This window comes from Emys orbicularis, chromosome 4 (assembly GCF_028017835.1).
Source record: "Emys orbicularis isolate rEmyOrb1 chromosome 4, rEmyOrb1.hap1, whole genome shotgun sequence".
NCBI classification, from domain to species: Eukaryota; Metazoa; Chordata; order Testudines; family Emydidae; genus Emys; species Emys orbicularis.
This window is the reverse complement of record NC_088686.1, coordinates 84,196,945-84,334,890: the sequence shown is the minus strand read 5'-3', so window position 1 is coordinate 84,334,890 and position 137,946 is coordinate 84,196,945. Positions and strand designations below refer to the sequence as shown.

Sequence of the window (137,946 nt, the reverse complement as noted above, 5' to 3'; positions counted from 1 at the left end):
TATCTGGGGGGGAGGGGGAAGAGAACCCTCTAGAGTTTTCAGGTACCTAAGTAGCCCCTGGAATCACAGTTAAAATTGCCCCTCCCCCCACCAAAATCTGAAATGGTGTCCCTGGCATTGGTGGGGGAATGTGGGGTTAAATCCCCCCCCCCCCAATTTCTGTGAGTGCTGAGTTGCCTTGCAGGGCTTGCTCTGCTCAGCCTGCTGGTGCGGGAGGGGGGCTCTGCTAGGTTTGCCACCCATCTAGGTTTTACACAGACAGTCCGTTTTTTAAACTTCTATGTCTAGGTGCTATTTACGGTTGCTAGGTGCCCAGTTTTTTACTAGACTTTCCAGTTGAAAAGGGGACCTGGCATGTCTGGTCAGATGTAATGACCAGACACCCAAAATTCAGTTACTGCGGGGCAGAGGAAGGCACTGGTCATTAACCTGCACCAGCCCCTGATCAGCCAGGACCACCTCCTACCTTCGGATAGGCTCCTTGTCAAGCTACAGCAGCTCCCGTCCCAGCCATGGAACAGAGGGAGCTCAGCTGGGGAGGGGAGGGAGATGGAGATGATCCAGTCAGTGATGGTGGGAGAAGGAAAGAGAAGTGTGTAATGGAGGCGGGGCTTTAGGGGAAGAGGTGGAGAAAGGGCGGGGTCTCAAGGGAAGAGGTGGGGCAGGGGTGGGACCTTGGGGTCTGATTACCAGCAATTAGAAAGGTGGCAACCCTAGGCTCTGCCTTTCTCCTGCTGCACCCCCCCGGCATTTCCAGCTCACTCAGCCCCTTCCCCCCGGCAGCCAGGTGCAGGCAGAGAACTGAGGGGGCAGTACGGAGCTGCTTCTCATGCTGGCTGACTCCAGTCAGGGTTACTGTCTATGAGAGAGCCCGGCTGGGGATGCAATAGATTTCTTGGTGGATAATACCCTAGTCTGATGGACTTATATCTTGTATTTCTTTTTAATACAATACTTCAGGAGCAATTGGGGTGCTCAGCACCAATGAAAGTCAGGCCACTTTAATTAGGGTGCCTCACTGTGGAAGTAGGTGCATTACTTTAGGCACCCACATCTGAAAATATTAGCCTCAATATCGTGTATCACATTCCTCTCCCTCACAGTGGTCAGTGGCTTTTACCTGTAAACAGTGCTCTTTATAGGTGCACTTCAACCAGCTGAAGAGGAGAGAGTTCATCACAATCTAACTTCTCAATGGTTAACATTTGAAAAGAATTGACACCTCATATGTAGTAAAATGCTTTTTTGACATGAATCTCTTATCATCATCATTCCTAGACCCTATGTCTAACCTACCTACATGATTTTTTGTGCTAGCTAGTGTTCATAATTTCTTCCTGTTTATATATCACCAGAACTACATCATCATCTTGGGAAGAAAAAACAATACTAGTTGTCCATCTTCATGTCACAAACACATATCAGGAATGGTCTCGTTATTGCTTCGTTCTGCCTGGAGTGCAGGGGACTTGACCAGATGACCTATTCAGGTTCCTTCCAGTCCTATGCTTTTATGATTCTATGTCCTGTGTCATACAGGAGAACATAATACCCAGGTACGCTCCCTAGCAGCCAGGCCCTTCTCCCTCTAAAGGCAAAGAGAGAGTGTTTACTCCTGGCTTCCCTGGCTTTTATAGGGCCAGCTGGGTCTGTTTGGAGCATGGCCACAGCTGAGGCTGTTTTCCCCCAATCAGCCCAGCTTTTCCCCTGCCACAGCCCTCTGCAGGGCTTTTCCAACCCCATCAGGGCAGTAGCGGGTGCTCACCCCGCTACATCTCCCCACACTAGACTAGCAGACACACAGCTTAATCATTCCATGAGAGTTATCCCAGGCACACTGAAACCAACAAAACTTGTATGGTTACCAGTCCTAGCCAATATTCCTCCTCCTAACATCCAGCATCAGAATGCAGACAACAAACAGATCATCAAGGACAGCAACTAGCACATTTGCCACTGTTCAGGAGTATATGGGATGCACCTCACCACCAACTGAGTAGCAGAAATCCTACTGGATAGTGCTGCACTGTCTCCATCCAACTGATAACATTATCAGCTCATTGTGGTGGACAGAACAAGAGAGAACTTTTGCCACTACCAGGGAATGCCTACATCATCACAAGGCTGGAATAATGGCTATCTGGCTTTGGGCTCCCACTCTGCCACTGGAGCCAGTTTAACATGTTCAGGTGTGGAGCGGTTCGCTGTGCCAAGACTGATTATGCCTGGGGCATCCAGAACAGCTCAGGGTGCAGCTTTGGGGCCATAGAGGATGCTGCACACATGCTGGATGGTTGTTCTTTTTGTGTTGGGCTCCCTGGAGGTCTTCCCTGGCTAACCACTGCTGACTCATAGGCCATTCACTGGCTCAAGTCCCTTAAATTGTTTCCTCACCCCTCCAAACCTTGCCTGGCGTATCTTGCCCACATGCAATCACTATGTACATAATCTGGAATTGCAGCATGCTTGTTGATGCTTTAGACAATCAATAAACATGTTTAATAATACTGTGCATCACCCTTCCGGCAACTTACAATTCATTAAAAAAAAAAAAAAAACAATGAGGAGTACTTGTGGCACCTTAGAGACTAACACATTTATTTGGGCATAAGCTTTTGTGGGCTAAAACCCACTTCATCAGATGCATGGAGTGGAAAATACAGTGGGCAGGTATAAATACACAGTACATGAAAAGATGGGAGTTGCCTTACCAAGTGGGGGGTCAATGCTAATGAGACAATTCAATTAAGGTGTAAGTGGGCTATTCTCAACAGTAGAATACCAAGGGAGGAAAAATCACTTTTATAATGGTAATAAGGCCAATGTAATCAGGGTAGCCCATTTCAACCAGTTGACAAGAAGTGGGTTTTAGCCCATGAAAACTTATGCCCAAATAAATTTGTTAGTCTCTGTGGGTATGTCTACACTACCCGCTGGATCAGTGGGCAGTGATCGATCCAGGGGCGGTTGATTTATCGCGTCTAGTGTAGACACGATAAATCAACCCCCAAGCGCTCTACCGTCGACTCCCGTACTCCACCGCCACGAGAGGTGCACGCAGAGTCAACGGGGGAGCGGCAGCAGTTGACTCACCGCAGTGAAGACACCGTGGTGAGTAGGTCTAAGTACGTCGACTTCAGCTACGTTATTCACGTAACTGAAGTTGCATAACTTAGATCGATTCCCTTCCCCCCCCCCCAGTGTAGACCAGGCCTGTGTAAGGTGCCACATGTACTCCTCGTTGTTTTTGCTGATACAGACTAACACGGCTACCACTCTGAAACCTGTCACCATTCAAGGCCCTGAATTTAGCCGTATGAAGTGGAAATACATCAACTTAATGAAAAAACTCGTTCAGATACAGACAGACATCATCTTCCTTTCCAAATGCAAACAGATGGACATCATACCAAAAGGACTGAAGGTAAAAAATCCATTACAATCAACATGCCACGCAGACTATGCTGCGAGATTGTGCCACACACTCTCAAAGAAACTGTGGAACCACCTGATCAACATCCTGTTAGGTATAAAAAGGTAAGAAATTTTGGTAATATTTAATATGTTTGATTAGTTGTTTTAATAATGTATTGTTAAGTAAATGTAATGAAGTAATGTTAAGTAAATCACTGGCTTTAATAGAATCTAATATGGAGTATATGAACTATGACCCTTGGACTCTATCTTTGTAAGCGGACTTGTTTACAACTTGGACACTGGAGTCCTCTGGCTCAAACCAGACTGAACCAGCTTTTCCCGCCAAAGCTAACCCCCAACATTCTATTCCCTCAAAACTTTTCCCACCTTAGAGATTATATAAGATCTTGCTCAGCGCCTGTGCAGGTCAGGTCTTCCTAACACTCCAGAGCTAGAGAGTAGAGTATCATCTATCCCGCAGCGAGGTTGAGGAAGGAGAGGGTCTGTCATCACTATCCCCGTCACAGCAAACCGAATCCATCTTACCTGTGGACGGTCCTGCTTTCCTGGTGTCCATCATCCCAGAGGGTCTCCCTGCCTGCGACGAAGTCCAACGGTCATCGGGACTCCCCAGTAGTCCTCCTCGAAGGCTCTAAATCAGCCGGAGAGTAGAAGGTCCTGGGCTTTGCATCTGTACACTGTGTCCACTGCGCCTATATCGTAGGAAAGGTTTCTGTATTGGGGTTTCTTTATTGTTTTTCTGAATACCAAGGGAGATTTTGTGGGTCTGAGCTTCAAGCTCCTAAAGCCAGTCACCTAATCACTGTATGTTTGTCTGTGTTTCTTCCCCCTATTTTCCCCAGTTTTCTGTACCTTTACCCTTAATACACTTACCTTTGTTTGCACCATAGTACCTTGTCTTTTCTTCATTTTATTACATCACACAGGGAGGGAGGGACACTCTTATTGTAAGCTAAATCCACCGGTGACAGATACAGAAGGGAGTCGAGTCTGTCGTTCTGGTAAAAGGGGCTTTCCTTTTATCTCCCCTCTACCATTTCTAAAGTTTTCCTTTCTGAAGCGTTGCCTTATTCCCCTTGAGGTAACAATCCTATACAGCAAACAGGGGAAGATCAAGAATGAGCTCTCAAAACTGGAGACTCTCATAAAAAAACAACCTTCCATACAAACTTCCTCGTGGCTGGACTTTACAAAAACTAGACAAGCCATTTACAACACACACTTTGCTTCTCTACAGAGGAAAAAGGACACTAAACTATCTAAACTCCTACATGCCACAAGGGGCCACAAAAGTGGTTCCCTTAACTCACCCAACAATATTGTTAATCTATCCAGCTATACTCTTAACCCAGCAGACGAGTCTGTCCTATCTCGGGGCCTCTCCTTCTGCCCCACCACCACCACAAACATGATACAGTTCTGCAGTGACCTAAAATCCTACTTTCGATGTCTCCGACTCAAGGAATATTTCCAACACACCATTGAACAGCATACTAACCAACAGAAACCTTCCTACCAACTCTACAAAAAGAAGGATTCTGTGTAGACTCCTCCTGAAGGTTGAAACAACAGACTGGACTTCTACATAGAGTGCTTCCACCGACGTGCACGGGCTGAAATTGTGGAAAAGCAGCATCACTTGCCCCATAACCTCAGCCGTACAGAACACAACGCCATACACAGCCTCAGAAACAATTCTGACATCATAATCAAAAGGCTGACAAAGGAGGTGCTGTAGTCATCATGAATAGGTCAGAATATGAACAAGAGGCTGCTAGGCAACTCTCTGACACCACATTCTACAAGCCATTACCCTCTGATCCCACTGAGGGTTACCAAAAGAAACTACACCATCTGCTGAAGAAGCACAGGAACAAATCTACACAGACACACCCCTGGAGCCCCGACCAGGGGTATTCTATCTGCTACCCAAGATCCATAAACCTGGGAATCCTGAACACCCCATCATCTCAGGCATTGGCACCCTGACAGCAGGATTGTCTGGCTATGTAGACTCTCTCCTCAAGGCCTACGCTACCAGCATTCCCAGCTATCTTTGAGACACCACTGACTTCCTGAGGAAACTACAATCCATTGGTGGTCTTCCAGAAAACACCATCCTAGCCACTATGGCTGTAGAAGCCCTCTACACCAACATTCCACACAAAGATGGACTACAAGCCATCAGGAACAGTATCCCCGATAATGTCATGGCAAACCTGGTGTCTGAACTTCGTGACTTTGTCCTCACCCACAACTATTTCAGATTTGGGGACAATTTATACCTTCAAGTCAGCGGCATTGCTATGGGTACCCGCATGGCCCCACAGTATGCCAACATTTTTATGGCTGACTTAGAACAATGCTTCCTCAGCTCTCATCCCCTAACGCCCCTACTCTACTTGCGCTACACTGATGACATCTTCATAATCTGGACCCATAGGAAAGAGGCCCATGGGAAAGAGGCCCTTGAGGAATTCCACCAGGATTTCAACAATTTCCACCCCACCATCAACCTCAGCCTGGATCATGAGATCAGTCCACACAAGAGATCCACTTCCTGGACACTACAGTGCAAATAAGCAATGGTCAAATAAACACCACCCTATACTGGAAACCTACTTACTGCTATACTTACCTACATGCCTCCAGCTTTCATCCAGACCACATCACACGATCCGTTGTCTACAGCCAAGCTCTAAGATACAACCGCATTTGCTCCAATCCCTCAGACAAAGACAAACACCTACAGGATCTCTATCAAGAGTTCTTAAAACTACAATACCCACCTGGTGAAGTGAAGAAACAGATTGACAGAGCCAGAAGGGTACCCAGAAGTCACCTACTACGGGACAGGCCCAACAAAGAAAGTAATTTGTGTCCTGGCTAATATAGTTTTGCCAAACCCATGCATTCAAAAATCATGAATCAGGCCCACAAAAATCATGTTTAGCTTAAAATTATTAGTTTCTTCAAAGTACTAAATATTGTGCTGTTTTTGTTTGCCTTTTAGGTTTTTGAGTCATGAGGGCTAGAAACTTTTATTTGAAAGCTGAGAAGGAACTGAGGCTTTAAGAAAATACCAAATATTGAGGACTTGCAATAAAATCACAAGAGCTAGCAGCACTGCTATAGCACTATCAGAGCAATCAATCAATAAACAAAAATTTAACAGTCTAAAATTCACTATATACTATATGCCACAGCCATATAGTAATTGGATCTCAGATTATAAACACTAATCTAAATTTGAAATTTAACATTTTCACATAAATATGAAGGGCCCAATTCTGCTACGGGGACATACGCCCACAATTACCAATGAAGTTAAAATAAATAAGAAGAAAAATGTGAAACAGTGGCCATAATACATAAGTTTAACAGCACACTGAGCTAAACCCAGCATTCCTTGTTTACATTAAAATTCACCTGACCTATGTGAGAGTTTGGATATACAGGAAACAGGATCAGCCAGTTCTTTACGAAGCAAATATTCTCATTCCTCACTTAATTAATAGTGGATGGGTGTCAGTATCAAACAATTTAAAAACAGACAGACACTTTTTTTTTGGTTTGGAAATATGAGTAATAGAACTTGTTTCAATTAATCTAGAGCCAGATTGTGTCACGGGATACACACCCAAAACTTACATTGGCTTAAACAGAATAAATGGTAGGCTATTGGGAATTACAAGTTTGTAACTGTAATAGGTTACAAGGGTTCAAATAGATTGTATATTATAAACATGTTTTCACATTCTTTCTATCTGATAATTGGTGTATGTATACAGTTTTTCAATTAAGGAGCTTAAAGTATTCATGGAGAATGTGTAGGTGTATAGGCCTGAGACCATGCAGACCAAAGCACATGAGAAGACTGATAGCCTACTTAATGTGGTAATGAAGCATCATGCTATAGTTGATGATAATATTCTTAGGAATCACTAAATTAGATGTTGGTCAGATGGCCACGGCAACATATAGAAAAGCTGCTCTGCGTATAATGTCAAACAAGAATACCAATAACTGGTTTACAGTCATACAGGTGGGAAAAAGAAATATAAAAATCTAGTATATAATGATCCTGCTATTACTTTCACAAGGGCTTTGATTAACATCACAGGAATTAATTTAATTATTGTTTTTCACAGCATTTTTGTATGGTGTCAACCCTTACTTATCTGCACTTATATAATACACATGAAAATTTGTGTTTCTCTACCTCTAGGTGCTGTAGTAAGGTCTTTATTATTGAGATTTCTTGCTTTCTTAATATACTACAGCACATTAGCTAGTATACTATGAAGTATCATCCTTAGTAATGAAGTGACAAAATAAATGAACAAAGTACATTTTGTGATGCATTAGCTTTACTTTTTATTTTATGTTTGTTCCCAGTCATTAATCCAAATTAGCAAGGTTCTGCTGTATCTCCATTTTTGCTGTTCAAAGTTAAATGGTTAATGTGCGCTCCACTATATACTCTGCCACTGTATGATAACAACATAAATTCTTCCAAGACAACTAGCACTATCCCCTGAAATGCCCAGCCTGGATAAAGGACACAATAAGCTACACCCATGACCTCTCCCAGTTCCCAATGCTGATCTCATTGTGATAGGTCAGCTTATATAAACATATCCAGACCTAAATGGGATGTTGATTGATATTATGAGGTCAGGTCAATGCATCTGGTCAATACAGCATTACTAGCCATGCCTATCCTTTGAATGTTCTGATTTCTGGTCACGATATTAAGCTTCTTGATATGCTATCCACTGATATTTCTTTCAATAAGTAAACCACTGATACAGGCCAAGCTGCAACTGCCACTGAGAATAAAGCACTGTGGACAAGAGATGGGTAGAGAATTACACAATCCCTTTCCTGTCACCCACGTTGTTGACGAGGCAGCAGGCATAACTAGTGACACATCAGAAGTAATGGATGTATCACAGAGCAGGTTAATGTGAAGAAAGACTTTCCAGTCTGTGGCAGGTGCCAGCTGTGAAAGAAACAAACTCCACTCTCAGGTTGGAAGCAACAAAATCAGAGACAGCTTTATTCAGGACATGCAACTGCAAGGGAAGAACACAGCTGACAGAGAGCATCTCTGCCTCAGTTTCTCCAAAGTACAAGCAAAATCACACAAGCATTTATACCTCTTTGTGACGTGCATTAATTAAAAACATCTACATTTTATTTAGGCTATCTATTCCAGTATTTTCTCAATTTCTCTTCTCAAACATCGTTATCTCAAGGCTAGGTCACACTGACCAGGGCCGGCTCTGGCTTTTTTGCCGCCCCAGGCAAAAAAGCCAAAAAAGCCGGCGGCCGGGGGGAGGGCGCCGGGGGGAGGGCGGCCGGAGCCCCGGGGGGAGGGCGGCGAGTCCCGGCGGGGGCTCCGCTCTCCCCCCGGCGGCCGGGGGGAGGGCGCCGGGGGGGGGAGGGTGGCCGGAGCCCCGGGGGGAGGCCACCGGAGGGGAGGGCGGCGAGCCCCGGCCGGGGCTCTGCTCTCCCCCCGGCGGCCAGAGCGCCGGGGGCAGGGCGGCAAGAGGGCGGTGAGCCCCGGCCGGGGCTCCGCTCTCCCCCCGGCGGCCAGAGCGCAGGGGGCAGGGCGGCGAGCCCGGCTGTGGCCCCGCTCTCCCCGGCGGCTGGAGCGCCGCGCCGCCCCCCTCCAGGTGCCGCCCCAAGCACAAGCTTGGTGGGCTGGTGCCTGGAGCCGGCCCTGACACTGACTATTCTGCTGTTTTCCACTCGCTTCTGATGTGAGCCCTGCTTCTACAGGTCTCGCGATATTAGGCTAAGACTTGACAGAACAGTTGCTCTGTCTCTGACACTTAAATGGCTGCACTTAAACCCTCTCTTTCTTTCCCTGCTTCCACACAGCCAATGGATCCTACAAAAAACATATAAAGATAAGCCACATGATTCAGACAGAAGAGGCTTGCGTGGACTTGTGCCATGATCATGAGGTATGGGGCCAGCAGACACTGACAAGATGATGAAACTGAGTGGGAAAGGCACTCAAAGATGAGCAGCTGATGGATGTTATAGAGTGGGTTGAAATCCAGATTTGAATTTTGTGCCTTGGGCCCATCTCTAGTTAGTACCTATTCTAGTATATATGGCAATTATATTCAAGCAATATGTGCCCCTTGGTGAACATTTGTTGGCTACAATCATGACAAGCAGCAGCAGCATGAACAAAAGTCTAGGGAGAATATGGTAAAAAGGCTCCAGAAGTTGGCATACAGTGAGGAAGTCAAGACATTTTTCACCAACAAGTACATGGGGGATGGGGGATAACAATAGTACATATATCCAAACACAAAATGTCAATTTGACACAGTAAAAAACAGACAACTCAGAAGATAAGTAGAGCTAGTGAATTATTAACTATCTGATGAAATTTAGTTCTTATTTCTGTCTGTGAATCATTCACAAACCAAATTTGATTTTTTATGACTTTGTTCACAATAATCATTTGAACAGTTTATGTGAAAAATATTCAGTCTATGGAATGTTCATGCGTACAAAACCCCCATTCTCACAAATGCTCAGGAATAGTGAATAAAAAGGGACACAAACACAGTAGGATTCAACTGCCATTGTAGTATTCTACCAGCTCCAGTGACAACTCAGCTGATGTTCGGATACATGGAGAGATAGCAATGCCTATAGTTAAGGTTGACTTAAATTTCCCATTATAAGCACCTGTTTTCAGTTGTTTCAAGCAAGAACTTGAAATTAGGCAAGGATGTTGCCTTGGTGCCAGAAATGTGGCTTTTTGTTGTCTCTGTGAAAGAATGCCTAAGTTATGAGTCTCTGAAAAAACAGCAGTTCACACATGCTCAGTAGAAGCACATTAGGGTTTGGCAGCTAAACTCTCCAGAGAATCTGTCTGCAGTGAGCATGGTGCATCCTAGGATTGCAGGGGCTGAGCAGGACTTTTTCCCACCTGCTGGGGGTCAGTGTGGTGCAGGAGCCAATTTGCTGATGGTCAAATTAGATTATCACAATTGTCCTTTCTGGCTTTGGAATCTATGGAAATCCATAATCGAGAACTGGGAACCTCTCTTTCCTGTGCTCTCAATGTCAGGCAGGGAGAGATAGGGGCAGGAGCTGAATGCGGGGAGATCATAGGAATTGTGAAAAAATTGTATGTGATCATGCAGTTAAAGACTATCACAATGCATATGCACAAGGGGCTGAATTAAGATGGCACAGGCAACTTGAATTCTAGTATTTCATAACAATGGAGTGCTTGACTTTGCAAACAAACTTCTTTTAACATATTTTTTTGGGATGTAATTCCATATAAAATCACAGTGAACATGGGATGGGGTTAACACTGAAAATGATGTCTAGTATATCATCATTTAGGACACTGATGAGCTACACAGTGATTGTGATTGACACTATTTCATGATGTAGTGAATGATTAGCTACAATGATAATCCCATTGGGAACACAATGCATAGGTATTCAATCAGCAGTGGCCAGACATTGTGTATGTCACTGCACATCATTATTTGTGGTATTACCTATAACTCAGGTGCAGTATATTTAACTGATCTGAGGTTGTGATATTTGTCATGAAATTCACCCTTTGTTGCAGAACTGTGCTGCACAATCTAAGCTTTCATTTAACCCTTGTGGTTACAAATGAAAAGCTTCCTAATTATTTGAGTGTGAACTATTGGTCACTTGTTTTTCTCCTGGTTTAAAAGTTTCCTGGGTCAGTAGGCAGCCTGAAACAATAGGCGTGAGTGATATGGCCTGCCCCATTTATCTCAGTGGGATGTTAATTCTGAAGACTAAATTACTACAAATTTTAAATATCAGCATAATTGACTACTGTTATGTAATTTTAGTGAAACATCCAGGAAATGTGCTTTGCAACAATTCCGAATCACTTTCAAGTCTTCCCAGCTGCAAAAACTACACAAAAACAACAACAACAACAAAGTCCTCTACCTGGCTACCAACACATCTAGCTTCCCTTCAGATAACTTCTACAAAACAGATACACATTTTCAATGCAAATTGTCCTAATCCACTGAAGACTGACAATGTATGGGAAGTCTAAAATTGAACTGAACATAAAATTTAATACAGGGAATACTATAGTGATCACAGTATTGATTTTCATATTTAGTTCAATAAAACCCTCATTTTTTTAAAATTTAGCAGACGCTGCTGCTGATTTTCCAGTCTGCTGCCCTGGAGTCCCAGAATAAGTTGGAGCCTTGCTGCAGAATTTAGGCCAAGTTTATTAAAGAACACACAGGGCCTTGGCTAAAAACAAGAACAGCCACACCTACAATGAGTAAGGAGAATTTTTTTATGTTTACTTTCTATGCGCCAGTTAAAATGTTCAGGTGATAGAGAGTTTAATTAAACATTAACAGAAATAAGAAGTTGTCCCAGCATTTTAGACAAAATAATAAATATTTTTGAGACATATAGTGACAGATCCCTAATCAATCTGAAAGATTCTTTAATCAGGATGTCTGTAATAATAAGCCACATGCTGCCATTACACAAGACAGCTGTGAGCACCAGATATTTTCAAGTTGATGGCTGTACAGCAAGTACTGTGATGAACAATTATTTTAGGTCAGGTAAAATTGCTTTAGATTCAGCTAATATGGTACTAATATCTCTATATTCTACCATGACTGAGTCCCTTTACTTGAATATAATAAACACCCTTGATAACAACAGTTATGCATTTTTTTATATTTCTTTCTTACTGTTAAAATTAAGGTAGGTAGGCAGATTGTCTATGGACTCTTGTCTAGTTTTGTATCCTTGGGTGCCTACAGTTATAATGTAAAATATATTGACAGCAGCAGTTGATTTAGTGATAAAAATCAATGAATCTCTATATGGCTAAAATATACATACCTGGGTGCAAAGCAAAGCTCCTAAAGCTATAAACACCTAAATAAAAAGGGTCTGACTTTCAAAGGTGCTGAGAACTTGCTGCTACTGATTATTGATTCAGATAGAATTAGTGGGTGTTTAGTGTCTTTGAAAATCAAGCCACTTTTGTTTAGGTGCCTACATATGGATGTAGGTGCCCAACTTTAAGAAACCAGGTTTGAAAATTTTGAGATCTTAAGGCCACATGTGGAAAAGTTCCAGGCTACTTGTCCATTGCTCTCACCAGTGGACACTGCCACTGCCACTTCTCTTAGATCCTATATACATTATGTGTCCCCCTCTCTGGCAATTGGTGATCTGATTACAGCAAAAATGGTTGATTCATGACCTCTCAACAGATTTTTTCATAACACCATGTATGAACTGTGTGTGTGTGTGTGTGTGTGTGTGTGTGTCCACACTTCCCAATCTTAATTGTATCAATACATTCTGGGAAAGTCTGGAAACCTATTCATACTGCCTCAGCAAGTTATAGAGTGGCCAAAGAACAGGCACACAGACCACCAATGCTACCATAGAGAGAGCTGGAAGGAAGATCAGCCAGCCAGCTCAGACAGGCATTGCTATGGTGCAATCTATCCTGCAAAATAGCATTAGAATCTGCTTACAGAAGACAACTAAGTGCCAGCGTAGCCTGCTGGCAAGGGCAACACATGATTAGCTGCCATAGTTACTAACCAAGTATTAACAGTTGTATAAGACGACAAATACCATAGTTAGAGACAGCCACCCCAGAAACCAGTTACAAATTAAATTCAAAGTAATAGTATAGGCAGGGCCTTGCATGCATTTTTAACCAGCCTCTCATTTATTAATAATCTTATAGGATGCCTATTACAAGTACCACACAACAAACAAACACCATTATTTCTTTCACTTGAGTGCTTAGTCCACACTCCAAGGTTCAGTATTATTGGCTATTTTTGAAAACCATTTTCCTCTCCTTGCATTCTACTGGCCTGTACTAAAGCTTTCATCAGACATGGCTCCCCACTTCCAGCACAAAATTACAACCATCTTATATTCAAGATAAAACTACACAAACATGCTTGTGTTGTAGCAATTATCAGTGTCTCACCAATACTGCCGTATCTGTCAAAAATGCTGTCATACACGCTACTGCTTGTGTGTTGCTTCTTGCTGCCAGCTTCTGAAGAGATGTGCCCAACCTTAGAAAAATGCTCAAGAATCATTAGTTATCTGCAATAGTACATAGGGTGCAAACACATTCATGCAATTAATACCACTGAACAGGGCATCATAGTAACTGAGCATGGTTAGCTTTTATGGGTGTATGCACTTAGGAACTGAATTCTTTGTAACTCAGTAATGCCTACAAGCCCCACCTGAGACCAGGGTCCCAAAGCCAGGCACTGTACACTCACATAGGAAAATGGCCTCTGCACACCTTACAGTCTAAACTGACAAGACATACAAGAGTGGGAGAAAGGAATGTGGAAATGAGGCACTGATAGGTTAAATGACTTGCCCAAGTTCCATAGGAAACCTTCAGTACAGCCAGAAATTGAGCAGAGGACAGGTCGTTGATACAGAGCAAACCAGATTGCTTGGTAAGATGGCAAAAACAAACAACATGTTTTAATATGATTAAAAGTATATATCAAGGAACAAAAAATGCACCATACTTACCTGGTGGAGGACTCTATCCTGGGAAGCTGTGACTCTAAGAAAGATTTGGAGGTTGTGTGGGACAATCAGCTGAACATGAGCTCTCAGTGTAATGCTGTGGCCAAATCGGCCAATGCTATTCTTGGATACATAAATAGGGGAATCTCAAGTAGAAGTAGAGAGGTTATTTTACAACTTTATTTGGAACTGGTAAGGGCAGTGGAAGGCTAGTCCCCAGCTCCACCCCTTCTGCCCGGCCCCTCCCCACGGCTGGAGCCCCGAAACCCCCTGCCCCCCCTGCGGCCAGAGCCCCGAGATCCCCTGTGCCCCCTGCGACCAGAGCCCCAAGACCCCTCCCCCGCATGACCAGAGCCCTGAGATGCCCCCTCTCCATGGCTGGATCCCCGAGACCCCTTGTCCCCCCTCTGCGGCCACAGGAGCCCCAGGCCAGCCAGAGCTCTGAGCCCCCCCTGCCCAACCTGCTTGGAGGAGCCCCTCCACAGACCCCAAGCCGCCCCAGGGGAAAGTCAAAAGCTCCTCTCTTCTGGAAGAAGAACCTGAGATTTTTATATGCCCCATGCAGTTCTGGAGCGGCTGAGGAGGCAGTGTGTGTTACTCAGCTTGCTGGGTTCATCAGTAATCTCCCTGGAGTCCATATTCAGACTGGAAACAAGATGTACATTTTTGACAGAAAGGGTAATTAGCCATTGGAACAATTTACCAAAGGTGGTTGAGGATTCTCCATCACTGGTAATTTTAAAATCAAGATTGTAAATTTTTCTAAAAGATCTGCTGTAGTTCAAACATGCATTGTCCATACCTTTGAAAATGTAAAAAGTATTAAGTATTATTGAGAAAGGCATCACAATATTGATTGGTATGGGCAATGTATCATTACAGGCCATCTGCTGCCATGTTACTGTGGCATCTTTCTGATAATGCTCTAGTTTTATCTTACTTCCTGCAGCCCAATAAGTTTCATAGGATGTCACTTATGCAGTGTCAGCTATTATTTTATGGCACGGTTTGCTACTATAAACACATCTGGCATTTATTTGTTAATTACTTGTAACTACAATCACCTGTGTGGTATGAAAATGAAAAGTACAGGCCACTTCAGAAACAAATGGCAGCAGGTTAATGAAGTAATAATTTATGTACACATATATTTAATTATAGCAATGCCCCTTAGCAAGCCACCAGTTAATTTAGGTAACTAGGGTTTATTCACTATGAAAGGTATTTCCTAGTGTAAGTTTAAGAAAATAAAGTGCAATACTTCAAATACCAAGGTTACCATAGTAATATATCTTAAATAAAATAGTTAAGTTTTTCAGGAGCAGCACTAAATGCATCTTACATCCCAAGTAGCTAGGTATCTGCATTTGTCAAGGCCTATGTAATTAATCAACTATTTGGATTATCCCTGGCAAGAATGGAATGAAATTCTTTGATTGTAGGCTTCACCTGTATTTTCATTTAATAACTGAGAGTTCCCCCATAGGACAGGGTGTAACTGTTTGTGCAAGGAACATACTTATTTCCATGCATGTTAAACACCATGTAAGTTTATAGCAATTATAGTTGTTTTGTTATAACAAGGATCCACATACAGGCCACCATCCAGCAAACAATCTAAACACATGCCTAACATTAAGCAAATAAGCATCTGATGCTGGATAGGTGCCATATTTAAAAGCATTATAGTAAGACCTTCTGATCTGCAGTAACAATAGACAATTACTATGATTTTCCTTCCAGAAGGGCAAAGTAAGTGGTGTGGAGAGCAGACATATTCCATTATTTATACAGAAAACTCATAATATGGATTAATTTTATTTTGTGGCTATAAAATCCTTCAAATAATAATTGAGGCTGTATTCCATCCCAGAAAAAGCATAATTTGTTCTAGAAAAAATTGCAAATGTTTCAAGGCAACATTAAGTTTCAAAAGAATATGTATTTATTTATGTAAGAATAAGATGGTGATTATCAACTAAATTCTTTATACATTGCTAGAAAAGTTACAGGAAGAATCCAAGGAAAATGTGTGTGTAAGAAATATTTAGGAATGTTTGCCATAGAAAAGTAGATTTTAGTAATATTGCTTCCAGAGCATCAAAGGCCTATGTTTGTGTAGGGAACATACTTTTTCCATATAAAAAAGGGCCATGTTTCTTGTTGGATTATTTTTCTGCTAAACTCTTCACAGTAATCTGTTTCCCCCTCTCCCGTTCTCCCCCCCCCCCCCCCCCCCCAAAGCAGGTTGTGGCAACTCTTTTTCTGCTTCTAAATATGTGCTTGAGTTCCTAGATGGTGATCACATGTATCTTTTCTTTTTTGCTCATCTGGAAAACTGCATTTTGTGCAAAACATACAGCTAGACATACAAAACACTCCGCTTGCCTTTTTGCTACCAAAATATTTTACTTCAGAATCAGCTTTTGCCTACCTTGACATTTACCGTCCATGTATAGTAACTTTCACATTAAAGCCAAAACAGAAAACGACACTAAAAACACTGCACTACTTTGCAACAGGTTGCCTGTTATGCTTTTCAGCGGGCCCCATTTTGTCCTGTCTACAGACACAGCTGCGCTAGGATCATCAAAGCCTGTGTGATCTGTGGGGAATCAAACAAGTCTGCAGAGGAAAGGAAAAAACTAGAAATTAGGAGCATAAGCATGTCCCTGGGAAAACAGTGCTATAAATCTTGGACTGTTTCTTTCTCTCCCATCTCTGAATGGGTTACTTTCTTTTTTCCTCCCCCTTCGAAGAAGTTTAAAGAAGGAGCCTATGCTGAGAACTACAGAGCACAACTGAAAGGAGATAAAGAACACAGCAAATTCAGGGGGCAAGGGGGGGATAGGGCTCACACCAGTTAGTTACCAAGAGGTAAAACCACAACTTTTTAGCAGTAAAAAGTAAAACATACCTCAACAGCAGACCAGCTAGCTCCCACTTGCCTCCCTGCATTCTCAGGCCCATCTCACTAAGATCAAACATATCACCCTGTCTGAGACTCCCTTCCCTCCTGAGATTTTGTTTTTCACGCAAATGGTTCCTTTAACGTCTTCCTTAAAATTTGTGATGACTGAAAATACAACCTTAATCAAAGATGTAAACAGAAGGTAGCAAAAATTACTGAACAATACATTTGGTATCATGTGACAACTTAAAGTGTAAGCTATTATGAGAGTCATTTACATGGCAGCTCTCAGTGGCACCCAGCTGAACACCATTTTGCTTCAAGATCTTGTATGTGTCTTGAATAAGATGCCATTGTCTTTTTGGCTCAGTTTGGTGAATCGCTGCAGCTGATGGCTGGTTTGGTTGGGCAAGTGGCAGCTCTTATTGGTCTGGTCATTAATCTGGACAAAAAGAAGTCCCTGGTCTGGATGGAATATTGAGCAAGTGGCAACACTCAAATATTTGTGAAGCTCCATAGATAATGCTGGAGAATATTTGAAAGATGTGGATGCTCAAATAGCAGACACAGCCATATTCCAGGCTTTTCAGCAATCTCTGTGGAGACATTAGGACATCAAGTTTACTACGAAGTTGTGGATCTACAGATCTATGGTTATACCATCTCTCATTGAACCAACTGTTCCATATTAAGTGGCAGGACAAGATCAGCAAGTGCCTTCAGCAACACTGGTTCATATTTGGTGGCTTTTTTGATATTGATATATTAAGATGGAAGCCCAATGAATTATAAACCATGTTTACCGAGGAATGCTGCTACACTGTCAGTGATCATAAGATTGCCAGTGACAGATATAGACTAAACATGCACCCAGACCGTCTTAAGGAGATCAGTTGGGATGGTGCTCGATCTATAAGAAGCAATTTAGGGATTTTCCGTGAGGATAACATAAGAGTCATTTACTTCTATGTACACAGACATCTAGTTAATTGATTCCCATCTTGCATTCCATCAGCCTTTCTGGCCCACATGCTACACATCTAATGGTTCAGCATCTGCCTCTGCAGAGGCAGTTTGTGGTTGGCCATTCTTTCTCTAATGTTGCATATAACTAGCCTTTGACCTATACCAGAGCATACTTTGAAGTTTTGGCATATCATGCTCTTTATGCTATGTATCTGTGCTTGGAACTGAATGCATCTTTGCTTCTGAGTGCTAATGGGATTTCCCTCCAATATGTATTGCAGGAGATTTTACCCAGCCACTTACACTACGGTTTCCCTTTTTGTTCATTCTGGCATGCAAGTATTTGAACAGTTAGTCTCAGTTTCTGAGTTAACTGCACCTCTGACCTCTCAGTCTCCTAAAAGGCACCCTACTTAGATGACAACTGGAGGCCTAAGATGTTTCTGAGGCTGGAATCCCACAGTTGTCTCCCTCCAGACCAGGCCCTTAGGTTGCAGACCCTAGCAATTCACTATTATCGCCTAAGTAGATTTGACTTCAGTTCTGCCCCTGAAGTTTGGTTCTCTCAAGGACACTGACATGGTTAACCAGCGATCAGCCAGCTTTCCTACAGCAAACTACTAATTTATTCAGGACAAAAGCATTTAAGAGAAAACATATCTTAAAAATGAACAGCTTATATACATGCCTAACTTACCAGATGGTCACCCATCTTCCACCTGGAGACTCTGCTAGATTTAAAATATTTGAGGTCCTCTCAGAAAGCCTGTTTCTGATGGTCACAGTTTCATGCTTGTCAGTTCTTGCATGATATCTGCATCCATTTCTTCCCAGGTCAGGGCTGTTATTTTCATGCAGTTTCAAGTTATTTGTCTGCTCTGGTTTTTGAATCAGGTCAAACTAATCTGTATGCTTTTTCCTAAGGGGCGGGGTGGGGTGTGTGTGTGAAACTTCAGAATACTTGTTACCTTGTTTCAGTATTGCAGATTTGCCTTAATCATCTCCATTTGTCTTTAATTCCTGCAGGAACCCTTCTTTATTTTACCCATTTAGCCAGGAATTAAATCACTAGCAAGGCCATACAGCTACATATGACATTTATAAAGACAATATAATATTCCTGATTCCACAGCATCTGTCACACCTTTTTCCTACCTCTACTTACTTTTCCTTGACAGTAGGCTTTTGTTCCCTTCTATTACAGTGGAATAAGCGGTGGTGTATGTTTCTATTCTATTCTATTGCCTTTATATGCGCTGATGCTTGTGTCATGGGGGTGTGTATATATGTGTAAAACATTGCTATTGGTGATCCATGACTTTATCATTTGGACTTTAGTGAGGTTATTGGAATATGTTACAGGGTCTCTGATATTTTCATGATTATGTCATTTTGCATTGGGAACACATGCAATAACTGTACCTGTCTCATGACTTTTGGAAAGCATGTGTTACCTTTCCTGTGATTTCATTTTAAATCCAATGAAGTTGTCAGTTTCTGTGGTATTTTTGTTAATGTGATCATGCCTCTGGCCTGCTGTCTGATAGTCTCTACATTTTTGGCTACATATATTGTTGGGCGGCTTTAATAACTCAGACACCAGAAACAACAGCTATCCCTAAGAATTTATTTTGTGATCTCTAGGGTATACCTCCTGCCCCTGGATTTCTCATGTCCTTCATACCATCTTTATGTTCTCTGAGCTTTCAGTGGCACTGTGGCTGTCACGACTTTCATGGTCACAAATGCCCCAACCGTGAAAGTGACATTAAAGAGGAAATGAATAGAGGGGTCTTGTCTGGGCTCATGGTTGTTTGAAGACAGTCATTTTATGACAATTTGCTTTTAGATACCCAATAACGTGATGGTGGAAGATCAGCCAAAAGAAAAAATCTGATTTCCATTGTAGAGAAGCATGCTTGTAGGGTATCAAGCTATCCTTTTTTGGGGGCAGTGTGGTGCACATCTGTTCGGCCCTGAGCAGATTGTCCATACTTTTCTTTCCTGGGGTCTTTTGGTCTGATGGTCCAAGACCACAGTGAATTGGCACTGAATGTTATCTGAACAGTAGACTTTATTGGTGATGACAGTTTGCACTCATGTGGCATGTTTTATGAAAGTTGATTATCTTAGTTCATCCTTTAAGATGGGGAAGAGTCATATTAGGTGGGGAGCCATTGATGTATAAAGGGAGCCCTTCAAATACAGAGCCACTTGAAACATGTAGAGCTGGTTTTTTAATATAAAATGTTAGCTTATAGTCTGTGTCCAGTCATGAAAGAAAATTACTGCAGAACATATTATATTAACAAATAGCAACACAAATGGCACAAAATCATAAAATTGACAGTGAACAAAGCATGATAAAACCCAATATACTGAATATTGAACTAGGTTACTCACACAAAAAATGCACAGCCCTTCTCTGTATTTTTCTTTAATAAAGCAGATAGAAACCAAGGAAACTTGTTGGTTTTGATGGTCTAATTACCAACTGTACAGCACTTTGACAATGTAAAGCATTAAGCAGTGGGGGTAACTGAGAAGGGCTTTTGTTCTGACAGTGTTGACTTTCATAGGAAAACATTCTTTAGATGGTGCACAAGGTATAGAATATGTAAAATCTTGAGAGTAATACACCTATTTGAAAGTGTGGTATTGAATGAAAGGATGATCTTGTGGTTAAATCAAGATTGTATTCCCAATATTGCCACATTTTTTTGAATATCCTTGGGCAGTTCACCTCAACTCAAGTTTCCCCATTTGTCGATTAAGAATGTTTATTGACCTGATATTCAGGATCTTAATTCTGATTTGCCTGTTAGTCATTTTCTCCATGAGCTCCTTCACACTTTCTCCAGGCTACTCTTATGCCTAGGAGGTGCTCCCCATATATGTCCACAAAGCTCCTTCAAATCTCATCTCTGCTGTGATTATTACAAAATATTACACTTGGTGTATTGTGAACACTATTTATTACACTTAATCTTCTCACTGTTATCTAATAATGCTTCTCCCCAAATGTTTGTGGTATCCACATATTGATTCTTGTTTTGTACTTAATTTGTAAGCTCTTTGGGATATGAACTATCTTTTTTATTACCTGTACACAGTGCTTAGCACAATGGAGCTCTGATTCTTTACCGGGGCCCATAGATACTACTTCAGTAGTGTGGCAAATTGCCAGCACTACTATGATGGGTATCGCGCTCTCTCTTCTTGGGGGGGGGGGTTCAGGGCGCCATTTCTTGCCCCTGAACTGGAATATTAACTGCTCCACTAGTGTCCTAGAGGAGGGGAATGGAGAGGGAGGGACCTGGGCCCGCCCTCTACTCCGGGTCCCAGCCCAGGGACCCTAGGGATAGTGGTAAACCACTTGAACTAGCGGTTCCTTCCCCTGGGCTACTTCCCTCTCCTGCCCTTCAGCTTGGGGGGGGGGGGCTTCCTGTCCTCCCTCTACACAAGCCAGGTGCCCCTTTACCTAGGATCTTGGTCTTCTTAGCCCGCCGCCGCACTTCTCCAAACATTCCTCTGCTTCCCTCCAAACTGCTCTCTGCTCCAACACCAATCCACTCTGTTTCTACTCCTTCAAACTGTTCTCTGCTCCAACTCCTTCCCCTGTCTGATTGAAGCAGGGGTTTTTTAATCAGGTGACTGACTTCAGGTGCTCTAATTGGCTTCAGGTGCTCTAGTTAATCTATAGCAAACTTTCTTCCCTCTACAGGGAATAAGGCTCCCTTCTAACCCTCTCCTGCTGCCCTCTGGCCATGTTGTATCACATATCTCCACCCCCCCTCCCCCGCTCAACACCATGGGGTTGGGTTACTCGGGACGAGAGGCAGTGTTGTCGCGATAGGCCATCAGCATTGCCGTGTTGGCTTCCGGCCCTATGCTGTACCCGGAAATGGAAGGGCTGCAGGGATAGGAACCACCTAGTCACTCTTGCATTCCTCTCCTTGTTTCTGTGCATCCACTGGAGTGGGGCGTGGTCTGTCACGAGGGTAAACCACCGCCCCAGTAGGTAGTAGCAGAGAGTCTCCATAGCCCATTTTACCGCCAGACATTCCTTTTCAACGACAGCATACTTTTGTTCCCTGGGGAGGAGTTTCCAGCTGAGGTACAAGATTGGGTGTTCCTCCTCCCCTACCATCTGCAAAAGGACGGCTCCTAGCCCTACCTCCGAGGCATCTGTTTGTAGGATGAATTCCTTCTTGAAGTCTGGGGCTATGAGTACTGGATGGCAGCATAGGGCTGTCCTTAAATCTGCAAATGCTTCTTCTGTCGTATCAGTCCACTTTACTATCTTGGGGCCCCAAGCCTTTATCAGATCCGTCAATGGCCCTGCTCTTGTGGCAAAATGAGGGATGAATCTCCGATAGTATCCTACTATCCCTAGAAATGCTCTGACTGGCTTTTTGCGGACTGGTCAAGGCCAACCTTGTATCGCCTCCACTTTGTTCCATTGGGGTTTCACCAAACCTGTCCCTACTACATATCCGAGGTATCTGGCCTCAGCTAGTCCTATCACGCACTTGAGAGGGTTAGCAGTGAGGTCGGCCTTCCGCAGGGCATCTAGCACTGCTTTTACTTTTCCTAGGTGCGTTTCCCAGTCAGGGCTATGGATGACTATGTCGTCTAGATAGGCGGCGGCATACTTGGCATGGGGTCGCAGCAACTTATCCATAAGTCGTTGGAATGTTGCAGGGGCCCCATGGAGTCCGAAAGGGAGGACAGTGTATTGGAACAGGCCATCGGGTGTAGAGAAGGCAGTCTTTTCCTTGGCATTTTCAGCCAGGGGAATTTGCCAATATCCTTTGGTCAGATCCAGAGTGGTTAGGTATCGGGCCTTGCCTAACTGATCAACTAGCTCATCAATGCGTGGTATCGGATAGGCATCGAATTGGGATACTTCATTCAATTTCCAGAAGTCGTTGCAAAACCTCAGGGTGCCATCAGGCTTGGGGACTAGGACGATAGGGCTGGACTACTGACTGTGGGATTCTTCAATAACCCCGAGTTCCAGCATCTTCTTCACTTCCGTCCTAATTTCTTCCCTTTTAGCTTCCGGTATTCGGTACGGTATTATCGTCACCCTTACTCCGGGGCTGGTGACAATATGATGTTGGACCAGTGTCGTATGGCCCGGCTGTGTATAGAACACGTCCTGGTTCCGTTGGATCATATCAATGACCTCTGTTTGTTGTTCTGGGGTTAACTCAGGAGATATCTTTACCTGCCCCGTGGGTCGTCTGTCTGGGGTGGAGCTCCCCGAATGACCAGGCACGTCTCTCGGTCACACCAGGGCTTCAGTAAGTTGATGTGGTAGATTTGCTCTGGCTTTCGGCGGTCTGGTTGTCTGACCTTAAAGTCCACCTCCCCAATGGCTTCCACTATCTCATATGGTCCATGCCAGCTGGCTAGGAGTTTGCTTTCTGCTGTCGGCACTAGCTATCACCTGTTCCCCCGGCTGAAATCTCCGTACTTTTGCCCGACGGTTGTAATATGTCCGCTGGGTCTCTTGTGCTTTTTCCAAATGTTTTCGTACTATAGGGGTTACTCGAGTTATTCGCTCTCTTATCTGTGTCACATGCTCAATGACATTCTTTCCTGGGTTGGGTTGTTCTGCCCAATCTTCCTTGGCGATATCTAATATTCCGCGTGGGTGGCGTCCGTATAGTAGTTCAAAGGGAGAGAAGCCAGTGGACGCCTGGGGGACTTCCCATATAGCAAACATTAGATACGGTAGAAGGGTATCCCAGTCTTTTCCGTTCTGTGCTACCACCTTCCGGATCATACTTTTAAGGATACGGTTAAACCGCTCGACCAGTCCATCTGTTTGTGGATGGTAGACTGAGGTCCGTATGGCCGGGATGCGGAGTAGGGCACATAAGTCCTTCATTAATTTTGACATGAAAGGGGTTCCTTGGTCTGTCAGGATCTCCTTAGGGATGCCCACTCTGGCAAAAACCTGGAGTAGTTCTTTTGCTATTGCCTTGGATGTGGGGTTTCTTAAAGGAATGGCTTCTGGATACCGCGTGGCGTAGTCAAGGATGACTAGTATGTTTCGGTGGCCCCGTGCCGATCTTTCCAGTGGGCCCACTATGTCCATGGCTATCCTCTCGAAAGGGACTTCAATAATAGGCAAAGGTACTAATGGGGCCCGCAAGTAAGGTCGGGGGCTATGCAACTGGCATTCAGGGCAGGAGGCTGGACTAAGAGTTGCTCTACTTCTTCCCTTCGTATTTGCTCTATCCTGTACAACAGATCGCGTTTGAGCACATAATATGGCCTTGGGCCTTTGATCTTTCCTTCCACGGGTATGCCATTTACTTCCACTACCTCCTCCCTCACATTCGCATATAGTGGGTCATTGGCGTGGTCCTGCCCAAAATTCTCACATGCGGTACCGATCTGACATAATTCTAGGGGGCCTATTTCTACTCCGCTCCCTGGGTTGCTCCTACTTGGGCTAGGATCCGCCTCCGAGTCCTCACTGGCCTAAATTATCTCCTGGCCTCCTAAACGGGTTCGCCTACCCACAAGGGAGGTTTTTTGGTTCTGTTGTTAGAATCCTGGTCCCTAATCTTTTATCTGCCCTCCTTTCCCGCCTAGACTTTCGGGGTTTCCCGGGAGATGAGAATAACTCTGGGGCAAATTCGGCAAACATTTGGGTGAGGCTATCTGTAGGTGCCTCCGTCTCAGCCCGGGGGTTGCTACCCTCCCCTGGCTCTATTGGGGGGAGTAAGCTCTCAAACCCAGGGAAGTCCCTACCAATTAAGACAGGGTAGGGGAGCTTGGGGACCACCCCTGCAGTCACCCTGGTAGTATTCCCCTGGATCTCAATCCGTACCAGGATTGTGGGGTAGAAATTCACGGTGCCATGAACGCACGTTACCCCTGTGTTTTTGGCCTGGGTTAGCTGGTCTTGCCCCACCAACTTCCCCGAGACCAGCGTGACAGCACTCCCGGAATCTATTAATGCTATGGTCTTAATACCATTCATTTTTACTGATCTTGTATACCCATGTAAGGTCATTGTGACCTACCAGGACGATTAGGCCACATTGCTCCCCGTGATCCCCCAGATTACACTGCATAGGCTCTTCCCTGTTGGGGCATTGGGCTGCTATGTGCCCCAATTCCCCACACTTGTAACACCGCCCCCTTATTCCGGTTGTCACCCTCTGCCTGGGGCTAGTTGGCTGGCCCCCCAGCCCTCTCTTCCCAAACCCCCAGGTCCCTTCTTGGCCTCGGGCCATTCCTCGGTGTCTTTCCTCCCCGTTACAGTTCTCCTGTAGTTCTTGACAGTCTGGGGCCTTGGGTTTGGGGTTGGCTTCTTGGATTGCTGTGTCTCCCCGCCTGGGATCTGGAACAGTTCATGGGCTGCCAGCTGTCTTCCCATGAGGGAGACCAACTCATCATGGGTTGGCCAGAATGACCCTGCCACCTAAGCCCGGAGGCCTGGTGGTAGCCCCCTCATATACCGGTCCAGTACCAGGAGCTCCATCATCTTCTCAGAGCTGAGGGCCTCAGGGCGCAGCCATTTCTGGGTCAGGTCGATCAGGTCAAACAATTGCGATCGGGGTGTCTTGTCCTCCGTATACTGCCACTCATGGAACCTCTGGGCTCGCAACACCGTCGTTACTCCGGATCTGGCCAGGATCTCTGCCTTCAGCTGGGGGTAATCTGCTGCAGTCTCTGTGGCCATATCGTAGTAGACCTTCTGGGCCTCCCCACACAGGAACTGGGCGAGGATACCAGACCACTGATCTCGGGGCCAGGCCTCCTGCAGGGCTGCTCTTTCAAAAGCCAGGAGGTATGCCTCCACATCAATGGCTGGCCCATATGGTCCGGGTCCCTTCACAGTTGAGGTTCAGTTCCATAAGGGCCTTCATCTGGTTCACCAGCTCTTTCAGCAGGGCTCGGTCCTGGGCAGCCTGACTCATCAACAGATGATTAGTCTCCTGCTGCATCCAAGTTGCCTCCTGTTGGGCAGTTGCTTGGACCGGGTAGCCTCCTGCTGGGCCGCAGTGGCTTGTATTAGGGCCTTGACCATGTCGTCCATCTTAAGGTCGGGAGGGTTTTGGCTAACCCTGGTTTAAGTCCCCAGCGCGTAAATCCCACCTCTAACACCACGTGTGGCAAATTGCCGGCACTACTATGATGGGTCTCGCGCTTTCTCTTCTTGGGGGGGGGGGGGTCAGGACGCCATTTCTTGCCCCTGAACTGGAATATTAACTGCCCCACTAGTGTCCTAGAGGAGGGGAGTGGAGAGGGAGGGACCCAGGCCCTCCCTCTACTCCGGGTCCCAGCCCAGGGACCCTAGGGATAGTGGTAAACCACTTGAACTAGCGGTTCCTTCCCCTGGGCTACTTCCCTCTCCTGCCCTTCAGCTTGGGGGGGGGGGGAGCTTCCTGTCCTCCCTCTACACAAGCCAGGTGCCCATTTACCTAGGGTCTTGGTCTTCTTAGCCCGCCACAGCACTTCTCCAAACTTTCCTCTGCTTCCCTCCAAACTGCTCTCTGCTCCAACACCAATCCACTCTGTTTTTACTCCTTCAAACTGTTCTCTGCTCCAACACCAATCCTCTCTGCTCCAACTCCTTCCCCTGTCTGATTGAAGCAGGGGTTTTTTATCAGGTGACTGACTTCAGGTGCTCTAATTGGCTTCAGGTGCTCTAATTAATCTATAGCAAACTTTCTTCCCTCTACAGGGAATAAGGCTCCCTTCTAACCCCCTCCTGCTGCCCTCTGGCCATGCTGTATCACAGTACAAACAATAATACAGTAAATGTTTATAAAGCACTTTGAGATCTTCAGATGAAAAGCACTAGAGAAGCACAAAATATTACTATATATACACACACATTTCTATATTCATAGTAATATATCATTATGGAGCTTATGCACACTAATAACAAACAGACCAGCTTTTATGGAATATAAGGGAATTTATTTCTATTGTTGTTCTGAATACTACATGCAATATCACAGGAGAATAGTTTCATTGGTTTGATCAGGCAGCAATAAAAATGTGAAAAACAAAGTACTTTAATTATATAGTTTATACAGTACTTTAAAAGCAGGCATTACAACATGAGTAAATTCTAAATATACATCATTATTAATCTCACATAAACTTAATTAAAGGTGGAGCATGGTTTGGATTGCACCTGAGGAAAACATGCAGCTAGAGACCCAGTTTTCTCAGGCAAATAAAGTTGATTAATTTAGAATTGTGTGAAGATATGTTACTTATTGAACCTATAATAGGAGACTTACTCAGGCAAATAAAATGTCATAGGAACCAAAAATCAAAACAGAAAAACAAGATTTTTGGAGGATGATAGGTAGGCCATAAAAGTCAGAAATGACATAGCCAAGGAGTTGGTCCAATAAAAGATATTAGCTCAGCCTCCAAGGCCTGGCACCTCTCCAATTCAAACTAAAGTGCACTGTTAATCACTGAGGAGGCAGCAGATTTTTCCCAGGTAGCCCTATTAGAAATGAAAAATGAACAAATTCACAACTGATGCTAATTTTAAACAGGTCATATTTCAGATCAGACTTTCAGCCACAACCTCCTCATTTTGTGCCTACCAACATACAAGAACAAATATGCAATTTATGCAACCGTGGAGTCACTGCAGTTGCTCTATAATCTCTGCAAAATTCATCACATACTGCATGTGTTTCCCAAGCCAATATTTCATTCCTTTATATTTTCCATATACATAGGACAGTACGGCCCAGTGGCCCAGTAGCCCAGCTGTAATTAGCAGCCTGAGTCCAGAGGAGATAAAGGAGAAGCAATTTCTATAAAACAGAAATCTGTTTCAACATGATAAAGGTTATATTAACAATACCCGCATAGCTTTCTTGCTAAGCAGTGTGACCTTCAGTGCAAAGGAGACAAAAAAAGAACACAAGCACAATCCACATTTCCTTTGTTCCTTTAGTTATATGACTAATGTTAATATACACAGTACGTCCCTCAGCCCGCGCCGCTTCCAGCAGCTCCCATTGGCCTGGAGCAGCAAACCGTGGCCACTGGGAGCTGCAATTGGCCGAACCTGCAGACACGGCAGGTAAACAAACCGGCCCGGTCCGCCTGCACAAGTGGCGGAACAAGTTTGGGAACCACTGCCTTATACTAAGGCCTGGTCTACACTAGGCTTTTATGTCGAATTTAGCGCCGTTACATCGAATTAACCCTGCACCCGTCCACACCACGAAGCTATTTAGTTCGACATAGAGCTCTCTTAAATTCGACTTCTGTACTCCTCCAAAACGAGAGGAGTAGCGCTAAATTCGAAATGGCCATATCGAATTAGGCTAGGTGTGGATGGAAATCGACGGTAATAGCTCCGGGAGCTATCCCACAGTGCACCACTCTGTTGACGCTCTGGACAGCAGTCCGAGCTCGGATGCTCTGATCAGCCACACAGGAAAAGCCCCGGGAAAATTTGAATTCCTTTTCCTGTCTGAGCAGTTTGAATCTCATTCCCTGTTTGGACAGCGTGGCGAGCTCAGCAGCACTGGCAACGATGCAGAGCTCTCCAGCAGAGATGGCCGTGCAATCTAATAGAAGGAGGGCCCCAGCATGGACTGATCGGGAAGTCTTGGATCTCATCGCTGTGTGGGGCGATGAGTCCGTGCTTTCAGAGCTGCGCTCCAAAAGACGGAATGCAAAGATCTACGAGAAGATCTCTAAAGCCATGGCAGAGAGAGGATACAGCCGGGATGCAACGCAGTGCCGCGTGAAAATCAAGGAGCTGAGACAAGGCTACCAAAAAACCAAAGAGGCAAACGGACGCTCCGGATCCCATCCCCACACATCCCATTTCTACGAGGCACTGCATTCCATCCTAGGTGCGGCCGCCACCACTACCCCACCACTGACCGTGGACTCTGAGGATGGGATATTGTCCGCGGCAGGTTCCTCGTCGGACATGTTAGCGGACGGGGAAGATGAAGAAGGAGATGAGGAGGACGAGGCAGTCGACAGCGCTGGCACCGCTGATTTCCCCGACAGCCAGGAGCTCTTCATCACCCTTACCGAGATCCCCTACCAACCGTCCCCATCCCTTACCCCGGAGACAGAATCAGGGGAAGGATCAAGCAGTGAGTGCTTTAAATATCTAAACATTTATTTTTACAAGAACTGGAATATTTATAATATTAACAATAGCTGTTTATTAAAGTGCTTAAACATGTAAACAATTATCTGCAAAGAAACTGGAATATTTACAATAGTAACAAAGGGTTTTTCATGATTTGTATGCCTTAGGCTCTTCACAATTTAGTCCCAAGTATTTAAAATTTTTTTTACAATGTCCGGTAAGTCATGATTATGCTGCCCAAGACGCTCCACTCTTTAGTCCCAGTGCACCTACGCGAAAATCCGGTCAATATGGCTGGGGATGGAGGCGAAATCCTCATAGGAGAACTCCTCGTAGGTCTCATGAAGGTAAATTTCCAGCCTGTTCATCAGGTTCCTGGGTAGGGCGATCTTAGTGGGCCCTCCGTGGTAGGACACGTTACCGCGCCACGACACCATCAGATACTCTGGTATCATCGCCCTGCAGAGCATAGCGGCAAACGGCCCTGGTTTCTGAAGGCTTTCTCGAAACATCCTTTCCCTCTGGGACTCCGAGATCCTCAGCAGGGTGATGTCGCTCATTACGCCCTGCTTTGAATTAGGGAGGGGAATGTTAGTATTGGGACTGCTTTACAGCCACGCGGTGGAGGGAGAGGGGCAGCATACAGGGATCTTTCCCTGGAACAGCCGCGAGGGGGTGGGACAGGGGCATAGTTCATGCTGTCCTGATTGCTGGCAGCAGAGACTGGCATTGCTTTCAATGTGAAAGGAGGCCAGTGCTACTAGTACAGTTTTAAGCAGCCAGAAGTCTACGGCTTACCATGATTGCACGCTACAGAAGTTCAGGTGTCCTGCCACGCTTCTCAGATAACTGCAAGACCACTGCAGGACCCCAGGCACTGAAGGCGATGGCCGAAAATTCGACCTTGTCCTGAGTGCGCATGTGAGAGGTGCAGTGCATGGTCTTGTTCACAGAGAAAGACTAGGTTCTTTGTACACAACTTCATTTATCTGTCTCAGGAATTCACTCCATTTTTCCCATTCACACAGACACATCTGCGACTGTCTCCCAACCCAGCCTGTCAGCACAGTCCCAGAGGCTAGCGCAGATTAGGAGGAGGAAGAAGAAGACGCGGGAGGACATGTTCTCAGAACTAATGAGCTGTTCCCGAGCCCAGGCAGCCCAGCAGACACAGTGGAGGGAGAACTTGTCCCAAATGCACCGAGCAGTCATGGAACGGGAGGAGAGGTGGCGTCAGGAGGACCAGCAGGCTACTGAAAAGCTGCTTGGACTTCTGAGGGAGCAAACGGACACGCTCCGGCGCCTTGTGGATGTTCTGCAAGACCGGAGGCAGGAGGACAGAGCCCCGCTGCAGTCTATCTCTAACCGCCCTCCCCCGCCACCAAGTCCCACACCCCCCTCACCCAAAGTACAAAGAAGGAGGGGCGGCAAGGGCCGTTAAAACTTTCAGTCAACCCCTGCAGACTGCTCTAGCACTAGAAGGCTCTCATTCCCCAAAATTTTAAAAGTCCTTTCCTACACACCTCACAGAAGCCCCCGTGCAAGTTTCAACCCCCACGTTTCATGTCTGGTTCATAATAAAATATTCGTTTCTGTTAATTACTGTTTCCATGATTTTATTTTGGAGGAGAGTCTGTCTGAACGAGGGGAAGGGGCATGGTAATTGGACAGGACAGTCACCTTTACCAGGGTACAGAGGCGGGGTCAGGTCCAGGATCAGGACACATACCCAGTGCAGTGACTAGTGACCCTGTTCAATCTGGGAGGTGGTTTTCATGTTCTGTGTGGGGGGGGGGGGGGGTTGCTCTGTGACTTTGTGGCGGGGGAGGGCAGTTACAGATCTAATGCATCACAGAGCCCCGCAGCAGGGGAGCTGTAACCCTCCTCCCCCTGCCAGACAGTCACATAGCCGACACATACACGCTGTCCCGCCCAGGAGGGCTGGCAGGCTCTGTTGAAACAACCAGTCCACCACTGCGGAACCCGTCATTCCTGGAGTTTAGAAGCATCATTTGCATCACAACAGTAAACCCGCACCCCGCCACAGTCTGCGTCCCAGGTTTAAAACATTCCCGCGAAAACAGTAATAAAGACAACGGTGTTCATTAACAAAACAGAACAGATTTTATTTTTTGGGAAGGGGGTGAAGGGGGTATGTAACTGGAGAGGATAGTCAACGGTAACTGGGTAAAGAAACGGTGGCAAGTTCAGGTTCTGAGTCCACAAACTTAAAATTCACTGGTGACCCTGCTCAGTCTGGAAACTGTCTTTCAAAGCCTCCCGGATGCACAGTGCGTCCCGCTGGGCTCTTCTAATCTCCCGGCTGTCTGTCTGGGAGTAATCAGCAGCCAGGCGATTTGCCTCAACCTCCCACCCCGCCATAAAGGTCTCCCCCTTGCTCTCACACAGATTGTGGAGCACACAGCAAGCTGCAATAACAATGGGGATATTGGTTTCGCTGAGATCACAGCGAGTCAGTAAGCTTCTCCATCTCCCCTTGAGACGGCCAAAAGCACACTCCACCACCATTCTGCACTTGCTGAGCCGGTAGTTGAACAGTTCTTTTTCTGTGTCCAGGGCGCCAGTATAGGGCTTCATGAGCCAGGGCATTAGCGGGTATGCTGGGTCCCCGAGGATCACTGTAGGCATCTCCACATCCCCAAGAGTTATTTTGTGGTCCGGGAAGTAAATACCTTCCTGCAGCCTTCTAAACAGACCAGAGTTCCTGAACACGCGAGCGTCATGAACCTTGCCCGGCCATCCGACGTTGATGTTAGTAAAACGTCCCTTATGGTCCACCAGTGCTTGCAGCACCATTGAAAAGTAGCCCTTTCGGTTGATGTACTGGCTGGCCTGGTGGTCCGGTCCCAGGATAGGGATGTGAGTCCCATCTATAGCCCCACCGCAGTTTGGGAATCCCATCGCGGCGAAGCCATCTATGATGGCCTGCGCGTTTCCCAGGGTCACTACCTTTGACAGCAGTACCTTCACGATTGCCTTGGCTACTTGTATGACAACAACCCCCACGGTAGACTTGCCCACGCCAAACTGGTTCGCGACTGACCGGTAGCTGTCCGGCGTTGCGAGCTTCCAGAGGGCTATGGCCACTCGCTTCTGGACAGTCAGGGCTGCTCGCATCCGGGTGTCCTTGCGCTTCAGGGCAGGGGACAGCAACTCACAAAGTTCGAGGAAAGTCCCCTTCCGCATGCGAAAGTTTCGCAGCCACTGGGATTCATCCCAGACCTGAAGCACTATGCGGTCCCACCAGTCCGTGCTTGTTTCACGGGCCCAGAATCGCCGTTCCACAGTATCCACAAGACCCATTGCCACCGTGATGTCCTCGGCACTGGGTGTCGTGGTTTCAGACAGGCGTGTGCTACTCTCGGAGTTCAGGTCCTGACCCCGGTGCCGTAGCCTCCTCGCCTGATTTCTCTCTATCTGCCTCAGTGAAAGGTCGATGATGAGCTGCGATGCGTTGACAACGGCCACAACTGCAGCGATGGTCACAGCGGGATCCATGCTCGCAGTGCTGTGGCGTCCGCGCTGTCACTGACCAGAAAAGTGCGCGAACTGATTTCCCGCCGGCGCTTTCAGGGAGGGAGGGCGGGAGTGACGGTTGGATGACGACAGTTACCCAAAAGCACCCTCGACACATTTTTTTACCCAGAAGGCAATGGCGGCTCGACCCAGAATTCCAATGGGCAGCGGGGACTGCGGGAACTGTGGGATAGCTGCCCACAGTGCACCGCTTCCAATGTCGACGCTTGCCCCGTTAGTGTGGACTGACAAAGTCGAATTACTGTCCTTAGTGTGGACACACACGTTCGACTTTGTAATATCGATTCCACATATTCGATTTAACTAAAATCGAACTACTCTCGTAGTGTAGACATACCCTAACAGTGGTTCTCTGAGAATTTTTGCCTGTGTTGATCCCATTTATGAAGTGCATGAGTTCAGAATCTTTTGACCAGCTTTTGATCTCATGCTCATTTGCAACCAAAGAACCCCAACTCGCTTTCAGTTTCCTCAATAGTTCAGAATCCCAGTAAAGATGGATTCCAAAGGAGTGATAATGGAGAGTGGGTTGTGGGATCCACATGGACAGAACATCTCGAAGAATCATAGTTACTGTGAGGTAAATAATAATCCTTCAAGTCTTTGTCTACGTCAGGGATCGGCAACCTTTGGCATGCGGCCCATCAGGGAAATCCGCTGGCGGGCCGGGCCGGTTTGTTTACCTGCAGCATCTGCAGGTTCGGCCGATCACAGCTCCCACTGGCCGCTGTTCGCCGTTCTAGATGGAAGAGCACATCATCAAATATTTGTTCCCCATATATGTACTTATAGACTGTAATCAAGTCACTCCTTAACCTTCTCTTTGTTAAGCTAAATGGATTGAGCTCCCTTAGTGTATCACTGTAAGGCAAGTTTTCTAATTCTATAATCATTATCATGGCTATTCTCCGAAGCCTCTCCAATTTGTCCACAATTCAAGAAGGATGTTGACACCAGCACTGGACACAGTATTCCAGCAGCAATCACACCATTGCCAAATACAGAAGTAAAATACCCTCTTTACTCCTACTTGAGATTTCCCCGTTTATTCATCCAAAGATCTCATTAACCCTTTTCGTCACAGTGTCACATTAGGAGCACATGTTTAGATGATTATCCACTACGACCCCAAATCATTTTCACTCACTGCTTCCCAGGATAGAGTTCCCCCATCCTGTAAGTATGGCTTACATTTTTTGTTCTTAGATGTACACATTTACATTTAGCTGTATTAAATCATATATTATTCACTTGTACCCAGTTTACCAACTGCTCCAGATCGCTCTGTATTAGTGACCTGGTCTCTTCATTATTTACCACCACTTCCCCAATTTGTGTTTCATCTGGAAACTTTCACACTCGTATTATGTTTTCTTCCAAGTCATTGACAGAAATGTTAAGTAGTGTAGGGCCAAGGACAGATTCTTGCATGACCCCACTAGAAACACACCTGCTTGATGATTCCAGGTTTACAATTACATTTTGAGACTTATCAATTAGCCAGTTTTTAATCCATTTAATGTGTGCCATGTTAATTTTATATCTTTCTAGGTTTTTTTTACTCAAAATGTTGTGCTGTGCCAAATCAAATGACTTACAGAAGTCTAAATACATTACATCAACAGTATTACTTTTATCAAACTTGTAATCTGACAAAAAAGACACTGTTAGTATGACAGGATCTATTTTCCATAAATCCACGTTGATTAGCATTAATTATATTACCCTTCTTTAATTTTGTATTAATTGAGTCTTGTATCAGCCACTCCATTATCTTGTCCAGGACTGATGTCAGACTGACAGGCCTAATTACTCAGGTCATTCTGCTTATACTTTTTAAATGTTGGCACTTTAGCTTTCTTCCAGTCTTATGGAACTTCCCAAGAGTTCTAAGACTTATTGAAAATAGAAATGCAAATATAATTTAAAAAGTTAACCATTTAAAATATTAAAATTATTAACCAGTTAACTGATTAAAGGGAGGCGGGGGCTGGGGCTGCTCCGGCCGGCCTGGGAGTTAACGGTTAGGGTGTGTTAATGGTAAGATTAATGCTTACTGATTAACTGATTAATATTTTACATCCCTAATCGAAAATCAATATCAGCTAGCTCTTTTTAAATTATTGGATGCAAGTTATCTGGACCTTTTGATTTAAAAACGTCTAACTTCAGTAGCTAGCAGTTCCCAGATCATCAGGAGGAGGCTCTGACAAGTCCTCACTATAGCTGTCTAAATAAGGATTTCAGAACTGTTCTCCAGAATTTGGCATCTGATCTAATCACCCATTCCAGGGTGTAATGTTGGGTCAAGGTATGAGCTAAACTCCAAGTACCTGCCCTGCAGATCTCCAATACAGAAATATTTTTTAGACATGTTTAAGAGATTGCCTAGACTCTAGTTGAGTGGGGTTGCATCCCTGACCATCTTGGATAACAGTCATTGATGGAACTATCCTCCACAAACTTCTCTAATTCTTTTTTTAACCTACTTATGCTTTTGTCCTTCACAATATCCCGACAAAGAGTTCTACAAATTGACTGTGCTCATGTGAAAACCTGCTGCCTATGAATTTCATTGGGTGACCCTGGTTCGTTATGTGAAGGGATAAATAATTTCCTATTCACTTTCTCCATGCCATTCATGATTTTATAAACTTCTATCATATCCCTCCTTAGTCATCTCTTTTCCAATCTGAAGAGTAACAGTCTTTTTAATCTCTCCTCAGATGTTCTATATCCCTAATCATTTTTGGTATCCTTCTCTGTACCTTTTCCAATTTTAATATATCTTTTTTGTGATTGGGCCACCAGAATGGCACACAGTATTCAAAGTGTGGATGTGCCATGGATTTCTATGGTGGCATTATGATATCTTCTGTCTTATTTGCCCCTTTCCTAATGTTTCTTAATATTGTTACCTTTTTTGACTGCCACTGCACATTGAACTGATGTTTTCAGAGAACTCTCCATGATGACTCCAAGATCTCTTTCTTGAGTGGTAACAGCTAATTGAGACCCCCATCATTTTGTATGTATAGCTGGGATTATGTTTTCCATCTAGCACTGAGTAGTTGCTATGATATGTTATATGGGGAGCTGATATTTGACTTAAGACTTTTTTCAAATTGCTCTACCACTTCCATTATTTATAGCAGGCCACAGAAACGAGGTAGGAGGAAAGCCCTCAGGCTAAAGAAGCATCTTTTCTTTGTCCCCTGAAATTCTGTTCAGGTTTTGCTGAGATATAAAGTCACCATTTGCTTTTTCTTACTCACATGCCTCTAGCAGTTTTTGGCAGCATGGCCAAAAAATAATTAAGCATAGACATTCTAAAGTGCCAATGCAGTGGCAACACAGTGCCCGCATGGCCCGTCCACACCTTTGGAGGAACCACATGAAGCATGAGCTCTCTCAATTCCCAGGGAGGCGAAGGAGAAAAGGACCCAAGCTGGGTCCCTGTCAACCATTCCTGGACCCAGTGGTCTATTTTCTCTAGGGTTAAAAAAACAAACAAACAAAACAACGACATCTCATGCTTCTAGCTACTGTTGTTTGTCCTGTAGCTCAAGTAATAGAAGTCTGTGCTACGGGGCTCAAAGTTCAAACACTACTGTTGATGCATGAATCCTAGGAAGTAGAGTTACAGTTACATAATAGAATTTGGTTTTACCCTTTTCCCTCCAAAAAACCCTAGGAAATTACAAAAACACAATCCTGTTAGAAATGTTATTTAGATTTCAAATTCAAGCACTGGAAAATTAATAAACATTAAATGTATTACTGTTACTTTAACTCTGTCACTTGTGCATATGCAATGCTAGTCTTTAATTAGATTATCATGGTTTTTTCAAGGTACTCCTGCCTCATTACGTGCACAGAATAGATGCACAAAGGGATGGAATTAAGACTGCACAGGCAACTGTAAAAATGGTATTCCTAACTCTTCAGTGTTTAGCCTTGCTCTGTGCAAATTCCAAAGCTGGTCTCTCTCATCAAAAGAAGTTGGTCCAATAAAAGAGATCACCTCACCCATCTTGTCTCTCTTCTTTTAACAGTTTTTTTGCTATGTGATAAATATATATACACATTAGAATGTCCCCAGTGTCTCCTTCTCCTTTCTATTCCCCTTTATTTTTCAGCTCTGGAAGGTTTTGAGGACTAAGAATAAAACAAAACAACGGAGAAGCAAGAAACTATTCTGAAGTCCAACAAAACTGAGAACTAGGGTCCTCCCATCATTGTTTTTCCTTCTCTGACCTTTGGCACACTTCAGACGTCGAGGGGGGGAAGAATGAAATACAAGAGGGCGCTGTGCCAAGACAATTCTTGGGATTAAACAGCAGAGCACAGTACCCATCCCCCTCTGCTCCTCGAGTTGCCCCTTACTTCTTCCCCCCCTCCTTTGGTGATTGGCGTATTCTCAACCCAATCAGAACTCGAGATGGAGGCGGTCGGAGGGCTGCTGACCAATGAGGCAGTGAGGGGCGGGCATAGCTGAAAGGTGGAGCTGGCAGCTGCATCAGCGCCTAGCTCTCTGGCTGCTTGTCGGAGTCGAAGCTCAGTGCAGGGAGAGGGGAGCCGGGCGGCATTAGCCCTTTATTAACGAACCGCTTCCACCGCAGGGGTCGCCTAGCTACGAAATGGCCGGCAGGCGGAATCATGCCGAGGACCAGCTGAAGCAGTGGCAGGATCAGCGAGGCTTACAGGTACCCCAGGGGTTCCGTGCCTCGGGTCCCCGCGGCTCAGGGAGCCCCTTAAGCGGGCCAACGAGGGACCCGTGAGGCTGGGTCTTGGCTTTCCGAGTGGCCTAGCTCCGCGCCTGGCGCTGTCCCGCCCCGCCCCGGGGCAGCCCAGAGCGTCCCCTGCCCCAGCCTGTGCGCTTTGCAGGCTAACGGTCACAGGGCGCGCGCCCGTGGCTGCGTCCTGAGGAGGCGGGTGGGTGAGATGGTAGCTCCCACTATGTGGCGGTGCGAGGGGAGCAGGCGGGGAGATGGTACCGACGGGGTTGGTCGGAGAGCGGAGACCGCGCAGGGAGGGGCAAGGCTTGGCTGATTCGATGGCGAGTGCCTGCGGGACGGGTGCTCCCTTCGGGCTCGCTGGGCTGCAGCCATGGAGAGCTGGGCATGGGCGCGGGAGAGGATGATACTTTGCCCTTTAGCGGATCACTTCATTTCAGCGTCAGCAGGGCCTGGGTCTAGTTTACGCTTAAAAACTAGATTGAGCGAGACACGTTGCTTAGGCCTGTGGCAGTTTTGCACCCCCACCTGCTGTAATGTGGCTAGGTCGGCAGAAGAAGCTGTACTGAAATGTCTACCCCGGGGTGATGCAGCACTGTACCTATGCTACTGTAGTGTAGACGTACCCCTCAGTCTCACAAGTCACCTGTAAGGAGGTATCTCCATTTTACAGATGACAAAACAGGTACAGAGCGGCTGAGCTGGGAGTAGAACCCCAGATTGCAGCCTCCTAGTCCCTTGCTCTCAATGGTAGTTTGTATTCCCTCTTGGATAGAAAGGGATCAGAGACCTGATTTTCCAAACTGCTAATACCCCCAAACTCCTATTGAAGTGCACTGTAGCTGCAGATACTTTATATTTCTGAAAAATCAGGACCTAACTTTATATGGTAAATTACCACTTTATATAGTAAGACTTTATTTTGTCTGGCCTTAGACGTATCGGTTTATACCTCAGTTTAAGCAAAAGTATGTTTGAGAGTCATCTACAGGCAATAAAATAGATGTTACGTCAGGTGGATGCAACAGGGAAGCTCTAGCATTTATCAGTCTTAAAAGTAGATTATGTGGCCACACATTATATAGTGCTTTTAGTCCTATAAATGCATAGTATTAAAACATTTATGTAAGTCAATGAGTACTGCAATAGTTATGGTGGTTTTAGTCACTTACCTCCCACTCTTTAACCAAATCAAAATATAGGTTTCAGATTCCTCCTTGTTCTGTCTTTACAGAATGGGGATTGGAAGAAAGTGTTCAAATATATCCCAATACTGATGAGTATAAGCATTTTAATACTCATTTTTACAAAGTACTAATTTGAAAAGTAGCTTAGCTCCCACTTTGCTCAGTTGAGTTAATATGCAGTTGATCCAATGTTATAAAAAGATATTTCATAAAAACCAGAGGAGATCATTACAAATGAACACACTGGTTGGTATCACTAGTACACTTCACAAAAATGTGTATTTGTGTACTTTAATATTCACTGTTGAGCAGGTGGACGTCTCTGATAAAAGCAATATTTACATTTAGGGCAAAATTCATACTGATGAAAGAGTGGGCTACCACAAGGTGCCCTATGCCATTTAGTAAAAATGGGACCTTGGAATAGAAACTAAAGATGCTCTCAGAGTGTAGAATTTTAAAGTAAGCTTGTAGACAGCAACTAGTTAAACTCAAAATATGTACCTTAAGTTTGCTATTAACCACAACCACACAGCAATCATAGTCTAATCTAAAGGCTAAAGTCCTTTTACTTTGAAAGGATTAATGTTATATTAAACTAAACTTGCAGATTAAGGATTGGATTCAAGCTAATATTTCTCTCACTTTAATAAAAAATAAAAAAACAAAAACAAAGCTAAAACCTTCAAATTTCCCATAGATTTCAGAAACTCATGGGAAGGTTGCGGGTTTGAGCGCCATTTGGTTGTCATTGAAAGTATTTTTTTAAGTGAGTGGGAATAGAAGTTCGAAAACAACATTAATCCTCGACTCTGTAGAATAATAATAATTGTAAAGAAGTTAGATTTGTTTTAGAAGTGATTATCCTATCCAATAGCACCCTTTGTTTCCTTACTAATGCACTTGAGAGTTAATATGAAAAGTCACATGCAACTCTTTCCAGTGTGCTCTGCCTCATTCAGAATGCTGATTGTTCTTCTCAAGTCTTATGATTTGCTTTTTGTAAAAGCCTTGGGGCCTGGTACTACACAGTATAAACTTTATGAACTTTAAAATGTAACTTTTGTTGCATAAAATGGCAGGATAACTCTGGATTCTCATGCCCAATGATGCAAGTTTCCTCAAGTATCAGGGGGTAGCCATGTTAGTCTGTATCCACAAAAACAACAAGGAGTCTGGTGGCACCTTAAAGGCTAACAGATAAGCTTTCATGGGTAAAAGGCCACTTCTTCAGATGTTTTCAAGTTTCCTCAGTAACAGTAAGAATTGAACTTACTCTTTTTAGTAGTGATGCTCTCTATTTACAGGTGGTTCTTTGAAATTGTCACTGTGTTGCCTGTTTTGAGATGTGGCATTTATCTTTGGATTTTTCTAGAAAAAAACCTCTGCTTTTTGGGTGCTGCCCAAGCCTCTCTTCCCAGCAATGTGCGTGAGGTAGCTGAGGTTACATAAACTGAGCCTCGTTTCCCTTTCCAGTCAGATTTGAGGAGAGGAGCCTTAGAGTGCCCAGGTTCTGACTTCTTGTCTATTTTTGCTTGAGCATTTTTAAATAGTTGAATATGCTTAGGATTTTTAGTGCTCACAGACAACATGATAGCAGTGTTCTACAAGAACAAACATGGCTGTGCCCACTCATCTTTTCTGAGGGAGGCCTTCAATCCAGCAAAGAGAATATTCTCCTGTTAAATAGCAAGTGAAGTAGCAGACCACACAGGTATGTGTCCAAGAGCTGCCATAGAAACTTCCATGCTATCTTGCTTGGGAGCCAAGGATGACTATCTTAGAAGCAGCTGGAGTAGCAAATGATGAGGCACAAGTAAGGACTCCCCATTTCCTTCCATTTACATGGATTTGATCAAGGAGCACCAGTTTTCCCATGGCGCTCACTCCCAAATGTGTGTGCTCAGGAGAGATGAGAATCAGGAACACCTAAAGTGGAAGAAGCCCAAAGAGCTTTTGGAACTCTAGTTTAGTTTAACATCCCTTCGTGTCCCACTTTTCTGAGTTATCTATTTATTCTAACCTTCTTGCAAGCCCTCTGCTTCCAGCCTACTCTCCCTGAGTATTTTTCCTCACTTACTTGCTTCTATTATCTCATCCCCGCCTCACATAATCCTGGCCCCATAATCCATAAATGGCCTACAATAAAAAAATCCCTGTGGAATTAACACATAAGCAACATGCTCAAAATGCTGGTTGGTATGTTATATTCCTTTCTCACTCTTTTGCCTGTTTGTTTAGATTGTAAGCTCTTTGGGGCAGAGAACCTTATCTTGCTATGTGTTTTGTACGCTGTGTGGCAAAATGGGCTCTAATCCTAAATGGGGCCTGTAGGTTTATTGCAATACAAACTAATACCCTCTGCCATGTGGTTGTTTTGAAGGAATGAGAATATATTCTGATTGTTCAAAAATATATGAAAGTTTAATGTTGCAGAATTTTCACAGCTGCTACTATAGATAATTAAACTCAGAGCTGATGGACTCTTCAGGGATGGGGTCACACCCACCCAGCGAGATGCTGTGGGTTTTACTTGTACATGTCGTCTGCCTGGTAATTAGATAAAATGTGGTAGGGTTTGGATGACGAGGCATTTGTCATGCTGTCTGGAGTGCATCACAACTGTGAGTGCCAGTCTCAGATCAGACTGTCAGAAAACAGGGCAGACACCTCAGACTGGTGGTATATTCTATAATTGGATTTCACCAAGCCAGTAAGTAACAAATGTGAACTCTTTCATCACTATACCAGTCTTACTATGGAGTCACACACAGTCCCTTAGGCTCTCCAGCCTATCTTGCCACCCAGATAAACTTGATTTAGAGAGAACCGCCCCCCCCCCCCAAATCAATCCATATCCGGTTGCCCCCAGTCCCAAGGGACTAGCCACTTACCTCAGATCAATTGGTACTCCAGACCTTTCACCAAAGACAAGACTGGCAGTCAGTTCTATAGTATACTAACTATAGGTGTATTAGCTAAGAAAAAGAAATGTTAGAGGTTAAAGCAGATAAAATATATTAATAAGTGGGTCATAGTTTGTAAATCAAATGATGGCAGTGATATAATAATCTGTCAGTTTTCCAAAGAAGTCTTTTCAGGGTATCCAGATGGTCTTTGGGGATCTCCGCTTTGCATCTGCTAGGCTTCCCTGTAGGAGTCCAAAGTGTCAGAGATGATGGATCATTTCTGGAATCCATATTTCTAGCCCCTTTACACAAAAAGCAAGCTGACTGTGTCTTTACCCACACAAGCTTTTCCTTTGATGATAGAGTGAGGAATGCATTTTGAATTTTTGACCTCCAATCATTATACACAATGATCACTTGCTTTTAAGATACTACTACTCTTCATTTGCATTCCCCAAGGTTTCATTCCTGTTTGATGGATTATTTAGTTACAATTCTCAGTGTAAATGTTTTCTGTTGCATTATAACAGGAATAGATAAGTGAGAATAATACAAGTAACATTCCACTAGTTTTCATGAAGTTTAAACATCTGAACACAACTTACACATTTATCCCTCACTTTGACTATGCTAATACACAAGTGAATTGACCTGAATACATTCTGTGATGCTGGTCATGGTAGAAGACTACTATTGCCTTGGTTAATTTGTTTTGTAAAGTCAAAGTATTGTGTCTTTAAAATGTATGTCAAGGGAATTCAGAATTTTGGATAGGTACCCTTTTACTTGGAGTTTTTAGATAAATATATTTAGCCCCTCATCCCACAGACTCTGAACACTTGGATGCTCTTCAGAGTTTGGATTAGTTACATTATTCCAGTAACTGACAAGTCTGATTGTACCTCTTCAGCTGCAAGTAGGCTGAAGACATCAAAGATCTGTGGACCTTGCTACTAAAAGTAATGACCCGTTCAGGGAAGCATGGATAAATGTTCCTGTTGTACAGAACACGTCCCACTTAAAACTAAAGAACAAACCCCACCCTCTGATCTATGGAATGAATAATGAAAAACTTGTTTCTGTGCATGCACAAGTAGTCTGTTTTTCAAGATAAACTAGGTGTTTAAAATCTTAGTCATGTGGGGCCAACTTTCAGAACTTAAAATGGCATTTAGCTTTTGAATAGTTATCAGACGAGCAGCACAATCTCTTACAGCAGCAAACAAATGCCTTTAAATAAATAATAAAGGCCCTTCAAACAGCATGTAGTGTATCAAACATAACTTCTTAAGGTTAATCCATGTAGAGTTAATTTATGAGTGTGTCGCTCTAAAATATGCCCCAAAATTCTGTCAAGAAAATATTCAGACTGCCCGACTCTATCATACATGAAATGACTGTATTTGTGGGATGAGGAAGGATTAAATAACTCATTTAAGGTTTAACTTTCAAATTCTTTCCATGGTTAGACCAGTCAATGAAGCTGTGAGAGTAGAAAAGTCACTCAGTTTAAAAAGTTGCAGCAGATGCTGTAAGCATTAATACAGTTTAGAGTGATCTGCAGAGTGAGGAAAAACATTCATATGCAGTTATACAAAAGGCGCATGTCCTCAAAGTAGTGGATTTGTGGTAGCTATTAAAATAACATTCTGGCTGGTGTTGTGTACAGGGAGAGTCAATTAAGGATTTCAAGATGGTTCTGATATTGCTGTCTCTCTTCTGCCTGGCTTCCTACATAATCATTGTAGTGCAGAAGCCGAATCTTTAGACACTTCCACTTCTCTCAGGCTGCCTAAACTAGCAAAATAAGCTTGATTGCTTTTGCTACAGCAGTCATGATCACACTTCCTAGCAATGGGTGTTTAACTTAATTGACTGTCCACTCCAGTGGACCAGCCATATCACTTTGAGGGCACAGAGAGGCTGTTGGACACTGTCAGACACTGCTTACATTGTCAATGCTGATGGCATTTCAGTGCCTGACTTTCAGAAGTGCGTTCTGAACTACTTGTTCAGTATTGAGGCTAGAAGAGGGGAAGAGTAGACTTAACTATTAGGAGGGTTATCATTCCAATATAGTACAAATGTATTTTTGGCTTCTAGAGTGAGGCATGAGAGCTTTGCTGAAATTTTATTTCAGAGTTGCTTGCTGAGTTCCTGGATTTTGAAGACTTGGAAAAATCTATTAAGATTATTAACATTCTTCAAAACAAAGCATATTAGGAGAGCAAGAAGGGTGCAGAACATTTACCATTACTCCTAGTGTTACAAGTATTTTAGTGATTAAATTCTTAAATGTAAGTTTGAAAACCAAACCACTTGCTTATTTTGCAAGTTCCAATGTAAAAAAAGTGATGTTTAAAAAAGTTACACTAGTTATTTCTAAGGGCTGGTCTACACTGGGGGGGGGGGGAATCGATCCAAGATACGCAACTTCAGCTACACAAATAGCGTAGCTGAAGTCGAAGTATCTTGGATCGAATTACCTGGGGTCCAGACAGCGCGTGATCGATGGCCGTGGCTCCCCCGTCGACTGCGCTACCGCTGCACGCTCTGGTGGAGTTCCGGAGTCGACGATGAGTGCGTTCGGGGATCGATATATCGTGTCTTAACGAGACGCGATATATTGATCCCGGATAAATCGATTGCTACCCGCCGATACGGCGGGTAGTGAAGACGTATCCGAAGTCCAGTGACATTAAACTCTTGAAAGTTAGCATGTCTTATCTGCTTCTAAATGCTTGTTCTTTTAGTTATTGAAGTACAAAAGCTATATTCAATAAGTAGTATGCCTTGTAGTATTTTTCCAGCTTTACACAACTATCAATCGAACTTTAATGTTAACTCAGGGTTTTGTTTTTTACATTTAAAATTATTCATACTCCCACAGTAACCGTTATGATGAAATAATCAGCCTTGATGCAGGAAGCAGTTTTTCCTGTAGCTTCAGGAGTCATACTATTCCACAAGTCTATATGATTAGAGTTATTTTCACTGAGTTCTATTTGATTAACCACTTAAAAAGGTATGGAAGTTTATTTTAGTTTTTCCATTGTAGTAACTTGATTTCTTAAAAATCATTTTTGCATTTAGAAACCAGATGCCTTGACCACTGGAGCTGGGATCCCAGTAGGCGACAAACTGAACATCATGACGATAGGGCCACGGGGCCCTCTTCTTGTTCAGGATGTTGTTTTCACTGATGAGATGGCTCATTTTGACAGAGAGAGGATTCCTGAGAGAGTTGTGCATGCCAAAGGAGCAGGTGGGTTTAAAAGGCATGTGTTCCTTAGCTGCATAAAAGTCTGCTAGAGAATGCCAGTGAATTAATATTGCAATCAAGATTGTGTAATGAGGCAAAAAAGGCATGATGTATGAAATTAATATTAGGCCAAATCCTGTTATCAGGGGTGTGTGCTTGTGAACTCCAGCCAGAGAAAACAAAGAAAAGTGTTGTCCCCATCTCCCCCCACCCCCCACATTTGACAGAGAGAGAAATAACTGGGGAGACAAAGTAGCTTACCTCGTAAGAAAAGCCCTGCAGGGACCTGCAAAACACTTCGGTGTTGTATTTTCTCTTTTCAGAGGACTTAAGAATCTGACACCAATTCGGTGTCTATACTTACTTTAAATAACTAAGAGGAGTAGAGGCATTTGTTTTACAATTGCTCAAAATTCTGTTCTGGAATAAATTACCAGATCTAGTGTTTACCTAGGGAATGATTAGATGTCAGTACTTGTATAGTTTACTAAGCAGATAAATGCCAGTTCAATTACAGATTTGTTTGTTGGTTTTTTTTTTTAAATAGGTTGTCCTAAAGGGTAACTTCATATCTGAATAAACTTTTACTAGCAACAGTAAAAATGTTCTTATTCACTTCTGTACTCCTTTTTAGAGGAACTATTTCTCTCTCTATCATCTGTGCTTTAATAAGACTTTTATATTTAAAATGAGTAATCAAGTTGCTTCATATAAAAGGGGAGAGACTAGCAAAAACTGTAGTTAGACTCTTCCATAGCTTGTTTTTGATCAAGGTTTCATGGTCAGAATAGCATTGATTACTTATTTCTAGTGTCAATTTGAGAATTTGGATTATGTTTTCAATTTACATGATGTAACATGCTGTTTTTGTTAGTCTCATATGGGTTTATGGCATTAACATGAAGGATTAGTGGATTTTCAAGGTTCATAAAAATAAGTAGCTACGTAGAAAGTTTAATTAAGTAAAACTCAACTTTCAGTGCATGCAAATGAAAACATATAAAGGAGTACTCACATATGTCTAAGATCTCTTTCCCCCAACAACACCTGTCCAGGAGTGATGCTTGTCTCAAGCTGAGGTTTATTCACCCCCAAGTTAACTTTCATAAAATTAACTCTTGTTAACTTGTTTTGCTAATTGGAAATTAGAAATGATGCCCCTCTTCCCCACATCCCTTCTCCCTCAAACCAATAGGTAAGAGTTTGTTAATAACACTGGCAACACTCTGTATGTTAATGACAATAAGCATATTGACCTAGATCTTCATAGGTATTTAGACTCCTAACTTCCATTGATTTCAATACCTTTTGAGGTTCTGATTCACTGTGGTTATCTGTTCATTCAGCACAAATATAGTCATAAGTATGTATACACTTTCCTCACATGGCTGTCTGAATCCTTATAGCATAGCTAGCAGCTATGATCCTACCACCTACAACTGCAAATTATTAGCTGGTGGGCATTAGTAATTAGCTCCCTCTAATTTATAATCCCTAATTTTGTGGTAAAAGCCACAGTATTTGCACTATTAGAATATGAGAGAAATTATACAGCAGCAGAAAAGGAGGAGAAAAGTCATCAACCCCAAAGAAAAAAACTCACATAGACCCAAATTCCCATGAAGCCAGGTCAATTATGAGTGTATAATTAAAAGTTTGACAGAAAATTCCCTCTGCAGATTTTTTTCCCTTCATGCTAACTGTTAGTTACCCTTTATCATTGCTTCATAGGTAATATGAAGTTACCACATTTGTTTAGTTAAGTGGTATTACAGAAACTGTAGAAAGCTACAGGCTGTGCTTCTTCATAAAATGAGACTTTGCCTTTCCCATGTCAGGAATTTTGCTGTTGAGTAGAGGATTTTACCAGTCAAATTACAGTTAAGAATTTTAGAGAGGGGAAAATAAAACTTACTGTGTGGGATCTCCCACTTCCTAAATGAGATGATTCCATGTTTTTGCCTTTACATGAGTTCTTTGGTGGAACGGATGTCCTCATAGGTAGGTACTCTTACTCATCTGCTGATAACTTAGCAACAACTTCCATCCGCTTTTTCTCCTCCATTTCCTATCAGACAACTTGAGACACCTCAGAAGAATCAAGGCTGCGGAACACTAAACAAATACCTTAGTTACCTGTCTTTATTATCTGAGATCGCGTACAACCTGCAACTATAAAAACATATCCAGTGTACTGTATATACATAAATGGGGAAATACCTTTAAAATACCACTCACATTGAATACTAAGTCAAACTTAGCCTTCTAGGCTATGATTTATTTTATGCTAAGGAAGTCTTGATAGCCACGTGATGCTCTGTTGTGGTTCTGGGATGGATGGCCCACAGAAACCTCTGTTGTTCACAGCAGCATGCCAGCCTAGGTGTATTTGTACTGGGCACTGATGTTCTCCACTGAAATGCTGTATATTAAGATTTGTGAAGTTTGGCGTGCTCCATATCTCTGCTTGCATCCTAGGATCAGGAACCTCAGTTTCCTGCATAAGAGAATATTGAGCAATCTAATTGGAAGATGTAGTGTCAGAGCCCAGGAAACACAGATACAGCGAACAACAAGTTCATTTCATAATATTGAAAGAGGGGAAAGCTACAAAAGAAAGAGTATCTAGAGGCAGAGAGGGGTAGAGTAAAGAAGTCTACAGAGTGGTGGCTTGAGGTGGAAGAGAATGTTATGAGTTTTCTCCAACTGCCATCATTATTTCTCCACAGTTGCCCTTCTCCAACATCTAGTACTTTGGTTGTGCCCCCTGATATTAGCCAAAGTCATCTGGCCTCTTTGTTGTTGACAGTTTTTCATCCAATCATGTATAAAAGTAATTTTGTTTTGTTTTTTTCAGGAGCATTTGGCTATTTTGAAGTGACTCATGATATCAGCAAATATTGTAAGGCGAAGGTATTTGAGCACATTGGAAAAAGAACACCAATAGCCATTCGATTCTCCACTGTCGGTAAGGTGGTGTCATTAGTATGTGTGGCCTCTTTTATAACACATGTATAGAATTGCTAGTGTAATACATTGTGGAACTGTGTAAAATTTCATGTACTTTTGACCACTTCACCTGCCCTCTGCCAACTTACTCCTCTCCCCTAGATTTATTCTAAAATCTTGAGTAGTGTTAAGCAGCTGCCATTTCATGTAACATCAGTCTACCGTAAACGTTTTTCCTCCCAAGTGTAAGAGGAAGTATGGTATTTTCAGGAGGCTTTGGTTCTATTCCTTGCTCTGCCATAGGCTTTCTTTATGAATGTGGGCAGGCCATGATTAATGCCTTTCTGCCTTGGTCCTCCATTAGAATAATTATCGTTATTTTTCATTCTTACCTGACAGCAATGTTGTGAGGATAAATTCATTAATGTAAATATTATTGGAATGAGGACCATTTAAAAAAAAAAAAAAAGCTTCCTGTAAAATAAAATAAACTATCCTTTCCCAAATCCTAAGAGGGATAAGTTACAGCTTTTTACAAATGACTTCAAAGGCCAATATCTTGCACATTATATGTGAAAATGTGATTTTTTTTTTTATGTCATTAGAAAGTAGGAGGTTCTAAAATTACCATAACTATTCATATTTTGCAATACTTTTATAGTTACTTACAACTTTTTGGATCTTTTGTGATCCAAAATCTTGAAGATGGTGAAATCATGAGGATTCTTGAGTCTTCTGGAACAATGTAAAGAGTTTATAGATCTTAGTAACCCTGGGGATTTCCTTGTGTGGTTCAAAGCTCTGGCAGCCGAGCAACACTTATTTGTGCTTAGGATCTGGAGAGGCAATTGGAGTTTCTGACAGAACAGAGCATGTACTAAAGTAGGCTGCTGAGCTTTTTCAGCGCTGCTTACGTGGGTTTTCTCCTGTCTGTATAGCAATCATAGGGCTTGTCTATCTGTGGACACTCAGGAAATTTATGACTATTTAACTAGTGGTGTGAAGGTAAAGCGTATGAGTTAAAGCGTATTAAATTGCTGTGTAGATATACTTTTTCAGAAGTAAAGTGGGTTAATTAGGAATTTCTGTCTACATGTAAGGAATTCTGGTGTAAAAACTTCTAATAGGTCAGGTTGGTATAACTTACTCAGTTGCACAAGAGTTGTTCATGGATCTGCAGATGCATTGCTCACTTTATGTCTACAATTTAGGCCCAAATGTGTTACAAGCATTCAGGTGCCTGAAATAGTGGGGCAAATATACTAAAATTCTCCAGTGTGGATAAGGTTTAAAAAGAACGCCCCGCCCCCCCATCTTGACACTTTTACATATATGCATTTCTTCTAGCTGGAGAGTCTGGTTCAGCTGACACAGTTCGCGACCCTCGAGGCTTTGCAATGAAATTCTACACGGAAGAGGGTATCTGGGATCTTGTAGGCAACAACACTCCCATCTTCTTTATCCGTGATGCCATGCTGGTGAGTGAGACCATGCGTGTAGGTGGTTTCAGCAGGTGAGATAAGGAAGTCCAAGGATTTGTACATGTAGTGAAGAAAGGGTACAGAGAAGCATAAAATACAGATTAGCACTGAAAACTTATTTTACCCTGATTGTTCAGTATAGATTTGAAATTTTTTGACTGAAAATGATGCTACTTTGAGAAATAATTATGCTTATTCTCATTTAAAGAAACAATCTGTATAACTTCAGAATGGCTAGTAAATAGGTTTAGTATTTAATACGTTTGTATTTTTATCTTTTTTGTGTGATCAATATCACTAGTATATGAGTCAAAATGGCTAAGATATTTTCCAGCTGTCATTTGAATTTGGATCATTTTAAAATTTTTTCACTTTTAAAAAGTTCCTGTAACCTGTTTAAATGTTGAAACAGAAATTTAGACCTTGCTCATTACTCACTATCCATTTTTATGTTATTTGGTAAGGGGATAGTCTTTTAAATATGTAAAGTAGTTACATTGACTTTGAAACTGGAGTATCTTTCATAAAATGCAGGCCTATTTTGAATGAGAGGGCAGGATTATTATCTCTTTCAAATTCAGTTAAGATTTGGAGATAGTTGCCTAATATATCACTATAGTTCACTCGATCAGGGCCAAATTTGGCAGTCTTTAATTGTGCAAAACTCCCACTGAGTTCAACGGAAGTCTTGCTTAATTTAGAACCATAGAATTTGGTCCAGTATAAGTTTTGTCCCTTTCTGTCTTAAGTGCTTTTTTGTATGTGCCAGTGTGCATCCCAATATAGGGTTGCATGCACCTCATGCATGTGAGACTAGGGGTATGTCTACACTACGGGATTAATCCGAATTTACAGAATTTGAATTTTGGAAACAGATTGTATAAAGTCGAATGTATGCGGCCACACTAAGTACATTAATTTGGCGGTGTGCGTCCATGTACCGGGGCTAGCGTCGATTTCCGGAGCGTTGCACTGTGGGTAGTTATCCCATAGTTCCCGCAGTCTCCCCCGCCCATTGGAATTCTGGGTTGAGATCCCAGTGCCTGATGGGGCAAAAAACATTGTCGCAGGTGGTTCTGGGTACAGCCTCACCCCTCCCTCCATGAAAGCAACGGCAGACAACCATTTCGCGTCTTTTTTCCTGGGTGAACACTGCAGACTCCATACCACGGCAAGCATGGAGCCCGCTCAGCTCAAGACAGCAGTCATGAACATTGTAAACACCTCGCGCGTTCTCGTGCAGTTTATGCTGAACCAGGACCAGAAAAACGAGGAGAGGAGGAGGCGGCGATGGCAGCGCAGCGACAAGAGTGATGAGGACATGGACACAGAATTCTCTCAAATGCGGGCCCCGGTGCTTTGGAGATCATGTTGTTAATGGGGCAGGTTCTATCCGTGGAACGCCGATTCTGGGCCCGGGAAACAAGCACAGACTGGTGGGACCGCATAGTGTTGCAGGTGTGGGACGATTCCCAGTGGCTGCAAAACTTTCGCATGCATAAGGGCACTTTCTTGGAACTTTGTGACTTGCTTTCCCCTGCCCTGAAGCGCCAGAATACCAAGATGAGAGCAGCCCTCACAGTTGAGAAGCGAGTGGCGATAGCCCTGTGGAAGCTTGCAACGCCAGACAGCTACCGGTCAGTCGGGAAGCAATTTGGAGTGGGCAAATCTACTGTGGGGGCTGCTGTGATGCAAGTAGCCAAAGCAATCACTGAGCTGCTGCTACGAAAGGTAGTGACTCTGGGAAATGTGCAGGTCATAGTGGATGGCTTTGCTGCAATGGGATTCCCAAACTGTGGTGGGGCGATAGATGGAACCCATATCCCTATCTTGGCACCGGAGCACCAGGGTACCCAGTACATAAACCACAAGGGGTACTTTTCAATGGTGCTGCAAGCACTTGTGGATCACAAGGGACGTTTCACCAACATCAACGTGGGCTGGCCGGGAAGGGTTCATGACGCTCGCGTCTTCAGGAACACTAATCTGTTTAAACGGCTGCAGCAAGGGACTTACTTCCCGGACCAGAAAATAACCGTTGGGGATGTTGAAATGCCAATAGTTATTCTTGGGGACCTAGCCTACCCCTTAATGCCATGGCTCATGAAGCCATACACAGGCAGCCTGGACAGGAGTCAGGAGCTGTTCAACTACAGGCTGAGCAAGTGCAGAATGGTGGTAGAATGTGCATTTGGCCATTTAAAAGGTTGCTGGCGATCGTTACTGACTCGCTCAGACCTCAGCCAAACCAATATCCCCATTGTTATTGCTGCTTGCTGTGTGCTCCACAATCTCTGTGAAAGTAAGGGGGAGACCTTTATGGTGGGGTGGGAGGCTGAGGCAAATCGCCTGGCTGCTGATTATGCACAGCCAGACACCAGGGCGATTAAAAGAGCACACCAGGAAGCGCTGCGCATCAGAGAAGCTTTGAAAACCAGTTTCATGACTGGCCAGGCTACAGTGTGAAATTTCTGTTTGTTTCTCCATCATGAAAACCCGCCCCCCTTATTGACTCATTCTCTGTAAGCAACCCACCCTCCCCCTTCCCCCAGCTTGCTTTCAAAGGAAATAAAGTCACTATCGTTTAAAAATCATTTATTCTTAATTAATTGATTATAAAAAGAGGGAGAGAACCCGGGTGGGGTTTGGGAGGAGGATCGGCGGGAAGGAAAAGGCCACTAAAAAAAGGTTTAAAAAATGACAGCCTTTTGCTTGGGCTGTCCACTGGGGTGGAATGGGAGGGTGTACGGAGCCCTCTCCCTCCCCCCCCCCCCCCCCCCCGCGTTCTTACACGTCTGGGTGAGGAGGCTATGGAACTTGGGGAGGGGGGTTATACAGGGGCTGTAGCGGCACTCTGTTATCCTGCTGCCATTCCTGAAGCTCCACCAGACGCCGGAGCATGTCTGTTTGCTCACGCAGCAGCCCCAGCATTGCATCCTGCCTCCTCTGATCTTCCTGCTGCCACCTCTCATCTCGAGCGTCCCTCCTGTCCTCACGTTGGTCCCTCCTGTCCTCACGTTCACTGGCATCTTTCCTATACTTTGAAACAGTGTCCTTCCACTCATTCAGATGAGCTCTTTCGCTGCAGGTGGATTCCATGATTTCCGCGAACATCTCGTCTCGCATCTTCTTTTTCCGACGTCTTATCTGAGATAGCCTTCGGGATGGAGGAGGGAGGCTTGAAAAATTTGCAGCTGCTGGAGGGAGGGAAAAAAGGAGAGAATTTTTTAAAAAGATACATTTTACAGAACAATGCTTATACTCTTTCACGGTGAACAACACTATTCACATTACATAGCACATGTGATTTCTGTGCAAGGTCACATTTTGTCTCTTAATATTGAGTGCCTGTGGCTTTGTTGCTAGAGATCACAGACGCAGGTCCGGGCAACAGAATTCGGCTTGCATGCGGCCATGGTAAGCCATTGTCTTTCGGCATCTGCGCCCTCCTTTCCCACATACCAAGCAAAGCCCGTTGAGTGCTGCGGTTTTCCTGTTAACCTTCAGCAGCAGAAATCAAACTAACCCTCCCCCCCCCCCCCCATCCAATTCTCTGGATGATCGCTTTATCCCTCCCCCCACCGTGTGGCTGGTATCAGGGAAGATCCCTGCTAGCCAAACGCGAAAAGCTCAGGGCCAATTCTCCCCCCCCCCCCCCCCGTGCTTGGCTAACTGCAGGGAAGGATTTCTTTTCAGCCACAGGCAAACAGCCCAGTAGGAACGGCCACCTCTGTCCCCTTAATTAAATTCCCGTATTTCAACCAGGTTACCATGAGCAATATCACTCTCCTGAGGATTACACAGCGAGATAAAGAACGGATTTGCTTGAATGCCAGCAAATAGTGGGACCATATGCTGCCAGGCTTTGTCATGCAATGATACCAGATTACTTGCTAATAGCATGGCGTGGTCAAGTGTCCTACCATGGAGGACGGAATAAGGCTGCACTGCCCAGAAACCTTGTGGCAAGGCTTTTGGAGTACCTCCAGGAGAGCTTCATGGAGATGTCCCTGGAGGATTTCCGCTCCATCCCCAGACACGTTAACAGACTTTTCCAGTAGCTGTACTGGCCGCGAATGCATCCCAAGTCCTCAGGGCAAAGTAATAATTAAAAAACGCTTGCTTTTAAAACAAGTTTTATATTTTAAAAGGTAAACTCACCTGAGGTCCCTTCCATGGGGTCATGGTCTTGGATACTGGGTTGGGAGGGTATTCAGTCAGGCTGAGAAAAAGATCCTGGCTGTTGGGGAGAACGGAGTGCTGTGTGCTCTCCGCAAGCTCGTCGTCGTCCTCTTCCCCGTCCGCAGAATCCTCAGGTGTAGCTGATGAGATTACCCCCGCCTCGGAATCCACGGTCAGAGGTGGGGTAGTGGTGGCGGCCCCCCCTAGAACTGCATGCAGCTCGGCGTAGAAGCGGCATGTCCGCGGCTCTGACCCGGAGCAACCATTTGCTTCCTTTGTTTTTTGATAGGCTTGTCCGAGCTCCTTGACTTTCACGCGGCACTGATCTGAGTCCCTATTGTGGCCTCTCTCCATCATGTCCTTGGAGATTTTTTTCAAAAGTTTTGGCATTTTGTCTTTTCGAACGAAGTTCTATTAGCACTGAATCCTCTCCCCATATAGTGATCAGATCCAGTACCTCCCGTATGGTCCATGTTGGTGCTCTTTTTCGATTATCGGCCTGCATGGTTACCTGTGCTGATGAGCTATCTGTGGTCACCTGTGCTCTCCACGCTGGGCAAACAGGAAATAAAATTCAAATGTTCGCGGGGGTTTTCCTGTCTACCTGGCCAGTGCATCTGAGTTCAGATGGCTGTCCAGAGCGGTCACAATGGTGCACTGTGGGATAGCTCCCGGAGGCCAATACCGTCGAATTGCGGCCACACTAACCCTAATTCGAAATGACAATATCGATTTTGGTGCTACTCCGCTCGTCGGGGTGGAGTACAGAAATCGATTTTAAGAGCCCTTTATTTCGAAATAAATGGCTTCGTTGTGTGGACGGGTGCAGGGTTAATTCGATTTAACGCTGCTAAATCTGAATTAGTCCTAGTGTAGACCAGGCCTAGGGGACATGTATTTGCCCTGTGTCTCCTTATGTGCCCATATAAAGGCATAAAAAGACCTGATAACCAACCCCCTGGTTCTTTGCTCAGGCTAAACTCCTTAATATTCTGAAAAATCTTCGTAATTATGGATGATCTTCTGTTTTGATTTGTTTGGTCAGACACCCCTCTCTGTGCTCCCGCCCTATACAGTATTTCTGTAATGGCAGACTCGAAACCTGCAGGCTTCAAGTCCTGTCTATACTGCGATGGGATAATTATCTTTAAGGACAGGCATAATAGGTGCCTCTTCCATCTAGGAAAATCTCATATTCTGAGAAGATGCTTGGTATACTTATCCTGCTCCTCAAGGACTTTTAAGTTGTGAAGCTGTATCACCATCTTGTAGAGCAGTCCATGAAGGTCTCATCAGATCCAGAGGAAAGGAGCTCCAAAATCCTCCTTATAAAAGACAATCCTGCATCATCTAGCATCCCATTGAACAGACAAGTGACTCTTAAGAATACTGTGGAGACATCAGCACCAAAGAGAGACCTGGTGACATCATTGGCACCAGGACCAAAGCAAACACCTACACTTCAGGCATAGAAGTTGTGCACTGAAAGGAGTCTCCTGCCTTGGTGATTGGAGCAACCGAAGAAGGTCAGTGTCCTCCAACAAGGACTGGTAAAGCAAAACATTTCTTGATAAGTTCTCGAAACCCACAGCATCCAGGGCTGGGGAGAAGACTGCAATGCAGCAGATTACCAGCATTGACCCCAGTGACAAAGGTGCTCCCAGTGGCATTGACCCCAGCCTTGGGGGAGGAGGCTTGGGTTGAACCAGGTCCATCCCGGTGCCAAGATATCCACTGCCACAGGTACCAAAAGCACCTTATTCATTAGTGCCACTCCCCGAGGAGGTCTACTTACTCCTTACCATCGCTGGGGCATGCTTTTCCCGGTCATCATACAGGGAACCATCTCTTTTGAAGTCTGCAGGTGTGTCATCACCAAGAGATCTGTGGACTTCTACAGACCCCAACCACCAGCAGCACCCAAGATTGGAATTGGTCCAGTCACCTGTACCCATATGGGATGCCACCAGGGGCCTATTTGGGTCCTGGGTCTACTTTCACAGGCACTGGGAAATCTGTATCCACCATCGAGGGAGAAGTTTGCTCCAGCAGCTTCCCTGGCTGGATTGCCAACACTGAAATATCAAGAGGAATGGCATCCAGGGGCACAAAATCAACACCCTGTCTTGCCTCCTAGGGATATTTCCACATCATTGCCAGATGAAGTGATATGCCTGGCACTGGTACTGGAAGACTTCAGAGTTATCCAGAAGCTTCTTGTGTGGATTGCTGAGACTCTAGAGAGCGAGACTTCAGTCATCTCAGAAAAGCCCCACAAGCTATTCAACATCCTAACAGCTTCTGGTCCTTGCAGAATCATCCTCCCCATTAATGAGAGATTACTACACCCAGTGAAATCTCTGTGGCAGATGCCGGCCGTTATATCACCACCAGCAAAACATGTTGAGAAGAAACAGAGGGGTAGCCGTGTTAGTCTGAATCTGTAAAAAGCAACAGAGGGTCCTGTGGCACCTTTAAGACTAACAGAAGTATTGGAGCATAAGCTTTTGTGGGTGAATGCCCACTTCATCAGACGCAAGTAATGGAAATTTCCAGAGGCAGGTATAAATCAGTATGGAGATAACGAGGTTAGCTCAGTCAGGGAGGGTGAGGTGCTGTGCTAGCAGTTGAGGTGTGAACACCAAGGGAGGAGAAACTGCTTCTGTAGTTGGATAGCCATTCACAGTCTTTGTTTAATCCTGATCTGATGGTGTCAAATTTGCAAATGAACTGGAGCTCAGCAGTTTCTCTTTGGAGTCTGGTCCTGAAGTTTTTTTTTGCTGTAAGATGGCTACCTTTACATCTGCTATTGTGTGGCCAGGGAGGTTGAAGTGTTCTCCTACAGGTTTTTGTATATTGCCATTCCTGATATCTGACTTGTGTCCATTTATCCTCTTGCGTAGTGACTGTCCAGTTTGGCCAACGTACATAGCAGAGGGGCATTGCTGGCACATGATGGCATATATAACATTGGTGGACGTGCAGGTGAATGAGCCGGTGATGTTGTAGCAGCTGATCTGGTTAGGTCCTGTGATGGTGTTGCTGGTGTAGATATGTGGGCAGAGTTGGCATCGAGGTTTGTTGCATGGGTTGGTTCCTGAGTTAGAGTTGTTATGGTGCAGTGCGTGGTTGCTGGTGAGAATATGCTTAAGGTTGGCGGGTTGTCTGTGGGCGAGGACTGGCCTGCCTCCCACGGTCTGTGAAAGTGAGGGATCATTGTCCAGGATGGGTTGTAGATCACTGATGATGCGTTGGAGAGGTTTAAGCTGAGGACTGTAGGTGATGGCCAGTGGAGTTCTGTTGGTTTCTTTTTTGGGCCTGTCTTGTAGCAGGAGGCTTCTGGGTACACGTCTGGCTCTGTTGATTTGTTTCTTTATTTCCTTGTGTGGGTATCGTAGTTTTGAGACTGCTTGGTGAAGATCTTGTAGGTGTTGGTCTCTGTCTGAGGGGTTGGAGCAGATGCGGTTGTACCTCAGCGCTTGGCTGTAGACGATGGATCGTGTGGTGTGTCCGGGGTGGAAGCTGGAGGCATGAAGGTAGGCGTAGCGGTCGGTGGGTTTTTGGTATAGGGTGGTGTTAACGTGGCCATCGCTTATTTGTACTGTGGTGTCTAGGAAGTGGACCTCCCGTGTAGATTGGTCCAGGCTGAGGTTGATGGTGGGGTGGAAGCTGTCGAAATCATGGTGGAATGTTGAGAAGAGGTACCAGGTACCCTCTGTGGGGTTTGAGTACTTCTACACCAGAACACAGGCTCCTTTGACTTTTCAATTATAGTTGAAATAACTAAAGTCAAACAAGAGTATGCTGAAGGACAAAGACTCCAAATGCTTAAACCTGTCTGGGTGGAAATCCTACTCATCAGCATTGCTACAGCTGCGAGTGGCTTATGTCCGGCCCTGCTGGCTAAGTATGACTTTCTTACATGGGACAGACAGGGTGACATGCTTCTTTGCCAAGCTCCCTCGTGACAACGTAGAGGAACTCAAAGGCACAGTAAAATGATGGCTTTAACTGGCATCTGTTTTAGCCTGCAATCAAACTTGAAATGTCTGTTGGAAACCTGCCTGGTTCCCTGCCAGCTTCCCTGCCAAGCTGCTTGAGAAACTGAGCTTCCAGGGTCCATGGCTCCAGAGCAGTTCAACCCTCTGGACTGCCCCAGGGTTTCCAGGGTCTGTGACTCCAGGAAAACCTTGCTATGCCAGGGTTTCCAGGCTCCCTGCCATGGAGCTGTGATATTGAAAACCTTGGAAGCCCTAGCTCTAGCTGGGGTTTCCTCAGGAGGGCACCTGGAACTTGAACTGGGGCTGTCAGGGCTTCCAGGTTCCCTACTGCAGAGCTGAGAGCCAGGTAGTCCTGGGATCGGCTCCCAGGGTTTGCAGCTCTAGGGCAGCCCCACAGTACAGACTTTTCCAGGCTAAGGACCCTAGAACTTCCAGACTCCTTGACCAGCTGGCTCATCATGCTGCTGATTCTTGTTCATATAAATATTTCACCAGTTCAGGCTTGAGGGCGAAATTAACATAATCGTTTTGTTGGTAGTATCTGGACAAAGCTGAAAACTCCTCAATGCTCTGTTTTCCTTTTGTTACAGCTTCTCCCACCTCTAACTCTGACCTGTCACTCCTAATACCATCTTGAAGTGCTGATGATTTCATACTTGCCCCAAAGTAGCTTAAAATGTACTTTAAGTCAAGAGCCATATACCATTTATTGTGGCTGAAATCGATTCTGTATATCAAGCTACTATGTGATCTGTTTTCTTGAAATGCTAGTAGTATGTAAAGGGACCCTGAGCATAATAGTAGAGGACTTTGTCAGTTTTTGCAATATCTTCAAACTTTTAATTCCAGTAAATTCATCTTAATTTTGTTTGTTTGTTTGAAATTAGTTTCCATCCTTTATACATAGCCAAAAGAGGAACCCTCAGACTCATCTGAAGGATCCAGACATGGTATGGGACTTCTGGAGCCTTCGCCCTGAATCTCTGCACCAGGTGGGAGCTTATTGTGTTTTGAACTCAACTTATTCTTCCATGAACAGGGAACTCGTATATTAAGTCATGTGTTGTTTTTTTTTTTTTTTTTTTTACATTTCAGTTTCTTGGACAGTCTGGAAATTTGTAATATCTTTTTGGACCAATAAGGCTATATAATAATCTTAAATTATTAACAGTTAACTGAAATACAGTGAAACTCAAATTATATACTTTTAGCCACCTGTTAAACTGTAACTACTAGGTTTTGGGTCTTTGTACATTTTTATGTAAAGTTAGCTAATGATTAAAATGATTATCTAGTGTCCCTATTTTTCTTAGCTGTATTTTACTCGGACCAACACAAAAGTAAAGATTTTAAGACCATCAGTATTGAATTAAAGCAGCTGAACCATTCTGAAACAGCAAAGACTTGCTATTTAGTCAACCAAGTATAAGAAAATTAACATTTAAAAAATTTAAAAATATTTCTGGGAAGATAATGCTGATATACTTTTAAATCTGTATAAAGCTGTAATTTTTTCTTCTGTCTAAATGTTTAGGGGTTGATATCAGCACACATCATAAATTTTAATTCTTCTGAAACAGTGATGGTCAGAAAACAGTATATAAAGAGTGTGGTATACATTTGGAATGTTAGTGTAAAAGTAAACATTTCTAAAAGGTTGAAAAGCTCAGTAACTTTGAAAGTGCTTGATATTAAAGGGTTTTGTGCAACCCCAAATTCAAGAACAAACAGCATTTTCTGTGGCTATTGAATGCTATGCATGGAATTACTCTGCCTTGAAGGGTTTTGCTAAAACTGGTTTGTTCAGGATTTTAACTTTTTTTTTTTTTAATTTTTTTTAAGTTCAAAATATGGTGCTTGCTGGAAAAGTTGTCACAGTTAGCTCTAAAACTATAGTAGCTAACTTATTCCTCTTGGAAAAAAATCATGGTAATCACACATTAGGTTGGTGCCCATCTTTCACTTCGTTAAATATTTCATATAGACTTAACTTTATTGCATGTTCAGCATCTTCAATGATCCAGTTATTAGAGCTGTTGTGATTATGTTTCAGAAGTTTTCAAACAAGAAATTAGTCAAACAGGTCTTGGCACATGAACAGTCATTATAGTCTTCAGTATAAGACCATTTCCATTTATACCTTTGATTAGAGGAGCCTGGGTGCTGTTTATGGATTAATGACTTTATATTGGATCAGTTTACTAATTACTAGAATTGCCTATCCCTTTTATTCAGGTATCTTTCTTGTTCAGTGATCGTGGTATTCCAGATGGACACCGTCATATGAATGGATATGGATCCCATACCTTTAAACTGATTAATGCTCATGGCAAAGCCATTTACTGCAAGTTTCATGCTAAGGTATTGGTTTTAAGTTTACCTACTTGGAAATACTTTGTGCTAAATACGAATCCACCATTATAAATTGGAAGTACGATACGGCAAAATGTTTTGCAATAGTTGGTTCTGCAAATTTTTATGCAAGTCTTGGCAATATTATATAATCTTGCAGGTCTCATTCAGGAAAGCTCTTTACAGGCATTAGAGTAATAGTTGAATGTAAGAGCTCTATAAAAGGTTTTTCCATATGCTTTACTGTCTGTTATTACAAGAATCTTTTCGATCTATCATTAAACATATATAAAGGGCCAGGTTGTCCCTGCTTTGATTTCCACTCTGCTTTCCATATGCTGTGATTAGCAGAGTTTCTTCTTCAAAGGCCTTGGTATGTTACCAGTTATGGTATTCAAGGTGTTTACACAGTGAGCTTCCAGAACCTTCTGGAAAACCATGCTGGTTGTCTCTGCTGCAGCTCTCTTATGACACTGTAGGCTTTGGGTCTGAGGTTGTATAAGGGAGGAACAATCCTGAACTTCTTTCTTGCTGCCATTCATTGCAGATGTAGGAATCCTACCTATGCCCATGCCCAACCCTATCACACTTTATTTTCCTTAAAGTTCTTTATATACATTTATTTAAGTACTAAGAATAATTTCTAGTATAGTAAGGTTTTGGGGGGTGGGGGTTGTGTGTATTTCAGAAACTTTTATGGCATCTTAGTCTATTTTGTGCATGTGATGCACTTGGTTCCTTGGTTCATACAGCCTAGGGTATAGTCCAGAGAGCGATTCAGTAGATGCACTTCTTATTCAGGATTTTTCTGGAGTCCAGTGCTTACTCCCTTTTTGCTTAGGGGAATCACATCTCCTGATGGGTGTTAAGTGTGTTGGGCTTTCACATCTGAAGTCCATAAAATCAGTCAAGCAAGGCTCCAGGTCTTCCTAATGCTGACATTTCAGCAGGCAAAATCTGCAGAACCATCTGAGATCCATGGTCTGGGTTACATGCAAGGTCTGGACTGGCTGTCATTAGCACCTAAAGTTTCCACCTCAGGATTCCCCTGAGCCAATTTGAATTCTTACCATCACTTGCCAGAGATAAGACTAAGTCTAATGTGGTTGTAGCTCCAGTTGGAGTCAAGCCAAAGACCTCAAGTTCAAGGGCTCTGGTTTTGGTAGCTCTTTGGAACCAAAGCCCTCAGATCCCTGTCCCCAGGCTAGAAGGGAGCTTTAGGGCCTAGCCTGTCCAAGATGGTGCTGAAATGTCCTTAGGATCTTAAGCTAATTAAGGCTCCAGAAACTATTGCTGTTGCATTGATTCCCAGTATAAAACCAAAAGAGGTTCCCTGAGAACTTGCTTTTTCTACTGCTAGTGTAGGCCTTTGAATCCTTGGGCCCTTCCTAGCTTTGTTGAGGCAACTCTGAGCCTTTATTCTTCACTCCAAAACACAACGAAATGAGAATGCAGTTTCTAAGCACTGAAAAATATTCCAGAAATAAACAGCACCATTCTCAAGAACATACTTTGAATCAGTCTTTCAACACCAGAGACTGCTTCCCTCTTGCCCTCTGTTCACCCCAAAACACCCTTTACAGGGGAGGGTGGATTTGTGTAGAACAGCTCTAGCTGGGTAGGAAGCCCTCTTTTTCAGAGGATATACCCTAGGGGACGTTTTTGTTCCATTCATGCCCCTTCTATGCCTCTTGAGTGGCATAAAGGGGAATACAGAATCTGACCTCTAGGCTTTCTTCCGGCAACTAGCAGAAGTTACTAGATCGCAGGCCCTGGTTCTCATGGGAGACTTTAATCACCCTGATATCTGCTGGGAGAGCAATACAGCGGTGCACAGACAATCCAGGAAGTTTTTGGAAAGTGTAGGGGACAATTTCCTGGTGCAAGTGCTGGAGGAACCAACTAGGGGCAGAGCTCTTCTAGACCTGCTGCTCACAAACCAGGAAGAATTAGTAGGGGAAGCAAAAGTGGATGGGAACCTGGGAGGCAGTGACCATGAGATGGTCGAGTTCAGGATCCTGACAGAAGGAAGAAAGGAGAGCAGCAGAATATGGACCCTGGACTTCAGAAATGCAGACTTTGACTCCCTCAGGGAACTGATGGGCAGGATCCCCTGGGAGAATAACATGAGGGAGAAAGGAGTCCAGGAGAGCTGGCTGTATTTTAAAGAATCCTTATTGAGGTTGCAGGAAAAAACCATCCCAATGTGTAGAAAGAACAGTAAACATGGCAGGCGACCAGCTTGGCTTAATAGTGAAATCCTTGCTGACCTTAAATGCAAAAAAGAAGCTTACAAAAAGTGGAAGATTGGACAAATGACCAGGGAGGAGTATAAAAATATTACTGAGGCATGCAGGAGTGAAATCAGGAAGGCCAAATCACACTTGGAGTTGCAGCTAGCAAGAGATGTTAAGAGTAACAAGAAGGGTTTCTTCAGGTATGTTAGCAACAAGAAGAAAGTCAAGGAAAGTGTGGGCCCCTTACTGAATGAGGGAGGCAACCTAGTAACAGAGCATGTGGAAAAAGCTAATGTACTCAATGATTTTTTGCCTCTGTCTTCACGAACCAGGTCAGCTCCCAGACTGCTGCACTGGGCAGCACAGTATGGGGAGAAGGTGACCAGTCCTCTGTGGAGAAAGAAGTGGTTCGGGACTATTTAGAAAAACTGGACGAGCACAAGTCCATGGGGCCGGATGCGCTGCATCCGAGGGTGCTAAAGGAGTTGGCAGATGTGATTGCAGAGCCATTGGCCATTATCTTTGAAAACTCCTGGCGTTCGGGGGAGGTCCCGGATGACTGGAAAAAGGCTAATGTAGTGCCCATCTTTTAAAAAAGGGAAGAAGGACGATCCGGGGAACTACAGGCCAGTCAGCCTCACCTCAGTCCCTGGAAAAATCATGGAGCAGGTCCTCAAGGAATCAATTCTGAAGCACTTAGAGGAAAGTGATCAGGAACAGTCAGCATGGATTCACCAAGGGCAAGTCATGCCTGACTAACCTAATTGCCTTCTATGAGGAGATAAAAGCAGTGGATGTGTTATTCCTTGACTTTAGCAAAGCTTTTGATACAGTCTCCCACAGTATTCTTGCCAGCAAGTTAAAGTAGTATGGGCTGGTTGAATGGACTATAAGGTGGATAGAAAGCTGGCTAGATCGTCGGGCTCAACGGGTAGTGATCAACGGCTCCATGTCTAGTTGGCAGCCGGTTTCAAGTGGAGTGCCCCAGGGGTCGATCCTGGGGCTGGTTTTGTTCAATATTTTCATTAATGATCTGGAGGATGGCGTGGACTGCACTCTCAGCAAGTTTGCAGATGACACTAAACTGGGAGGAGTGGTAGATACGCTAGAGGGTAGGGACAGGATACAGAGGGACCTAGACAAATTAGAGGATTGGGCCAAAAGAAATCTGATGAGGTTCAACAAGGACAAGTGCAGAGTCCTGCACTTAGGACGGAAGAATCCCATGCACTGTTACAGACTAGGGACCGAATGGCTAGGAAGCAGTTCTGCAGAAAAGGACCTAGGGGTTACAGTGGACGAGAAGCTGGATATGAGTCAACAGTGTGCCCTTGTTGCCAAGAAGGCTAACGGCATTCTGGGCTGTATAAGTAGGGGCATTGCCAGCAGATCGAGGGACGTGATCGTTCCCCTCTTTTCGACATTGGTCAGGCCTCATCTGGAGTACTGTGTCCAGTTTTGGGCCCCACACTACAAGAAGGATGTGGGAAAATTGGAAAGAGTCCAGCGGAGGGCAACAAAAATGATTAGGGGGCTGGAGCACATGACTTATGAGGAGAGGCTGAGGGAACTGGGATTGTTTAGTCTGCAGAAGAGAAGAATGAGGGGGGATTTGATCGCTGCTTTCAACTACCTGAAAGGGGATTCCAAAGAGGATGGATCTAGACTGTTCTCAGTGGTGGCAGATGACAGAACAAGGAGTAATGGTCTCAAGTTGCAGTTGGGGAAGTTTTAGGTTGGATATTAGGAAAAACTTTTTCACTAGGAGGGTGGTGAAGCACTGGAATGGGTTACCTAGGGAGGTGGTGGAATCTCCTTCCTTAGAGGTTTTTAAGGTCAGGCTTGACAAAGCCCTGGCTGGGATGATTTATTTGGGAATTGGTCCTGCTTTGAGCAGGGGGTTGGACTAGATGACCACCTGAGGTCCCTTCCAACCCTGATATTCTATGATTCTACCAAACAAAGAGTACATTAAGCAATTACCTAATTTTATTATTTTAAAAATATTCTGTTATCTTGCTGAGCTCAAATTAATAAAGAGGACAATGTTCAGATTGTACTGTGGAGTGCCATTTAATTTACCTGCTGAAATTCAGATGTAAAGTGGAATATGCAAACAGTCTAATAGTTCTTCAGTTTGCTCTTTTTATTCCTGTGGTATTTCATAGCCAGTTTTGTTTAATTACAAATGGTAATGAGTGTCACTTCTTCATTTAATTACTATTAGACTGATCAGGGCATCAAAAACCTTTCTGTCGAAGAAGCAGGAAGATTGGCTTCCACTGATCCTGACTATGGATTGCGTGACCTTTACAATGCCATTGCCAATGGAAACTGTCCATCCTGGACTTTCTACATTCAGGTTATGACATTTGAAGAAGCAGAGAAGTTCCCATTTAATCCTTTTGATATAACTAAGGTAACTAACTATGGTGTGTGTGTGTGTGTGTGTGTGTGTGTGTGTGTGTATGTATGTATGTATGTGCGCGTGTATACAAAAAATATTAAAGTTACAAAGTCAAGCAGTCAGGAAATGCCAGTATTAAGTTGTTTGTGCAAATTTAATTCTCCCCTTTCACATATGCATTATGTCCTAACATCACATCATAAGAGCGTGGCAGAGCCAACAATAGACCTTCCTTTCCTGGGTCCCAGTCTAATGTCTTGAACACAAAAAAAATCCTCTTTTTTTTTACTACCTCCCTCTTCATTCACTATTCATTATGTGCTCTGAATGAGGATGGAATCTTAAAGTCAAATAATGTGATCATGTGAATAAAGAGCATATCATAATGAATACACACAGTGGGGCCAAAACAGGGCCACATGGCAACCTTAATTCTGGAATTGTCTAATATTTGAGTGCTTGACTTTGCAACCTTAACATGTAATTTCCTAGGTGTTTGTTTTCAGTTTTTTTTCATAAAGAGAAAAATTCCATCCTGTGGAACTATTCCTGTCCCTCCTTCCACCCCCACTCCAAGAAAAAAAAAGAGGGGAGGAAATGGGGTAATGAGCAGGATTTGAGCCCAGGATTTCTAGATCCATACCACAGACCTCTATTACCATTGGAGATGGAGTAACTGGTAGCAGGAAAAGACTATTAAACAGCATAGGGTAATTTGACACAGTTTGCCAGTGGATTATGCAACTAGGTAGGTAATAGATATTTGGAGTTGGGAATCTTGGTTTCTGGTATTGGCTCTGGAGGGCTGTGATCTAGTAGATAGATTGGGAAGGTTCTTTTTGAAAGGCTGTATTGCTGTTTGGATCAGGCTTGGCTATGCAATGTTAGAAACCTGAGTTCTTTCCCCAGCTCTGATAGAAACTACCTTGACCAGCCTCTCAGTTTACCCTATCATGTAAAATAGTGGCATGAAGCCTTCATCAATAATGATGACTTTGCAGAATGAAGCATTAACACCAGTCAGTGGAAGAGGAGTTGAGACTCTTATGGTCTCTTCCTTGCTCAGCACAACTTCCCTGAGGACAAAAGGATGGGATGACTGCTGCTTCTGGGGCCCAACTCAAGCATAAGCTCTGTACCTACCACATAGGAAGCTGTGTAGGGGCCTGGGAGCATGCTTCTTATAGATGGACCATGTTCTATGATTGTATCAGCAAGCTTCTGACAAGCTCTTCTGAGCATGTTCAGATGGCAGGGTGTTTTTTTCAGAGCCTCATAACTTAGCTAAATTTGGGTGGATTTTCCTGGGGAACAGTAAAATGTACCTCTCTGATATCAGGTCTAATCCTCTGCCAATCATCAAGTTCTTGCTTCAAAGCACGGTAATGCTAGAGTGCTTAAAAAAGAACTGTAGGGAAAAATGTTAACATTGGCAAGCCCTGCATGCTTTTATCTAATGTTCCTCTTGAAAGTTGTTTGTTTATATATATCTATATCTATATATCTATAATTTGAGCAAAAATAGTTTATTTTTTTAATAAATCAGCCTGGGACAGCATGGAAAATTTCCACCTGAATTGTTACTATTTGGCAAATTTATAAGCTGCTGAAAGCAAAAGCTTATAATGGAAAGTACTACTATATTTCCCCTCCCCCCGCCCAATATCATTCATTATCAAGATTAAATCCTAGGCACAATGACTGCATTAGGTAGTTGAATCTGTTTTCTTGCTGTGTTTTATAACATGTAGTAATCACAGTGTATGTATTATGTTTTCTAGGTTTGGCCTCAAAAATGCTATCCTCTAATTCCTGTGGGAAAACTTGTCTTGAACAGGAACCCTGTCAATTATTTTGCAGAGATAGAACAAATAGCCTTTGATCCAAGCAACATGCCACCAGGCATTGAGCCTAGCCCTGATAAAATGTTACAGGTAAACAGAGCAGCTCGGTATATTACTCTGACAGAGTCATGCTGAGCTTTTCATTTTCCTCTAATCATCTTATTCACCTCTTAACTCCTTCTCTCTCTTTAGTCAGGCTTTTTAATTAAATATTGAACAACCAAGTCAATATGTCTCAAACATTTGGAAATAAGTAATTTAATTACAGTATTAGTATGTAGCCTAGAATGGCTATAGTCTACAGCCACTTACATTGATATCAGTGGTGTATAACTGCACTTCAAGTGGTGTAAAATACACCTGCATTTATTACCAGTCGCAAAATCAGAGGCCATTTCTCAAAAACAAGCCCCCAAATTTTTAGAATTAATGGAAGTCCATTTTAAGTAACTGCTGATAGTACTTCTAGTAATGTGTGTGTGCATATATTTATGCTTTTTATGCTTTTTCAAGTATAAATATTTATAATTAATTTATGAATAATTTAAAAGGTCTCTGATTTCTGAGCACAGTGTTTTTTTGTACACTTCTCTAACCTGGTTTGCAAGTCAACTTTTTTCTCCCAAACCATAATTCTAGGAGGCTTCTACTTTCTGCAGATACTTCATTCAATACACACACTTACTCCTAGAACTATAGGGATTCTAAGACTCACCTGTTTCCATGATTTAATGGAAGGAAACTAGTTTAATCAATTACAAAATTGACTTAAACAGACTTAAAGGTGGCAATTTTGCAACAGAAAAGCTTCAAAAACAGACTCCAACGAGAAACTGCTAAAATTGAATTAATATGCAAATTAGACACCATCAAGTTAGGCTTGAATAGAGACTGGGAATAACTTAGCCATTACACACATTGAATCTATTTCCCCATGTTAAGTATTCTCACACCTCTTGTCAAACTGTCTGTAATGGGCTATCTTGATTATCACTACAAAAGTTTTTTCTCTTAATTAATTAGCCTCTTAGAGTTGGTAGGACAACTCCCACCTTTTCATGTTCTCTGTATGTGTATCTATATCTCCTTACTACATGTTCCATTCTATGCATCCAATGAAATGGGTTGTAGCCCACGAAAGCTTATGCTCAAATAAATTTATTAGTCTCTAAGGTGCCACAAGTACTCCTGTTCTTTTTACAAAATTGATGTGATTACTTAAACAATAAGAGATTAAAGGCTTTAACTGACTAGTAAGTTTTTGAGCTAGGTGCAGTCCATAGTAAATAGTGCACGTGATTGTTGTGGAGCTAATATCAAGTTTTCTCATCTTCAGATTAGACATTCTTTTGATCACTCCTTCTGTCAGCCCCTTCCTGGTTTGGTTTACAGTGGGGATTTTAATTTCTGTTTCCCTAAAGTAGTAAACAATTTTTTTCTAGTATTATGTAGGGAGTCACTTATGCTTATGCCACATTACCTACTCCAAAGCCTCTTTTAAAAAATAAAGTCACTGCAATATTGTCACGGAAATATGAAAGAAAAATAAGGGGGATGGAGGTTATGAGAGACACAAACAGAATTTCAGAAAGAATCCTTGAAAGTTCAGGACAGCTTGTCATTTTGACTTTTTATCTATATGAGGATTAAGGATTATGAAATGATTTTCCATGTTGCAAAATGTGCATTTCATCACACAACTGCGTATTTCAGTGGTTAGTTTCAAAAGGCAATCATGAAAAATATACCCAGGGTCAAACTGATTGCCATATGTGGGGTTGGGAAGGAATTTTTCCCCCAAGTCAGGTTGGCAGTGACCGTGGGAGGTTTTGATTATCTTTTGTGGGGTGGGATGCTAGTCACTTTCCAGGATTATCTGAGTATATCTCACTTAATTTTCCTGCCATTGTGGGGACTTAAGGCATTGGTACACCTCAGTCCTCCTATTCTCTGCCCGTGACACACAATAGTCTAGTCTCCTGTGATCTGTAATACTTTGGTCTAATTTAGGTTGTTGGGTTTAGCATGAGGGTGCTGCGTGGTGGCCTGTGATATACAGGAGTTCAGACTAGATCATCTAGTGGTCCCTTCTGGCCTTAAACTCTGACTAAAAATAAAAAAAGTTGAATATACAACATGTCATTGTGATTTTAGGGTCGTCTTTTCTCATATCCCGATACTCACCGACACCGTTTAGGACCCAACTACCTACAAATACCTGTGAATTGTCCCTACAGGACTCGTGTGGCCAACTATCAGAGAGATGGACCTATGTGTTTGTCTGACAACCAAGGTATCCTGAAAAATACTTTAGAATGCAAATATATTTGCATTATGTGTATATAGGCATTAAAAATGATTTGTTTAATCTTGAAGATAGTTAATTTCAGAACAAAATCAGCCCATCACTTAGCAGGAGTAGTTGAAAACAAACTGCTCTGAGCAGTGAAATGCTAAAATACTCTTTTCAGTGTCTTTCTAGCAGTAAACAGACTGACCATATTCTGCTCCATTTAGACAGTTTCCTAAATAACGAGCTTTACCTTTTTTCTAATTAAAGTGTGGTAGAGGTATGCAGAAGTGCAGGAGCAGCAGAGGGCAGTGGCGGGAGGGACAGCTGAACTGCAGGCAGCTGCTGCACAGGGAACTTGGGGGAGCGGGGAGCTGATAGGAGGGCTGCCGGTCCACCCTGGTTCCAAGCTCCCACCAGCTAGCTGCAACAGGCTGCTCTTCCTGCAAGCAGTAGACAAAGCAGGCCGCTGCCAAAAGACGTTAGAAGGGAGCATTGCATAACTTTAAACGAGCATGTTCCCTAATTGATCAGCAATGTAACAACAAAACAACGTTAACCGGCACGACTTTAAGTGAGGAGTTACTGTATATGAAATGTTCAAGCTAAAAAAATTCCTTTCTATCAATGTGAAAGGCCCCTGTGTGTCAGAGTGACACATCCCTAAAACTTCCAGTTGTGTTTACACAGTTGCTGGAATGCAAATGTATACCTTTTTTGTGTTAATATTCTATTTTTTGAAAGATGTACATCAGTGTTAGTGATTTTTGCCTTGTAAGAATATTTGATAGGAGTCTTTAATTGCAAGTTGTAAATGTACTACAAATGGCTGGTTGTAAATCTAGGAACCATGCGGTCAAAAAGGCAAACAACCCAACAAATACGCCTTATCAAAGAGTAGGACACATCCCTCATGTATAAGATACCAGTTTGTTATAGATATGATCTTTATCTCAAGACAACAGATGTTATAAGGTGTTTGTTTGAAAAAGAGTACTAATTGTGTAAAAGAATGTGAGGATGTTCTTCAGAAAATTCCAAAAAGTAGTAATGCTTACGATGTGTTATCAGAACTATAAACCAAGGGGGAAAAGTGGGTCTCTTATTCCTCCTCTTTGCAAAGAAAAACCTTAGTTTAAACCCACACACACAATTCTAGAAATATCCTTCTTGAAGTTGATTTCCTATGTAAACACTGAAGTTTTCATGGTTTAAATTTTGAAGGAGACTATTTATGATTGGGAAATATTTTACAGAAGATATTAGTTACTTCCATCCTTTCCATGTTTAAGGTGAAAGAAAACCTTTGCTTCTCAAATTCTTAAAATGGCATAAAATTATTTTTGAGATATTTGCAGTTTTGCATCTAAATGCAAGCCATCATATAACTACCTGATTTCATGGTTGAGTGAATAGTGAGATATTTTATGTACAAATATAACAAGATAATTTGATGCTATAACTGGTTACTAATGGTTACTAAGAAGCCATTTTAATATAAAATATTGATAACGAATTCTCCAGTTAATATCTGGCATTGCTTAAGCAACTAGTTACCAAACTCAAAGACAAGAACCTTCTCTCCAAGAATGGTAAGAAAAAGACGGTACCATCTGTGATGACCATTTAATTTCAAAGACACTCTTAAGTAGGGATGTAAATACCATTTAAAAAATTAACTGTTTAAACAAAATATTTTTTAGTAGTTTTAAACTGCTAACTGATTAAAGGGCTGGCTGGCATGTGGCTGGGGCTGATCCGGCCGGTGTGGGGGTAAACAGTTAAGGCGGGTTAACCGGTAAAACTAATGCTTAACCGGTTAACATTTTACATCCCTACTCTTAAGAACTGTTTACTTTTACAAAAATTACTTTCAGAGCTCAGAGGAAATAGTGTTTGGACTCATTTGAAAGGGAATTTCAACTTCTTGTAAGCCCTGGTGGAGTTCAAAGGATTGGTCTCAAAAAATGTACTGAATAAAAAGTTAAAATTCTATCCTTAAAGATGTTCTGCTAATTTACCACCACGAAGACAAATGCAAAATAACCATAAAGTTGAAGAATTACAATCCTGCTGCATATTCAGTAGCATACGGCATATTCATAAGCTGAAGATATACACTAAAATCAGACAAAGTTGTTAAGGCACTGAAATATGACAGACTGATATCTGAAGCAACCAAGCCCCTGAAAGAGAGGTTTCTTCCCTCTACAGAAAGATAATGGAAAGAGAAGAGAGGTATAAATAAACCTCTCTGAACTGAGGGAGTAAAAGCAGCACTCAGTTCAGCACAGTTCGCCTCTTTACAAGCAAACAGCAGCAGCAACAAGATAGCTGAGAAGGCAAAGAAGCCACAACACAGCATCAAGGAGAAACAGCCTCCCAATGCAGCACTGCTTCTGCCACATATCACCTAGACTTCAGCATCATTGGTGAGACGGCGTTAACAAAAGCAGTGCCAAAGGATTTGCTTTAAAATTTTCCTGTAATAATTTTAGTGGGATAGTGAAACGGTATTGTAATTTAAGGTATTAACAGCTTCTCCTGTTAAATGGCAGAATATTTAGACTATATATTGCTAGAAAGGAAACATGAGCTAATCTTGGTAAACTGCAAGAAATAATGGGATTTAATTTGAATGTAAGATTCTTAGTTTTCATTCATTTTCCTGCAACAAGACTCTACTTTGACTGGCTTCTTTTAATTAACCAAGTCAAATACTTGGATTTCATAGGACCTTAGTTAAGATTACTTAACTCTGCCCATTTATAAACTATTTAGGTTGTCCATGATAAACCAAACAGGATTCATCAACCATTAAACAAAATTCCTTTGCTCATGGTTATCCATGAGACAATAAGGCTATGTCTGCACTACGGCCCTTACAGCAGCAGAGCTGTACCACTGAAGCTGCACCGCTGTAAGGTCTCCTGTGTAGCCGCTCTATGCCAACGGGAGAGCTCTCTCCCGTTAGCATAATTAAATGACCCCCAATGAGTGATGGAAGCTATGTCAGCGGGAGAGCGTCTCCCATCGACACCACTGTCCACACCAGCGCTTTTGTTGGTAGTCATTATTAATAGATTTTTTGTTTCTTTAATTGTGGTGTTCCCTAACGAATGATGAACCCCATTTGACTAAAATTGTGGGAGTAGCATCCCTGAATTGGCATTGAGAGAGAATTAAGATATGGCCTGCCATTTCTTGTTTTGCTAGACTGTAAATTTAAGATATTTAAGTACTGTTTGGAATAAAGTTAGTTGGTGCTCAACAATTTAAAACACCCTTTTTATCTCCCACAGGCCTTGATCCTACAAGATGCTGACCATTCTGGCCCCTGATGCAGCAAAGCAGTCAAACACATGATTAACTGTTAGATATGTGAGTGGTCCCATTGAAGTCAGTGGTATATAAAGTAAATGGGACTACTCATAGGCTTGAAGCTAAGCATGTGTTCAAGTGTTTTGCGATTGTGGTCTAAGCACTCAGCATCTTGCGTAATTGAGCCATTAAAAATATGGGATGGGAGACTGTATGCTCAGGTGACCGAGCCTCCTTTTTGCACAGAACAGGTTCCCTCCACACAGGGAGTGGGGTTTAGATCCTGCCTTAATTTTTAATACCAGAAATTTTTAAGAAAACTCAGGAAATGAGAAATAGGTAGATTCAAATTCAGATATTAGAGCTGGTTGGAAAATTTTGTTGAAAGTTTCCCTTCAAAAAACATTTGGACAAAACTGTGGGGTTGTGGTGTGGTTTTTTTTTTTTTTTTTTTTTTTTAAAGAAATTTGCCACAAAAACAAATTTTCCAAAATAGAAATTTTTGTCTGCGAACGTCATTTCAGAAAAATGGAAATATTGTTTCAAAACTAACTTTTTTATATTTTTAGGTGCATTATTTCATGACACCTGTACTAATAGTGCTTAATGTGATTGACATTTGAAATACTCTATTTTATTTTTTCAGAATTTCCATTTCACAGGAAATTTTGCTTTTGTTCCAATTTAGAACAAAAACAAATGTTCAAAATTCCAAGTTTCGACCAGCTATATCAGATATACGTTTGAGGCTGCAGGACATTGTAACTGCTGAGCTATATCTCTTGAAGAGTGTGAGGCAAAGTGTTGGCAGTTGTTTTAAAAAGAAAGCGAAGGAAATATAGACATAGCAGGGTAAAAGGGTTATCTGAATCAATTTGAATATATTCCTTCAAGTGTGCTTTATAATTTCACTGTCTCCTAATCTAAACTAAAAGGACTGATATTTTGATCTTTTCTCTTAAAGGTGGTGCCCCAAATTATTATCCAAACAGTTTTACTGGTCCTGAAGATCAGCCCAATTTGAAGGAGAGCCACATGTCTGTCACATGCTGTGATGTGCAGCGCTTCAATAGTGCAAATGAGGATAATGTGTCTCAGGTAAACTATGTGAAAAGGACTTATTATATTGTCTGTCGTGGAACTTGATTGTGTTATCTGGATGTGGGTTTTTCCTTGAAGCATCTAGCCTAAACTTAAGTACAGTTCTGAGGAGGCCTTGAAAGATCTTTGCCAATTCATTTCAAGTAGGGCTGCAAATTAATTGCAGTTAACTCACGCGATTAACTAAAAAAAAAAATTAATCACATTGTTAAACAATAATAGAATACCAACTGAAATTTATAAATATTTTTGGATGTTTTTCTACATTTTCAAATATATGGATTTCAATTACAACACAGAATACAAAGTGTACAGTGCTCACTTTATATTATTTTTTAATTTGTATTTTTCAATTCACCTCATACAAGTACTATAGTGTGATCTCTATTGTGAAAGTGCAACTTACAAATATATGGCAGAATGCGAGTAACACACAGAGCAGGAGACATACTGTTCTTCCCCATGGAATTCAGTCACAAATTTAATTAACGCATTATTTTTTTAATGAGTGTCATCAGCATGGAAGCATGTCCTCTGGAATGGTGGCCGAACCATGAATATTTAGCATATCTAGCACGTAAATACCTTGCAGTGCTAGATACAAAGGGGACATAGTAAATAAGAAGGGGGCAGCATTATAATTCCGTATATGTAAACAAACTTGTTTGTCTTAGCGACTGGTTGAATAAAAAGTGGGACTGAGTGGACTTGTAGGCTCTAAAGTTTTACATTGTTTTTGAGTGCAGTTGTATAACAAAAAAAAAATCTACATTTGTAAGTTGCACTTTCACGATAAGAGATCACATTATAATACTTGTATGAGGTGAATTGAAAAATATTTTTTTTTACAGTGCAAATACTTGTAATAAATATAAAGTGAGTACTGTACACTTTGTAATTGAAATCACTATATTTGAAAATATAGAAACCTCCATAAATTTATAATTTCAATTGGTATTCAATTATTGTTTAACAGCGCAATTAAAACTGCGACTAATTGAGATAAATTTTTTAAATCTCGCAATTAATCGAGATTAATTTTTTGATAGTTTGACAGCCCTAATTTCAAGGACTGCTTTGAGTTTGACTGCCCAGTGAACAAGCTGTGGTTCCTCTCAAATTCTTCTTCCACAGCACTTTGTTCAACTCGCCGGACATGACATGTTCAAATTTTCATGTACGTGCCTTTGAGACTGAAGCATGCAAAATTGCACCTGCAAAAGTGAGATCACCTGTTTTATTGCAGTGTGAAGTCCAATATTTTACCAGGAACATATTTCTCCATATTTCATCACTTTTTTCTCTAGGTATCTTGGTAACACTACCCCTACTCTTATGTACCACGCTTTCCTTAGAATACTGTCATTTCAGTGAACCTTTAAAAAATGTTTCTTTACACTATGTAATGCAAATAGTAAATTTTTCGGGCCAACCTGAACACTAATACCCAGATGCAAAATTTAGCCCTGATTTTTTCCAAGCTTGATGTAATTAGTTGCTGCAGATATCTAAACTATAACACAATGTGATACAAATGTTAATCAGTTCCAACAGAACTGGATTACATTGATATATAAGATAATTAAAGTAATTAGACAAACAGCAGTGAACACAGAATTTGTGACATACCACTAGAAACACTGTTGCTACATTTGCAAATCTCATTCATACATTTTTTTTATACAGATAGTGTCATAAAGGAGAAATATGTAATTGAAAGATACAGTTGTAACAGTTACTTCCTGAAATAGTCCAATATTAATTTCAGAAACTGGAAGAGTAGTTAAAAATTGATTTGTAAAAATTGACTTGTCTTGCAAAGCAGATGTAAAATTTCAAAATTTAATTTTGCTAAACTGTCCAGCAGAATAGTGTTAATGGTTCTAGGAAGTAGAATGGCTGCATCTTTAATCTAATGTTGATTTGGAAGTGCTACTTTCATCAGCATCATGTCATTCTCTTTGCCTCTTTCTTATTCCTTCCCTCATCTAAAAACTTAGAGTTGTACATCATGGCGGGAAGCAGTTTGAATGTTCTGGGAAAATACCAACCAGTATTTCATGCTTTCTTGTAATAGTTTAAAGACCTGAGCTTTAACAGTTTTACTATTATTAATGATAGCTTTTGATAGTCAATTTAAAAACTGGCCTTGCCTTAAATAAACTAAACTACAGAATTTGATCCTAAGGTGAGAGTGTTCTATACCAAAGTGCTGAAAGAAGATGAACGCCAAAGACTGTGTGAGAACATTGCTAGCCATCTTAAAGACGCTCAACATTTCATCCAGAAGAAAGCTGTAAGTACAGTAAAAGCTTTATCTGTCATGTTGGGGGGAATAGGGAGTGCCAATTCATCAAAAATTCTGGTTAACTAAGAGTTATACTTCTCTATGGAGGGAGGGAGTTTGGGTGCAGGAGGGGGCTTAGGATTGGGGCACAGGAAGGGGTGCAGGGCGCAGGCTCTGGGAGGGAGTTTTGTTGCAGGAGGGGACTTGAGGTAGGGACATGGGAGGGGTTTCGGTGTGCTGGATCTGGGCGGCGCTCACCTGGGGAAGTTCCCCACAACTGCAACATATCCTTCTGCTCCTAGGCAGAGGAGCTGCCAGGCGGCTGTGCGCGCTGCCTCTGCCTGCAGGCGCTGCCCCCGCAGCTCCCATTGGCCACGGTTCCCAGCTGATGGGAGCTGTGGAGGCAGCGCTCAGGGCGGGGGCAGCACACGGAGCCCCAGTGGCTATTCCTCTGCCTACGAGCAGCAAGGACGTGTCGCCTCTTTGGGGGAGCCTCACAGAGCCAGGTAGGGAGCCTGCTGGCCCCACGCCAACCAGACTTTTATTGGATACCAGAAATGCTGGTTTTAGAGCTTTCTGGTTAGTAAAGTGCCAGATGATACAACTTTTACTGTAGCATCTTACTGTGTTAGCTTAAGTCTAGCTTCTGCTGGTGTGTTACAGTATTGCAGTTGATCAACAAATTTTGCAAATATAACAGTTTGGAGATGAAAAGAGAAGGTCAGAAATTGTATTTTTGGAGAATAAGATGTTGATCTGTTTATTTTATGCGAAGAATGATCAGTAGAGTATAAAGAATTTAACAAATTTTGTACATAATTAACAAGGAGAATGCTAAAGCTGGCAGCATGATGAGCTGACACTTTCAACACACAAATGTGGAAGTCTAGTGATTTGTGCTTCCTGTATTGTGGGGTGGGGTGGGCTAACAGACTGCATAAGTGCTTTGCACTGGGTGTTTAAAATACAGATATCTTACTCAAAACAAAACAAAAACAAAAACCAACCACCCTCGTTTGATCAAGGCCATAAAGGTTTTATTTGGAGGATGAAAAGTTCCCCAAAATTTAACTGTGCTGAAATATCCAGGAGAATAGCATTAATGGTGCTAGGAAGAAGAATGGCTTCATCATCCCCAATGGAAAACACCTGTGCAATGTTTGTTTAATTTGCAGTAAATCAGGATGTTGTCCTAGGTGACTTAATACCTATGATTCACTCCTTGCTACCTGGTCTATTGATATGAACTGGTGCTTGATTTGGGGAATTGTTGATAATTCTTATTAGATATTGCATGTTGATTGCAGGCTTTGGAATTGGCAAGAACCAGGCATGAATGTGAAACTGAGAAATGAAATTGTCTGTTCGTGCCCTGACTTTCCTTACTATTTCAGGTGAAAAACTTCACTGATGTTCATCCTGAGTATGGTGCCCGTATTCAAGCTCTGCTGGACAAATACAATGCTGAAGCTGGCAAACAGGTATGTTAGGGATGGTTTCTTTCTAGTTAACAAGGCTTTGATTGACTGAATACCTTAGCTTGTTTCATGAATCTCTACCTTGATGGAATATAATCATTTTCATGGTTTTTTTTTTTTTTAAACTTGGAGATAATTCATTGTTTTGATAGTCATACAATGAGATAATTGCCATTAATTGCAATGCTAATTGGTCCAATTAGTTGGTGCATTACAAGGACTGAATTTAGTGGTTTTATATTTCAGAAGGTGTTCATGCATGTACTTGATACTCTGGTTAGCTTAGCACATGATAACCTTACCTGCTAAAATTGCATAAAGGAAAAGGGATAAAATGGCAATTACTAAACAAAATGTTTCACTTGTGCTGTTTACTAAATGAGCACTGGTTAATTTCTTTAAAATGTTGATTTGACTGCATTCAAATTTAAGAAACTTCTTTTAATAGCATTTGCCCTAAATGTTTTTTTCATAGCCTAATTAATTTCATGTTGCTTTTAGGATGTGATTAGAACGTATACACAATCTACACGTCGCATGTCTGCAAAGGAACGATCTAACCTGTAAACTGTATGCTACATACAGTTGGTCCATCCATGGATTTTACATCCCCCTAACTGGAGAATAAGCTGTCAAAGACATTAACAAATGTAGCAGATGTCCGCACAAGATATAAATGCCTTTCAGGCTTGATGCAGTAATAAAGAGTCTATTCTTATGTCTGCAATCGAAAGTGATTGACTAATAATTTAGTACCTTCTAACACTAGTGCTCTAGGCTGGTAATGATTTTATGTAGATCTCTTTTTAAGGCTAAAAGTTATTTTTGTTTAGTTTTGGAAATGAAACTCAATACTTAAATGAAAAGATTGTTTCAATTGGTTTTTGAGGTAAGGACCCTAACTTCTGGCTAAACTACTGAAAACAACTTATATAAATACTGTGATTATCAATATAGGTGAACTAATAGGGTGTTCAAGTTGATAGAACTTCACTTGATTTTGTCAAAAATAAATTGCCCAGTATGTGTAATGTGAGCATTATAGTTTAAAAAAAAAAAAAGTAAAGGAACCCATATACATACAGTAACTTTCTTTCTTAACTCTAGTTTCCTGCAGTACAATGTATCTGAAAGTAGTTAATTCATATCCAGGTGGAATAACAACTGAAGGCTAAAGTTGGTTTTGCTTACTTATGAAAATATCAGGTTGGGTATATTTTATGCAAGGGAGGTAGTGATGAAAATAGTAATTTTGTTTCTAATCATTTACAGCTTAGATTTTACAATAAAATTGCTTGCAGTTAACCAAATGTGGCTTTTTTTTTTTTTTTTAGGCTATAAGTAGTTGAACTGCAGATAATGGTTACTAAACATACCACCTACCAACTACTTACTTTTGAATAAATGTTAGTTGTCCAAGAGACTAAGGAAACAGTTTTCAGAATCCAGCACAGTTTTTTACCCTTGCCAGATACAAGCTCTGATAATTTATTTAAGTTTATGTAAATCTCTCTTACGGGTTCAGTTGGATATATTACGTTCCTGCCCTAATCCTGTAGAGCTGCTGTGTACTATTCTAGCTAGAACTGGCTACATTTAAGTGGTGAATGAAAAGATCGCTATAAATAAGGCCCAATTCTGTTTTCATTTAAGTCAGTTGGAATTTTATTACTGACCTCAGTGGGCCCAGGACCATGCCCAAAGCTTGTATCTCAGCTGAATTCTACAAGAGCCTTTGGAATCTTTCAGGATAAAAGGTGTTTCATATTGGTATGCAAAATGTAATCTGGACTTTTAGCAGTTTCCTGTAACATACTGGCATTATCTTCAAACCTTTTTGAGTATATTTTAAGTAATCTGATTCTGTTAAATATGGACTATGTAGAAATTTTTACATTTTAAAACAACACTGAGGGCAACGGTTAAACCAAGAATCATGGAGATGCTGGAATGAAGCTTCCACTGTCAGCTGGTCTTCCTGGTTCTTTTCCTTGCTTCCTTAGTGAATGGCCACCATGTGCACATGGTGATCCAGATACCAGTTCCACAATACCATAACTTCAGAATGTGTTGTAGTGTGTAATTTCCTTCTTGGCCATTGGTGTTGCCTAGTAGCACTTGAATCACCCATGAGTGACAGTGGAAAGAATTTTAGAGCCCAACAATTGGCTTTGCTCTGGATATGTTGCAAAGTCCACATATTCTGATGTCTTGGTAATGTGGCTCCTCAGCCTAGAATTAAAGCATTAACTACAACAGTTATGTAGAAATTGATTATAAACAGCCCAATACTAATGATTACTGTTTAAAAAACAAAACACCCAAGCTGTGCACAAGAAGCTATGTTTCAAGATTGCAAGGGTTGATGGTGAAAGATTATTTTTTTCAAAACTATTAAAGCCCTTTCATATCTTCCTTACCAAGACTTGTTCAACTTTCATTGTAAAGTAAACAAGTATCTGCAAGCATGTCCAGACATCCCTTTTATTCTATCTTAGATGCCTAAAGTTAACATGGCATGTTACTACATTTTAATTTGGGCTTTACTCAACATTATAAAATATGTGAAAATTCCCCACAGAAAGAAAAATCAATGAGGGTTTGGATCCTACTCTTAAGTACACAAGCACCCATTGATGCACGTTGTGTCTGGAAACTATAGGGCAGACAGTTCAGAAACTGCTCAGGTATCAGTTCATTGGCAAAATGCTAGTGTGCTCATTATCACATCTGAGACTTGAACTAGAGTGCTTCTGATTTTGTAGGCAGCAGTGAATTAGCAGGAACTCTGCTAGGCAGAGCTTGCAAGGACCTGAGTTTTTCTTGGCTAAAAGCCACTCTGTAGATCTTACACATACACTGTAATAGCAGTGACTGAGGTAAATGGGAGTTGCAGGTATTAAGCATTTCTGACTGTCAGGCCTTTAGTGTCTCAGGCTGGATACACAAACAGAGGAACCCAAAACTAATGGAAGTTTCAGAAATTTTTTTCCATTGACTTTTTCAAAATTACACAGTGGCAGAGCTGTGAATAGAACCCAGGAGTTCTGATTATCATTCCCTGTTCTAACTATTACTCCACACTGTGGCTGCAAACTAACTACAGTTTATTTCAGGGGGGAAAAAATGTACTTAGCAGTAGGGAAATCCCTCTCTCATTTAGATCAATAGAAGTTTTGCCATTGATGAAAACAGGAGCTGGAAGAAACGCTCAATCTTTCTTTAATAGACACAGTATTCTGCTTGCACCTTTCTCTGACTGTCACTGGTTGAATTCATACAGCTCACTGTTTTACATAAATTGATGATTTTCCAAAAGTATTAAGATAGGGATAATGTAATAAAGTTTCACCAGAACCACTTGTTCAAGTTCACTCTTGAGATAAAATTTATAATTTCATAGTTGATCTGTTTTTAAGGGAGTGAGGAGAAGTGGAGTCTCTGGTTCTAGGTTATATTATTTAACATTTATATTGCAATAATATATCAAAAGAAAAGACTTAATCCATTATTAAGAGTTTATTATTGAACTTTAGTAGTTTAAATATCATAGCCCTGGCTTTAGCATTTTCCTACCATTTTTAGCATATTCACTGCACTATCTCCATAATAAATGGAGGAAGGTTTGGTTCTAACCTGAGGTGGCCTGTAGGAGCACTTGCTGAAGAAAAGAAATATTTTTACCTTCTAAACCCTCTCTAATGTCTGGAACATGAGAATTATTGTTCTTGACATGTTTTCGAGATTCCCTCAGTTTTTCCTAATACTTTTTCAATTTTATTTCAGGGAAGACTCACTTTTAATCTCTTTTGTTTCAATAACAGCTCATTTTCTAAGAAAAACCTGGATTCAGTATCCTACAGATACCATGTTACCTCTCAAAAGGTTTATTCTAATGACCATTCTTCCATTACTATTTTGTAGTTAGACAACTACTCATTTCATTCTTTGCCTGTTTACTCTTCCTATAATCTGCTTTTCTATTTATCTGGCAGTTATTTACTCTCTCAATCATTATTTTCTGCTCCATATACAAACAAAACTCTATGCTCCTTTTGTGCACAGAAAAGCAACCTGCATAAATAGTACATAGATAAGGATAGCGACCCTGGCTTGGGAAGGGCATAGTAGAAGGGAGTCTGTTGCACTCTGGTTGCATAGGAGGGAAAGCTTGCAATTAAATCTCCACAGGAAATCAAAGTTTCTAGTCGTGCATCCAGACAACTCACTTGTCTCATATCTTGACCAGAATGAACAACTAAGGCAATGTCTGTAGTACTAGAGAGAGAGAGCCTGGAGCATGGGGTCTGTGCAAGGTTTGAGGCTTGAACCAAAGTCAACAAAAGCCATGCTATGAGCAAAAGTCAGGCCCAATCGTAAAGTAAATGTTTGCTTACAAGTTCACTGTCGGGTACATGAACTTGGCAAAAACACTGAGCATTGCAAAAACACAAGCACTCCTGAGAAGTACTAGGCACAGGGTATTCGTGTATACATTCGAGAAGGTTAGTACAGGTACCCCCCACATAAACACAATCGTAGGAGAAAGTTCAGGAACACACCGACCCCCAAGTAAAACAAGCATTGGAGAACAGGACAGAATGATAGATGAAAATGTTTTGTTTGAACCAGCAGGTACAAGGTGTAGTGTTGGTAACTAACCACATCAGGAGTGTAATACATAACTTGTTTGTATCAATGTATAAAAGAGAAATCATAGGAAGGGGTACCTTGATCCAGCCTAGGAGGAAGCAGAAAGTCACACTGCTGACTGAGTTGAGTCCATTGTTATGGGCATACATGTATTAGTATACCTGTAGAGGTTATTAGGCACTGGTACTGTGCTTCGTCAGCAATAAGCCTGGCCGAGTGCCTTCGCCATCAAACCGAGTCTGGTCTTTCTGAGCAGAACTACTGAGGTCTGCTGAGCTGGCTATCTTCACAGCTGGTGCAGTACATGGAGAGAGCGCGTGCACGCCAACTGACATCACTGCCCAAAACAAAACCCATGGCAGCAAGTCTGAGAGCCCAGGTCTAGAGTCTTAGGCTTGTGGGGCTCATACTACAGCACGAAAAATAGCAGTGTAGATAATCCTGCCTGGGCTCTGAATCCCAGCCCTCTTGCCAGGTTTCAGAGCCCAAACCCCAGCCCGAATGGGAACCTCTATGCTGCTGTTTTCAGCACCACAGCGCAAGCCCGAGTCTGTAGAGACTTGATGCCTCAGAGTTTATTAGAGCATGAGTTCTTCCCCCCCCCCCCCCAGCGTAGACATACCCCAAGAAGTCCAGGAAGAATAGTGGCTACAACAAACAAACTTTGGCATCGTGCTAGAGTGTAGGGGTAGAGTTCACAATGGGACTTAAGCCACAAAACTCAACATTTAGGCACCTATGGCCTTCACAAAAACCACACTCAGCTGCTGCATAAACCTGTAAGTGCCTAAAGTCTATAGATACATAATTTTCTGCCATTAAAGTCCCCATGGCTCCTAAAGTTCAGTGGCAGGCATGCACACAGCTGCCTATGCCCCAGCAGGATTCACAAACAATCCAGGAGATGTGTTCTGAGCACATCTAAACCCACACAAAACAACCAGAGGAAGTGGTGTCCTTCTGGAACCTTTAGTGCAGCGGTTAGAGCATTCACTCAGGAAATGAGAATGCTGGGTTCAGTATCCTCTGCCTGATGTGGAGGAAAGGTTTGAATTTGGGTCTGTCTTTTTTGAAGCTCTTCCACTTTTTACAAATAATTAAATATTCAGTAGAGCAGGAGGACTGGCACCTGGGTCTCCCTCCTCCCAGCAGAATATCCCTACCACTGGGCTGTAATCATGGTCATGCTCTCTAGCCTAATGAACAGAGGACAAAGCCACTAATCAGCTTGAAGTGCTACTGTGAGCTAGTGGGAGTCTCTGTGAGGATGTGGAGTTTAACCCATCTGGTGGGCTCTCTGCCAATAAGGCTTGCACAGTGCCTGTTGCTGTCCTGTGCCAAGGATGGCACCAACCCTGCTGTGAGATAGTTTTCCTCCATAAACCCCACTCCCAAATCTTTCGGCCAAACATCCCCAGTACATAGCAGACCCCAGTGTTCTAATGGGTGGTGTTCTAATGGATGTTCCCCTCTGGTGTTATCTGGACTGGAGATCTGCTAGGTCACTCCAATCCTTGACTCTGGGAGCCAGCCTTACCCTGCTCTGCTGTGAGAACACCGACTCCTGGGCCATTCACGCACAGCCTCTGGCATGTAAGATGCTCCTTGGATTGTGCAATTGAATGACACTAGCCAATATCTCCAGGCCCAGACACAACCCTAGGAACCTCTGTCTTGCAGTGCCCAGTTATGCCCACTGGACGCTGCAAGCTTATATGAGTTCGTCAATTTAACAAAGAAATTGATATGCACCAGGCTTGTTATCCCAAGCTGAGTTTCTGTCATGCTTCAAACCAAACTCACTGCTTCAGATAGAATAAACAAACATTAACTATAAAGATAGATTTTAAGTGATTATAAGTCAAAGCATAAAAAGTCAGATTTGGTCAAATGAAATAAAAGCAAAATGCATTCTTAGCTGATCTTAACACTTTCAATGCCCTTACAAACTTAAATGCTTCTCACCACAGGCTGGCTGGTTGCTCTTCAGCAAGGCTCTCTCCTTTGATCAGCGCTTCAGTCGCTTGATGTGGTGTCTGTAGATGTAGGTGGAAGAGAGAGAGAGAGTATGGCAAATGTCTCTCCCTTTTATCATGTCCTTTCTTCCCTCTTGGCTTTGCCCCCACCACTTCAGAGTCAGGTGAGCATTACCTCATCACAGTTCCAAACTGACCAAAGGAAGAGGGGTGACTCCCTCGAGAGTCTAACACAGGGGTCGGCAACGTTCGGCACGCGGCTCCCCAGGGTAAGCACCCTGGCGGGCCGGGCCAGTTTTATTTACCTGCTGACGCGGCAGGTTCGGCCGATCGCGGCCCCCACTGGCCGCGGTTCGCCGTCCCGGGCCAATGGGGGTGGCGGGAAGCCGCGGCCAGCACATCGCTCGCCTGTGCTGCTTCTCGCCGCCCCCATTGGCCCGGGACGGCGAACCGCGGCCAGTGGGGGCCGCGATCGGCCGAACCTGCCGCGTCAGCAGGTAAATAAAACTGGCCCGGCCCGCCAGGGTGCTTACCCTGGCGAGCCGCGTGCCGAACGTTGCCGACCCCTGGTCTAACAGATTCTTTTGTTGCCGCATAGGCCAGCGTCCTTTGTTCCTGTGAAGCTGGGCTAGGTTTGTCCCATACCTGCCCTGAGGAGGTGTGAATTGCCTCTCTGCTCTTGAAGAGTTTTTGCCTGGGCTTATTTTAAGCCATGAGGATACATTTTCAGCCTCATAACTATATACATGAAATTATAACCTATAACATTACTGTAACAATTACTATAACATCACTATAACAACCATGCTCAGAGCATCATGAGCCTTCCGAAGACACCCACCATGACAAACTTTGCATTGGATACCACACAGTCATTCTATAAAGATGAACATGGGGGTGTAGGGTCTTCCCCTGAGGTACAGAGCACCACAGTGGGCATGTTAGTGGCGGGAGAAGAGTTGGTCGGTGATATGGTATCTTCCACTTCATGCATAAGTGATAGGAAGCCAATATGTGACTTGCAACTACAGCTTTCAGTCTTCAAGGACCCAAAAGCCTTAACAAGAGCAGTGGACACACACATACGCTGCATACTCCAGTGCCCTGTTACACAGTAAAACTCATAAGAATGCATTCATTTGACCTATGTACCTTCACCCTGCAGTTTTCGTAAGGTAAGCGTAATCTCTAGTCTAAAGGCTGAAGTCCTCCTGGACTACAATTTTCGTTTACTGCAGAGAATCACCAATTTAAGGAGCCAAAATTGCAGATTCATGGCTCAACCTAACAATATGCTGCAACCCTTAACTCATTCGGATCAGTAAAAGCTGGGGGTGCACTGCCCCATCCTTTTGTATAGAAATCTAAAAATCTTAAACATTGTCAAATTGATTTTTTAATTGACTGATTTCAAAGACATTCCAGTATACGAGCTCCTTTGAAATAGCATCTTCCAATTTATTTATTTACTTACGTATTTTAATTTAAGAGGTTTTTTGTTCCCTTGTGTAAGTATGTATATGAATAAAGGCCTTTTCATCCCGAGAAAAGACTGACTGACTACATGATGGTCATGGTGAAATTGACAGCACACACTGTCAAATGCACAAAGTAAACACCTTCCCCCACAAAGTACACTTTGGTCTAGGTGAAGGTGCTCTGGGCCCAAAGCCCAGGTATTATGGGTCTGATCTCACCTCTTCTACTGAGTGCTTTTAATATTTCTGTACACTTCATCGTTATCTCTATCCCAGAAGCAACTCTCATCCCCCTATTTTCCAAAGAAGGTAACTAAGAGGCTGCACAAGGTCACTTCAGATAGAGCTGGAAATAGACCCTGGTCTTTAATGTGGCAGACTGAAATATGAACTACAATGCTTTTCAGAGTGACTGCCAAATCTATGGCTATTGCACTCTGCTCCCTGACTGAGGAGCAGAATCCAGACACCCTTCTAACCAACATTCTCAAAATAGCTGTGTAACTCACTGGCAAAGTGTGTGTCATGTCCCCTTCTAGTGGCAGACCCACATAGGACATAAGACAGCCGCCTTCTATCAATTGCTTCTTTAGCTCAAGCAGAAGATTGACTTTGGTTTTTTGATTAACTTTTCATATATATAGTTTGAAAAAACCCACCAACCATTTTGCTTAGGCTCATTTGGCAGTTCAAAGATAAGAAGCACCTTTCAGCAACAACTGTTTATCATTTCTAAGTCTCATGGTACAGAACACTTGAATGATAACTTGTTGGCTCTGTTATTGCATGTTGATTCTCTCTATTGAAGTCCAAAAATTTATGTAATTGGAATAAGCAACAAAGAGTCTTGTGGCACCTTAAAGACTAACAGATGTATTGGAGCATAAGCTTTCGTGGGTGCGTCTGATGAAGTGGGCATTCACCCACCAAAGCTTATGCTCCAATACATCTGTTAGTCTTTAAGGTGCTACAGGACTCTTTGTTGCTTTTTACAGATCCAGACTATCATGGCTACCCCTCTGTAATTGGAATGTGTCTTGTAGTGATCTTCCTATTTCAGATAGGAATCAGTCTTGAATGTTAGCAGAGATTAGCTTTGATTCTGGAAGCAATTTTTCCTATAGCTTCAAGAACTATTCTGTATATTCAGGGTAACTTTCACTGTACTATATTGCTTAGCTAATCGTCATCATATAGGAGTTACATTGTTACTTCCACTGGTGCAACTCTTGGTTTTTTGTTTTAAAGTAGAAGCTGGTAGCCTTGACCCTGGGGCTGGGAACTCAGTAGGAGATAAGCTTAACATCATGACAGTAGGGCCATGGGGCCCTTTTCTTATTTAAGATGTAGTTTTCATTGATGATATGGTTCACTTGGACCAAGAGAGGATTCCCAAGAGAGTTGTGCATGCCAAAGGAACTTGTGGGTTTCAAAGGAAGGATATTTATATTTATAAAAAGCAGCTCAGGAAAGCCAAAGAATCAAGAGCAATCAAGTCTGTGTAATAAGCAATGAGGCAACATTGTAAAAAATGATAGTAAAGGGTAAGAAGAATGAGAAATATACAATGTAAGTCCCAACCCATTTGTAATAGCAACATTTAGGGGAACCTGTAGCAACATGGCTAAGTCTGTACAGTGCGCGTGATTTGGCAGTGTTGTAAAGCTGAGTTAAAGCCTTGAGCTTTATCCCAGTTACAACACAGATCTCAGCTACATGACAAGTTTCAACCATATTGTAACTGGGTAACATAATGTGTGTGTGTGTGTGTGAAATGTAGATAGGCCCTTAGGATGTATGTTGAAAATTATTTTGCTGAAACTCTGCACTGATACCCATGCAGTTAGTTTTCTAGTACAAAACAACAACAATAATAAAAATACTACTACACATTGGAGATCATAGAAGACTCTAGTGGCAATTGGCTCAAGGAGGCCTGCTACACAATAAAGGAGACTATTTGTCAATCCATAAATTACAGCATGATCCATTTCACTAGTTGGTACAACTTCACTCTGTACCTTGAGAGAAAGGAATTAACAGACATAGCTTGACCTGTGAAATTGTACATAAGCATTCATTAGATCAGCTAACACACAGTATCTTGGTACTTAGTTAATATCCATCTGACTATGGTTATGATAACCCTTTACATTATTATAAAAGGTGTGGCATTGGTCATTTTAGATCATCCCTGGAATCTAATGACATATAAACGTGATTTTGGGTTCTCCTTTTCAGGAGCCTTTGGCAATTTTGAAATGGTTCATATCAGCAAATAGTGTAATCTAAAGGTATTCGAGTACATTGGAAAAAGAACCCCAATTGCTATTTGATATACCACTGTTGGTAAGGCTGTGTAATTAGCGTGGGGGTAGCTGAAGGCATTTTAGCTAGAGATAGATATTTATGTGATAAATTGCTAAGTTATAATATACATTTATCATGCACCCATTGACTGCCATACCTGCCTTCTGCCCACTCCTTCCCCCTGGATTTATTCTAATATTTCAAAACTCAGTTTAAGCAGATTTATATATATATAAAACAAATCAGCCTTTCAGATAAATGTCTCAGAGCTATGTCATGGGATTGAAAGCTTTCCCAAAAGAACATTTTTTTCTCTGCAGATTGATTCAGCATTAGCCTTAGGAGCTGCTTGTGCCTATTTTCATATACAGGCAACTTAGGTCCACCTTATCTTTATTTTCTACAAATTCCCTGAGTGGCAATGACAGGGCTATCCATTCAGGGATTACAATATTTTACCTACCAATTCTCTGAGTTTGCTAAAGTCCAGGGGCGGCTCTATGTTTTTTGCCGCCCCAATCATGGCAGTCAGGCGGCCTTCGGCGGCATGACAGATTCGGCGGCGTGTCTGCGGGTGATCTGCTGGTCCCGCGCCTTTGGCGTGCCCGCCGCCAAAGCCATGGGACCAGCGGACCTCCCACAGACACGCCGCCGAATCTGAAGGGTGCCTGACTGCTGCCCTCACAGGGACCGCCAGGCCGCCCCCCACGGTTTGCCGCCCCATGCACGCGCTTGCTGCGCTGGTGCCTGGAGCCGCCCCTGCTAAAGTCTTCCTTCTTGTCGTCCACTGTCTTTATTCACTGTCTTTATTCTGCTGTTTTCCCTCCTACCATTCCTTACCATTTCATGATCACTTTCACCCAGCCTGACCACACTGCAGTGTAATTTGTAATGAAAGAGGTGACAGCACTCAAGCAAGAGGTGCTGGCAACATAACACTCCAGGGAGGTTCCTCTGGCAGCTGAATGACCTGTGAGTGGAAGCGGAGCGTTGTACCACTGATGCTTGTATCTCTTATGCACATGGAAGAACTTGTTTAAGAAAACAAGTTCTTTTTACTTTCATAACTGACGCAGCAGAGGTGCCAGGGCTATGAACTGCCAAGCCAGAGGTGCCAGGGCTCAGCCTGGGCAAGCCCCGGCACAAATTAAGCACTGCTACACTGTGATATTCCCTAAACAGGCTAGCGTCTGCACTTTGCTTTTTCTTTGAAGGCTATGAATCAGGGCCGGCTCTAGCTTTTTTGCTGCCCCAAGCAGCAAAAAAAAGCGCCGCCCCCGAGCCCCCCTCAGCCGAGCGGCCGCGCCGCCCCCGAGCCCCCCCCAGCCGAGCGCCGTGCCGCTCCCCCCCCAGCCGAGCGCCGCAGGAACCCCCCCCAGAGCGCTGCCCCCCGCGCCGCCCCCCCGCCGCGCGCCGCGCGCCGGAGCCCACCCCGCCCTGCGCCGAGCGCCGCCGGAACCCCCCCCCAGCCGAGCGCCGAGCCGCCCCCCCGTGCCGAGCGCCGCCGGAACCCCCCTTCCAGCGCCGCGCCCGTGCCGCCCCCCCCCCCCGCCGCCGAGTGCCGCGTGCCGGAGCCCGCTCCAGCCGACTGCCGCGCGCCGGAGTCCGCCCCCCCATGCCGAGCGCCGCCGGAACCCCCCCCAGCGCGAGCCCCGCGCTGCCACCCCGCCGAGCGCCGCGCCGCTGGAGCCTGCCCCCCCCGCCGAGCGCCGCCCCCCGGAGCCCCCCCGCCGAGCGCTGCCCCCCCCCCGCCGAGCGCTGCCGGAGCGCCCCCCCGTGGAATGCCGAGCCGCGCTCCTCCCGCCGCCCCTTACCAGGTGCCGCCCCAAGCATGTGCTTGGGTGCCTGGTGCCTGGAGCCGGCCCTGCTATGAATAGCAGTAATTGCCAGCAGTAATAAATTACCACACAATCCTTTATAAGCAAGCACATTTATTTTGAAGTAGAGAACATATTAAAAACAATAATCTTAACCCACATGCTAATAAGCTTACAAGCGATAACCGCCGCCCCAGCTCCAACAAGGACTGTGGTAGGAGTCAGTCCTTCGAATCCCACAACGGGTTTTCCTGTGGTTACAAATTCATAACAATAATAGTTCAGAATAAGCACACCCATAAGTAGCTCAGGTGATCAGTAGACAGAGGCCCACTCCTCAGGATGTAGCTTCAAAAAGCTAGGCTTTTGGATAACCATGGGTGGGGAGTTTGTCTTTACCTCCCCCTAGGTATTTTCCCAGGAAGTCCACTTCACATGTATTGTCTGAAAATAAGTCTTTGTCTACCATCTTGTTCAATATAATCCTTTGATCATCCAGGCTCATAATACACAATTTTTGCATTCAATGTTTTTTTTTCTTAGATATGACAGGAACTTCCCATATCTGTCACAACTTGCAGCACTGTCTGGATAATTTGACATAATGCAATGAACACAGAATTGCTGAAATAATTCCGTCGGGGTAGAAATGAACAGTGTAGCCAATATTTTAGCAAATAGTCTTATTTGCAAACTAAGTAGCTTGTCTTTTTTTAAACACTGTTCCAAAAGAGAAAACAATACTAAGCTTTTCAGATGTAAATGTATCAGTTACCTCCTGAAAGTCTATTAGTTTTAGAAACTGAAAGAGTTGTTGGAAATTGATTTGCATAAAATCACTCATCTTGTAAAGCTGACATGAAATTTCACTTTACCAAACAATTCAGGAGAATAGTGTTAATGGTGCTAGAAAGCAGAATGGCTGCATCTTTGAGCTAATGTTGATTTGGAAGAGTTGCTTTCACCAGCAGCCTGGCTTTTCTGATCCCTTCCCACATGTCAAAGCTTTGCAGAGTTGTATATCACCTGGGAAGCAGTTTGAATGTGCTGGAAAAAATACCAACCAGTATTTTATGCTTCCCTGTAATTTTTTAAACAACGAGCTCTAGCAATTTAACTACTACTACCGAGGAGATGCTAATAGACTCAGACTAAAAACTGGACTTAACAAGTAAGGTAAATCCCATTTTTGTTACCATTTTAATAATAAGATACATGTGTTTTATACCAAGGTGGTATTTGTTTTCTTTCACCAAATACTGTGTGAGACAACTGCTAGCCATTTGCATTCAGCAGATGTAAATTGCATCTTACTCTGTTAGCTTAAGGCTAGCCTCTGCTGGTGTATTACAGTATTGCAGGCAATCAACAGTTTTTGCACAAATAATGAAGGTCAAAAATTATATTTTTGGAGAACAAGGTGATGCGCTGTTTCTTTATTTTTATACAGAGTGTGATCAGCACAATGGAAAGAAAATCATGATGTGACTATTCTACAGGTTTAACCACCTGTGTAGAAAGAAGAATTCCACATTGGTCTAATGTCATGCTAACACGTGCGACAGGCTCTAGCTCAGAAATGTAGCAGAGGACTTGTGCTTCCTGGGTTGTGGAATGCCATAGTTACAGATGTAAAACACTTAGTTTTTTTTTTTGTATGTGGATGGAAATAGTCTTTTGATGCATTCACTAATGCATTAGCATCAACTACTGTGACCTGTCGAAGGCCTCAGATGTGGCTTTTTTTTTTCTTCACGGCACTCTTTTAAGTCCTCGTTATGAAGGAACTGTGTGGGGATTGTGCTTCATCTGCATGCTATTGACCAATGTTCTACAGTGCTGCTGCTTCACTACAGAGGACAGCATGAATGTGTGGGCACAGAATCTGTGCCTACAGGAGTCCACTGGCCAAAATCTCTCATGGATGGGGGTACAGAGATTCTGGATGCTACTGTATCTCTGAGGCTCCAGTATTCAGTACTAATAGTAGTAATGGCTCTGTCCTTTGCCTGCTTCCTCTTCTTCCATGGAAAACACATTTGGGGAGCCTGTTTAATTTTCTAGGGCTCAGGATATCAGCCTAGGTGATTTAATAGAAACTGGAGATTGAGAATCAGTGCTTCGTCGGGGGGAAGTGTTGATCACACTTCTGATTTAGTAGAAACAGCGGATTGATTGCAGGCCTTGTAGTGGAGATGAGAACTAAGAGAATCTGAAATGGAGAAATGAAATTCTTGTCCTGCTTTGCCTTGCCATTTCAGGTGAAAAACTTCACTGATATTCTTCCTGATTTTGGAGCCTGTATTCAAGCTCTGTTGGACAAATACATTTTTGTCTGCTTCAGCATTGCATGTTAGGGATGGTTTCTTTCTGGTTAACCAGGCTTTGGCTGAATATCTTAGCTTGTTTTAGAACTATCCATCTTAGCAGAATTTAATTTTAAGATCCATTAAAAAAAAAAAAGAGCCCAGGTCATGGTTTGGATAGTCATACGAGAGAATGTCATGAACTGCAGGATGCAGTGCAAATTAGATTGTTCATTACAAGGACTTAATTTTAGCACTTTTATATTCCAGATGATTCATAGATTCTAGGACTGGAAGGGACCTCGAGAGGTCATCGAGTCCAGTCCCCTGCCCGCATGGCAGGACCAAATACTGTCTAGACCATCCCTGATAGACATTTATTTAACCTACTCTTAAATATGTTCATGCCTATCCTAAGTTGTAGTTTGCTTAGCACATGATAACCTTACGTCCTAAAATTCCATAAAGGCAAGGGGACAAGATTGCAGTTATCAAATAAAATGTTTCATTTGTGCTGTGCTCTAAATGAGCACTGGTTATTTTCTTTCAAGTATCATTGACTTGATTGCACTCAAGTTTAAGAAACTTTAATAGAATTTGTATTAATTGTTCTTTTTACATAACTTAATTTGGGAACAATTTCACTTTTTTTTTTTTTTTTTTTTTTTTTTTTAAGGCTGTGATTAGAACACACACACACGCTACATCTCACATGTCCACAAAGGAAAGTTCTACTTTGTAAACTGTGACCAAGATTAGTGCATGGATTTTACATTCACCCAACTGGAGATTAAGCCATCCAAGGCATTACCGAATGTGGCACATCTGCAGGCTTGATGTGGTAATACAAAATTATGCTTACATTTGCTATAGAAGGTGATAGAATCTAATAACCTAGTGCAACAGGCTATTCATAATGAATCTATTTGGGCAATCTCAATTTAGGGCCCAAATTATTTTTGTTTACTTTTGTAAATTAAATTCAGTGCATTTAATTATCATAAGAATTTGTTTTAATTCCTCTTTATTCATTGGTCTGATTCTGCAGATGAAATTACTAAAAGAATCTTCTGTATTATTATAATTCTCTATGTAATTAAATATCAATCAGTATTGTCAAAAATAAATATTAGCCAATGTGTGCAGTTTTAAAACAAAAGTAAATTGTGAGGTACAAAGGAAGGAAATACCTATGCAATAACCTGCTGCTTAAAACGTTATGGTCTAACACTAGTTTTCACAGTAATGTATTTGAAAGTAATTAAAATGATTCCTTCTGGAAATGAATGTACAATGTATGTATGTTAGTACAAAATTCCTTGCATTTTTAGTTGTGTAGTCTGTGGGCCTGATTCTGATTTTGGTCACATTGGTATAATGCCACCGGATTCAATGGAGTTATTCCCAATATACCTCTGTGGTTCAAAGTTGCCTTGGGTGTGTCTGAAAACTGTGAATAATAAAGAATGTACCAGTCATGAGTTGTTTGAAGAGCTGTAGCTCTGTCAGACACATTTGAGGTGAGAGCACTACTAGCAATATTAACTTGCAGCTCTCTAAGGGGCAGAACCTCAGCAGCTGTAAATTTTTATAGTCCCGTTGATGTCAGTGGAGATATGACAATTTATATTAGCTGAGGCTCTTTAAGACTCTCTCTTCAAATTTCTAGCAGGCAGTTTCTCCTCTGTCCAAACAGCCATTCCTCTTATAAAATGTTTTACAATGTGTGTTCAGCATACCAGTTAACTGTATCATCTTAATGTGTGTCTAAAATGGCAGTACGTTCCTGACTCACTGATGAATCAATTCTGTATGATTAAAAAAAAATCTAATTCACTTGAAATTTTAGAAACGATTTGAGGGTAGACAAGCTTTACAGTGTTTTACTCGCTCATACGTTTGTTCAGCAAGTGAGGTAATTTCATGAAGCAGCACTCCTGTACAGTAGCAATACTGTGGTACTGCTATTGAACGTGAACATAGACTTACCACCCCCAATGGAGCAACAGTCCTGACCACTGTATATGCCTATATGGGGTGCACGGAGAGCCAACCCCAGTGAATATGGAGCTTGAGTAAACATTATTAAGGTAAATCTTAGAACAGGGATAGTCAATAGGTGGACTGCGGGCCAAATCTCAACCACCAAGCGTTTTTGAATGGACCCCGAAATCTTTTTATTTACTTATCATTGTTGTTATTTTGTTTATTATTTTCTCTAGAGTCTGAACCTTGACCAAGAAAATTTGGACCTTGACAAAAACATAATAGACTATCCCGTCTGAGAACATTGTTCTGTCTTTTACTTACATGTCTGTGCTATAGTGGAACGGCGAAGCATAGTGCCCTAATGGGCACCATAAATGGACTATTTCAAATGTCTGTCTCAGACTCTTGCTACATATGCTTGTAAGTATAATCTATGGTTGTAGTTCAGCCATAGTCTTCAAAACAAAAATTGAATTTCAAAAGCAATTGAAGGGCACCTTGGTCTACAGCGGTATCTCGGGCATGGCTTGCCTAGGTTTGTTAAACAGTTGTTTCAATTGATAGAGGTTTATGGGCACTCTGTGCACCATTGACATGAGTTACCAAAAAAAACAAAAAAAACAAACAAACCCCTAACAAAGCCACATATCATACATATTAAATATTTCATTCATTGTTTACAAACGATAATAGTTGGAAAAGATACACAATCCAAAAATAGATATTTTACAGTAATTCACATTTTAAAAACACATTTACAGTAAAATTTCACATCTGTGCTTCTTACTCCATACTGCACTTCAGTGCTTCTTATCTTGCTGATTTTTCTTTGCTGGTGCTAGTCTAATGGAAATGAGGATCATACAGTACTTCTGAATAGATTCTGCCAGTGACGACTTAACAGGGCCCGACTAGAAAATGCCTGGGCTATTTATGCCACTTGTGAAGATGTAGAAAACTCTGCTTGTATTAGCATTGGCCAGGAAGCCTGATCATAATATTTTCATTATGTGAAATATTTGTAAAATTTAGATTGACTTTAAAAATGGTCAACCTTCAGCTGCATATTGTTTTTTGGTCCTAAAATGAGGGTTTTTTTAGAATCTAGGTTTAATGCCCTGGTCATGGCCATGATACACAATGATGATATTCTATTTCTGCAAAGTTGCTCTCACTTGCCAAGCGATGGGCAGCAGCAGTAACTGGCAGCACTCAAACTTTCTGATACCACTTTGATACCTATCTGTCTTTCTGACGGGCTTCTGCCTACTCAAAAACCTACATAGCATTTAACCAAATAAAAACAAAAGCTACTTTGAATAGCTGCAACTACAGGAATCCATTCACAGAGATACACAATTTCTGGATGAAGCTGGGAAACGCAGTGAGAGGAATTTCTCGTGTGACCCTTGATCTTGCGTTCTGTAGCAGGGGTCAAGCCCAAGAAGCGCATCTCCAATGCCTGCTACAGTCAGCCGAAGCCATTCTGCATCCCCATTGACTTCCCAGGGTCCTGAGCACAGCACCAGCCTAAGTGTCATTGCAGCATTTAGCTTGCTGCTTACTTAATTGGCCAATCCTGAGTAATAGGCCCCACCACTCAAGTCTTTATGAACAAAAAGAAACAATTGTTAAGAGTAAAATTATATTTTGAGTTTAAAAGAAATAGACTCGTGTGAAGGAGAAAGTAATGATAACACACACTACTACATTCAGGTTCCACAGAGAAACACGCAGAAGAGCGACTCATTTGAAAACAAGAAAAGAACCTCATTTATACCCTCAAAGTGCCATCTGAGGTAGTACTAAGAGGGGATACCTGAGCCCTTGAGGTGGAAAGGGCAATATTTTTGTTAAAATATAGTACATCTATGAAGCTTTCAAAAATATCATTGAATTGTTCAGATACCACCTTCTACTCTAACAAATGTACTCATTGGTTGAAATTTGAGCAGTCAAGGGCATTTAGCTACACATTAACTTAAATGAAATGTGTGGCTCTAAGCTGTAGACTGCTTTGAAGTTCTCAGCCATTCTCTGTAGAGATTGGGTGAATTCTTTATACAGTTTTCAACAAATATTCATTTGCATCTGTTCTAATGATGCTTGCTCCCTTTCAGGCTTGCTTTCCCCAAACAGTGGAGTTTCACTTTCATGGAGGTTCGTAGAAAGAAAAGTTCAAACTCCCATGTGAGTGTTTGTGGAAAGTCAATTTTTAGTTCATAGATAAATAGTTGCACCAAAAGTGCTTGCAGTAAGAGTTATGCCAACCCAATCAAGGAACAGAATTAATACCATGTGATCAATCACAACTAACTAACATAACACAAATAAAAATAGTTATTCAGTACTTGCAGTGAACCGTTCATAGTATGTACAGTAAAACCTGCAAAATACATTTGCAGAAGTCAAATTAGTAGCTAAGTGAGGAAATCAGATTAGTGCTTAAAATCCTGTTTTTCTTATGGATGACTGGCTTGATTGGACAGATTAATTCTGTGCATATATGTGTGTGTGTGGGGGGGGAGGATGACTCTCAGCTGGCCAGATCTTCCACCACAAAGGGGTGTAGCAGACCTAAGAATAGGGCCCCTGGAACACATGCTGACCACACTGGTATTGTCTCTAGATGAACCAAAATACTGACTTTCTAGCCAAAGGAAGGGAAAAAAGACTGTGTGTTCTGCAAAATATTTAACAACCTTCTCTCTCTCTCTCTCTCTCTCTCTCACACACACACCACCAACTTCTTTTAAATGTCAGCAGGAAGCAGGAATTTCATAGTGAGAGCTGATAGGCAACGACAAAAGATAGCCCTTCTTGGCACAGGAAGAGGTGCCACAGATAAAAACAATTCATCTTAACAAAACCTTGAGCTGCATCACAGGTGTTATTTTCATAAGAGCTAAGCACAAGCTAATGCTGGTCACAAAGTATATAGTGGGGAAGAGCCACCCCATTCACGTGCTGTCATGTGTTGCTCTGGCCAGTCTCTCAGAAACAGTTGTCAACTCCAGACTGCCGTAGAGGAGAGAAGCAGGAGAAAAAATCCTTCTCTCAAATGTCTGTTGCAGTCAGACACTTCATGTTGCAGAGTGCATAATCAGTCTGAGGCATGGGACAGTTAGTTCATAGCTTGTTCTCCTGCCACCCATGGGCGTTCTTTCCAAACTTGTACACTAGCCTTCTGTCTATGCGTTCCAAAATTCCAGTTTTATAATAATACCTGCAGTAACAAAACAGAAGTGGTATTTACTTTAAAGGAATTGTTCCCAAGTAGTACACGATAGGAACATAACAGAGCAGTCAATCTGATGTTTTCCATCAAACAGCAATCCTTTCTTTCTGTTAAAAGGATATTTTCACACCCCCAGATCAACTTGCATTATAGAGTTTAAAGTTGTCCCAGACTTCTTGAAGGGTGAAATTTGCTCCTTTTAAAACACACATTGCATGTGTGTTTTTGCTTCTAAGATGACCACAATTCAGAATGAATTGCTAGGATTATTGCCAAAGCAGAAAGGCAGGCAGTGTCACATTACAAGCCATGGGCCAAATTCTCAGCTCATGTAAGTCAGAATATCTCCATTGCCTTCCATGGAGTTATGCTGATTTATACCAGGTGAAAATCTGGCCCTGTAATCTTATCTGTAACCAAAAGAGCCATGATTCTGTCTCATGACCTTTGGATAATACACTAAAAAGCTATGCAATCAATATAATTGTGTGAAATAGACTCATATAACACACCATTAGTAATGTGGTGGCATTTTAACCTACTAACGTACCGGAGAGCTCTGCTCAGCTTTTCATATGTCATTCTGTCATTTCGCTTTCTTTGTCCCCACATCTTTGCCAGGGCTTCTGACTTAACAACCCGAAAGATGCCTTGTTCTCTATCCTCCCAATCGAGAATGCCACAGTTTTCTTCTGGAGACAGGAGGAGGTCTCTTACAAATTCCCACAAGTGAGAACTCTGCAGGCCTTTAGCAGGAAAAGGACAGAAGATTAACAGACTTTCAGAGATGCAGTACTATAACAATAAAAATAATCACTACAGCAGGTTTGTCAGACTGTGCCCAAGATCTTTAACCACTTGTATCTGGCATCCATTTTGCTTACAAAATCAAGTGCATTGCTTATCTGTAAGTGGAATCAAATTACCTGCTGCAGGCTGACCTTGAAAAGGAACTAATTTTAGAATCTGCCTTTTACTCCTGTAAAATTTTGACTTTTTGTCCTTCAAAAAGTTGGGATGAAGTTGCATCCTTGACAGGTTTACCCTCCAGGAATCAGTACGGATTTCCACAGAATAGTAATGGAACACCCTAATAAAGGACAGCTGGATTTGGGGATTATTTTTAAAGCCCATTTTTAGATTAATTTCAAAAGGTTTGACATGAATTTAGTGCTGGTAAAAGGTTCTGGATTAACAGCCGCAATCAAATTCCTCTTTATCCAGGAATATTTACAGCATTGGCAGCAGGTGAGCAAACTTCCCCACACAGATAGATGTCTCTGTGGTGCTACAATTTAAGCCTGAGGCTTGCTTGAGCCCCAAATGCTCTGGAAGGGACAAGAACTTCCTAAGAAAGTGTACAAACCTGGTTACCGGGTGTGCATGCATGTGTCATGCTTAAGGAGATTCTGAGTAAGCAATGTCCCAGGAAACAGGCAAATGGTGAAGCTACAAGTACAAACCCAATATTACCAACCTCAAGCATTCAAAAATCTTCAGCCAGGCCTTCCAAAATCATGAGTGGCTTCAAAAAATCATGAGGTTTTTTTTTTAAATAATTCATTTGGGTTTATTTATTTGCCTTCTGGATTTTGAGCCTCTAGGTTACACTCAGTTTTCATTTTCCAGCTTTTCTCCACAACTCTGAAGGCTAGAAGCTTACTTTTTTAATAAAATGAAAGCTGAGATTCTTCTGATTCCAATAAAGCACCCATGTAATGAGACTCATGCAACAATTGTGAGAGTTGGCAACACTGCACCAACCACCACTTTATGTTTAGCTCATCTGGGGTATCACTAAGTGATTCACCCCTTTGTGACAAGCATTTGAAACCACAGTTTTATACGTCTCGTAATCTTTCAAGCACAATTTCTGCATTTCAAATATATACTTACTTGTTCTCCCGTGGCTGTGACATTCTTGACTCTTTGAGCCCCCTGTTCTCAGGCATGCCTTATCATTGTCTGGAACAGAATTACAAAATAACGTGACACGTGAAGGAGGAGGAATTAGAGTCTGGTGATAATGTGGTCAAAAGGGCAATGTGTTCACCTAGTCAAATGTCATGCAACATTGAGTCAAACTGGGGATGTGATCTGTTGTTAAATTTAAAAAAAAAAAACCAGCTTTATCATAAAGATAAACCAAAGTGAATAATTAACTTGAAGTTGAACAATTTGACAGAGACAAACACCACAAAGAAAAAAAAAGAATGAAACCATTTTACATGTCATCTACAGTATGTCTGGATTATTTGGTTTTAGGGAATTTAGGGCTGTCTTCATCAACTGCATATACATCTGTGATGTGGAACCTGGGACTTTCCTGGCTCAGAACTCAGACTACACTATGGTTGACGGTTCATATGGCCAAAGTGCTACAGCAATAGATGAATGTGAGATTTGGCAACAACACTGCAGAGACGCAAGCCATATCACCCAATTTGAGAAAGGGGGCCTGTCATGATATGGCCGTGACATAAACAGAGCTGGTCAGAAGAGGGCACTGAAGGAGGGATCTCAAAGGCTGATTAACACCACTAGTTCTGCAACTTCTACAAATCAGCAGATCTGTCCTGCCTTGCACACAGAGTTCTTCAAGGTGAGTATTGGGGCTCTCTCTGTAGCAATGGTACTAAAACAAAGAAAACCTGGAAAGCCCCTTCACTGAATGGAGTAGCAGAGAGCTACAAAATAATCAGGTGGGAAACACTTTATGATGCCTGGGATCAGAACTTTGCATTATTGTGCAACCCACTCTTCAATGTGTATTAGATGTCCCTTTCGAAAGGCTGATCCCCAGGAGTTTCTGAGTTTGCTGCAGCCTCTTGCGAGAGTTCTTAGTCCTTTAGTTGAAGAAGAGACTCATTCTTTTAGTGCTGAAATTCTGGGATTCAGACCCTGCTGCCAGCCCAAATGGCATTTACTAGAATTACATAAGAGACAATGCCACATCACCATCACCACATGATGGCAGGACAATGCACCAGTGTGCTTCCCTACCCACTTCCTAGAGTGACATTTTGGCAGCTCTGGTCATTTGTTCAGTGCATTCTGTGCTGCCTTGAAACAAGTGATCCTGTGTCAGAGGGTTTTCCAAACTGCCTATAGCCAGGCAGAACACGAGTCAGCCCAGTCATACCCAGGGACTCTGCAAGAGCTGAATGTGGTTCTAGAACCACAGGCTATCACTGCACTACCGCCTCAGTGATAGTGCTAGGTCCTTAGGGGAAAAGGGGGAAAAGGAGCCTATATTGGGAACCTCACCAGTCTTTCCCTACCCACCACAAGAGTCTTTAATTTAAAGCATTCAAGTGGAGACAATTTTTGGAGTATTTTCTCACTTGTAAAAATCCCTTGAACTGCTGCCTTGGGAAGTGTTGCTAGTCATAGAACACGCCGCACCTTTCCTAGTGAATAGAGCTTTGCATGTACAAAACAAGGTTACTTACAATCTTTGATAGTTGGCTTGGTTTCTTCGGTGTCAGTAAAAAAGGAAATGCCTATGGAGAAGGAAAACATGCAATCCAGTGTTCAATTCTCTATTCACACACTGTGCAGAATGACTTGACATTGAATCTTAAGGCACAGCTAGACCCTTTCCCCACTATATTAGAATGCAGGGATATAAACTCACACTAGAGACTATAGAAACATACACATTGCAACAAGGAAGATGAGTCTCCTGTCTAGGCAAAGGCTGCTGCTAAAGATCAGCTTTCCCGCCCACTTCTCTGACCTTGTCACTCCCATCTTCAGATTCCTTCACTTGCTTCCTCTTACTTCCTGTATCAAGTTCAAGCTCCTCATCCTTGTCTTCAAGGCCCTAAACAGGTATCACCTACCTCAGCATGCTTCTCTGCTCTCATTACCTCTTAATGGCCCTGCTGTGCTCTTTTGGCTTGTGCCATGCTTCCTGTCTACCTGATCCCTTTAGATCTTTCTCCAGCTCTCACTTTTGCCATTTTCTTTATTGTCCTATACACTTGGATTAGTCCCTCTTCCTTCATCAGATCTCTCCTTAAAAGCCCATTTCTTCACTTCTCCCTCGACTACTTCAAGCAGAGATTCTCTCTTGTAGCAAACTCCATAGCACAGTGGCATGTCTGTACAGCAGCAAGAGTGCTCACACCATTTAATAAATATATTATATACCAAAGACAATAGGTGCCGACTTCCCCTCTGTCCCCCGGGTGCTCAACGCCCCTCTCTGCCCCCAGCCCCATCCCCACTCCACCCCATCCATGAGGCCTGCCCCGCCTCTTCTCAGCCCTGCCCTGCCCCCATTCCAATCCCTTCCCCAAATCCCCGCTCCGGCCCTGACTCTTCCCCGCCTCCTCCTCTGAGCATGCCACGTTCCCGCTCCTCCCTCTCCCTCCCGGAGTGTGCTAATGCTGCCAAACAGCTATTTGGCGGCGGCCGGGCAGGAAGTGCTGGGAGGTAGGCGGAGGAGTGGGGATGCGGCGCGCTCAGGGGAGGTGGAAGACGTCGGGCGGGGGTGAGGGGAGCTTGGCTGCCAGTGGGTGCAGAGCACCCACTAATTTTTCCCCTTGGGTGCTCCTATGGAGCACCCATGGAATCGGCGCCTATGCCAAAGACCCCTACAGTGAAAGAAAATTCAGGTTGCAAAATCCGGCACTCAGTTTAGGAAATGCCAAAGTTAAGGTTGCCTGTATAACCTTAATTTGGCCTCTTTGTGCATATGTATTATGATAAGGCATTTAATTACATAATCATATATGATTTTCTTCTACAGGACCCCAACCTGCACAGGATGGGTGGTGCACATTGAATAAGCAGCTATTTAGTATTTCTCCTCACGGGCCTTATTTATTGCACACCATTCAACATCAGTGTTCCCTTTAATTTTTCCCACCCACATGCGGAATGAATTTTGTTATGTGCACCAATATGGACACATCACCTCCATATTGGTGCACATAACAAAATTCATGAGGTGGGGGTGGGGCCGAGGGGTTTGGAGTGTGGAAGGGGGCTCAGCGCTGGGGCAGAGGGTTAGGGTGTGGGGGAGTGAGGGCTCTGGCTGGGGGTGCGGGTTCTAGGGTAGGGCCAGGGCTGAGGGGGCTTGGGGTGCATGCTTCCCTGGGGCTGTGACAGGGAGAGAGGACTAACCCCAGCTCTCTCTCCCCACAGCAGTACCTGGGCTGGGTGGGAGGGGCGCCTCTCCCATGGCCCCAGCGCAGCCTGGCCCGGACCTTCTCTGGCTGTGGGAGAGGTGCCCCTCCCCCGGCCCCAAACAGCTGTGGCCTGGATTGCGCCCAGCGCTCGCTCATTAGGTGACTCCCTGGCTACTGTCTGGGTGAGCCGGGGGAGCATGCTGAGCTGACGCGCGGGGCATGATGGCAAAGAGCTGCTTTCAAAGAGTGTTTGAATCATGTTGCTGCTACTGTGCCAAAGCCTTGGCAAGAGCGGAGCTTGGAAACGTGCATTTTGGCTGAACGAGGCGCTCCGCAGCAACTCCAGGCCAGACTGGGTTGGGACTGTGGGAGAGATGTCTCTCCCCTGGCCGTGGCAGGTCTGGGGCTGGGGGAGAGGAATCTCTCCCTGCTGCAGCCCTAAGCACCTGCGTGGTGCTTAATAGACTGCTGTGCAGCCGCACAGCTTACAGGGAGCTGAGTTCAACGCCGGCACTTAATACAGTATTGTTAATTTCCTCACGGGCTTTTCTGTGGTGCTCAATGGGAGGTGTATTCCTAAATCCTTTAGGTGCTTTTGAAAGTCTCCTCCCAGGTGACTTGCCCAGCAGCACATAGGAATTCTGTGGCAGAGGCAGGGATAAAAGCCAGGACTCCAGAGCAGCAGTTGACTGCCTAAAAACACAAGACCATTTCCCCCCCTGCAGTCCCGTCTCATTCACCACCCACATTCTGACTTCTGCAACCAGTATGACAGGGTTCCTATGGACAGCAGCCTCATTTACTGCACAACCCTGATTCATCCCCAGAGCATCAGCTCCTAGCATGTCCCTTCACCAACTCGTCCCCAATTGTTCTTCTCCCACTCAGCCTGTCCCTGTCCCCCTCATGTCTGTTGCCTCCAACCTATCCCTGTCCTTCTCTGCTCCTCGCCCATTCCTTGTCTGCCCTGTCCTCCATCTGCTCATCACCTATCATGTTGGAGTCAAGCTGTTTTCCCTTCTCCTCTGGGAAGTGAATGTGAGGAACATGGAAAGCACAGGAGAGAGAGTCTATCTGATCTCAATTCCTGGGCCTGGAGCCACAGTGGCTCCCAGCAGTAAGGAGCAATTGCAGGGTAAGGCCTGCACTGTCAGCCACCCATGGCCCTCCAGGGGCTGTTCTAGCAGCCAGGTATTGCTAGAGTGAAGGGATGCTTAGGCCATGCCCCTTTTTGCCATGGACATACCTACTGCATCAGTTGCCAGCAGTCCTATGACAACTCTATCCCACTCAACAATTCTCCTAGACCAGGAGAATCCTGAAGTAGCCAGGTAAGCCAGTTTTAGGAAAGCCTTGAATCACTGAGAGGCACAAAGCAGCTGGAATGCATTGCAGGATTGGGTCTAACTCTATAAATAATTACCCAACAATTTATAATCCATCTGGAGATGGGAAAAATAGCGTGGCACTGGAGTAGTCCTGCTAAGTCTCCCTGTCCTGGGCAATGAAAAGTCAGTCATCTAAGTTATCATCAGAACTGAACCCTACGGAACCATCCTATTAATCTCCTGGAATCTAAACTAAAGGCTAGCTATAGAAGAAATTTCACTTTTCTTCAGTTAGGCCAGACAGGCAGTAGTTTAGAAGTTTATGAGCCTAAATTCACTTAAGCAGCAATAAATCTTTTAAGAAGCAAAAATGAGGTGGAAAATAAGTAAAGAAAATTGATTGTATTTGAGAATAACGTCAAGGGTATTAATGAGGCTCTCATATTTGTATTACACATTATACCGATAGCATGTGCCAAACAAAACATCATGCCCACCATCAGATAAACAGTGCAAGCTCTGATGTTTTGAGAGGAACATAGTAGCAGTATATTGTGCTGGTCTATGTGAAATGAGTTTGGTGGTCTCAGTCCAGTTCTATCTGAGCTAAAACACCACACTTTGCATCCAGGACAGTCTCAGTGGAGAAGCCAAGGACTGAAGGGGCCATAGAGTCTGAACTATGGTCTTACTCCTACAGCTGAACCTGTCATGTCAGGCTTGAGTGACATTGAGTGGGCACAGTTGGGAAGCCAGTAACCTCGTTGCCCATGCTATCCTCTATCTGTTGCATTGCTAATCTGCTGATCATTGTAGGATCTAGACACCAGAGGTGCTTCACCTCTTCTGTGAATAAATAAGGGACTTTAGTCCCAGGGCTGTCAGTCCAGCACCTTCCACTAGCATGAAGTTCACACAAAAGTTTAAGGCTTTTTTGTTTTGCATTCAATCTCTGAAACACTAACCATGTATCTTGATGTTCTGTAAGATGAAATAAAGGTATTCGCCACAAACGCCGGCAGCATCTGTGAACTCCTCCTGGGTCATGCTGCATAGCTGCAAGCCATTAATATTAAAGTGGGAAAAGGAGATGCAGTTGGCGTCTAGCTTGTATTGGTCACAGCAAAACTGCAGCCACTCACAGACATTGTGTTTACTCCAGTATTCCGGGTGAATAGATGTCCAGCAAGAATCGCCAACTGCAAGAGATTCAGCAGAAGAGAGAAATGAAGCTGAAATACTTACATTATGAAATTCTTTCCAGTAAGCATGTTCCAGACAAGAGAAGTTCCTTTACCTTATTCTAGTAAGACCACAAGGTTCCTCAATTATTCCTTTTAATACTGTCTGCTTATGTTTTGGTGCCTAGTGCACCTAAGGTATTATTATTAATTATTATGTGGGACATTATTGTAGGAGGATCTCAAAAGCACATTCCTCTCAATTCGTCACACCCCAAGTGTGATACACAAGGTGAAACACAGACCCAAAGTGAGAGGCACAAAAAATATCCATGCAGGATAATTAAAATACTGTGGGATCAAATCTTTTAGCGTAAATAACTCTCTTTCTCTCCTCAATTTCATGGTTATTTCCTTGTGATGTAAATAAATTGTCAATAATAAAAGTGAAGGGAAACCAAATTTCTTTGGTGCATTTTGCAATAAAAATGAGCAATGTTTCTCATAATGAGAGGCTGAGTCACTTGAGAGATGTCTCAAAGCACTCTACGAGCCTTAAACAATACCCCTGGCAGGTAGGTAAATATTGTAAGTTTATTACTAAGGGAAATGCTTGTTTTCACAGCTATACCCAGCAAGTTATCATCACACAATTCATCCTGAAGTACATAGTAAGTGTTAGGGTTGTGTGAACTTTTTTTAAATTTGTTATATAAGAGACTGCCACTAGATGGTGCAATGTGCAGTTCCCGGCAAAGTTCTTTTTAGGGAAGCATCTCTGACAGATAGAGGAAAGAGAAAGAAAGATGCTAGTAGAGTGAGTAGGCAAATTTTAGTATAAAAAATATTTCAGTCAAAAGTGTCAACATTTTTTCAAAAAATGTGAAAAAGTTTCTCAATCAGTGGGAAAAGCTTGTTGCTATTATTTTATGATAAAACCTGAAAATTATTTTTCTGTGATTTGTCTGTAGAATAGTTTTTTTTAAAAAGTAGCTCTGGTGCTGAAAGTAGGAGCAGTGTAACACAGCCATATGCTGTAGTCATTAGACATTATTACTATATAGATCACTTATACAGGGGAGGTGGGATTTGAATACTGTTTCTTTAGATGTAAACACAGATCTCTACCACTTGAGCTAACAGAGAATATCTATAGCTAACTGTAATAGGAGGCTTTGTACCTGCAAACCAGATACTAGAGGGAAACGTACATGGAAAAGGCCTTCATCTTGCAAGCAGTTCCCACTGGATGTCTGTGCAGGTGCAGCCTGTATGGAGCAACCGCTAGAATTATAGCCAAAGACACTATAATGCTCTTTAGCTCTGGATGAATTTTACTGAAGCCTGTGAAAAATGGAGACAAAATTCTGCCTCCCAGACTCATTATTTCTACTAACTTGCTAGACAAATTATTTTCGTTATACTTAGACAATTTTTTTTCATTATGCTGGAGTCCTTGAGGATGAGTAATGATTTGCCTCAGGAGAGATTCTGGGCCAATGACAGAAATATCAGCCTTTGAGATTGTTGCTCTATTCATTTTAAAACAGCTATGCCAATTTACACCATCTGAGGCTCTGTCCCTCTACTAATCATGACTGAGCAAACACATGATAGTAAATAGCCGGGGAATGAACTACCACAGGGATGAAAATGTTATACATATCTAGGCAAGTAGTTAGATTAGATAGATACTGTTTCCTTTCATTTAATCTGAAAGCAACTTTGGTCTCATTTTAGATTTCCTAATTCCTCTTTCCAATCAATCAGCCAGGATTTATTATTTCATGTTCAGATTACATTTTTAACCCCATACATTTAGTTTTGGGACACAGTTTGTATGAAAAATATATGCAATATACAATCAGATGGCAGTGCATGCAAACAATATGAACTGTAATTTTTTTTTTGTCATCAGCCTAGCCAGGCAGTTTACTTCAGGGTGTAAATGCTGCTGTTGTTTTAGACTTAATTGCCCCAATGAAATTCATGGAATGGTTCAAAATTGTGACAATGTCTGAAACACTGATCTTGCATTCTAAATGGGTTTCTATAATATAAATAAGATCTTTTTCATGAAGTTTTAAAACTTACAGGACAAGTGTGTTCTTTCATGTATCATCCATGTACTGTAAATATCTCCATTTATTTGTGCGTATAGAATTAAAATAATGCTGAACGTATTTTTCAGTGTCATAGACCCCCTGGGGATCTATCATCCCATCCAAGGGAGGCAGTCTAGAAAGGAGGAGAGGTGGGCAAAAGATGCAAACTTTGGATCTGAGTTTCGGACTCTCAAAACTTTGAGCATATTTGAATCTGAGATTTTGTTTGGTCCTTTATAAAGAAAGGTCAGTTGTGATATTCAGCTTGACACTGGATCAGATTCTATAGGCCCTGGAACTGTGTGTATAGCTGTGCCAGAGGATGATTGATTCATGATGGGAGAGAAGCAGTTGTACAGCCACCATCCCCCGTCAGGCCTTTTGCTGGAGAAGGGCAGCTTGAAAGTCAGCCGTACTTCACAGGAACGCTGGCTCTGGAGCAGGGGTCTCAAACTCAAATGACCACAAGGGCCACATGAGGACTAGTGCATTGGCCTGAGGGCCGCATCACTGACACCCCCCCTCGCTGGCCCCGGCCCCGCCCCCACTCCACCCCTTCCATGAGGTCCCGCCCCTGCACCGTCTCTTCTCCCCCTCCCCCGAGCATGCTCCTCCCCCCTCCCTCCTGGAAAGTGCTAAGCATTATACAGAGCATACAGATCACTGCTGCTCCTAAAACAAGTCATTTCCAAGCGGTTTTAATAAAATATATACACTCAGTAATGCACGTCACTCAAAGGACAAAACATGCACTTAGTTAGATTTACTTCTGTTAAAGCCCCCCCACTGCACTGGGCTGCACCACCACTCCACCCCTGCTCTGCCTCTTCCAGGGGTGGCAGGTTTGTAGAAATTTTGGTGGTGCCCAGAACCTGCCCCCCCAAACTCCACCCCCACCTGCCTAAGGCTCTGGGAGGGAGTTTGGGTGGGGGTGGGGGTCTGGGGTGCAGGCTCTGGGATGGAGTTTGGGTACTGGGTGAAGGCTCCAGGCTGGGGCAGGGGGTGGGGGTGCAGGCTCTGGGATGGAGTTTGGGGTTAGGAGGGGGTGCAGAGGTGAGGCCGGGGGACACTCGGGGGAGGTGCGTGGGGGAGGCAGGCGGGGCACGGGGAGAGACCCGGCCCCAAACGTTGGGGAGCAGGGAGCTTAGCTGCCACATAAAATACCTCGGGGGGGGGGTTGAGGGGGGGCAGGTTCTGGGCACCACCAAAATTTCTACAAACCTGCCACCCCTGGAAGAGGCAGAGCAGTGGTGGAGTGGTGGTGCAGCCCAGTGCAGTGGGGGGGGGGGGGGGAGGGGGGCTTTAACAGAAGTACATCTAACTAAGTGCATGTTTTGTCCTTTGAGTGAGGTGCATTACTGAGTGTATATATTTTATTAAAACCGCTTGGAAATGACTTTGGCTGTGACCGGAAGTAACTGGGGGGGCACGGGGAGCTTGGTGGGCCGCAGGGAAGAGCTTGCGGGCTGCGTGTTTGAGACCCCTGCTCTGGAGGCTAGCCAGAAGAGGTATAGAAACAGTGTGGGGGACTGTGAGGGCTGGCTCCAGGCCCGTTGGCAGAATTGCAACAGGGTAGCTTACCTTACTCCCAAATCAGGTGGAGGCACCAAGGCATGAATCCAGCCCTATATTTTTGGTGTTGTCTTGTTTGCACCTTTGGGACTCTTAAGCTGTTTGGATTTTTTTCTGCTTATGTAGGAGATGGGGTGAGGGTCAAGGCCACAACTTCCTTCTGATGTGTTGAAGAGTTAAATGAAGTTTGCTCCTTTGGTGTATCTATTTTTAATTCCCTTAGGGTAACATGAGATAAAAGCAACTGTTCCTCTACAGTTAAAAAGTACAGTAAGTAACTTTGAAATACTTAAGCAACTGGTCCTGAAATTTTGATTTGACTTGACTGTGATAAATATCAGCTTTGTTGGCAATTTGTTGAAGTGAAAACTATCCAGGTGAGATAAGGTGGGGAGCAAATAAATCACTCAGCAGCCAGCACAGGAACATTTCAGGTAAATCAATGTTTTGTTTCAGCTTTTGTGCCTAGAACTAGAGCGGTGCTGGAACAATTTTTATAGTGGAGGTGCTGAGAACCATTGAACCAAACTGTAAACCCTGTATATAATGGAAACCCCTTCAAGTCAAGGGGTGCTGCACCCCCCCTAGTTTCAGCACCTATGACTACAGGTCTCTAGGGGAGAGGGAAAGTTGAAAGCAGAGATAAGTGGGAGCAACAGAGTTCAAACCATGAATTGGACCTTTCCAAAGTTGTGGAGTGTTACTTGCCTCAAGGTTGGATTTAGGTTACATTAACTATGGCACTTTTTAGCCAGATTGAGTATTTTAATCCTGGTGTGCTCGTTACATTCCAACCCAGGCGGAATTAAATTCTGTGGATTTACCCCTTGCAATCTAGAAAAGTTATTTGAAATCAGAGTTTGGATTCATGTCCCACCTCTAAGGCTGCATGTACAATGGCAAAAAGCCTCACGATTTCCAAAGGAAGAAGCTCTATCCATGGTAACAAGGATCAAAGCTTTAGTGTAGATAGGACTCAAGCAGGCGCAGGGATTTTTACCAAGGACTTCTATAACCCGGCTTTGTACTCAAGGCAGTATGGGATACCTGTCCAGTTTTTCCCAGAATGCACTGGTTCATGCACAGCTGTACTGACAAACCAACAAGATATACATGTTAGTGCAGGGAAAAATGCTGCTGTATTGACATGAACCATGCCAGCTGTATCCACATCAGATGAATGTAGCAAAGCCTGGTTGTATATAAGGTTTCTCTGTAGAGTAGATCAATTCTATAGCCCTTTTCCATAGACCAGTTCCACACTGTAAGAGAAAGTGAGCGAGAATCTTACAAGACATAATTCTGTTTTATTCCTAGCATTGTTCTAACTGTGATATAGACAGGAGTGAGACCAGAGCTACACTTTGCACTCAGTCATCTCAGAAATTCTGCCTGTCTCATTATAGGCAGCTCTGTCAAGTCTTCTCCACTATTTTATGTGAGGAGGAACTCACCTCACACTTGCGCATTCAAAGTCCGATAGTACTTTTTTCCAAAAAGTGTAGGTATCTTGACTCTTATCTTGGCCAGATAACAGCCTGGGGAAAACCTTATTCTGTTGGCCTAAATGCCTCTTGTGCTTCAAATCAATGAAGTATTTGTCTTCCTTTTCTATCCTATGTCTCCTTGTATAGCATTGCTAGCACTGATATAATATAAATATGTGTGAAATTTATTCCTCGGCTACTGGGGGAGAAAAAAAAAGTGAAAACAATGTAGTGGGTTCTAGAAGAATGTTTTAAATCAGCTCACGGGAAAAGTTATTGCAGCCCTAAAGGATGCTAGAAATGTGTAGGAGCATCCAACATTGAGCAATCCTGGGGGAGAAAAGTTGAAGGGGAGATGCAGCTGCAGACAGGGTCAAATGAAGGCCACGTACATACCCAGCCCAACCCATCTTAGTATGCGATCTCAGGTAGAATCACAGCACAGTGGTAATGAGGTAAGCTTATGAAACATTTCAATTACTTTAAAGTAGACAGTCTAATGTCCTTGCAGTATCTATGTGTAATACTGACCTTTAACTAGATGGAGTCAGAACTGCACAACTTCATGTCAGAGGCCGTATACTGCTAACAGCTAATGAAGATGCTCAGAGCTGGTAGAAAATTTTCCAATGGAATGATTTTCCATTGGGAAATGCGGATTCATTGAAATTGACACATTCCTAATTTTGTTTAGAAAAAAACTGAAAGATATCTTGATAAGGTTGAAATTTATAATATAAAATTTAAAAAGTCAAAGCTGAAACAAAACATTGATTTACCTGAAATAATTCTCCCCCGCCTTGCCCCCCAAGATTTTGTTTCACAGGAAACTTAGAAATTCTTTGTTTTTGCTTTGATTCAGAATGGAAACAAATTTCAAAATCAGAGCATTTCCCACAAACAAGAACTCCTATTTCCTGCATAGCACTTGAGATTCTTCTTTAGCTGAAGCATTAGGGACCTGTGCCCCTTTGGAGCAGATTCTATTTCTAATCACATGGAAAATTTTGAATGGCCAAGGTTTGCACCACAGAAACAAGCATGAAGTCTATGATGATCATAAACTTGTTATGGTTTAAGCTCTGAAAAGTGCTGTTCTCCAATACTTAAACTGTCTCATGAGGGGACAAGGCCTGTTCTGTAAGTACACCAACTTTGTAATTTGAAGGCATAAAAATAGTTTTATGGGAGAAAAATATTTGCATGAAAACCTGAGTCAGATCCAAGTTTCACCACAAGCCTGGCTCAGTAACATCAGTGAGATTATGCTGTATTTTTAGAGCCTATTGAATGATTTAGTCTGAGGGAGGAGAGGAAAAAAAAATTCCAGCTATTTAGGAACTGAATCAAACTCTTATGGAAGGAAAAGAATTTCTAATGGGAAATGCTAACTGAACTTCTATAGCAGGGATCTGGCCTGAAAGCATGGGGGATTGGGCGTGAATTCCTTAAAACTAACTATACTCCCCAGATGAGTCTTATGGCCAGGCGAAGTGTAGGATTTACATAAGCACAGTGGGGGGAAATTGTATACTAAACATTCAGGAGTAATCAGCAACTAGTCCAGTGGGGGCATTATTGAGTTAATATTGATGTATTACTACAATCCACAGAGATCTGTGCTGGTTTTTAAAATCCCAAACCTTACACGTTAACTCTGTATTTAACTGGTCATTGCTACTATGGGTAATAAATTTATACAAAGCTGCAGAAAATTCAAAGAGATGTCACTCCATCAAACTAAATTACTATTCCATAGTACGGATAACATTCATTGATAGGCAAAGGGACTTCAAAACAAGTGCTGTGTTTCAAGTGGACAGAGCAAAAGATACCCAGGCATACAAGGATCTATTCCTGACTCTGCTTTTGACTTCCTCTGTAACCTAGGGGCACTCTCACTGAAATGTTGTGAGTCTCAGTTTGCCTTCTTGCAAAATGAAGATGATAATGCCTAACTGAGAAACTTGATTAATTGATAGCTGAAAAGCACTGGAATTCTTTTGGGGTCACTGGGGTGAGATTCAGGAGATCTAGGTTCAATTCCTGGGTCTGCCACAGACTTGCTGGGTGACCTTGAGTAAATCACTTGATTTCTCTGACTCACTTTTCCATCTGCAAAATGGGGAGAATGCTTCCCTATTCCACAGGGATATTGTGATGAGGAATCCACTAAATGTTTGTGAGGGCTCCATACATTATAGTGACGTAAGCAACACAAGTCTCTTGTAGATATATGATTCTTAGCTGAAAGGTACTATAGAAGTGCAGACTATTATTGTTGCTATTCATATGCCTATCTTGCACACAGTCAGCTTGTGTGCCTGAACAGAGCAGTAATGCTTGAATTAGAAATAAACGTGGCAATAGGCTCAGCAGTGAGCACAACATGCACAGGCCATTACCCATCAGAGCCAATTGTAACACTGTTAAATTCAGTCCAGTTTGGGGCACATATTAATTGAACACGTCTTTTCAAACTGAGCCTATGTACACACCTGTCTGATGATCAAAGGTGGGATAATAGTCCTCAGTTGTCCCAAACAATTCTGTCCAAGACATCAGGGGCTCGCAGATCATTGTGTTTGGCAGAAAGGTGCTGTGAGTGACTGAGTCCAACATCCCCCTAAAATATTAAGATAATAGTCAAAGCATGGCAAGAAAATATCAAGGACCTAAGTTATAAGGGCACATCCATAACTGCTTTAATGTGGAATGGCATGTGTCGGTGAAAAGTACCCTTGGGTCTATGCTACATCCACTTAAAGTTCCATTGAAGTGAATGGTTGAGCTCTTGAAAATTTCAGGGGCAGCAGTGAAGGGGTTACTGAGCTCAACAAGAACATTATCGGTTTAAAAGGATCTGCAAGCAGATTATGACTATACATGGATGCGGGTGGTATGATTTTCCCATAGATTCTTGTGTGTGACAGGCGGCACATGTGTAAAAGTCAAGGGAAGAACAGACCTATAGTACAGTACACAGACATATGGTCAGGGTTAATATCATTAGTTATTGAGATCATTTTTTCATTTATCGAACAAGTCCCTTGACAAACAAATTGTCAAAACATAGTCCTGGACCCGAGGCGCTTACAGTGTAAATCAGATACAAGCGCAGACATCAGACAGTCCATGGTTTATGGACAATGTGCAGTATCTGAAAATCAATCACAAACTGGAGTTCAGTTTGTTTCTTGAGCATGGTCACAGGTGGAATTCAAGCAGAAACTTGTTTAATAACAGAAAACTTCACTGTGTGACACTTTCATCTCAAACTGGTCTACGGAATTGTTGAAAATAATACAATTCTATTGTGAAACAATAAAGGGAGAGAGAAATTAAGAGATCTAGGCAAGGGAGAAAAGCTACATTTTCAGATGAGATTTGAAATGAGACATAGTCTGTGAAGTAGAGGGATTCAAGGGGACCATTCTAGAGGACAGATGGGCAAACACACACACACACACAGTTTTCTTTAGGTAAGGCTTGTGAGACCCCACCCCTGAGCTCCCATGTGAACTTTAATTGTAATTGATTCAGTTTTAGTGGTCCGGAAAAAAGCAACAAAATGGAATGAAAATCATTGTGGCTCAGTTCTGCTTTTCCATCTGCAAGAGACTGAGACTGTCACTGTTCCAATGTCTAGTAATAGCTCCATGGTTGTGCTGCAGTGAATATACAAGTGCAAAATAAATTGACACAGATTTGACACAATTGGCTCTTATCTCTTCAAACTTTAGTTTCTTCTGCCTTCCATAACTAACTCCAGATCTGGTCATTCCTAGCAGAAAGAAACCTGAGTAAGCTAACATGATCATATATAGTCTTAAAGGTTAACATTTAGTATAATGCAAAAAATGAAAAAATAAAATAAAGAAAATGGCAAGCGGTGTGCAGTAGGCATAGGGACCCAGATCCACGCTGTGACAGTTGTATTGCAGTATTGGCCATCTGCTCCATTTGACATAGTTTATTAGTGAACCAGGGTAATCTTTGTGCAGAATGGGGGTGGGAGTCAAGGCATTGATGACTGTGGTTAGATGATTGTAATGCTCTAGCATCTCATCAGCATCTAGGCCTGTAAAATAGGAGATTTGTTTACTTAGCATGCTCTGAAAACTGTTACTTCTTTCTCTAGTGGAATTGAGAGAGAGACATAATCTTTACGTGGATGAAATGGGAGCAGACCAGGAGAGTGGGAACATTTAGGATGTCCCGAAAATTCTCTTTCATACTGAAGATCAGGTCCAATGTGTGTACATGTTCCAGAAACAATGCGGACCCAATGTACTGTTCTAATGTGAATGGAACACATGAACATTCGAACACTGTGGATCACTTGAGCTGCTATATTGCCACATTGTTTCTAGAGGACCTAGTGTGACGCTAGTGTTACATGTACAAATGTATTTCGCTAATGAACACCACAATTGAAAATAAAATATTAAACTACAGTACTAATGCAATCCAGACATTTCAGGATTTTATAGGAGAAGAGCTGGTAAACCACTGCTCAATAATAAATAAAAATAATGAGACCCATAGTATTTAATATTAGATTGTACTAGGAGTCAGTTATGTGCTTTCTCCACCAGTAGTAGGCTGCCATACACAGAAATAGGTGCCCTATACTACACTTGTTCAGACACAGGTTAGAAGGGCAGAGCAATGACATGTTTATTACTTCATGGATGATGCAGGATCTAACATTACACAAAATCCTTCCCTAATTCTTCTGCAATCAAAGCAATTAAACTCCTATATTTGCATCAGATCATGGAGGATTAATATTGCAGGGAGTTATGGCAGGTTAGACGCAATGTGCCAACCACACAGAAGCAGAGTTTAGTACCAAGATAGAGACTTCATAGAGGAATGAAGAGGAAAACAGGAAGCACGAAGTCACAAATGCCCCCAATTCTTCTTCCATCATAGAACACTGATAGGACCATGTAAGCAAATCCCACATTAACAGATAATCCCTGTTCAATGCCTCATAGAAGGGGAAACCCCCCCCACTAACCCTGCTAATATGCACAATATGTCCTCCCCAGCACTATATTTTGTAGTCAGTTTAACCATGTGTATTACAGCAATAATCGTAATAATTAAGCTTCTAAATGGAGCAGCCATTGGCAAACATACACCAGCATGAGCAAAATAAGCAAAAAATACACTAATAAGTGCATCCCATTTCAGGTAGAAGCAACTCTGATGTCTCCTATGTTAATGGAAGCACATTGATCCAACATACCATATAAGCTGTTGGAAAATGCAGATGTCTGGGACCACCTCATGCCTGATTCCTGTACAAGAGTGAATTATGGCTTCCAATATGGGAAAATGTTTTGGGTGAAATCTGGGCACTATTGAAGTCAAAAGGAATTTTTCCATTGACTTCAACAGAGACGGTATTACACCCTTTGTCTCTGTCAACAGGCAAGAGGTGGCAGGACAACAACAACAACAACAACAAAAACAAACAAACAAAAACCACCTGCAAATTTCAACGCCATTTCTAAAAGTACTTTTTACTAGAAATACATATAATCAGTGGGGGCGGAGGAAACACATCCTCTTTGTAGTGCACATAACTCTGCAGTTGATTTTTTAAAAACTATATATTTTTAATGCTAACATTTGGAAATTTGTCACTACTTACATAAGGGAATGAATTTGCCTTGAAGGGATCTAATCATCCCTTCACCTGGAGTAAGTTTTTGCTAGGCAAGTAAAATATTTTTATAGTTTTTATAGCCTCATTATCATTATGGTGGGTGAATAGATTTCATGCCGTGACTAAGATGTTCTTCATGAGGATTTTCCAAGGCTGAAAAGATACATTTAGGGTAACACCACCATGTTAGAAGTGAAGATGGGCCTGATCCAGAACCAAACCCATCAGATTATGGAGAAGTTCAGATCTGAACATACATCTGATCTGTAAGGCTTGGTTTGAACAGAGCTTATTTCTCCAAACTGCAAAATTCTAGATCTGAGGCAGCTTTAGATCCAGTTTGATACTTGGCTTGCAGCTATAGTGACAAGGTTGCTACCACTAAAGGGCTTAGCAATATACCATAATAGATGACAAACCTAATTTACAAATGAGAAATTCCCATTTTAGAGAGGTACCTGATTTACACCATCAGTCCCATATACAACTGTGTATTTTACAGCTAAATATATTTATTCTCAAGGTCACTAGGAGGACTAATTTATTTTCAAATATTCTAGGCGAATAGAATATTATTGATTTAGGTCATGTCAATTAATTTTGCAGCATTACCCCTGGTACTGTTTACAAACACATGCGATATCTGCTTCCGTGTACTCTTAAGGAAAAAAGAGAAGGGGCAGTCACTTGTTTAAACAGGAGATCTTTTCAATGTTAGTTTTGCTCCAGCTGATGCAGGGCTGCAAGAAGCACTTAATTTCCTTTTGGTTTAATGAGACAGATCATTTGTTAAAACGTATTTGTTGAGGTTCAATTGCTGGGTAGGAGACAGGCATGTCTCAATCAATAATTTATTAAATTGAAATTAAATGGGTTGGTCAGAACAAGTGGGTTGAAGCCCAAACACGAATGGCATCAGGGAGGTGACTGATAAATCAGCACAGCACACACGCTGCTTTGGCAGCTGGAAATCTGTTTTACAAATATTCACATCAATAAACAAACTGAGCTTACGTGCAGATGGGTGCTTATTCCTGTCGCAATGTTTAGGTCCAAAAGGAGGTCTCAGAAGCAAGGGGAAAGAGGCGGCTTTCCTGCAGCAACGTACAGCACTGTGGAAGTAAAGTCACCTGCAGTGCTGTGATATATGGAACTCCTTACAGACAGGTTCGTTTGGTTTTTCAGGTTCTTATACACACCCCCTTTGACGACAGTGATAATACAGAGTGTGACACAGCTGAGGGAGGGAGGAGAAACGTTCTTAAGTGCAGAACGTTTACCTTTATCCTGTATTGTTTATTCTCCTCTTAAAGTTGTTGACTTAAGTAACTGTGAGTCTTGGGCGACATTAAAAAGTCAGGTCTGCATACTTGCCTCAGTGTGGGGGACTTTCCTGCTCTGCCTTCTTTTGGAATCTTGGCACTTAAAAGGGCTATCACATTTCATTTATAAGCCTCAAAAAGTACAGAAGTTAAGTAGCATTATCCCCATTTTACAAATGAAGAAGTCGAGGAGAAGAGAGATGAAATGACTTGCCTGAAGTCATCTATCAATTCATCGACAGTGTTGTGAATAGAGCCCTGATCACCTGACTTCAAGCCATTCCCTATCCACTAAGCCAGTGTTTCCCAAACTTGGGACGCCGGTTGTGTAGGGAAAGCCCCTGGCAGGCCGGGCCGGTTTGTTTACCTGCCGCGTCTGCAGGTCTGGCCGATCGGGGCTCCCACTGGCCGTGGTTCACTGCTCCAGGCCAATGGGGGCTGCTGGAAGCGGCGCGGGCTGAGGGACGTACTGGTACAAATTTGGGAAAAACTGCACTAAGCTATGCTGCCTCCCAACAAAAATAGCTGCTGAGGTCCACTGCAAAAGCGGATGCATTTTAGTAGTGGATAATTGATTGTAAAGTGTTTTGGGATCCTTCAAAATGAAAGGCTTTGTTTTTAGTGAGAACAGAGACATTGACAGTGGAGGCTGAATTGGACAAAGAGGAGCAGAGCCAACATAAAAGGATAGTTGTAGTGTAATTTAAATTAGTTAAAACTTAGACCAAGCTGGATCAACATACTTTAATTCCTCAGAATTCCAATCTTGTTCTCTTGGCAGTGTGTGCGCAGAATGTAGAGATAAAGATTTAAGCACATATGTCATGTCAAATCTCCTGTTTCCCCTAGGAGAGATCTTCCTATTAGTGAAAATGCCAATCTTGTTCTTTACCTTCCTTGGATGTGGTTTGAATTAACCTTTTCTGGCTCCAAAAAGTTGGATTGTTGGTGTTGTCATTCAGTGAGAAATGAAAGTAGTGCTATGTGTAATGAACGTATCAGTCAGATCTTATGAACAGAAAGATTCAATTTGTAGGACACATTTTAAGAGGTTCAGATGTTTATGGCCACCGGGAGGGAAAGTTGGCAGAAAAAGAAGACCTGGATGGATGACACTGTATCTCGGGTGGATCAAAATTCGTCCACAGAGATTAACAAAGGAGTGTAGAGAATGGACTACCCTGCTAGCAAACCTCCAATAATGGAGATGCCATATTAGAAGATCATATCAGTACAAGCTTGCAAGACTGCTTTCAGTTAGGCTTCTGCTTTTCTTCTATGCTGTTTTTCTTTCCTATATTTAAGGCACTTATCTGGCCCCCATTAGTGTAGTATTTGAGTGCCTCACAATCGTATTGTATTTATCCTCACAACACCCCTGTGTGGTAAGGAAGTGCTATTATTCCCATTTCACAGATGGGGAACAGAGGCAGAGAGAGACTAAGGGTACATCTATGCTTGGAGAGTGATTCTCGGCTTGACGAGATGGACTTGTGCTAGCTCACTAAAAATAGAGCGTAGCTGCTGAGGTGCAACAGGCTAGCCACCCTGAGTGCAGGGCTGGGGTCTCAGATGGGTATGGACTCAGGGTGGCTAGCCCATCCTGTTGGGGGTACATTATTTTCAGTGCATTAACTTGATCAGAGTGAGCATGAGTCTGTCTCCTTGAGCTGCAATCACCTACAACTATAGACACAGCCTAAGTAACTTGTCACATGGGAAGTGTGGCAGAACAGAGACAGGATTTCAACCATGGGGTCCCAAGTCCCAGGCCAGTGCTCTAACCACTGTGCCATCCTTCCTCTCTGGACCTTCCCTCTTTTTTTCTGTCCTTATCCAGTATGTTCTCTGTCACTCTCTCTCTCTCTCGCCTCCCCCCCCCCATTTCTTTCTCCCTCAGTTTCTTTTCTGTCTCTCTACTTCTCTACTCACCACACTCCCCCCATTCTCTGTTTAGTTCCTTCTCTACCTCCATCCTTCCTTTTACTGGTCTCTTTCATAATTAAAGAAAGCAGAACGGCTGGTGCAAACTTGCTGCTTCTTTTTTTGGAAGAGTTTGATCATTTTAATGGAAAAAACCAAAATGCATACAACAGTGAAAACACCATCAGAAATAGGCACTCTATGGAAACCTATAAGGTACACATGTGCCTAAGCCTAGCTCCAAATACACGCATTAAACATTCTGCAAAATGACTGCAAATTGGTTTGAGCAGTAGCCAGTCACCTCCCATAATTCAGCAGGTTGCTTGCCTGCACCATGAATTTTGAATTGATGGGGCAGCATAAGGATTTGGGGAAGAGACCACTTCAACAAGAAATTCTCATTAGCCTTGTAAACCTCAGATAGTATGAATAACAAATGATAACTGTTGTACCTAACAGCAGAATGGATTTGACAGGCCATGTAACAGAATGTGACTGATACAGGCCAGAAAGACAGGTCACAGAAACAGAGCTAGAGTTCTTTCTCAGAACTCAAATTTGTTTAAGAAATCTGTATTTGCAAAAGAGATGGATGAACCTCTCGCTTAAAAGGCAGTTTTGTAGAAATACTTCATCATGCACATTCCTGCGTGGACCGTAGTGCTCAGACCTCTGTGGATAAACTAAATCAAAATCTCTTCGGTCATATGGCCAAATCCCGATGTTTTTCTTCCGGTTTTAGTCTGTGTTTACTCATGCAGAAACACCCCCTGACATGAGCTGAGAAATCCCTCTATAACAGGATCTTTGCCAGAGAAAGGACTGAGTAAGAAGCTGAAAGTCAGATCCTTAGTTGGTAGAAATTGGTATAGCTCTAAGACATGGCTTTAAGTTGGGACCTTAAGGTTTAGCCCATGTTGATTGTGACACAAGACTGATTGGAATCTCAAAACTAGAGGAAAGAAGCTTTTAATGTATTAACCCATAGCACCATCTTCCTTTTATAAAGAACCCACCACCCATAAAGCTTTGTGCTCTAGGAAGAAGTGTCACGTGATACAGGTGAGTACGAATGGATACCAACGATTCCCACACTGGGTTATTTCTGATTCAAATTCAGCTCAGATTTCAACTGACCAAAACTAACTTCGTCCACAATCTGTTAAACCAGGTTCATTTGATATTCTCTCGGTTTATGACCCATTATTATTTTTTATCTCTTGCGATCATCTGAGTGGCTCCAAGAAAGTAGTGAGGTACATTATATAGGATGGAAAATGTGGTGGTGAAGCAATCGTGATAATGGATACTGTAAATATGAGACCAGGTTTGTCTGTCAGCTAGAGCAGTACAAAACCCAGAGTAACTATTTCTCTCACGCAGTACTGGTCAGCAGATATGGATAGGCAAAAGGTACAAGAGGGCTGCACCATCACAACGAATGGTGCAATTGGGCACACTTCCTGTACACCAGAGAGATCTGAAAGTTCTTGTCTCTCCCTTGGGCCAAGTCTCACAAAGCAACTGCTCCCAATGAGTCCTACATTATTTGCAGTAGAAACAACTGTTGATTTGCAGTCAGAACAGTAAACAATCACCAAGCGAATGGGCCCTAAGCGGGATTTGACTGAGGGCTTCCTGACCTGCCTCATGTTTTCCTTCTTCCTTAGATTAGTTATGCAAGACTAATTTTAGTATCTTTTTCATAGGCAAGTATCTGCATGGAACTAGTTCCAGTAAAAGGAAGGATCAGCGTCCCTATGCCCATTTCAAATGATGGTGCAGCAGTCGGATTATGTAACAACATGACTGTCAGTTAATCAGTAAAGGCAAGCCCTGTATAAGAAATATCAGTTCAGTATGGACTTATAATTAACCTACACACTGGGTGAGCTTTTTCATATCACTTTGAAATATCATATCACAGTGGCCATATCACTTTGTAGGTGGGAAACATTTCCCCCCATATTCTCTTCTCTCCTGTGCACCAGGATCTCATCACTTTGCAGAGAGCTGGCCTGAGGATTTGGGGAACATCTAGCAGGGAGTTTTTTTGATATAAACACTAAATGTAACCAAACTTGGCATTGAGCTAGTTCAACCCTTATCATTTACAGGAAAACCCTCTGAACTATGAAATACTGGATTAAAAAAACAATAGATTTAAGAAGATGCATAAGACACACACTCCACCACACTCACACCAAGAGCCCGCATGCACACACACACACATACACACTCTATCACAAGAACACAACCACCACCCATTTCATAGGAACTATTTTTCTATAGTCAGAATAAACAGCAATGGTCACAAAATCTACATGGTTAAATACTCTCAGCCAGGGCCGGCTCTAGGCACCAGCAAAGCAAGCAGGTGCTTGGAACAGCAAATTTGCAGAGGCACAAGAATCCAGCATGAGAGCTGAGAACCAACAGGGAGCCCTGGGAGCTGTAGTTCCTTGGATAGCTCCCTGCCTATAGAGCCAGCCCTGGAGCAGGGAAAGAACTACATTTCCCAGCATTCCCTTGGCCGCAATTAACAGGAAAGGGAGGGGGAAGGAGTGTAAAACTGAAACCTCATGCTGCATCTTCTGTAAATGGTAGGAACAGAGCCAGCTCTAGGTTTTTTGCCGCCCCCCACCTCAGCCCTGGGCTCCCCCCGCACCCCTGTGTTGCCCCAGCCCTGGACTCTCCCCTGCCCACACCCCCTGCTGCCCCAGCTCTGGCCCCCACCTGCACCCCCCTGCTGCCCCAGCCCTGGGTTCTCCCCCCACCCACATCTCCTGCCACCCCAGCCCTGGCCCCCACCTGCACCCCCTGCTGCCCCAGCCCTGGGCTCTCCCCCCCACCCGCACCCCCTGCCGCCCCAGCCCTGGGCTCTTTCCCCCCCCCCCCCCACCTCCTGCTGCCCCAGCCCTGAGCTCTTTCCCCCCCCCACCCGCATCTCCTGCCACCCCAGCCCTGGGCTCTTCCCCCCACCCGCATCTCCTGCCACCCCAGCCCTGGGCTCTTCTCCTCCCCCTGCACCCGCACCCCCTGCCGCCCCAGCTCTGGCCCCCACCCGCACCTCCTGCTGCCCCGGCCCTGGGCTCTTCCCCCACCCGCATCTCCTGCTGCCCCGGCCCTGGGCTCTTCCCCCACCCGCATCTCCTGCCACCCCAGCCCTGGGCTCTTCTCCCCCCCCTGCACCCGCACTCCCTGCTGCCCCAGCTCTGGCCCCCACCTGCACCTCCTGCCGCCCCAGCCCTGGGCTCTCCCCCAAAGAAAGAATTGGGTGGACTAAATGGACATTGCACGTCTCTATCTGAAGCCTAGCAAGGCAGATACATGGATCCCACTAGAATTTAAAATGAAAAGTAAGGGAGGGGAGGCTCTACTAGACTGGGCAGCTTTAGATACAGTACCAGGCACGTAGGAGGATTCACACTTCTGAGCCATGGAAGCAGAAATTGACTTTTCTTTTCCAGATTTAGCTAATATTCAGAAAGGGAATCCAGCACCTGCCTTCCAGATTTGAACACCCTCAAAATTCAGGAGTGCTCAAGCTCAATTTGGGCAGCTGTTACTTCTTTTCTTCCAAATCAAATATACTGATCCACTGTAACTTGCTGTAGGAAAAAGTAGAATAAATTGAGCAAGAAATGCTTCCCAGAGGTTATTAGGACTGGAATTGCTATTTTCAACTGCCATTGCTTTTTTATTATTATTATTATTATTATTATTATTTTTAAGTTTTAGTTTTATTTGTTTAAAAGGAAGACAGTGATATTGCATTGGCAAATTCCCCATAGAAACAAAGAATGGAACAAAAGAATAATAAAGGCACCTCAACTTTTCCTCATTTATGGAGGACAGTCTTATAATATGCATCCAGATAGCCTTCAATCACACAAGCTGAAAATTGTTCCACTTTACTGCAGTTCTGTAACCATATGGGAACCAATCCTGTCTGTGTTCTGTGCACATCGAAAATTCCTGCTGAATGACCCGCGCTGGGACCGAGTTACCAGTGACCCAGGGCTGGGGCGGCAGGAGGGTGCAAAATTTTTTTTGCTTGGGGCAGCAAAAAACCTAGAGCCGGCCCTGCTCTCAGCTATTACTGTTGAGTGATTATGTTTTGGATTTCTAGTACAGTTGGGGTAGCACAGATGTAGTGCTCAGACATTTTAGATCACTTTGGATGAATTTGTTCTAGGGACAGGAGGAGTGAAAATACAGTGCAGATGCAGGGATGGATCGTGGGCCCTTCTCAAAGTTCCTTTGCACCAATCCTTAGCTGGGGTAGGAATGGCACAGGCCTGGAGGCCATTGATAGAGTGGCTCTTTAGGAGCTGTTATCTGCAGGAGCTAATGAGAGCAAACTCATGGCTTCACAAGGTGCATGGCTGTGGAGAAGCAGATGCAGTGGATTTTTAAAACAGCAATAGACCTTAGCATCCTCCCCTTAACAATCAACTGATTAATAATCCTGCCAGTGATTCAATTCATTTACCTTCAGCAATTGGCAAGTCAGTTGTACAGGTTAAAAACAAATCCAAGCAACAAACTTCCATTAACTCCCAGGAGTTTTTAATACTGTCCTGAAAACATACAAGTCCTGCATATTCTTTTCTTAGTCATCAAATCCCAAATAGGGACAAGACTACTGAATAGAGACAGCCCAGGAGCAATAACAAGATTAATAATGTGTTTAAACAAGGTTGACAACATGTATGGAATTCTTACAAGCTCTCCTTTGGAAGCTGATATATTACTTCATTAGCATCCTATGGCTCAAGGATGACCCTCTTTTTAAATGGGGTGATGCCAGAGAACTACTGACAATGACATCACTTGCTGTCATTCTTGATTATCATTGTGATGATCATTCTGTATTTGCATATTTCTGTGCAATGCATTTCCTGTGCTGAGGGACTCTCCCAAGAGGCAAATGGCAGGCACTTTCAACACTTTAGAAAAGCATCTCTAGGGATCTACAGATCTGTATTCTATGCATCAGGTTTGCAAAGGGGCCTCAAAGGGGTCTCCAAAATTTGAGCTGTAGTGTTGCATCCCAACTTTTTTTGAACATGCAAAAGATCAAATCTCTATGCACACATGGCATTTGGATGCGAAATCAAGTACACACCTAGGACTTGATTCTAATTGCATTGACAACTCTGTAAACTGGAGTCAGTGGGATTGGATTCTCTCAAGTTTACTTTGCACTGCTTATGCTTACCTGGTACAAAGTGATCCTAAAACAGCAGATTACCACTGGTGAGTTCCCTTACATTGGAACCACCCTGCCCCTGGCATAACAGGAGGGACAGACATGGGCAGGGGATGGGTGAGAAAGGCTCTGTTATGCTTGAATTTCCAGTGGTGTGAAGTCCCTACAGAGCCCTTATATAAGTAGCATAAATTAAGCTTGCCGCCATACACCTTTACTTTGCACCAGACTGTGTGGTTAAGAATCATGGAGCTGTGGTTGGCTCCCTGACATCTTCCTATCTCTACTGTGCCAGAACCGAGATCGGGCACAGTACAGAATCAAATCCAATGAAGTTCCACTGGTGTGAGGTCAGCATGAGGCCCCCATAGAAAACATGCACAAATGCTGTCTATTCACATAAATTTGGGGCTCTGTATGTGCTAAAACTTGGAATCCACAAACAGATACACAATTTCAAATGGTAGTACATCAAAGCGCACTATGAACTTTCAGTGTGCTATAGCAGAGTCCACACAGGAGGTTGCTGAAGCTAGTGCACTGTAGATTCACACCCTGGCTTGCTGCTCACTAACATTCCATGTAGACAAGACCTTACACAATATTCAGTTTTTGAAAGAAAAGAAAACCCATGGAGCATCTCTGACCTTCAGAGGTAAGGTGGGAATTCCCCTATGAACTTCAGCTTGGAGGGGTTAGAGAACAACAGTAGTTTAAGTATCAGAGGGGTAGCTGTGTTAGTCTGTATCCACAAAAACAACGAGGAGTCCGGTGGCACCTTAAAGACAAACAGATTTATTTGGGCACCGGACTCCTCGTTGTTTTTAACAATAGTTTAGATATATCAGTCTGAAGCAGCCTAATTTCAGTTGCAGGTAATCCCAAGCAGTAAAATGGTTGCACTTCTCTAACATCTTCCAGCTGGCTAATGAACTCAGGTGGATAAGTATCATTATTTCCCAGTTTTACAGCTGGGGAAAGGGCGTCACAGAGAGGTCAGTTGACTTGTCTAAGGGTACCTAGCAAGTCAGTGGCAAGGGAGAGCCAGCAATAAAATCTGGGAGTTCTGTGGTTCCTTGTCCTCTGTTGTAACCATTGACTAGCCTACATTGATACCCTCTCCTCCCTCCCCTGCCCCCCAATAGCTGGAAATAAAGCATTAGGCAGTCTTTTGAGATAGTTAATACATGTGTGGGCAATGACTAATCAAAGTCTGGGTTCTATTCTTGGCTACACCAGAGTCCAGTGTGATCTTGGGTCACTTAACCAAACTTTTCCTTTGACTCCTTTGTACAGTGGAGTCAATAATACTTCCATGCTTCAAAGGGTCTGGAGCGGCTGTTAATGTCTGAGAAGCTCTTTGAGACCTTTGGATGGTCGGTAGCTTATGATTGTAAAATATTACAATATCTTTCACTGGTGTACTGTAGGCTTCCCAGACAAATGCTGAGGTGTGTTTCTATACTGTCTTCTGTGCGAAAACAGATGGGTTAATGCAGCACAAAGCTCTTCTATATATTTTTCCACAGGAACCACTCTAGCATCAGACCAGATGTACAGTATCCCTGAGGCTTCAGAGGAAGGGAAACCCCCCAGAACGCACCTGGGCAATTATGAAATGCAGCTCACAGGGGAAAAGTTCCTTCTTGACCCCTGCAGGCAATCAGCTGATGCCATGAAGTGTGAGATTCGAGTACCCATATCATTATCTTAGTTTGCATAACTGCAAAAGGTTATTTATGTGAGTGCCGTCTTTAAAACTTGCTGCCACACTTGTCTTAGTGATAACCTCCCATAGCAGTGAATTCCACAGCTTGACTATACCTTGTGGAGAGAAATATTTCCTTTTATGGGCTCAAATCAATAGGTCAACTTCACTCTGAAGACATCTCTTAAAAGACATGACACCTTCTTAAGATGGCTGTAAAAAAATTAACCCAATTTCCCTTTGTTTTCTGTATTCGATAGATGCTGGTTATTAGCTACTTCTTGGTTGCCGTTTTCCAGAAGTTACAGATAAGTGAAAGACCATTTTCTAGTGCATGTACTGCACTTGTCCTTACAACAAATAAAGCAAAACCAAAATTGTTATACTGACAAGCAATGCTCTGAGTATGTCATGCAAAGTGAGACAGCACACAGTTTTAAAAACACAACTTCTCCAAACAGCTGCCTCCTTGCCATCATGTTGACACTAGTGGCCTAGGTTTGTGCAGCTTTCATAGTCCTCCAAATTGCCATCACTATTTTTTAGAATGTGCAAAACAACAGGTTGCAACAGCAAACTTCTCAGCTACTTGCAATTGCTTAGTACTGGACTCATGTAGAGCCTCCAGGACTTGAATTTTATTGGCGAGAGACAGGGCCACGTGTTTGGAAGCCATGACACAGCAGAAAAGCTCAGCATGTTATGAATGCTGCAGCGATGTGCATGCACATTCGTGTCCTGCCTCAGACTCTGAGACAGCAAATTCATTACAAGTGGAACCTCCCTTCTAAGGAAGTTGTTAATTAGCGGCATGAGAGTTGCTTATATCAAAATTCTGTTAACATTAAAGTCAATGGGACAGGATTGGTTCTCAGGAAAGTGTTGTTAATAACTGAAGATACAGTGGTTGCTGGTTATTAGCAATCCTGATAAAGAATCTCATTTAGATTCAGTCTAAGTCAATAGACAGTTACAGAGCGTGAGAATTTGCAGTGATTATAACTCACGTAGTTCAAACACCAGTTACTACTATTGCACTGCTCTAATATTCAGAACACAGAGTTAAACAGAACCTTTGGATCACAGTAAGTCTCCTTCCTTTGTTTGCTATCGAGAAAGATCTCCTATAGCTGACTATAACAGGGGAGAAGAAAGTCATAAAGAGGAACAAGCAAGAGAAAGAGAAATAATGGTTTCCAGTTGCAGTATCAAGAGTTCTGGAAAGAAATGCTATGCTTGTCTTTTGTTTTAAGCCATGATCAGACACAATGGACCATATTCTCTGTTGTGTTCAGTTTCCATTGCCTGGAAAAGGGGTGGAGAGTTTGACAGGGAGCAATTTCTAGCTTTGTGATGATCTGCCCAGGCCCAGCCCTGCGTGCAGATAGGTCCGTCCCGTAGCTGATCTAAACATGAACCAGCAGGTAAAGGACCCATTCACCAACTGGGGATAGTCAGAATGAAATGCACTCTGGCCATGCCCCTGTGCTGGTGACTGCAGGGAGGGTGATATAGTAGCCAGCTCTGTGCCCCCTGGGGATTCTCTCATACCAGGGAATTTCCTGGCAGGGGATCTGTGCCCAGCCTTCACTCCCTTTGCACTGCCTGAGTGACACGGGGAGCAGAGACCCCGTCCCAAATAGCACAAGTTCTGCTCTCTTTTACTCTTTGTAAATCTGGAGTAACTCCATTTAAGTTGGTGGAGTCACTCTGGATTTACACGGGTGTGAGATGGAATTTGGCCTGTTTGTTTTGTGGTTGGTAGGAGCTCTGCCTCAGCACCAGTGCTGTCTGTGCAGGGCAGTTTTCTTTCTGATGCCCTCAATGAGAAGCAGAAAGCTCAGTTCCTTAAGAATGTGTCTCTGAAGCATGGGAGCTGACCCTTTAAAAGCACACTGGGAATGTTAACATTGTTCGCCTGCACCAACAAGCTTCCCTCCCACGTATCACACAATAGAAGGGTCACCCAAACCACAGTGATCTACCAAAGTCTGCTCAGGCATTTAGACTTCGAATAAGTTTCCCAACAACCATTAACTGGAATTACATCAACTATTAGCTCATGAGCATTTGGTCTCAATGCCAGTCTGCAAGAGCCAAAACCAGCAGGTATGAACGTGGCCAAACACACATGTTGTTCATGCACATTTGTTTTCCACCTGAATGTTCATCTGAGGCTGTGGGAAACAACCTGAAAAACTGTAACAGAACCCCAGGGCTCATCACTGCTCACCTAGCCACAGCTTTACATAGGTCAATGCAATTGTCGGATCAGAAACTCTAGCGTAAAGTATGAACAAATGGGTGAGGTAGTGCCAAATTTGGAGGGATTAAACGATTAAGTGAAAGATGAAACTTTAAAGAGTTGGAGTCTCTGTTTCTTAATCCCTTGAAATTCAAAGGGACAAAAAAGTAACCTCTTCATTGCTATGCACCTGTGCATGCCTTTGCCTCTTCCTGTAAAGGCATCCCTTGTCTTTTCTAGGGGGCTAGAAAGATGGGCATCCATGGACCATAGAACAGTGTTCTTCGGCAGAATGGTTTCCTTTCTTCTATGTGTGCATTTATGAGGAGGGAGAGCTGCCCAGGATTACTGGGTCTCTCTAAGCCTTGACTAACTTACTTCTGTTCACCTCTCCAAGGCACCAACTCAGAGTGAGGAATGGTTGATGAGATTCTCAGTTTATTGTGGATGACTAACTCCCTCCAAGATGGTGTGGCTGCTCTACAGGGGTGGAGACTGAAGGTCATGGGTGAAATTCTCGCTCCATTGATTTTACCACTCAACTTCAGTGGAGCGAGATTTTGACCCTAGTCTTCAGTGCTGGTTCTGTGCGATAGGCAGAACAGGCAGTCACAGAGGATGGCAAAACGTTTAGCAATTATGGACAAAATTCACTGCTGTGCATAGGGCCAGCACAAGGACTACGTGCCACCTACATCCAACATAAACCCTCTAAAGAGTGTGTCTGAAGTGGTGCATAGGTCAGTGCTGGCCCTCTGCATAGGGGCAAATTTCATTCCATGTGAGTGAAGTGACGTGTGAACAGTGCACATTGGCCTCTTTGCAGAAAGCAGCAAAACTCCTAGATCCAACACTGCAAATTGCTGTAATAATCCCTTTCAAACCCCAGCTGGCCAGATGAATAGAGATTCACCCTCAACCTGAGCTTTCCTCATGGCAGTTTACCAAGCTATCAGGATCTTTTGGACCATCATGTGGAGTGGCTCAAAGTATGGGATAGGGCCTGGTGACAGGAACTAGGAATCAGGAGACCTGTGTTTTATTTTCTGCTCTGCTATTGACTTTCTGTGGGGTTAAGACACTTAACCTCTCTGCTTCAGTTTAATCAACTGTAAAATAGTTATAAAAGCACTTACCCATCACACAGAAGTGCTCTTAGTCTATTAATGTTTGGAAAGGGTTTTGAAGTCTGTATCATTTTAGCATGTAGAGTTCTTCCTTAGAATGACCTTGTGAGCTGTCAAACCAGCAGCCCTGGGAAGCGAGTCTTTTGCTCCATGGAATTCCAGCAAGAAAGACGACTTTCTGTGTCTGTGTCTCAAATACTTTGGGTGGCAAAGAAAGCTTTATGCTGCCAGTGTGTTGGCTCAAACAATGATTCTGGCTGCTAAGGAATTAAGCATAAAGGATTAGCAGGCAAATACCACGTTATTTATATGAATGAAGAACAGTACTTAACTCCTTGTGCATCCCCACACAGAGGGCATAGCATATGCAGTGACAAGGGCATGCAGTTATGGCCATTAGAATTTCCACTGTTCATCATGGGACTGCATTCATTTTGGAGGGACGTATCTTATTGGACGGTGGTCTCACAGTGGGAAGTGCAAGTATTTGTGTATGTGGGAGAGAGAGGGTATGAGAAAGATTGTGTGGGAGAGACTGCAAAAGTGAATGAATCAGAGACTGTGTGAAAGAGTGTAGTGTTGGGGGTACGTCTACACTACCCGCCGGATCGGCGGGTAGCGATCTATTAGGGATCGATTTATCGCGTGTAGTGTAGACGCGATAAATCGATCCCAGATCGCTCTCCCGTCGACTGCTGAACTCCAGCTCGGCGAGAGGCGGAAGCAAAGTCGACGGGGGAGCTGCGGCTGTTGATCCCGCGCCGTGAGGACACGAGGTAAGTCGAACTGAGATACATCGACTTCAGCTATGCTATTCTTGTAGCTGAAGTTGCGTATCTTAGGTCGATCTCCCCCCAGTGTAGACCAGGCCGCAAAAAGAAGACAGTGACTGCCCGGCCATCTCATTATTTAACAAAAACAATGTTTTGGAAAGACTCACCATGCTCCTGAGTAGGACTCTGGAATAACTGAAATGGAGACACCCCCCAGAGTGAGCCAACCTAGATTTTAGACAAGAAGCAGAGGATTTGGGGACAGGACTTGTGTTTTGGCTTGATTACATAAAAACAAAAAAGATAAATGCCCATTTTCTATCTCCTATTGACATTGGGGTTAGTTAAAGTCTGACCCTCCCAACCAGGGGAAAACCCATTCCTAAAATAACCCCACCGTCATATATACAGTGTTATTATAGTCAGGAAAATATAGAGAGGTGACTGGCTTTCTCCCTTTCAGAAGAAGTGTTTTCACTTTACAAGTCAGAAGATGATTTTTTCTAATGGCTAACTTTGCAAACTCATTCTGGGCTCTGGAAAAAAAAATCGTTTGTCTCTTGCAACTGGAGCTTCACTGATAGGCTGATTGATGATGCACGAGGCAGAACAGAATCCAGCTCATCCTCACAGAGCTGAGTTTGCTCTGCAGGGATAATCTGAGTAGGAACTGGCAAAGGCACCAGATTTCATTAGTTATACAGGGAGCAGGTGTGTGGAGGGAAGTGCTGCCATTTTTACAGTCCCTTTCCAGAAGGTAAGCACAGTTTAACACAAGACCTTATATGTGGAGCCTTGACGGTGCGTCTCTGATTGGTTTGGAAGAGGCACTGTGCAGGAGGGATTAGGAAAGCAATTTTTTTTTTAAACCTCAGGTGCTTTGATGTTAAATAAATTCCTGGTTAAACATCTCCCTCTTTTTCTTCCTCACCAGGGTTTCTTTGTTTCTTGAGAAAACAGCCAGATTACTTATGTAGAGGGGCACAGGGAGCACAGCAGGGCTCACTCATCAGCACTTCATTCTACTGCATTGCCATTAATGCCAGGGATTCACTTTACCAAATTTCTCCTTGTGAAACTGGCTTTAGATGGCTTTAAAAAACCCATCTTTATCCATTTACATTTATTTCGTAAATCCCATCCCAAACTGCTTCAGGTTTTTTTTGATTAATACATTTGAGGGATCACTTCCCTGAAATGCAGCCAGTTCTGGTGTGCAATGCAGCAGCTGTTTAACAGTGCATAGCACCACTACACAACAGGTTAAGACAGGAAGTGAAACAGGAGTCAGTTAGGCTGCTCTTGCAAAAAGGGCCATTTGATCTTTAATTACCACAATGAATACAGATATTTCAGCTCACCTGAAAGACAGCACCTCAAGCAGCAGAGGGCCTTCTAAAGACACCTTCAGGCATTCAGTCAGTACTGTCCCAGCTATTATATCACCAGCACCACTTCCTAGCAGGAAGTCTTTCATCCAGTTGTGGACCAAGCCTGACCAGGCTTATTTTAGGAGAGCTGGATGGACCTCAACACAAAGTGGTATGACTGCAGAACACAAACAATTAAAATGAAGAAAGATTAAGACCTATCCTAGGTAAAGGGAATATTGAACATCATCTATATAAGGTTTTTATATGGCCTCCATTGTTTGGAAGTGAAATAGGGGCATGCCTTTTAACCTCCTTTGGCATTGGGCTGGAGTATCTGAGCACCTTGCCATTTTTAATGTGTTTATCCTCAACACCCTGGTGAGACAGGCCTTCCCTATTATCACCTTTCTATAGATGACAAACTCATCCAAGGTCACACAGGAAGCTGTGGCAGAGTAGGGAATTGAATCCAGGTCTCAGAAGTCCCAGGCTAGCTCCCCAGCTGTTCAAGTACCCGTCCCCTATGCTGGTTGTGAGGACCTCACCTGGGAATGCTCCGTGGTGCATGCCCACTGTTCCTATTTTCATCTGTTTTCCAAAAGCATCTCCAGCCCAATGCCGAAGGAGGTTAAAAGGCGTGCCCCTATTTCACTTCCAAACCATAATTATAGCTTTCTGATATTGACAGGTATGAACATGCTTGGACTGTACCAGACGCCAAGTCAGATAGCAATTTGTCAGGGGTCCACAACACTTGCTTATATTTATGTCTCTCTTAATTTCTGTGACAGAGGGGCCTTGCCTTGAGATGAGGTTCCCAGGCGTGGATGGCTGTAGGGAGGGATTGGGAAACTTGCTCTAGTACATTTATAAAAACACCCAATATCTGTCTGTTCTTATTTCTTGTTGGAGCTTATCATGTCCCTTTTAGAAGGCCCCTTTCTTCCTGTATCATGCCTTGGAACTTGAAGATGTGTCAGAACACATCATAGTGTCTACAGCAGGAGTGGGATTCATGGTGTTGGGATATAGTTGCCATAGGTTGCTTTTGCAGTTATCAGCAGTGTCAGTTTCACAGCCACAAGAACCATTCCATCATTTCTTTCTTCACAGTTTCATCAGCTACAACTATCATTCTATTATTTCTTGCTTCATTCAACCCCCTGAACTTTTTCCTTTTAGGAAAGTGCCTAGCACTTATGGACTTCTCTTAAGCTATATCTTCTCTAAAAGCAGGAACAATTGCATAGTTAATAGAATATGTGTATAGTAAATTTCATCCTGCAGTACTTACACTGACTGGCAACCAGAGCACTGCACATGCATAGCTTTAAGAATGCAAATAACCCCACTGACTTAATTGGATCTAGTCACATTCTTCAAATTACCTACATGGCTGAGTGCTTCTCTAGAGGGCTGCATGTATCCAGGTCACCCATACACAACAAATGCAGCTCTTTTTTGAGCTGAAGAGCAGCAGCAGCCAATCTGTACGGGCAATACTGTGCAGCAATTCTTAGGAGGAAACGTGATGAATAACTTTAACTGAAGCCATGTTTGGAAAAGAGAAGTTACTCACAATACAGTTAAATCAGGCCAAGTTAGAAAAGCTCATAAAAAAAATCAGAACTTAGAGATTGAGGACACGTACCAACTTACATAGGAGTCTGAATTAGCAGAAAAGGGGATTATCAATTGTATGTAGGTGCTGGGCCCTAGAGAATACTTTCTAGTTTTTGGACATGCTTTTATTCCATTTCTATCAATAGAGTATCAGATAGCTTTTGTTTAGTCCACAAAAATGTGACTTTGCTCCAAATTTTGCTGATCAGAAACAACCAATTACACCTGACAACAACAATTAATTTGGCAAACTAGGGCTTGCACCAGATACATGAATTTGTTTCACAACCAGACCTATCATCTCAAAAAAAAAATCAGAATTAAGGGGATGATCTTGTGAAGAGCTGTGAATCTCCTGCTAGGTACTGAGCAGGCTCAACTCCCTCTTGGCTAAGGGCACTCAGGACAGCATATGATTAGACCCTCCATAAATATTTCTAAAATTAAGGTAATAGTCAAAGCTCCTAGTCTATGGAACAGCTACCGAATCTCCAGCCAGGCAAGTCACATAACTGACGCTGATGTCACATATTCTGATCAGCAAGGTTGAAGCCATTTTACAGAGTGAATATCAGATTGTTTAAACAATCAGATACCTTTGGAAATGAAAGGAGCCAAGGTATTTTTAAAAGAAACCTTTTTTAAACAAACAAAAAACCACAGCTCTTCTCAACTAAGAGCATGGAGCCTTTTTCAGGGGAGGTTGTTGTTTTACATGAGATCAGGTATGAAACCAGCAAACCAAATGAAATATGATGAAAAAATACTGGATGGATAAATTGGTGCCTAGGCACTACAGTGAAGAAGGAGAAAGATTAGCTAAGAAACCCTCAAGATAAATCATTATTATAGGGCAGCAATAGCACCTTCCCTTCTGCAATGTATGCTCGAGTGACTCCCAGGGGACAAGCTGAGGATAGCTCTTGTTGTCTGCCCTCTCAGCTCCCTTGGTAAAGCAGTGGTCTGTAGAACATTGAGCATTCTGCTTCAGGTGAAGTGCTGCACATCTGAGACACCATGACCCAGATTCTTGTTCTCCATGGGTGCAGGTTTTGATCCATGAGTCCAGCTCTGGGATAGATGCTACATGATTGATAAAGCACTTAGGATGCCTTGTGGCCATTTGGCACACACAAGGAATGGCAAAGACAGGCTCAGGTCTTATATACTACCCCCAAACATGATAGAAAATGTGACAGCAAAGTGTAGCTCACTATCTACCTGCACCATATGGTCACTGGTTGATGGACAGCCACCTCTTTAAATCCCTAGCGATGGGTTAAGGTTTCTATTTTTATTACTATACTACTAACAGTAACTGTCTTTCTTAGAAGTAGAGCTGGTTAATTTTTCCAACTGAACATTTTTCTGTTGGAAAATGCCCTTTCATCAAAATTTAAATGTTGATTTTGACAAAATTTAATCAGGACTGGCATTTCTGGTCAAAACCAGCCTAGTGGTTAGGGCATAGGCCATGGGAGATTCAGGTTCAAGTCCCTACTCTGTGTGGTTTGGAGAGATCTGGGATACAAACTCTGCTCTAAGGCAAAGCAGGCACTTGAATCTTGGTTTCCCAGGCTATGCAGAGTCTCTCCGGAAGAAGCTCCAATGATCTTGTTTTCATTCCACCTCAGAATAAAAATAAAATTTAGCAAAATGAAGTTGTTTTCTGGTCAAGCTTACTCAGGTGCTTTTGTAACCATTATTCTGAGTACAGACTAGAGTGGACCTGGATTGGGTTCAGCTATCCCTTTACCATAGGGGTACTGGAAATCAAAATCCAACTCTTAACCCACATTTTGCAAAGAGTCAGTCCCCATCTTTGTAACAGGTTAAACCAATACCCTGGTCCCACCAGAGCCAAACACCCAAGCTCTGGTGCGTTCAAAATCCAGATGTGGGTCTGAATTTTGTGGCTTCAGCCCATGACTTGTGAGAACAAAGATCCATAGCTACATGATGTAACAGGAGGGATAATGTCAAATACTGTGTAATTACTGTAAGAATGTCTTAAAATGACACCTGCATACTCCACTTATTGGATTGTTTGACTTAGCTGAGCAGGAAGTTTGGGAATGGACAGAGGTCTTGATTCTATTAGGGAACACTAGAAATGTAAAAGGAGTACTTCCACATGGAATAACGCGGAGAAAAGAGAATAGGTAGGTTCAACATTTTGGAATTGCGAGTATGCATGTAGGCACACAAAAATTCATGTGCGTTTGCATGTGCCATTACTGGTATTGTGCAGCAAGTTGCCAGAATGCTGAATATTAATGGTATGATGTCTAAGATGGCCTATATTTATTACAATTGTACATGCAATTGTGGTAATTGTATTTGAATGTTAGATGTGCTCTTGTTCATGCAATTCTGAAAATCTGGGCCTGACATTTAATAGTGACTGTCTTCCATTCAGGACAGACTTTATAAACTTTATACCATATATCTTAAATACATTGACATTCCATGCTTAGTGAAAGAGGATTAACCTTACCCTCTGATAACTACTGTTTAGACAGCCTGATCTCTCTCTCATTCACCAAAAACTGAAATACAGTCACGCTGGTGTAAAGTGATGCCTACAATCGACTTGCCAGATGCTCAGCTATTATAAATCTGCATAGCTCATTTAAAACTCACTGGAGATGCATGGGGAAACAGGAACTTCAAAAAACTTCAAAACAGACTCCAATGAGAAACTGCAGAACTGGAATTAATTTGCAAACTGGACACCATTAAATTAGGCTTGAATAAAGACTGGGAGTGGATGGGTCATTACACAAATTTTTCCCCTACTGTTACTCACACCTTCTTGTCAACTGTTTGAAATGGGCCATCCTAATTATCACTACAAAATTTTTTTTTCTCCTGCTGATAATAGCCCACCTTAATTGATTAGTCTCGTTAGAGTTGGTATGGCAACACCCATTTTTTAATGTTCTCTGTGTATATATATATCTTCCTACTTTATTTTCCACTGCATGCATCCGATGAAGTGGGTTTTAGCCCACGAAAGCTTATGCTCAAGTAAATTTGTTAGTCTCTAAGGGCTGGTCCACACTACCCGCCTGATTCGGCGGGTAGAGATCGATCTTCTGGGATCGATTTATCGCGTCTCATCTGGACGCAATAGATCGAGCCCAGAAGTGCTCCCCCGTCGACTGCGGAACTCCTGCTTGCCGAGAGGAGGAAGCGCTGTCGACGGGGGAGCCTGCCTGCGCTGCGTGGACCCGAAGTAAGTAAATTTAGTTCGATCTAGGAAACGTCGACTTCAGCTACGCTATTCTCGTAGCTGAAGTTGCGTTTCCTAGATCGATCCCCCGCCCCAGTGTGGACCTGCCCTAAGGTGCCACAAGTACTCCTAGTTCTTATTTCCTTATTGAAAGCAAGGGTTGCTGGTCCGGTGCCCTTGAACTCTATGAAGGATATGTCATTGCTTTTGATTTTGTACCATTGTCCACTAGATGGTGCTCTTTTCTTTACCCTGAAATTGCTCTCTTTTTATACAAGAGATTTGAAGCCTCCATATCCGTGTAGCCTCTTGTTCATATGTATGCATTCTATGATCAAGCAGTGAATACTGAACGGAGTGACTGTACTAGACCTGGTATTGGACAGACTGCTTTCCTAGTTCTTTGGTGTATCATGCAAGACTGGCCTGCAGCATGCTTAGAGTCCAGAATTTACTCAGGGTGCCATGCCGCACTGTAAAAGTATGATATTGCTGCTGAACGTTATAACATTGTATCATTACATCTCAATACAATATGGGATTGTCACACAGCCATGAGACATCATGGCACAATTCAGGAAAAGTTTTCAGAGAGAAGAAAGGTGGTGTTCCCCATGCACTCCTCTGCACCAGCCTAAATGCCACAGACATATTTGTCAGCCATAGAAATATTGCATGAAATAATAAACTCCTCTGAAGTGTTTTAACTCTTCTGGGGCCATGGACTGGCGGCAGCCCGTGGGCCACTTGTGGCTCAATCAGCACACAGCTGCGGCCCATGTGACATCTTCAGTGCCATACATATAGTATATATATATTGTGTGGATATGGCTCACGTTATACATTGAGGGCTGCATATGGGGCTCACAATGGTAAATAGGTTGAGAACCACTGGGCTAGAACCATGTCACAATGGAGAAAATGTTGCAAGAACAATGAGTCAAGCAGAAACAAAGTTGGAGTCATATAGAAAATACATTTGCTGTTGCCGCAAACAACCCTGCCCCTCATTACTCCCAGAGCAGGTGTTTCATTCCACCAGGGCTGGTGCAAGGATATTTTGCGCCCTAGGTGAAACTTCCACCTTGCATCCACCTCCCCCCACCCCTCCCCCTCTCCTTTCCCCTGCCCCTCCCCTCCCCCCGGAGCATCGCTTATTATAAACTTTCAAAAATGAATACTGTGTAATGTGGCATTGTTCATTAGAATTAATACACGTTTGGCTTGAAAATTTATTAATTTCATTATTTAGTCTACATATCCATCTGTCATGAGGCTGCATCAACTGAAAACGAAAACAATGAAATTTTATTCCTATCAGTTCTTTTTCTTGTTCACTATTAAAAGTAAAGGATAGAGAATACATGTCACTTACTAACTATGAGTCACTATTTGAATTTCATCAACTGTTTGACGTAAACATTGATTAAGAGATCAAGATGACTTTTCCTTAAAATTAAGGAATGTTGATTGTAATCGGAAATATAACCGTTTTAGTCACGTATACGTCCTTCCTTCATTCTTTCATATCAAAATCTACTACATTTTATTCTACCTTTAGAATATCCAATTACTGTTATTAATAAAATTTATAAAATTAGACTGGCGGATACTCCGTCATACAACAACTGACAATATCAATATGACAAATTTCAACAACCTACACACGCATATTCACACATGATAAACATATACACTCAAATACTTAACATACACACACAATTGACACAAAGTATTAGCGAAATGATGCAGCAGCAATTGCCAGAGTCTTAGATCTGAAACAACTCAACAAAAATAGTTAGCCTCAGTCGACAACCTCCGAAAACTAGTAAACTTAGCATTATAAACAGCCTGTCAGAACGGGTAACGGCTGCGCGCGACGAGAAAAATGACGTCATTGCCACTTTGTACCATAGTGAAGCAGTACGCTTGTGCCCGCAACGCAGAGCTGGCGTAGGTAGGGTTACCATTTTGGATACAATGTGATTGTCAGAGAGGGAGGATTTGGCCCATGAAACAATAACTGTATTAAGATGCGGTCTGTGAAAAAGTTTGAGAAACCTTGACTTAAATTTCTTTGGTGACATGATGTAATATTCAGTATTGCCAACCTCAAACATTCAGAACTCATGAGTTGGGCCCCCACAAAATCACTCGATATCTGACCTATCAGTCCTCATCCTCAAAGGAAACCTGCAAAACACTTTTCAAAAGATGAGCCTGGGAGCTTGAATTCAAAACGTTGCTAGACATTAAAAATCATGATCTTCATAAAAAGAACAGGAGTACTTGTGGCACCTTAGAGACTAACAAATTTATTAGAGCATAAGCTTTTGTGGGCTACAGCCCACTTCTTCGGATGCATAAAGATACTTCATAAAGATACTGGATGTATGGTTAATTACAACAACCTGCAACCCACTAATCTCCTCTTTTGTCCTGGGATTACAAGGGAGTTAATGGGCTACTTCACCTTGAATGGTCCCCTTGAATATGTGCTAACTACTTGTGCTAAACTATCTG

General features: G+C 42.9%; 2 protein-coding genes across 4 annotated transcripts; one reads left to right on the top strand and one right to left on the bottom strand.

The window, feature by feature from the left end:
- The first annotated feature begins 37,130 nt into the window (after window positions 1-37,130).
- Window positions 37,131-77,928, top strand: CAT (catalase). Its single transcript, XM_065402836.1, has 13 exons — window positions 37,131-37,300; window positions 44,520-44,691; window positions 47,546-47,656; window positions 48,985-49,115; window positions 58,189-58,293; window positions 59,537-59,662; window positions 64,118-64,309; window positions 66,079-66,231; window positions 68,296-68,434; window positions 72,717-72,850; window positions 75,042-75,149; window positions 76,535-76,621; window positions 77,120-77,928. The coding sequence occupies exons 1-13, from the start codon at window positions 37,235-37,237 to the stop codon at window positions 77,183-77,185; spliced, it is 1,590 nt and encodes a 529-aa protein (XP_065258908.1). The 5' UTR covers window positions 37,131-37,234; the 3' UTR covers window positions 77,186-77,928.
- An 18,348-nt stretch (window positions 77,929-96,276) lies between these two features.
- Window positions 96,277-111,818, bottom strand: ELF5 (E74 like ETS transcription factor 5). Of its 3 annotated transcripts, XM_065403787.1 has the most exons (6): window positions 111,695-111,818; window positions 103,817-104,050; window positions 99,838-99,888; window positions 98,282-98,350; window positions 96,936-97,131; window positions 96,277-96,373 (listed from the first exon to the last, which is right to left on the bottom strand). In XM_065403787.1, exons 1-6 carry the CDS (start codon window positions 111,816-111,818, stop codon window positions 96,277-96,279), a joined length of 771 nt encoding a protein of 256 aa, XP_065259859.1. The 3 variants fall into 3 exon arrangements, with proteins under 3 accessions (XP_065259859.1, XP_065259860.1, XP_065259861.1); XM_065403788.1 differs by lacking the exon at window positions 103,817-104,050; XM_065403789.1 differs by lacking the exons at window positions 99,838-99,888; window positions 103,817-104,050.
- Between the last annotated feature and the right edge of the window lie 26,128 nt (window positions 111,819-137,946).

Excerpts from the sequence above, each read along its gene's own strand:
- CAT (XM_065402836.1), top strand. The coding sequence starts at position 37,235 with ATGGCCGGCAGGCGGAATCATGCCGAGGACCAGCTGAAGCAGTGGCAG. Across the intron at positions 44,692-47,545 it reads TGTGCATGCCAAAGGAGCAG|GAGCATTTGGCTATTTTGAA; the intron begins GTGGGTTTAAAA and ends TGTTTTTTTCAG. Across the intron at positions 75,150-76,534 it reads ATTTCATCCAGAAGAAAGCT|GTGAAAAACTTCACTGATGT; the intron begins GTAAGTACAGTA and ends TTACTATTTCAG.
- ELF5 (XM_065403787.1), bottom strand. The coding sequence starts at position 111,818 with ATGTTGGACTCAGTCACTCACAGCACCTTTCTGCCAAACACAATGATC. Across the intron at positions 104,051-111,694 it reads CACCTTTGATCATCAGACAG|TTGGCGATTCTTGCTGGACA; the intron begins GTGTGTACATAG and ends AATCTCTTGCAG. Across the intron at positions 99,889-103,816 it reads ACAGAACATCAAGATACATG|GCATTTCCTTTTTTACTGAC; the intron begins GTTAGTGTTTCA and ends CCTTCTCCATAG.